Source organism: Furipterus horrens, unplaced genomic scaffold (assembly GCF_987537825.1).
Source record: "Furipterus horrens unplaced genomic scaffold, mFurHor1.1.pri manual_scaffold_10, whole genome shotgun sequence".
Taxonomy (NCBI): domain Eukaryota; kingdom Metazoa; phylum Chordata; class Mammalia; order Chiroptera; family Furipteridae; genus Furipterus; species Furipterus horrens.
In genome coordinates, this window is record NW_028327180.1 from 92,812,168 (window position 1) to 92,956,346 (window position 144,179).

Sequence of the window (144,179 nt, forward strand, 5' to 3'; positions counted from 1 at the left end):
ATAAGCCCATATACCAAACCACGATGCTCTAGGTTGGTTTTCCCAGTGTGAGTGGCAGGGAGCGCACTGCTGAAAACCTCTGAGGAAATTTCTGGTTGCTGAAATGGGGGACGGGGTGGGGGCATGGGTCGCCTCTGAAATCTAGTTGGCAGAGGTCAGAGATACTGCAAAATACCCCATAATGCATGAAATAGCCCCACACTCCAAAACAAAAAATTATGCCGCTCAAAATATCAGTGGTGTCAAGGTTGAGAAATCCTGCCCTAGGAGTTCTAACAGCTTCTGCTCATCCGCGGTGGGTTATAGAAAGATCGGAATAAGAGAAACTTCCGCAAGAAAACTGTACTGTAATTAGGAGAAAGGGTAATAAATGCTGATTAGGCCGCAACTCATGTCAACCAGAGGGAATATTTTTTGCCTGTAAGCTATGAGTAGGGAAATATAAGTAATGTAAGAATAAAAGAATTTAATAATAAAAATTTACTTAATACATAAAAGTTAATTTTTCTGATTTTTTTTTTTCCTTATCATTTGTCCCTGCTCTTGTTTGGGTTCCTTGGTGTTCGAGAAATAATTTCCATTTTGCTACATTGATCTGAGTTAGAAATTCCACACTATAAACATATTAGCTGAAGCCCTGACTTTCATTTTTTGGGAAAAAAGATCGAAAATACTTTTGAGTTATTAGATTTATAGCTATTTTATTGTCATATCAAATAGTTTAGCTGAAAACCATTTTATCATCACAAGGGGAAATATTTTACTCAACTGGCAAATTCTAGTAGTCTTTTTCTTTCTTTTCTTTATTTTTATTTTTATTTATGTATCTTAAGAATGGTTTGCTAATTGATTTTGCTTTTATATTAATTAAGTTGAAAATGTTTATATGTTCATAAAATAGGTTATTGGAGTTAATAAGTGTTGAGAAAATGCTATAGAGCTTTAGATTTATTTGTTTAAAGGACGTAAGTTGTTTCTTTTGTAAATATACTTTGACAAAATATTCTCGTGCAAGTATTTCAAAAATAAATGTTTTTTTCTTTCTTAGATCCATTAATAACTGTTTATAGTATTTTCTTTAAGGAAACAACACTAATGCTGAAGGTTTTTTTTATTGTTTCTTCCATGTCTGTGTGTGTTCGAGGAAATCATTAAGCAGTTTTATGTAACAGGAAAGGTTTGATCCCAAGAATCAGGAATAAAAAGCAGAGAGAACACACCCTCAAAAATTAAATGCTGGGTTACTGTATGTTTTATGGTCAGATGCGTGCCCATAGATGTGTGCACGCATCTGACCATCGATCAGCCCCTCAAGCTCCCTGCCAGGGAAGTTGAAAGAGTGTGTCTCACAGGAGAGGGAAATGCATTTAAAATTACTGCAGCCATAAAATAAACTGACATAACCCAAAGCAGCAAATAATGGAGAGAAAAAAATCCTTCTGGGGCTCCTTTGCTCTTTCAGCAAAGATTCTGACTTTGTGTTTATTTCTTGTCAGTGATCCTGGGTGAGTTTAAAATGACATAAAAGGCACTCATTATGCCCCCAGATTCCAACAGCTTCAGCTTTTCTTGTTCATTCCTCAATAAAAGGCAGACTTCTGGAATGGAAAGCAGATGTAGAAGAGGCAAAATGACAGCCTTGTGGCATGTTTGGTGGCTTAGAAAAAATCTCCCAGCAATTTTCTTTATTACATCATGCCCGAAAAGCAGCTTAATTTCTCTGTTATGATTAAAGTTGATTGACTGAATTGATCTGTGATGTACCCTGTTTCCCTAGTTTACAGAGATGCTCAGGAAGAGTAAGGAAGCCGTCTGAACAGGATCCAAGTGCTTAATATATGCAAGGTCCCACTTAACATTTATTATCTGTTATCGAAGGCAGGAGAAAAGCATGTAAATTATATGGATGTCTCTGATTCAAGGAAAGGGAAAGATAAATACTTCAGCAGACGCTCAGTGATTTTCATCAACCAATTTCTAAAACATACCTCATCTTTTTTTAGACTTATCAGTAACTTTGTAAGAAGTTTTTCCATCGATGGGAAGTTCACTTGCTTTTTTAGTTACTGTTGCTTACATTAGGAATCTGAAAATCTTCAAATCTGACTCTCAAGATCGCTCATTAAATGTAATTACAATAAATGTAATTCTACTGCCGACAGTTATCAATAAAATTTAGGACCCTCTGAAATAGGGAATACTTTAAAACTATTACCCTCATAGTTCTGGCCAGGTGGCTCAGTTGGTACACCGAAAGATTACGCGTTCGATTCCCAGGCAGGGCACATACCTAGGATGCAGGTTTGATCCATGGTCAGGACCTGTATGGGAGGCAACCCATCGAAGTCTCTCTCTCACACATCTCTCTCTCTCTCTCTTTTCCTTTCTTTCTAAAAATCAATAAATATACCTTCATGTAAGGATTAGAAAACAAACTATTACCTTCATAAGTTTCTTTTTTTCCCCAAAAGTGTAAAAAACATGAAGATGAAAATCGTCAGCAGATAATTCATCCGGTTTTGGGTAGAATCTGTCACTAAATACACTGAAATTTTCTTAAGTACACGATTTTTAATATGCATGGAAAAAGTGATAGATTAAAGTAAATTATGACTTGGAAAATTATAGCTTAATCTACTTTAAGGAGACATTTTCTCCTTAACCAAATGAGAGGTACACTACCAACTTTACTAATTTTTTTTTCAGTTAGGATATTTTTATTCATATGGAGGTCTAACATAAAAATAAAATTAGCAATAAACTGTAAAGGGCAGAAATTTTTCAAATTTTCTTTACTGCTAAGAAGCTCTTTAAGGAGCTGGCTTTGTAGAGTCATAGATCTGTATAATTGCTTTTTCTTGTTCTCACAGAAGCAAAAACCTTTATTAAAGAAACATTCAAACTTCCAGGTTTTAATCTCAGTTACAGCTATGACACCTACAAATGAAATATAGGTGAAAATGTAATAATAATGCTATTAAAATAATTATAACAACTACAAAAAGGATATCAATAGAATAGCTACAAACTGAACTTCTGATGTGCCACTCACTCTCTTAAACGCATTATAATTGTTATCTTATTTAATCTTATAGCACCTTATAAGGATGATATCATCAGCATCTCAACTCATAAATGAGAAAAGTAAGGCACATATAAGTTAAGTAATTTCCTAATTCCGACAGATCTCTCTCTCTCTCTGTCCTTCCCTCTCAGGTTTGAATTGGAATATTTCTTGACTTCCACAACATGTGGGATATAACGTGGCAAATACAGAAATGCCACAACAATGATTTAATTTTTTTTTTTTTTTACATTGCCTGCAGGCCATGAAAAAAAGTGGATACCAAGTAGATGTACCCCTGTTTAAGAATTCAGTCCTTTTCAACAGTTCCCCTTCCCATTGTGTCCTTTCTAACTTGAATTCAAAAGTTTCCTATTTGGAATTACATTAGTCTTTGAACTTAAGTAGCCACAATTTTTCAGACACCTGTCACTGTTACTGGAAATATTTTTTAAGGCATTTAGGGTTGCCAGAAATAATACAGGACATTCTATTAAATTTGAATTCCAGTGAAACAATGGAAATACGTTAATGTAAATATGTCCCACCCAATATTTTGGGCATAGTTAAACTGTAAAATTATTTTTTTATTATCTGAAATTCAAATTTAATCATCTTATATGTTTAATTGCTACTTAATGATATTTTAAATGCCAACACTGGCAATACTAGTTTATGGTATTATAAGTTTCCATTTCAGGAACATAAATTTTTATTGTCATTTATAATTAATATATTCTATCTGATTTTAAGCATGCATTTCTTTACGTAATACTTCTAGAACTGTGTAATTTAAATGTGATGTATAATAGCCTAACGGCACCTAATACATGAACCCTTTTCACTGTCTTTGATAATTCTTTCTCCCTCTCTTTATTCCTTCCTTTTCTCCGGAATGTAACACTTTCCTTTACCCTCCACAATAAAATCTTACATTTCATCTGATTTTTATATATGGGTTAAACATTCCCAGTTCTCCTCTGCAGCCCCCAATATATGTTTAATGTTTTTTTTTTCATGATATCTCTTTTAAAATATCTCATCCTTTCCAAGTATGAGACAATATTAAAATTCTCAGTAATTTCTGCCTTATTTTTTAAAGAAAGATGAAGGAAGTTTGGGTTATTCTATTTTCTTTTCAGTCCAGTATCGCCAGTGTTCGCCTATCCTGTGCAGGAAGTCACTGTTTATATCTTAGACACGTACCTAGGGGTCAGTATTATACCAGCATTTTTTAGACAAAACAGCTTTTTGAAAATAGTCCATCAGCAAAGGTCAGTGGAAGGTCTCCGGTTCTACTGCGGACACCTTTGGAAGTTATCAATGAGCAACCCCCATTCTCTTTTCCTAAAAGCAACATCAATATCCTGTCCAATAAATTGCCCCAAAGCTACTAGCATTCAGTTGTCCATTCTCAAAATGACATTGTGTTGCCCTCTTCGGTGGGAAAGAGCTCACAGCAAGTGGGGTTAAGCTGGATGGAGCTCCCAGGGCTCATGTTTGCGACGTAACTACAGGAATGAGTTGGGAAATTATGAGGGTCTGCCCACTGAGGATGGACTGACTATACCCGCGCAGACATGTGAAGCGGCAAGTTAGAATTCGTTTGGCTACAAGTAAAGAAGAATCTAGATTCAATGGGCTTCAACAATAAGAAAATATGTCTATAATGAGAAATTGAGAATTGATTAAATCAGTAGTTCAACCATATCACACACACACACACACACACACACCTATATATATATATATATATATATTTTTTTTCTCTACTGTATGCAAAATGTCAATGTTAAAGTGGGACTATATTTCTCAAAAGTGTCCCAGCTCACACCCTTTATCTGTTAAAGGTCAAAAAGGCTTATTACCCTTGCTTAAATCAAGCATTTAAGGAGAATGAATTAAGTTGACTGGTTTAGATCAATCAAGACATGGAAGGTGATTATATTTGCAGTGATTAGAGGAAGACAGTTAACTGGAAAAATTCGCATTCTCTCATTAAGAAAAATTGGGATATGCGTTCACAAGCTTTAGTCTGCGTGGTGCTTGAGGGTAAAGAGACCATGACTAGTTTTCTGGAAAAGTTTACTGGTTGTGGTGAAACAGTTCCAGACTGCTTACTCATCAGACTGTTTACCTATAGGACACAAGGAAAACTCGCTCTGGCTAAGCTGTAAATTTGTAAATTAAGTAGAATTCCTAACCTTTCTTTTTTAAAAGAAGTGCAGAAGTGGCAGTAAGTCTGTGACATTTTGCTTCTGGCAGAGTAGACTATCACATGGTCAGCCAGTGTCCCATTTATTAGGCAACATGAAGTTTCCTCTGTCTCCAGAAGGTGAATTCATTGCTCAACCGGCCTAAGGGCTTTGGACTAAACTCCAGCACTCTTGTTTTGCAGAAACTTAAATTCTTACTTGGCTACTTTCTAAGTCAGGACTTTTTATTTTCCTTCTCAAATCAGTGACAGATCTGATTAACATCAAATATGAGCTATTGTGAGCTCTTAAAATAGGCAGGATTGAAGCCATTAGACACCGTTGCACTGTCAAAAGTATTTCACTTAAAACGAATGGAACAACTGGTCATAGGTCATTTAAACATATTTTTAATGAATGTCTTATTGGTTCTTGAACTTTTGCTACTCCTCTGTCTCAGTTTCAAGGGTATATAGGATTTAAATCATTTCTTCATGGTGTTTTTATTCTTTTAAGTCATTCTTTGATAGGCCCTTGTGTTTAGTAAAATGTGGGAAGTGTTTTGTCTGGGTTCCTTCGTAATTATTGTTTTATTGTCACCGCTTTCATATCTAGGTGAGGTGAGAGGATTTCTAATGTGATCTTCAATGCAGTGAACCTGAAATTCATGTGGAATTCATGTTATACTTTAAATTAATGACTTTCATTCTGTAACACTTTTCCTTTTATGTTACAGTATTCAAGATTGAGTCTATCTTAAACACAAAAGAGCAGGCTCTTTTTATTTTTGGTCAGCTTTATTGAGATATAATTTACATACCATACAATTCTCTCAGTTAAAGTGTAAAAATAAATAACTTTTAGTATATTCACAAAGTCGTGTAACCATAACCACAACACATTTTAGAACATTTTTATTACCCACAAAAGAAACTCCCTAGTACCTATAAATAGTTATGTTGTTTTGCCCCTGACAGCCCAAGTCCTAGGCAACCACTAACCTACTTTCTGTGTCTATAGATTATCCTATTCTGGACACTTCATATCAAGGAAATCATACAAACTATGGTCTTTTGGGACTGGCTTCTTTCATGTAGCATATTTTCAAGATTATATCATGGTATAGTATGTACCAACACTTAATTTTTTTATTGCCAAATAATATTTCATTGTATAGACATGATTTGACTCTTTTAAACACATGCCTTTCAAAGTGATTTAATTATACTTTAATATCAGGATGACTAAATACAAATTTAAAGTAAAGATTGGAAAGTTCGAAATAATTTTTGCAATCTAGATTGACATCTAACCACCCACACATCCCACTTTATTGAAAAAAAAAAAAAAAAAAAAGAAAGAAAGAAAGGTGGCTAAAAATAAATGTGCCGGAAATAGGGAACATATAGATACAACATAATGGTATTAATATCTATCTTATTACAATTATTCATGTCAGCTATTTTTATCCTATTACTTGCTATCTGCTGCCCACAAATGATACTTATCACAGAATTTTTAACAGGATGTAGTACACTTCTCAATTTCCTAAATTCTTATTCTTATAGAAAACAATCTATTGACCCCTTTGTCTCCTTTAGGTACCCAGACTATATTCATAAGGCCATGTCCTTCTAACAAATATTCTTATTAATGTTATATTTTTGAGTCATGGAATCTCTGTTGTTTAGAAGAATTCTGTAGATAATCAAGTAATTTTTATCTCACTATCATATATGTGTTTAATATGTTTTACCATCTACCAGTTTATCTGTCTCTCCAAATGTATGAATATACTTATATATGTGCATATATATATATATATATATATTCTTACATGCCTATCTCTCAGGAATTTATGCATAATTTTAATATACCTCAATATGCTAACTCTAAAGATAAAACATATATATATGCATGAATGTATATGTGTATATATAACAATACCTATAATTATCATAGAATATATGGTTGATTTGGAAATTATGTCATTTTTTTAAAATGAAACACTAATACCTTACTCAATGTACTAAACTATGTGACAAGAGCATCCTGGTCCTATCTGCACTCTTTCTGAGCCAAGACAGAAAGTAGATTTAAGAGACATATAATCTTTGTCAAAGTAATAGATTTTGCTCTTTTGGAAAATGTTTATCTTTTGATTACAAAGAATATAAGAAATATGCAAAAGTTTAAAGAGTCCAAGCTGTGAACTATAAGGTAATTCAGAGAAGCTTTAAGTAATAAAGACAGATAGACAGAGTAGAGTAGATATGTATATACATAGATATACAGATCATAGACCGAATTGCCTAGAATTGAGGCACATAAATCCTCAAATAAGATACTCTTCAGAAATCAAGCAGAAAAAAAATAGAAGTGCACACCTAACTAGAATCATTAGTATAAGCTGTTAAACTGTAGTTTAGACTATGGTAAATGATAATGCATAAATATAAATTAAAATACATATACAATATATTTAAATGCAGGAGAAAATGTAAAATGAAAAAAAAAAGTTGCCCAATGCAAAAAAATATTACATATATTTCTCGTTAAGGTATGAACTATGACATCAGGAATGTAAACAAAAATTATCAATAGAGACTACTAATAGGAAGAGATAAAGAGAGATAGGATTAAGGAAGAGATCATGCAGGACTTTAACTTCATCTTTAAAACTCTTATTCTTTAAAAAGTATTGGAAAATTATGAAAATATGTGAAATGTGAGTGTTTCATATAGCAGTTCATCATTCTGGGTCAAATTTTGTATTTAAAAATCTCATCACGAACCAAATCCTAGAAATATATTGCATGAACTTTGAGGTGGTCCTTTGAAATTGGGGTTTTTTAGACCAGATACTTAATTGCGGCTCTGGTTCCTTGCCTGTAAAATGGTCATGCTAACGGTAGACACAGGACAAGAGCATCATGAAGGTTACTGTGCTGTAACACATGGCAATAAACACATAAATTAGTCAAAATCATTCTTCATAAGGAATAGAGTTAAACTATTTATTATTCATGTACTATCAAGAGACGCAAAATCAACCAACAGAGAAGAGGCAAGGCCTTCTCTGAAAATGATATAAGGAGTTGCATGGGGCAAGCCTTCCATGAAATATATAGTTATATAAACAAATATAACACTAAACAATAATTGCAAGTAAACAATAATTGTATGCTATTAGGTATTTTATATGCTATAAACCAAATGTTTGTGTCTGTCTGAAAGTTCATATGTTAAATCTTAATGCCTTAAATGAAGGCATGAGGTGGTGGGGCCTTTGGTAGGTGACTAATCATAAGGGGGGAGTCCTCATGAATGGGATCAGTGCTCTTATAAAAGAAACCCAGGGAGTTCTCTTGCCCCCTTCATCATGTGAGGACACAGCCAGAAGGTGGCCATATATGAAGCAGAAAGCAGAGCTTCACTAGACATTGAAACTGCTATCTCCTTCATCAAAACTTCCCACGTTCCGTAATAATGAGTGATAAATTTTTGTTATTTATAAACCACCCAGTCTAGGTATGGTACTCAGTTATAGCAGCCTGAACAGACTAAGGCAATATATGAATACAATGAATGTCCCCTGCCATTTATTCAAAACAAAACAAAATGTTATATATTCTTTAATGGAGTAGGCCTATATATTTTTTCTCTGAATGATGCAAGATGTGAAGTTTTAGGATGCCTGTCACAACTGATATATTTATTGTCCACATCATTTAGTCTTGATTTTGTTGAATAATTGTTCTTGGTACTAATATTTCACAAATGTAGCTTAGAACATGAAATCGAACAGCATTTGTTCACCATGAACTAATGCCTACTTACGAATTCTCGTCTCAGAAGCTAATTTAATTTGTAAATTCCAACTACTATTACTTATGAATGGCTAGATATGCATTAATAATTGGAGCTTCAACTGTAATTAACACTGGCTTTAGGTTCCTGATAATGAAATGATTGCATTTTAATATATGGATTGGTAAACACAGTTAATCCAGCACATGAATAAGTAACTTACATTTACTCTTACTCTATAAATTGATACATTGTGTGCTATAAAGTCTAGAAAAAAGTGGACGTCAAAGCAAAAGTCTATAGACCTCCAGTATAACCCTTACACCTAATCAATTCAATGCACCAAACTGAATTTGAGACATTTCAACAAACATTATTATTCCAGCAAAAAATTAAAAGATTTTTGGGCCTGTCTTGATGTCCTTTTACAATTTTTTGTATAACTTAGTTTTTATATTTATGTCTATTTTACTGTGTTCTTAGTTGAACTGATGACTTTATAAAGATCCCTGAATGATAAATTTGTAAGCTAACATCTTGTTCTTAATGCATTTGTCCGGTATTAGTCTATCACCTTTACATTCTTTACATTAAGGAAGATTGTATTCACAATACAATGTTCCCTGAATGAGGAAAATGTATTCTTGACTTGGTTCTTTACTGAGAAGTTTAATGGACTTTTCCAGCATATTTTAAAAAATAACAATGTTAGAATGGTGCAAAATCTAGTTAAGTGAGGTTGGTCATGGTGGTACTTGAAGGGGGTGCAACCCTTCTGGGCTCAGGAGCACAAGCACTGGGAAACCACATGAGTCCCCTCTCAGGGTGGGATTGATTGTTTGGAACTCCACAATGCATAGGCGGTTTGGATGTGTCTGATTGTACACACTTGTGGTCAATACAGCCTAGGATGGCCTCTGGAACAAATCCACGGAAATAGAATGAGGTAACCAAAAATATTGCTTAAATAGCTATTCTAATCTCAGATGTCAGACTACGGAGCTGAGAAAAGAGCCTTCTTCTTTAAGTCAGGTTTCAGTCATTATGAGAAGTTCAAAGTCACCTACAGCTTTTAAAATCTGTGTTCTTTGCCCTTTGGCCATAGGTAGAACTCTGTCTCGAATTGTGTCTTAAAGAAGAAACTAACCAGGCACTTAACACAGGGGTGGGCAATAGTAGGTAAATGACCAGCCATCATTACCTAAAAGATAAATCACAAGTAGGGATATGAAATAATAACAGTAATCATAAGAAGATAAATAATACAAATAAATATTATAATAGTAAATAATTATAGAAGAATAAACGGTGCTTTGCCGACTCATAACTGTAAACCTACTTTTGTTCAGTACTGTGTCAGTCATAGACTCGATGGGGACTTCAGCAAAGCTAATTTTATTTAATCTTAGTAATAAATTTGTAAAATCAATAATACCTTATATTCCATGCAAAAGCAGAATAAAAAAAAATGGAACAATTTCCCCTTGTAACAGAGGCAGAACATGATGGTATTACTTTCTAATTGCATATCAAGTATTATATGATACCACACAAATTTTCAACTGCTAAAAGAAATTACACATGGTATATAAGGATATATATGTGCCCATCCGTCTTCTGAGCGCTTGATATGGACATCATATCTCTCAAACGAGGACTCCAAGCTCTAGAGAAGTTAAAACAACCCACTGAAGTCTCATAGCTGGAAAAGAGATTGAGACCTTAAGTATTTGGCTCCAGGTGTATGTTGCAATTAACTATACTTTACCTTCTACCTGTAAAGCATTTGGAGCAGGTACAGTAGGTACACATCTTAATTTTCTTTAAACATATGATTATTATAATGTCTAAAGTCATGATTGAGGCATAATAAGAGTCTTCCTTCTTCATCCCAAAATTATACTAATTGTGTATTAGAGTTGATCAAGTTGGTTTCCTCCTTTTATTCTTTTTCTTTTTGCACTATTCTAGTTATTATGATTGTATATCAGTATTTCAGTATTGCAGCTTTTACATTTATTATTTTTTAAGTGTCATATTGATCTCTTTTGTTAAGTTTCAAGGTAATCTGACCAGATGGTATTAAGAATGCATTAATTAAATTAGGCATTATAATAAAGACATACAATTTTTTTTTATCCCCAGGAAGGCTTAACATTTCTTCTGTTTGTGTTCAATAATCCCAAATGTCATGAATAATTACATGCAGTTATTTAAAAAAGAATACTATGTTGAAAAAGAAATTCTGTCAGATGCTCTTATAATTACTATTTTTTTGTAGTTTATATCGTGGGCAATTGTTTGAAAACAAATTAAAAGAAAATGAACATTTCTTTTTATTGAAGCTAGTTGCTTTGTGTTGTATTTGTGTTCAGATATCTAGTGTTATATGCCAACTGTTTTTCTTCAATCGTCATACATGGTGACTGGCAATATTTTTAAACAAAATTAACTTCGGTTGTTGGTCTTAACGACTAACTAGAAACATTTGGAATCTTTGGTGGAACTGTGGCATGAAAATTCTGTCCTGTCACAGTAAACGTGCTCTTTAACAGCAGAAATAATATATTAATTTCATGAACAAAACAACCAAAATAACTCGTCACATGACATTCCTATCATAACCTTTCTCACCTAGATCTTGAGATTTCCATAATAATAACTAAGTTGCCAAGGGCTACTTCTACCACCTTATTCCAGAGTTTTTTCTACTTTATAGTATCTCAGAATTACCTGCAGATGGTGTTAAAAATAAAAGCCCTGGGGCCTCCCTCCCAGAGATTTGGAATTAGTAGGAGCAGAGTAGGACACCTCATTTTTAACAAGCAACTCTACCTTATTCTACTGCCCCCAGTGCTTTTTATGAAGCAGGAAATCCACAACTCTTGAGAACAGTTGTCCCTCTGTACCCTTAGTTTCATGCATGCAGATTCAACCAATCATATATCAAAACAATGTTTTCAATCTTCATTTGGAAATTCCCAGGTGCAGAGGGGTCAGCTGTATGCTTTGTTCTATGCACAAAAAATTTGAGCATCTCAGGATTTTGGTATGGATGGGGGTCTTAGAACTGATCTCCCATGGATACCGATTCTATATAGAATCATGAGGCTAGCTAGCTGTGCATTGGAATTACACAGAGGATGAGTTGAGTATTTGCACGCCCAAGCACATGGATGCCTTCATAGAATTCCAGCATAGATTTCTGCAGTACATCTCTTAATGAAAACCCCTGATCCACACAGTTTAAATCACTCATGATCATCATAAGAGTGACAGACTTTCTCTTTGTCCAGCTTTCTCCTTTCCATCTCTCTCTATTTTTCTTATTGTTTACCACTGTTATGTTTAACAGTGCCTTATTACTGCTGTGTGTGTGTGTGTTTTAAGAGAACACACTAACATCCCCATATTTAAACAGTGCTTGATGGTAGACTTGACAAGATCTTGAATACTTTTTCTTTTTCTTTTTTTTTTTTTGAATTTGGCACAATTACAATTACTTATGGAAGACAAGTGGCCTTTTGTCTGTCATTAATTCAGAGAATCGTCAGTACAGTATTAATATTCAGGATACTCAATTCACGGAAGAAGTTTTTCAGGCAGCAAAGATTATAACAAAATAATGAGTCGAATCTCCAACTCCTACCCTCCCCACCAATGAAACTACAATATGACTGGAAAAGAGCACCTACTTTCATTACGATCTTTAGACTGTCATCATCGGGGCTAATCCTCATGTCACACTATGGATGATGAGTAGTTGAAATCCAATTTGAATGCATAATACCAAGTTTAATTTACACGACTACCTGTCAATAAAAAAATAGACTGAGGCATATCTTCTGAGATACCATAGGGAATAGTCAATTATAATTAACCTTTCTATTTTTGTTAAATCTTTGTCCTGAAATGGATTGTTTGTGTCGTTTCTGATTCTTGTAACAATCTGTCACTAGAAAGAATTTGAATTTTAATCTAATATTCTCTGAGAAATACAATAAAAGATGTTTCTTTTAATCTCCTCAATCCTACTACTGCTTGTCTTTTTCATTTTCCCCCATAGGTTTATTATGACTAAGGCTATGATCTTAGTGCAGGTGTGGGATACTTTGGGAGACTACAGAAAATGGTTGTTCACAAACTATATTGAATACAATATATGGCAAATGAAAATTTCATATTTCCTAACTTAATAGGAAGGAAAATAATTTTAGTTCAACTGAAGTAATTGAGAACATCTAAATTTATGCTGTCATTTGCATAACTTTATAAAACTACTTTTAAGCAATAATTAACTGCAATATATCACCTAAAAACTATAAAAATAATTTAGATATTATCTCCAAATAATAGAACATAGAAAAAGAAAATAGCTTTTGCAGAACATTAGGCACTCAATTTAGGAATGTATCTTCTATTAAGTCAATTTATCGACAGTTGAAAATTGTTACTTATTTCTTTACTCTCTTTCACATCGCAATTTGTAACATTAATGAGACTACGGCATTTTCCCAACCTACATATGAGGTCTGGGAAAAATCCAGCCATTGTTAAGATAACGAGAATGGTTTGCATGACATCAGTGTAACCTGGCAGCCAAGGGGAATGTTGTCCTTGGCAGCCGTCCGTCTCGAGAGACGATGGTGTAGCTTCTTAAGAGTCTATCTGCACCGCCGAGAATGGCTGTGCAGTCCGACTCGGGAGTGACACGGTATCTGTCTCCTCCCGTGTTGAATCGACATCTTGCGATGACGCTGAAGCTACAGAGCCTGGGCAGGGTGATATGGAGGGTCTGCTGTTGCCCATGCAGCAGACACCCCCTCTCTTCGCAGCTGAAGGGTCCAAGGGAAAGACGGAGTCAAATACAGCTTGGCTTCAGGTGCGCCGCAGGAATTGCCGGTGTTGACTACAACGTCAAACCGCCTTAGGGACTCCGGCTCCGGATTTTCTGTCGGGGTTTACTCCCTTAGCCTTTCCCCTGAAGAGGTATGCCGCAAGGCAGCGGAGGTTTTTTGGAGTCAGAGTTTTCGTTCTCTGATGTGCCCTGACTGGAAGATTGAACCAGCGACACTTAGCTCGCAGGCCGACGCTCAATCCACTGAGCCAAACCAGCCAGGGTCAAGGGGAATGTATGTGCATGAATAATGGCAACAGCACAATACTAGTCAGTGGGGGTGGTAGATACTATTGAGTGAACATGTGTACTGTGTGGCCATCGCATGCAAAATGACCGAGCAGGTAGATGAAGGAATCTGCATCACATTTTGTGTTAAGCTCGAACATTCCTCCCCGGAAACCATTTGGATGATTCAAAACGCCACAGCTACGGGCAACTGGTGATTGGCAGATTCATCATGACAGTGCGCTCACTCGTGCATCACGTCTCATGCTGAGATTTTTGGTGAAACATCAAATCACCCAGGTGACTCAGCCCCCCTATTGCTCAGATTTGCTGCCCTGCGACTTGTGGTTTTTCCCCCAAACTAAAATCACTCTGAAGAGAAGAGATTTCAGACCATTGATGACATTCAGGAAAATACGCTGGGGCAGCTGATGGTGATTGGGAGAACTGCGTGAGGTCCCAAGGTGCCTACTCTGAAGGGGAGGCATCAGTGACCTATGTACTGTGTTTCTTGTATCTTGTATCTTCTTCAATCAATGTCTCTGTTTTTCATATTATGTGGCTGGATGCCATCTGGACACACCTCATACATTAGAGGAAACAAGAACGGAGACAACAGAGGCTCTGTTTACATCTGCAGAAGCCCTCTCGTCGTAGGTTCAATGCAGGAGGTCCACGTGAATCAACTGTTCTGCAGGCAGTAAGCTGGGTTTTACAAACAGCCAGGTTTTGCAGACACAGGCATGACCATAACCTTGCTCTGGCACTATGTACACTTGTGCAATCTATGAGATATTTCTGAGCCTTATTTGTATTGATTTCTTAAAAGTAAAGTAGGAATAATAATACCAACCACAGAGAATGGTGTAAGGTTTAAATATGATTACATGCTTAACGCCAAGGTTGCACTCAAACAAGGCAACGAATATTTTACTTCGGTATCATAAATATTTCAATTCTAATTTTATAAAATGACTGGATTAGCTCTTTTAAGTGCTCTTGAAGGAGAAAGAGGAAGAGAAATCTTTCTACTTCTGATTTTCAATGAGTCATACATTATTCTTCTCTTTTTCCTTTTGAAAAATCTAATTCAATTCACACCCTCCAAAGACAGAAAGCCCAGCATAAACCTGAGTGAGAAGGAAGCCTCCAGATCTGAATGAGCCCAAATTATTCAGGAAGTATAGAAATGACCACTGAAAAGTAATCGGTGCTATTTGTGTATTTAAAATAAAACCAGTTATATTAAAAATATTCAGTAAAACAGTACCTAGGATTGAGCAAAAAGGAAAAAAAGATTCATGGACATGAATAACTGTGGTGATGGCTGGGGGTGAGGGGGAGCAGGTAAAAAGGGGACTAAATGATGATGGAAAAAACTACAATAAAGGGTAAGTAAAAAAATAAAACTAAATAAAATAAAGCACTACCTAGAACATAGTATACAGCCAATATATGTTCACTCAATATGGTTATATTAAAATATACCTTTGATAAGGTGAGTGTTTAAATGCATATTTAACTCTATTTGGGGGAAAATTATGCCCAACTATGTATGAGACAACTGATGATTTCTTCTTTCTACTAAAAAAACTGCTAATATTGTCATGATTTTAGTTTTTTTGCCTTGAATGTATATAGTTATTCAAAGAATTTGAATGATGGAGCTCTTTTATGTGAATAAATCAATAAGCAAGTAAACAAATAAATAACTGGCACGCGATTCTCCAATGACAAAGACTTTCTAGAGAAAACGGACAATGTCTGGCGTCTCAAAGGAGAGCGTAGCGGAGTGTGCATAGTCTCTGTGTGTGCAGGAGGCGGACGGGCTCGTTTGCCTGCTGGCTCCACTCACTCACTGGTCACTCCCCGTGCCTCAGTGTCCCGATCTGTAAATGCGGGGGAAAAAAATGCAGGGACAAAATTCTTTATTCATAGTTTTGTTATGAGGACTTAATAAGTTCTTACTTACAAAATGTTTATAACAGCAACTGGCACATAATAAATGCTATATTGGTGACTAATAACTAAAATAAATACACTTACCTTTATATGCATCTTCCTTCAGCAGAAATGGAAATCATCTTTTTCCCATGATATAAACCTATCCCTTCATCTGCAAAGAGTAAAAATCATCAGTTGACTGTATTTCAAGAAATACCAAATGGCCACTTAGGACTCTGTATGTAATTTCTCTTTTAATCTTCATGACAGTTCTATGAGGCATGTACTCACCCCCATTTTAGACGTAAGGAATGGGTGACTGATGAGTAAAATATTTTGTTTTAAACATTGCCTTGTAAACATAGTCAAGCATGGTATCACCTGCTTTCCTGAGGCCACAGTACTGGGACTACAGGTGCATGTTTACCCCAAGATTTAGCAATCCTGTGGCTAAAGCTCATGAAAGCGGGTTCCGTTTCCATGGCATCTCCTATTACAGCAGGTGTGACTGCACCCCTCTACCTGCAATGGCTCTGGTGGCCACACCCAATGTGTGTCAAAGTTATTTCCCTAGAAGCTCAAACTACAAGTTGCACGTTGTATTCACATAACGGGTGTGAAATAAAAGGCAGATTAAATGTCAGGTATGTATATTAAATCAATAAAGTGCACACATATGTCAATTTTCTGCAAATAACAATCAAAGCAGATAAAAATAAAAGATGTCTTTGCTTTCCTGGGGTCTTTTGCAACTACTTGTAAGGATTTGAATTTGATTCCTTTTTTATTGTTTAAATCTTGGGAAGAGGTTCGCATTTTTCCTTTTGCATTATTTTATACTGAGTTTTTGTCACATCTTAATCTTCCTCCTTCAAACAGAGTGCTTCTTTAAGGGGGCATGCATTTCTTATTTGAATAGCTAATTTATTTATCAGTATTACCTGTAGATAACTTGTGACAGACTCAAGCTGCACATGTAAGGAGACAGACCCGTGTGTTCCCAAGGTGATTTGTATTTATCAAAGCCAACCCATTTCTGTCTGTACTCACTCTCTTAGACCTGCCACACAGCGGCAGAAGGCACCCTACTATTTTAATTTCTTCTCCTTCATTTTGATGAGTAGTAGGAACGTTTCACCTTAATGAGAAACAAATAACAAATATAAAATACTGAAAATATGTGTTTCTTGATAAAATAAGTTAGCAATACAGCAAAACTAAATACATGTTTTACACATAAAAAGCAGATTTCAGAACAATTGAACTCAGTTATTCTGAAGCTAATATGTCAAGATATATTTTAGTATCTACGACATAGCACGCAACATGCATTTAAATAATTAGTACTTGATAATAATTGATAATAATGCAACATGCATTTAAATAATTAGTAATTGATAATAATGAAAGGCATAGTAACAGACATGAATTAAACTTCATAACAATTTCATATTATAAGTATTAATTATTAACTTCATTTTCAGGCATTGGATATTTAGAGACTTATAGAATTTATCTGTAGTCTGCTATTAAAGAAGTTCTGTCTTTGTGCTACTTTTCATGCATCTGTCTTTGCTTGAGAACATAGGTTAAACTTTTTAAATTAACTTTTAAATATTCTATAACTTCAAACAAATATATCTACATCAGATAAAATTTTAATAGAACCTCTTTAAGTATCTTAAGTACTTGAAAAATTGATTTTGTGATCTGTTGCTATAATTCAATAGAGGTTCCAAATGAACACTTGTATAGACTATCCAGCATAATTTGTAAAGTTCTATAACTGAAAAAATCAAAAAGAAAAAATACTGAATTATTGTGTAGTAATTATGATAGAAAACTACTTTCAATACTAAAGAATTCAATAACTTCCTAGTCACCTCTTTAATATAGTTTCAAGATAAAATTTGATCAAAAACAGAGCTAGATTCTATATTGACAGAAAGCTTTCTTATAAATCTAATCTATGAATCAAATCACTGAAGTTCTAAACAGTAAACAACACTTCTATTAGGAAACTTTACATGGTCCTATATAATTTTAAACTTAATATGACATTCAAATATAATATTTTTAGTCCCCAATTTATCAAACCTGTCTGCCTCCAAGACTTTCATCTTAGAAAATAGTATCTCCATTAGCCAAATTGCTCAGGACAAAAATATAGATTGTCCTCAATTTTTCTCATCCTCATAACTATTGGTATGTTCTTCAGACTCTCTGTTTTCAAAATATAAGATAGATCTTACTACTTCTCACCATATCCACAGCTATAATGCCAGTTCAACCCATCATCATCTCTTGCAATATTTCAATAACATCCAAATTCATCTTCTCTTTTCCAGAGAGCAGCTAGATAATAATTAAAACAAGCCCTGGTTCCTCCCTACATCCACCTTCTATACTACATCCACGTTTCAAGTTCATTCTTGCCTTGGGGCCTCTGTACTAACAGTTTTACCCTACCTGGAATGCCCTTCCTCATCTTCGCGTAACTTACTTCTTCAGTACATTCAAGTCTCTGTTCAAAAAAATTATCTCTGCAGAAGGACTTTCTTTCCCTGCCCACCATTTCCAAAAGTATGCTGATAAACTGGCTGTCAGAAAAGGAAACTCTGATTTGTACCTTTGGCCAGTTGCCATGGAATACATATTCCCTCCACCCCCATGGGTGATTTCATTACCAATGGTTTAAGAACCAATTCCTGAATATTCCAGCTGGCTCCACTGAATCCAAATACCATCCTCATCTATCTGTCCTCTACTTTAGCTTACTTTCTTTGATTTTTATTGCCTGAAATTATGAGTTTGTTTGCCTGCATTCTACTTCTTCTCAAGAATGTAAGTGCCTTTAGAGCAGTGAACATGTCTATCTTATTCACTATTATATCTTTAACATCCAGAACAATCCCTAGAACACAGTAGATAGTCTATAATCATTAGATGAACAAATACATGATCAAGTTTATGTACCATCCTTAGTGCCCCTTAAGAAATCTAGAGTTTGGAGCTCATACCCTTGAATTCTTCATGGTGATGTTTTTTCTTTTGTTGTTGTTTGTTTGTTTGTTTTTCCCCCGGCAAAAGAGCGATAATCTGAGATAAAGATATTCTATGTTTTAAGGAGGCAGAGGAGTAAAGGAAGTTCCAATTCTTTACCCAGTCCTGAAATAAGCTCATGTAGAAGCTCTTTGTTATACAGATAAAGTTACCCAAAATTTCTTTAAAAATTTACTTTGCTTATGGCTGAAACACCACTAAGATGTCTGGGTGCTTAGATTTATTTATATGATCTAACACTGTCTTCATTACTTAAAATCTACCAGTAGTTTCTCTTACTCATTTAGATCTGATGATAACTCACTTGTTTCATCTATAATCACCCTCTCTATAATAGTTAGAAGAAAACTTCCTTAACAAAAGAAAGGACATTTTGAAATCATTTTCTGCAAAGCCAACCCCAGTTTGACAACAAGTTTTATTACCTTTGAACAGCTTCTCTTGTAATAAAGTCAAATGGATTTTCTATTATTGCAAACTGCTCACATAATACTAACAGGGTAAAATGGTGGCTCTAAAGAGAGAATGAATAGTCAATGACTCAATGTTCCCATTTAAGTTAGAGAGTAAAACCATTAGGTTTCCCCTTCTCCCTCGTGAGGCCTGGGGAGTGATCTGTTTGATATATTTGGAATTACCTGTAGGTAAAAACAAAAAACAACAACAACAACAAAAAATAAAAATAAAAAAAATAAAATAAAACCTGAACATCTGAGATATTCAACTTCATTTCATTAAGCACCTCCTGTTTGAAAAAGTGTCTCTGGCAATTTAGTCTCCCTTCATGAATTGCCAACTTTGAGACCTGGAGAATTCTGGTCTGAATTGTGCTCTTTAGTGACATAAAAGCATCCAGCTGTGTGATATGTGCTCACCTTGCCTCAAGACAATGACTTTTCCAAGAGGGTTTGAAACTTGGCAGGTTCTTCACTCTGCTGGACATTTTGAAATTGGCACAAAATTAAAACAGTTATCCAGATCCCCCCCCATACTGCCCATAAACAATAAAGTTGGCACAAAATTTAATCTCAAGAAAATGATCCAACCGTGTTTCTTTCGTTCCAATTTGCTGCTGTTTTACTGTTATAACTAAATAATTTCCTGTGTTTTCTATAAGTACAGAAGCATGACTATTCTTTTCAACCATGGAAATTCTGATTCGAATCTCAATTTGCATGTTTTAAAAACGAGAAATGCTGTAGTGATTGCCTGGGGAAGGGAGAGTGGGTGGAGTTGGGGGGGAGGATATGGGAGGCGCAAATGGTGATGGATGGAGACAGGACTTGGGGTGGTGAATACACAATACTGTGTAAAGAAGATGTGTTGTGTAACTGTGCACCCGAAACCTGTATAATTTTGTTAACTAGTGTCACCCCCATAAATTCAATAAAAAGAAAAAAAATGAACATGTGCCCCCTTTACCCTAAAATGCTTGGAAATATTAATAGTCACATTTTGAAACCTGTAATGATTCACACAGAAGATCACAAGATACATCTCTCCATATTTATATCTGCCAAGAAGAGAATTCTGTTTATAAAATCTTATCATGGAAACTCAGGGTAAATCCAGCTTCAAACAGAGGATAAGGTTTGCTTCACTACAGGGATTCCAAAGCTGCTACTTCCACATTTACACAAAATAAACTACAGGCAAGTCAGAATTGCAATCCAAGCACTGACCTCTATCTGAGCCCCCATAAACCAGATAATTCACCTCTGCCCCAAGCAGAGGAGATATGTGATGCTGAGCGCATGCAGATCCTCTCTGCAAATCTGCTCGTAGCTATGATTCTTCTCTCTGGAAAGAGAAATGCTCAGTGGAAATATAAACAAACCCATCTTGAATTTCCTGAAAGATTCATTCGCTTCATAAAACTATCTACTCACATGACAGTTTTAAATTTCGGTGCTCATATTAAGGATGCCTGGCTAGGTTAAAAGCTGATATTCATATCTAGTCTGAAGCTATTATGGTATTTTATTTTTCTCCTAAGGAATTGAAAAACATATTTGCTGTGTCAAAATATTTCTAATCAATAGATACTATTTTAATTGTAGGATGTACTAGCAGAGATAATTACTTCCACGCAGCATTTAGATAAGTCAGTAGTGGAATTATGAACAGGACGATGGTTTTTCAAATCTGTATGTAGAGTACACACACTCTTTCTTTAGCATGTACATACTCTGGCCGCTTTGAAGTAATTATATTCAGCATTGTACCAATACATAAAGTGTTTTCTTATTCACTAAGCACTCTAATTTACTAGATGCTTGTTGCTTCTTTTCTTTATAAATGTAGAGATTGTTGGCTTTTTTTTTTTTTAATAGGAAAGCTATAACATTATTTTAACTAACAAACTATAGACAGAATTGATGTCACTCAGGTTGCATGTGAAAGGGGGATTCACTAGACTATAAATCCTGTGAGGGGTGTAAACCATGTCTTCTTCATAACACATACGAAATGTCTTCCTCTCTGAGCAGAGCGGCACACTACATAAGCAAAGGACTGTATACTCAATGAAATTTGGATGCCTAAATGGAAGGTTATGGATTATTAGGACCTGCATCTAAAATTTGATCAGCCTTGACAATTTGGATTCCATGGGATGGTACCAGAAATATCCTGGCAAATTGGAAGTCAGATAAAATAAAAAACTATCAGTTGATAAAGTTCCACAAATTAAAGTGGAACTTTAACTAAGCCAGACGCACATGTGTACAGCAAAAGCCAATTGGAACTTGAAATTGAATGTCTTAACAACCACCGAGGCCAGTGTGGTCAAAACAGATGATTAATCCAAAATGTAGAATGCCAGATTCAGCAATTTTAAATAATCGTGCCTCCCAATCATCTGGAAAATAAAATCTCACTGATAGATTTAACTCTACTTGAAGTTTATCTACTGCTTCCTCAGATTTAAATATTGGTTTAAGTGATATAAATATAATTGTGTAAATGTAATGATTATCGACAATTTTCAGTGACAACATTCACATACTTGTTAAGGTCTAGTGCTAAGCTGAAATGCCACAGGTGTGAAAAAATTTTAATTTACTACGGGAAAATTTGCTGCACAATCTATGGGCACAAATGTAGGGACATTTTTGAAGGAAAATTTAGACAAATTCATAAAATACTATATAAACAACAATTTCAGAAAGTTGTAAGAGCCATGAAAATCAACAAGCTGTGTCATGGGATAGAAAACAGAATCAAAGTCAACTTTAGTGAAGGTAAAGTGGTGAGGGAGTGACCTCAAATTATTTGAAGCAGAATTATTTTAATACACATGATGTCAAGATTTGCCTAATATTACACAACAGTTCTCAACATTGACTTATGTATCAATCTGGAGTAAAATTTAAAAAACATCAAAAAGATAGCTGTTACTCTCAATTTGTTCATTATTTTTGTATTTAAGTGATATTTTAATATGTTGTTGCAATAGTTGGTACAGATATTAAAGAGTAATGCCAACAGGTATTAAAATATTGAAGAGTTTAAAATAAACATGTTGGTTATTCATTAAAGTGTAGAGAAATGATTGTTTTGGTTTTATGATAAGATTTAAAAAGGGAGAAAATTAAGTTAGCCAAGCTACATGGGATTAAAGTATTGAGAGTTCTTGTCATAAACTCATGTAGGGGGCTTACCCTTTTACCATATTGCTGGGTATAAGTGAGCAAAATACTTACTCTTTCATAGTCTAGCATATTCCAGATAGATTCATCCTAAATTTGTCTTTATGCAGAGCAATGTCCAATTAAATTCCTCACATGCAGATATTTTGGGGCAAAATTACAGTAAAAAAAAAAAAGTTCCTGCTTTCTAAAAAATCTGATGTTTGAATCTACTGGCTTTGCTTTCTATGTTAATCAAGTTAATTGCATGCATTTTTAAAAAAATGAAGATAGCCACGTTAGAGTTAGACGCATTCTGAATAGTCAGTAAATAATGCATAATCCTCACTTTTTTTTATATTTAGGAAATGTGAGTGTGGTAATAATGAACATCCCCATCTTTAGGAAACTCTACGAAGTCTATCCTACAATGAGCAGAATCATATGACTTAGAAATTCAAACGTTATGTTGAAATAATTTCTCAGCAGTTTAACTTAGAAATGTATTTGTGTAGGTTCTTTCTTGTTTTGATAAATAATTGAGTATTCTGATGATTTTGAGACATGGCTGTGTAATAATCGCATGTCTATTATGATTGAAAGCATGAGTAAACTCATCTATGCATGTAAGGCCGATCTCCCCAACCCCAGGAGTAATTGCATATTCTGTCACGCCTGATAGCTTGACGAGCATAAAAGGCAAGGGGAAAAACTGACTACACAAATCAATCATACTCAGAAACATTAGAAATTAAATAACAATAAATAAATACTACTAGAATACTCTCATATTTTTCTTAAATTAGAAAGAATACACTGCTTGCTTTACTTATTAACTTATATTATGATTGCCTCCATACCAAAAGCTAAAAAAGTTACCTATCAGGAAAACTGATCATTGCACTCTAAGTTTGTACTATACAACGAGTTTTAAGAAATAATCCCTGCCTTCAAGGAGTTTATAGTTAATTTAAAATAATTTTTTAAATATCACATGAATGCTTTTTAAAGGAACAGAGTGTGGCATTAGGCTAATAAACAAAAATACTCATGATGGAATACTTATTGTAACATTATTAATACTTAGAGTTGAAACCTAAAGGCATAAAATATGGTATTTGAACTCTGTTAAAAACATCTTCCTTCTGTTTTGATAATTATTAAAGAAACACAGGTCTAAAATAGAATCTTGTTTAACTTTTACTAAAGGAAGAAAACACCTTTACTAATGCCATTCAAACAAGTTCCGTTTTATGAAATAACATTGATGTTTTATACTAAGGAAAAAAGCAACCGTATTTTCAGAAGCAGAAAAAAAGTACTTATTCAGCCACATTTCTTTTCTTACACAAAGTTGCCGTGTGTGAACGTATTCTAACTTTATAGCCCAGCGGTAGAACCAGCATGGCAGCAAATTACAGAAAGAGATGTGCAATATTAAGTGAAAAGAGAGCAAAATGAAAACCTCCCTCTGCACCTGCCTTGATCCTTTGCTGAAATGGAGTCTACCATCCATCAGTGGATCCCTCCTGTCACTTTTATATTGGTATGGAGCCAATTCTTAGTGTATACCTTGACAAGATAGAGTAATGGGTCTAAAACCTAATAAAAGCTCCAACTCGTGATCTAAAAGAATCTATAAAATGTAATAGGAAGAAAGAGAGCATTCATTTCAATGGAAGCACCCAAATATAGAGTCAGTAAGAAGAAATGTACCCTAAATACACTCAAGTCAAAGGAGAGCAGGGAGTACAAGAATGGAGCTGAGGAAAGGCTTTTCACAAAAGCGCTTCCAGAAATGGCTGCGTTTCCCCTGCCTTTTAAAACAGGAAGCTGCCTCGGTTCACACGGAATTGAGGTTCCCTAGATCCCAAGCCAAGGAAACATTGTATTCAAAAGTATGGGTATAGCAGTGAGGCAAGCAATTCGCATAAAATATAACAAACTCATTAGGGTTGTTGCTAAGGGGCATTGTAGAGAAGAGAAACAAATCTAACGTGAACAACTCTGAGAATGTAAATGATGGTAACAACAGCAGAGTGTGAGTTCATTGACGGGCTGGGCTTGATCAGGTGCGTTGTCTGATTTTATACACACAAAACCTTCTGGGACAGAACCTCGGCTACCATTTCATCTGAACGATGAAAGCAGCAACACTCTCTCCTCTTCCGTAAAATGGAAGTAACACAGCCCTTGTTTCCCTGCGCTGCTGTAAAAATTAAGTGGGATCATGCATGTAAACAGTTAATCAGTGTGCTTGGCTTATTTCAGGTGTTCAAGAAATAATTCTGGTATTTTTAAAAAAAGAGTGCAGGGACTTTAAAGATACTGTCCCATGAGTGCATTGCTGAAAAGGAACAAGACTGAGACTATATTAAAACCTGTTGACTACACATTGAGGTTTTTTTTTTTTCCCTCCCTGTATTCTGTACTGCTATTTTTATGTTAAAGATGCTGGGCTTATGAAATTAGTTTTAATTATAGCTAATGGGAATTTCTCAATTTTTAAATTTTATTAAAATAAAAGGAGAACCCCCTTAAAAAATAACTCAAGGTAATATCTCTTGCAAAATCCTATCATCCCAAAAGAAAGTAGCGTTATTTTTTGTGAATTCAAAATAAATCCAGTTAATTCAATGTTTTCTTGGGCGTGTAAATGTGGTCTCAGTCTCTCCCTCCCCCCCGCCCCCGCCCCAATGATGTGGTAGCAGAGATGGCTGCTAGGTGGGTAACGGGCAGGTAATGTGTACAACATGGATATGTTGGACGTGGAGATGGTACAAGCCCCCTGTGGGATGAGAAGGATGGTGCCAGATTTTATCACACTCCTTAGCATGTGATTTAAGACTTCTGAATCGCTTATTTCTGGAACTTCCCATTTAATATTTTTGGACCACAGTTGACTATGGGTAACTGAAACTTCAGATAGTAAAACCACAGATAAAGGGAGACTACTGAACACCAGTATGGATAAAATTAAAAAGAATGATAATGCCGAACAGTTCTGTGGATGTGGAGCAGCTGGTATTCTTTTTTTTTTTTTTTTGTATTTTATTGATTATATTGTTACAATAGTTCCAATTTTCTCCTCTTTACTCCCCTCCCCCCAGCATCTCCGTCCCCCAGCAATGCCCCCCCACGTCCATACCCATGGTTCGTAAAAAATAACTATCCCTCCCTCTCAGATATTAAGACCCTTTGTAATCTTGTAAAGGACAATGGGCGAAGGTCTCAAGCTCCTCTAGCTGCTTCAAGCTGGACATGGTCGTCGTCCTACCTACCCTTGGGTCCAGAAATCCCTAATAAGAGTGGGGGTGTGGAGGGGAGGGTGGCCTTCCCACGTGGGGAAGGATCGTGCAGACTCCAGGTCAGTTGGCTGTCTCCGGTCAACGGCGTGCTTGGTTTAACAGGCTGGCATCCTTGTTGTGTTCTGGGGGCAACAGATTTGGCAAAAAGGGTTAAAAGACATCATTCAATCCATAACCACTAGATGACAAAAGGCAGGGATTAATTTTTCAATGTCCCACATTAGGGAAAAAAGGGCTTCTTTGGAGGAAGGTGTGCCAGGCACATCTCACCTGTCCGAAACCCTTTTGCCCACCATACTTAGTTTGGGCTGAGGGAAATAATTTAGGTTTCCCCGCTCTCAGACCTCTGGGACCTTTCTGTCCAAGCCATTAGGATAGAAGAGAGAAACCAGTTTTAAAGTGAAGCCCACAGACCATCCCATTCTTCACCAACCCAGCCATTTATTCTTATACAATATTGGTTTATGTGTAGCAGACCAAAAACTCCTTTCAAAAATCATTTGCAGGTTTCTTATTTTGTTAAGTTTACCTCTCTTCTATGACCCAGCAATTTGTACCCAAGATAAATGAAAATTAGTATTCACAAAAAACTCTCATTCAGGAATATTCAGTGAAAATCTGTAGTATAGCAAGTGTTCACAAACAAGATAATGGATAAGAAAAGTGTGATATATTAATACAATAGAATACTATTCAGCAATAAATTACAGATACATATAATAACATGGATAGATCTATTATGCTGAAATATTATGCTGAATGGAAGAAATCAGATTCTAAATATTAGGTATGCCAAAAAGTTCATATAGATTTTTTTCTGTAAAATACAGGAAACATTTTTCATTTTCACCAATAATTTTCTTGATTTGGAGATTTTGAGTAAGTTGGCTGTCTCCCATGTGGTGTAACACTGATTGTTCTCAATTAATGTCTCAATTTGATCAACTCCAACTGGTCTACCCAACCATGGAGCATCATCTGGCACAAAATCTCCACTATAAACTTCGTAAACCACTTCTGACATGTTCGATCAGTCACAGCACCTTCTCCATATACTGCACAAACCTTTTTTTGGTGTGCGTTTCAGCTGCATTTTTATCTTTCTTGAAATAACAAAGCACAATATGCTGAAAATGTTGTGTATTATCTTTCATCTTCAATATTAAAAGGACTCAACAAAAATTCATGAATTTTGTTATTTTTTAAATGCATGCTGATATGACACCTGTCACAATACCATCTAACAAAATTGTTTCAAATGAAGTTAAAGACAATCAAGCACTACCAGAGCCATCTTAGGGACCAAAAAAAAAAAAAAAAAAAGAAACTTTGATATTAATATGTAAGAAAACTAGTCTCTATATCGATTGTAATTAGAATAACATTTTTCTGAGTGTGACATTGATTGTACAAGGCACAGAATAAGTGGTGTGAAGGGAATCTTCTCAATCTTTATTGGATGTAAGACAAAGATGTATATTTTTGTCAAAACTGTTCAAACTCTACACTTAATATTTGCGCATTTCACTATACATTAATTATGTCTCAAAAATGTATAATTTAATTTCTTGAATTAAAAATGCTTTGGAAAGAAAAGTTTATGAGTCTGGATAACCATGAAGTAGATGACTTAAGTAAACCTCAGTGATATTCAGTGACTTACTTAGCTAGCAAACTTTTTTTTTGAAAAACTATTATGACATTTTCTTGACATTTATGCTCTAAAAATTGATCTGTGGTTTTTGAAGAATAGTCCATGTTAAAGGAACATTAGACTTTTTCTATATAGCCCAGGGTGTAGAAACAGAGTCAACATTTGAGGAGTTGAAGGTGATACAATGGTTGGAGAAAATCAACTATTGTACATTAATTAAAAAGAATCGTATCAAAGCAAAACTTAATGACTTATTTTGTCTCTAGTGTTCCATTTTTCTGAAGGATTTCTAGCAAGAACTGGCTGTGTATTTTTCAGTATCCTTATCAACCCCATATTAATGATTAGTAAACTTGGATATACAGGGTTTGGGGTTAGGGAATAAAAGAATGGACATTCAAATCTAGGACTGTCCATGTATTGCACATTCATGCCCTGTAAATAACTCTCCATGAAACTCCCTAGATTGCTTGGTGGGTGTGGAACCATAAGGGTGGGACATGATTAACTAAATGTTAAACAGTGTCTCTTGCAGAAGCTTAGGCAGTTATTTCATCTCATGTGTGAAGAATGGTCTTGCAGGAGTAGTACTGAGGACAACTCATCAGGTGTTACAACATTAAATGCTTAAGGGAGCCAGGCTTATACTGCTTACTATTGAAGGTATTAGATGAATAATTATACAGAGTCATAAGTTATTAGCCACTCCTGGAGGGAGACAGGAGAGTGCATGTCCGCATCTGAAGAAGCAGTTGCTCCTCAGTCTCGATGATTAACCACAATGGGAAATAGAACCTAAGCATCCTGACTCTTCAGAAGAGGTTAAAAAAAAAAAGAGGTTTCTGTGAAAATTCTATTTAAAAAAAAAACAAAAAAACTTGGCAACCAATTAAAACAGTTTTAAGAAGACACCAAAGGCCAATAAAACCTGCTATCAATGGACTGTGGTCCGCCATTTTGATGCATCTGTCCTTTAGCCAGCCCAGGAGAGGAACCGATCTTGTCATTATAATAAGAACTATTCAGAATCTGATTTTGGCTTCTTCCCATCTTTAGAATGTCTGGATGGCACTGCCAGTGTTTGCCTCTGTGACTCTTCTTAACTCTTCAGCGTATATATGAGTGCCATGTTCTTTTGATCTGATCATCTGACGCATCAAGATACATGGTATTCTGCCTGGCCTAGAAACTATTCAGTTTTCTTCTAGTGACTTTACACAATTTTGGACTGACTCATTATATGATGTTCTTTCAGCTCAGCTTCACGGTTTTTTTTTGTTGTTGTTGTTATGAAAAACCTGTAAATATAAAATGTTTAAAAAAAAACATCCCAGAACAACCCTTAGCTACTTCTTACTCAGATTCAGAATTATCAAGATTTCATTACATTAGCTTCATGTATATATTTCTCCTAAATTTTACTGAAACATTTTAAACTAAATTCTATATATTAAGATATTTAAGCCTTAAGTATAGAGGTGGGCAAAAGTAGGCTTACAGTTTTTCATATGGTTATAATTATTACAATAGCTTTATTAACTCAAAAAGATAGCAGAATGGCACAGCACTGAGGTACAATCTCATAAGTGCTCAACTTTTCGGCCTTCATTATTTATACATACTTGTGATCTACTTGCTACAGGCAAGCACAATTTGACACAGAGTTCTTTATTGTCATCAATAAACCTACTTTTTCCCACTCCTGAATTTTGGTATACATCTCTAAAAAAATTTTAGATAAAATTTATCTTTCCAGTGCCACTAGCCCATTTATCAAAGTTAACAATATTTCATCCATCCCAGAACGTCCCAAGTTCTGTTTCATTCTCTTTGCTTCCTTGTGATATTATTTACTGTGTTCTCTTTTCCTTCATATTTCTTTTTAATGGATGTTAGCTCTAGAATAGAAACTTTGTTGGGTTCAGGTTTTACTTCAGGGAGGTGCCAGGTGCATTTGGCTTTTTGAAAGCAATCCAATTGCTCTCATCTCCTGGTTCATAGCACACTAGTTCAGGGTATCCCTCAATTACTCACAACCATTTTAGTTTCTTACAACCCCAAGAGTGTCTTGTTTGAAATCACAAGCAAACAAAGAAAATCTGCAGAGAGCGGTTTGCCTTTGATCTTTTCTTTCTTTCTTTTTTTTCTATAACCATCAGTCAGCAAATGCTTTTTCCAAGTTGTCTTCTAGGAGTTACCCTAGTACTCCCTTCTGAAACTTTGTGAAATTGTCTTCCTCCATTCCCAAATAAGAGGTGCCTTAGGAATGAAGATAACACAGGAATGTATCAAGAAGGGAATATAATTCAGAAAGACTACACCTCTCAAAACAAATCAGTATCCATCCATCTGCTTTACCTGCAGTCACTTCTATGTTTGCTGGTAGCCAGGAAAACAGTGAGGTAAGATCCCTCCTTTTACAGTTATCTCAATGTCCTCTGTTGGAAAGAAAAGTCTGGGAAACGGTTTTAAATGTTTTTAATAGCTGAGTTGATAGTAGTGCATAGATTCGTATTGATTCTCAGTAGTTTGCAATGAGGGTGATTCCTGGTACCCATCAATTACCATGGAGGAGGGTTATCCCAACCCTCCCTTCTGGAAACCATCTTATTTCTCTGACTTTATAAGGCTAAGAGGACGTTATTCTTGCCTTTGCTGTAGGTTATGTTACAATAGTATTCTGTCATTGACCAACAAAGACAGACATCATGTGTGTTCTTCTTTCCCTTATACTTAAGATTCTTCTTGGGAGGGGTTAGTCTTAGCTTAACTCCTTATCTGTTTTTCAGAAAAACCAAGAACAAGCATAATATTAGGTTCAATTTAAAAACTATAATATTGTACAACTACTTTGAGGAATCACTTTAGATCATTACATCAAATAGGTAAATATTTCCACTATGCTAAACCCTGTATTTAACAAAAGGCTGTGTTCTTTCTCTGTCATCTCTGGACACATCTGTTCTTACTACTAATCATTGTGTACAATTTAAGAAAGGCACAGAACATGCCCAGGGAATATTGAGAAAAGAGGTGATAGCCTGTATTAGTTTGCAGGCTGCTATAACAAAATAGCACAGGCTGGTTGGCTTAAAGAACCTTTTTAGAAGCTGGAAGTCTAGGACTCAGGGGTTAGCAGGTTGGTATTTCCAAAGCCTCTCTCCTTGGCTTACAGATCACCGCCTCTCGCTATGCCCTCTCGTGGCCTTAACACTGTGCATGCTCATCCCTAATATCTCTTCCTCTACTTTATAGGATACAAGTCATATTGGATTAGGGCCCTACCCTTATGACCTCATTTAATAGTACCTCTTTAAAGGCCCTACTTCTGAACTTCAAATACAGTCACATGGTGGGTTAAGGCTGTAATATATGATGTTGGAGAAACACAATTCAGTCCATAGCACACCCTTGAGAGTATTTTTCTGACCTATAAATGTTTATATAAAATAAACCATCTAGACTATATGGCTCCCTATTTTTGAGTATACATGCCAGAGTTTAAATGTATAGTTATCAACAGATTTGGATCACAGCCTGCCTAATAGTTTACAACTAAATCATGTTTCCATTTGATCATAGTTCACTGGGGAAATAATCCAGATGTTCATTCTGATATGTATGTGTTTCTTTTTATTTAGTTAGTTATTTCTGATTTTTGCGGTTGACTAAAGTAATCCCTTCTATACTGTTACTCTTACCCCCTCAAGAATGAGCACAAAAATGGTTTGGGTTTGTCTTATGTCTCAAGTCTACTCTTTTTATTTTTTAAGGTTAATGTTATGAAAATGACAGCACATTTTTAGTCTCTTGGCATCGTGTATAAATTTTAAATCCTTTCCACAGTGCATGTATGATGAGTTTAAAAAAGTAATTAGTAATTTAGCAGCTCTTTGAAATTCAATAGAAAGTATGGCTCAGATGTAAGCAAGAAATTAAATCAGAGAGAGAGAGAGGTAATAACAGAAATAAAATAGGACAGTGACTTCCATATAAAAGTCTGAATGAGAAAAACAAGTGAATTATGATTGAATTTTACCAAAATTGTGTTCATTCCATATAAAAGTGATATTCTTAATTAAACAGTGAGCTAGAAGACTCTTTCAAAATAACAGTTGGGGGGAATTTTTTAATGTTATACTGCACGGTATTTATAACATATATTTTTTCATGTCACTTTGTTGTTTAGGGTCAAAACTGTAGTTTTCAAAAAAAGACTTTTATTCTTACAAAAGGTGCTTGCTAAAGGGAGGTCATGTTCATAAACTCTGGTGATTTGTTTTAAGTTAGCAGCTTAGGACAAACTAAATCCTAAACCGTCTCCTGTCTACTATAGGTAAAGACAATTAGCAACCATTGAGAGTAATGAAATTAGACACCACTCAGTATAAATAGGTCGCTGTGGTTGGCATGAGTGTGAAAGTTTATGTGCCAAACAGAAGAGATTGTCCCCTTGATTTTTTAAAAGTCTTTCCTAGACCAGTTCAACTGTTAAATTTTAATTAAACTAAATTTGGTCAGAAAAACAACAAAAAAATCAGGTTGGTTGGAAATGAAAGTATATTTCTTTTTATCTAGCCCGAGCTGTTGGCAAAGCAAACTGGCTTTTCCATACTTGGCATTTATTAATAATATTTTGAATACCATTGTGCTTTTTAAGCTGAGTGTGGTGGAATTCTCTTGTGGGATTATTAAATGAGTCGATTTGCATTCTAATGAGAACAAATGTTTGGGATTGCATTGTTAAAATGCTAAAACGATGTGTGTATAATTATTTTGCAGCTTAGATTCGCAGAACTCATTTCCCCAAACTCCTTTTTTTAAATAACTAAAGAGTTGGCGCCCACTGAAGGCTGGAGGGGAGGTGATTAGGGTAATTTAAACTGTTCACAAATGACTTTGCCACGGAATGAAAGCATTTCTTTGACTTTGCCTGGCTCCTTTCATTATCTTTAAGCGGCCGCAGTGTTGAGTCCCAGAAGAAGCCTCACCAAGCTCTCTTTCCTTGCACAGTTCCTTATTTGTATTGATTAATCATTTTGTAATTCCATTCTAGGTTGACTTGCTCATCTTTAAGGCATTGGCTGCTCTTTCTTTGCTTGTCTATCCTGTAACGGTTATGTTGTCTGTCTAATACCTTAGCTTTATCACCGCAAGTCAAGCTTTAAAACATTAATCCCTTCATGCTTTAATTTCATATTCTATTACCAGAACGAATGCAAATACTGTTTCCTTTTTTCTCCTTTTTAATCATCTTTACTACGGCTTTTGCACATGGACCAATAGCAAAGTAAGCTTTTATTATTTAGAATATAGCTCCATTTTTTAGTAGTTTTTAAGACCCTTTCTTTTATGAGTTTCAAATTTTGTTGACAGAATGTAAACATCTGTAGCCTTAAAAGTTACTTTGTTGTTGCCAATTTTAAACAAAATATACATAAGTTAGCAGTACTAATGGTAACAGAAGAAATGTTTTATTATTAGATGTTCAAGTATTTTGATTGTTAGCTTTGACCTGAGGAACTCATTTCGATGACAAAGTTTTGGGAACATGATGATTATACATTTCTTAAATCAAACAGTTTGATATGGGAATAGAAACTAGAGAGGATATAGTCCACACCCCACTTTTTCTGGATAATGATTGTTAAGCCAGAAAAATTAAATGATTTTCTTGTAGACAACAATAATTATTTCATGCATGTTTGTTTCCAAAAAATGAGTAAAGCAGAGTCCTGTTTATAAGTTTATATTGTGATGACCAATGCTTTATACGGCTAAATGAAACTTTATGTCATTACATAAAGTATATATTTGTATATACATAAATGCATACATAATTCAAATATACTTGTGTTGAAAATATTGACATGGACATTAATTTGAAAAATGTGAAAGTATGAACATCATTCTCTAAAACATTATGACAGTTACTAATTAATACAGTAGAAGCAGGTGGCTTCACAGTTAAAGCAAATGTTAAAATTTGATAATATTTAAATATGAAGAAAAATACCAGTTAAATAATGTGCTGATGATGGTTGTTCCCTGCTTGAGACCTTAATTAAAAGCTAATGATAATTGATGTCAAGACTTTTTATAATCTAAAAATTGCTACTTTTGTTCAAAGTCAGTCTTCGATGATTCTAAGAACTTAAAAAATTTCCGAATGTGGGATGTTTTCGAAGAGTACAGTTACAAAAGTGGAGAAGTTTAAATTTTTCATCACCCTAATTGAACTATTGCTAGAGGTTTGTCCTGCAAGGTAAGATTCGGTTATTTGCAGCAGGTAACTGATCCAAATCAGTTAAAACAGAGTGGGGGGATTTTTTTTTTCCCTTAGCGCAAGTAGATGAAAAGACCAGAAGTGGGACGGGCTTCAGCTTCTTCTATTGCTTTGATATACATTACTGACGTCATCCCAGGAAAGCTTCCGTAGACCACATGGTTTTCTAAAGACTGTTAGTAGCCATTGGAAAGGACAGGGAGGATGCTTAAAATATCCTCAATATGGATTTATCAGCATAGGATTGTAATATAATATACAAATTATCATACTGAACCTACCTCTGGCGCTCTCCCTCTCCTTCTCTTTTCTGCCCATGGGCTTCCACCTTGACACTCATAAGATGTACAAAGGCAAGGGCACCTGATGAAATGAATTCAAGTGAATGTGGTTATTCCATCTTCACTTCATTTTATTTTTAGACTTCAAATACATGGCAGATATATGCATCCCAGACAACACCTTCTCTTGTATACAGAAAATTACGAACTTTGTTCTCCACAACTTTGAATCCTTTAATCTACCTGTGGATGAATAGCTTCTTCCTCCTGCCCCCCAAAGCCTTAGTCTGTCCTGACCTTTCATACCTGTTTTGTCTTTAGAAACAGCTTTGTAAATGTCATAAGCTTAGGATTCTTTTTAGAGGCTTTGGGTTTCAGCTCTATAACCACTGAGTAATCAAATTCAGGTTGGTTGTGGTTCATGATATTTATTGACTGCTGGTTTGGCTTTAGAACCCTAATGCCATAGTTGAAGTGCCAGATTGTCCTATTAGCAAATAAAAGTCAAAGGCTGTGGGTCTTGTTAGTTTCTCTCTTTTTTAAAAAAAAGAAATTTTCAGAATTACCTACAACCTTAATAGTTTTAACTTCATGATTTTTCTTCTGCTCGTATGTAAGAAAAACAAAAGAAACACAGGCTTTGACCAGTTTGCACCAGGATAATGTCATCCTAAAATTGAACTAAGCAATGATGACAAAAACTACACCTTCAAATGAAATTAGCAGGAGGTGAAAAAATAGTAGGCATTTAGGCAGGCATAGAAAAAGTTTTTAACTTACACAGATCATGAGCAAAGACAAAACTGGAAATTGAAGCACTATTGATGGCAAAATGCAGCCTTATAGATGATGTTGATATTTCAGAATGGTTTAGAAAAATTATCATTCTCAAGAGCATTAACCTAATTTCTAAAATATAGTAAATCAAGATCAAATCATTAATAGTACTGATAATCCAGGTCATTGCATAGAATATACAAATAACCTCATGGTGAGAAATTTTACGTGAGAACCAGAGCCCATGTATAGCTGGCAGAAACCACAGTTAGACAGGAGCAAAAGCTATTGGAGTTGATTAAGCAGCTCACTCATTGTATGAATGCAGAGAAATGTGTTGCTCAGAGCCTGTTTTGCTCTGCTTTCTAATTGAGCAGGTGTGCCGTTCAAAGTGCATTCATAAATGAATTTCAGTGTGTGTGTGTGTGTGCTGGCGTGTGTGTGTTTGAATCCATAATTCAAGTTTGCCAAATGGCTCTTGATATTTCTGTGTTTAAAAATAAACATAATGCTGGTCGTGTGGCTCAGTTTGTTAGAGCATTGTCCTGATACATCAAGGTTGTAGGTTTGATCCCCAGTCAGGGCACATACAATAAGCAGTCAATGAAGGCATAAATAAGTGGAACAACAAATCAATGTCTCTCTCTCTCTCTCTCTCTCTCGTTCCCTTCCTCTCTAAAAAGATAAATAAATAAATAAATTCCCTGGAAAACAGGTAAATTCTGTAGTATTTAGATGAAAATAATATATATTTCTATTACTTGTATACCTATAAAAACAGAGGGGCTTTTTTTCATAAAAATATCTTACCTTTATTTTTTATTTTTTCTTGGATTTGGGGATTTTAAATATCTTGTAACTTTGCCAAAGCAGTGCTTATCAGTTTACTAAAATATCCCAGTGGATTCAGAGCCCTGACAATGTTGATTCGCAGTGGGTGTTAATGGTGGCAAAGCTTATTTTTCTAGTTGTAGTAAATCCAATTACTCGAAAGTACATTTACTGTGCTTTATGCTTTTCAAAAATTTCTCTTTGCTTTTTCTACCTAGGATTAAAATGCTTAGTAACACTATCAAGGTACTTAGCTATCTTCAGGAATCTCCTACCAGCCTATAAGAAAGAAATGTAAAGCTACAGCGAAGACAAGTAAATTAATATAGTTAGGAAAAATTAACCCCAAGTGGTTTAATAAATCACTGGACTCAAAACTATAAATTATAAGCTATGAGGGTATTTTAAAAACCATTGTGAAGCACTGGCATAATGTTTTACTTTAGTCATAAGCCAAAAATTAGGCAGCTTATTGAAAGCCAAGCAGAAATATTATATCTATATATTCTTTGCATTGTATTTTGCTTTACATATTAGAAAATGCTTTGACATACATTTTTATAGTGTGCTCACAAATTCTACTGTGGCAAGAAATTTATAAATACTTTCTTCATTTTATACATTAAGAAATGCAGGTATAATGAGATTAAGCCACCACCTAAAACCATGTAGATTGTCACAGGGCGATTCTAGACTTGAACACATGTACAGGGCAGGACAAAAAGAGGTTCACAGTTGTTCATATGGAGAATAATACAATACTTAATAAATAATACAAGAATAAACTCTGTTTCATGTGCTCACAATTGTAAAGCTACTTTTCCCCCACCCTGTGTATGTGTGTGTACATGTGTGTGTGTATACATATATATAATTTTTATTATACTGAACTATTTCCCAGCTCATTATAATAATGGCATATTAGATAAAAGTCACAAATCTAAAGAAATATTTGAGAATACAATGAAAAGGTTAGGGAATTAACAAAGGGGTATAGTAAAAGCCTATCATCATGTGTAAATCAAATAAAAAATGTATGTTAAACACTAAACTGGGTGTATACTATAAATAAATAGGTAAATAAGTACATAGGCTTGTCTTTAGGTACCATACAAGGGTGGGCAAAGTAGGCTTACAGCTGTGAGTATGAGAAACAGTTCATTCTTGTATTATTATTTATTAATTATTCTTTATTATGAGCAACTATAAACCTACTTTTGCCTACCTCTGCATACAATTGGGAAAAATGCATGTGCAAGAGAAAAACCAGTGGGTATAAACTTTTGTGGGTAGGGCCTTTGGGAAAATAACTTGATTTGCATAATAGAGCCTGACTATTCAATACAAGTCATTAGTCACATGTGGTTACTGAACCCCTGAAATGTAGCTAATACGAATTGAGGTGTACTGTAAGTGTTCAACATATAAAAGATTATGAAGAATTAATGTGAAAAACAAAATGTTTTATAATTTATGATGTTTAGGCAATATTTTGGATATATTGGTTGAAATAAAATATTTGTTTAATTTAAAAGTGTTTTGAAAATGTCTACTAGAAAATTTAAAGTTACATCCATGGCTCACACGTAACCCTATTGGACAGGGTTTGACAGAGAGAAAATGGAATCCTAGGGTTGCTTGAAAGGAAGAGATGAGGAGCAATTGAGAAGATGCAAAAGGCAAAGAGTCCAATCATTTTATGCTTACTAACCTCTCCTCTCCCAGCATGCATTGCTGTTACTTGCTAGAACTGGGGTACTTTCCCTCAAATCTTCCCTTTCAGTTTGCGCATCATCTACCAGCTTCACTTCCTTTCCCATGGATGTGTCACCAGAGTGAAATGAATAGGAAGTTCTGTCTTAGGACTTTCCATTTGAGTTCCTCAAAATATGCTGTTGCCATAGCTGTATTCTTATCTACCCATAATTCAGCAACATAATTCTAGTTGGTGGATCTCGTTTTGGAATTTGTCAGACTCGCTGGGCAAGCCAGGTTACTGAGGTGAGTTACTATAGGCAGTTTTGGAGTAGGTTGTCCTCTTTCTCTTGGAGATCTCTCTGGTCAGAGATGGTATTCCCATGGAAAATAATGGACCGAGGAAATAGATCTCCACATTGAGTCATCTTGTTTCTGAGTCCAACTTTATAAAATACATAGACCTTCAAGTAACTAATGTTTCTGGATGTAAGGCTCTGTATTCAGCAGGATGTAGATCACAGAGAAACCCTTTCATCCTGATTTCATCTTTAGAATTAAGGGAAGCCAGGACTCTTCTCACACTGGCACCACAGTCTGTCTGGAATACTTTTAAGATTTTATTATCTGAAGACCATGAGAATGGATGCTTCTATCTGGTTCTAGAGCACATGTCTATTAATCTAGGAGAGACCAGGACAGTGGAACAGCAAATGCGTTTGTTGGATCAGGTGACCTGAGGGTGAAATAATCATGACTGAAAAAAAAAAAAATGTTGGAAACCCACTCAGAAAATAAAAATGTTCTTAGCTAATGAAACTTAGAACTTTTTCCTTTTGAGTGATTGACAGTATCACTAAAAACGCTTGAATAAGTTAAAGATAAGAATACAATGCTCTCTGTGAGAGACGGGATTTTGTCTTTTGTGGTCCTCTCCCTTGTCCTCACACCCCGCTCCCATTACTCCAGTGTGTACAAGTGTTACCTTCCACAGCAAAAGGGTCTTTGCAGATGGAATGAATGCTTTGCACCGTAACATAGGAAGAATATCCTGGATTATCTCGGGGTTGGGGGAGGCAGTGTAATCCCATTGGGCTTGGAAAAGCGTTAAGAGGGAGGCTAAAATATCGGAAAGAGAAATGAATGCGTGAGAGAAACGTGGCATGAGTAAGACTCATCCTGCCGTTATTATTATTGGCTTTGGAGATGGAGATGGTGACAGGAGGCCAGAAACCGAGGCATGTGTGAGGCCTCTGAAACTAGGAAAGGCCTCGACGGACAGCCAGCCAAGACCAGCGCCTCAGTGCTCCTGTGGCATCATAGTGAATCCTGCAAGCAACTGAAATCGACAGGGAAATGGGTGCTTTCCTAGAGCCTCCACAAAGGACCACACAGCCCTGCAGACAGACAGCTTGACTTCTGCTTGTGAGACTCTAAACAGATGCTGCTGAGCCCGCTTGACTTCCAGCTCACAGCAACTATGAGATAATAAATAGGTGTCTTTTTAGAATGTTAAATTTGTGGTCATTTATTGGGGCAACAGTAAAAAATAATACATTCCCCTCTAGTTCTAGGCAGTCACATCACGATTCCTATACTAAAATTCTGTGTGTGTGTGTGTGTGCGTGTGTGTATTGAAACTTCAGTGCACTCAGATGTTGTACCACTTCTTGTGAATGCACTTGGAATCAGAAAAATAATTTCTCTGACTCCTGTACAATTGAGTTTACAATTGGGAACATTCCTTTCATTAACATATTTTGTTAGACTATTTTGTAGACGGGGAACAATAATATTACCTACTTTGCGGCCTGCTCGCACAGTTTACAATTCTTCAAAAATTAAGCAAATACACTTAAATTGCCAACATTCTATTTTATGTTAGCGGGATAATAGTGAGGCAAATCTACCAAAACAATGCTCTTATTTCTTTTTATTGAGACATATTGCTCACATATTTACTCAGACATTATTTTGGAGTGTTGGATATACCGTCATGAAGTTACTAGCAACACATAAAAACGTATAGATCTTGTTATAATTTCCTAAGATTCTCAGTATTAGCCAAGCACTCTAGAAGAAAATCACCATAAAATATTCATGTTGTTAATGCAAAGTCCTGTTGCCTATCTTTGACAAAAAAAAAAAAAAAAAGAAAAGAAAACGTTATGTGTCTGTTTTATATAAATTTCCCACAAGAAGCCTGTGAACTTAAAAAGAAATAAGGACAATCATGTGTGTTATGAAGTTACATTGGCCTTTGTTTAGCTCTGGTGTTGTGAGTGAGGAACCTAGTGATATCTTTTTATATATGTCCCCAGCATGTTCCCTGAGAGTTTTTCACTACCTTTAAGAAGATGAGCTTTTTCTTCCTCACTCAGTGGGAGAATCTGGGAGTCAGTCTTAAGCGCTCTCATTCTGCATATTTAATGCCCCCGCCCACACTGATAACTTGCCACAGGTTGATGACTTATAATTTAGTCCAATTAGGCTGCATCTACCACAATGTTATGTAAACAGTGTTATAATAATACGTTCAAGTAAAACACCAACACAATTAAGATAAAAATAATGAGTTAAGTAAAAAATTTGGGGAAAACACATTTTTTTTTTTGTCCCTCTGCTCTATAAACAGCAGGTGGACTCAGACATCTTCCTCCTGAGTAAACTACCTAAAAACAATAGTCTATAATGAGGTAGGTTGGTGTCTTCACATTACCACATAGCTTCGGGGTACGTGTTCTTTTGGTAAAGGAGTGTATTTTTATAGAAAAACATTTTTTGAGTGTATCAGGTTAAAATCTCAGTGACAACCCAGTGCTAACTAGCACATGTCTGCATGTCACCAGAGGTGGCTGTGCCTGACATTTCCTGGAGGACAGCCCATAGTTAAGTAGCATTGAAAGGCACCGCAGGCATTAGAGCAAATGTGTAGGCGACAATGAACAACAATGGGACCAAATCAAGCCATTTGAGCTAATGGCTGATGCTGTGTTCAGTGTATTATACTTGTGCCATTCACGTCACTGTGGCTAACGTTGTGTTCATCTTTTCATAATAGAGCTGCTATTTTAGAGGTTTATAACCTGGCAATAGCAACTGGCTTCCGGCAAACACTTGACATACAAGACAAGACCTCAGCAAGAAAGTGATTTTTGAGAAATCATATTTTGTTGGGGGGAGAAGATGTGGAATATGTTTTGCTGTTTCCAATGTCCATTTAGGGTTCTGTAACTTAAAAGAAAGCTCAGACTTGGAAAATGGCATTTTGTAAGTTATTCAACTACAAGGAGACATCACATTGGTGACAGGCTAGTCAAACAATACTTATTGTTATAGGCTTAGCTCACAACATTTGTATCCTTCAAGATGCCCTTTCTAGACTTTTTGCAGTGGGAGCATGTGCAATGACTCACAGTCTTTTATTTTGATAGATAGAAAGGCACGGTTGTGTGAAGATCAAGGAGTTAAAAAGAGTTTGGTTTTCAAAAGATAATATATTATGATATGTGGCTTATTTGTTTGAAGTCCGACTTCTTAATAACACCTAATTCATTAGTCCTATTATTAAATGTCATAGATTCATTGCATGTAAACACTGGAAGAAATCCAGCTTCCACGAAGAGCTGGAAGCTCTATCATTGTCAGCACCATCATCTTCAGGTGTTCATTCCATCCGCAGTCTGTGCCCAGCAGAGTTCTGGAGACTTGGCTGCAATCGCTGGCATTCAGTATTTGACCTCATAGCTCTTTGATTCATACCTTGTCCGAGAGAGATATATACGCAATGAAGAACATTTACAGATAGGTGTTCTGCTACACACTAAAACTGATAGTGTTTAGACCAGATATTTTAAAATTTTTATTTTAAACATTTATAATAGGCACGAGCATCATCAGGCTGTACGAAACGGACTGCAGAGTAAGAGAGACGACAAAGTAGTTGAGAGATTTGGAAAAAGGTTGGAGGAGAGGACATAGGCAGAGCAGCCTCTTCTGACTACAGAAGATGTAAGGGGTGATTCTGATGTTGGTTTTATTAAAAACTACTATAAATAGATCATAAATAATAAATGCTATTAATGTGATTAGCAACTACTTTTACTGATGACCAGTGTGTGTTAGGCATTGAGCTGCCTCACAAGCACGACAGGACAGCTATTGAACAATTTCAGTTTTCCTACAAAAAATATTATCGTATATTTCTCCTTAGAAAAATGTCTGCCAAGCTTCAGAGTATAGAATAGTAACAGATGTGTCAGGTGAAAGCTGGATACTCATGCTATTAAAATTCCCTATGTATTTTCCAAGGGGAAAAGGAAGAACTGGAGAGGTGTCCAGGAAGCCACACTTCCTGGCTGTGAATTCAGACTAACGGCTTCATAAAGCACATGTCCTCTATTGTGTGACATGGTGTCATTGTTGACAATTTGGCTCAAGTGGCTTAAATAATGGGCATTTGTTATTTCAGCTTATGTTAATATGAAATAGAAAAAAATGATAAAAATCTTTCAAAGGCAGAATTCAAGAATTGAGATAGAGCTGAAGACAAATTAATTTGACCCTTTTCATATTTATCCAGAGGTGTAACAAAGACTTGGCTAAATTAGAGAAAGCCATTTATAAATTATTTTCATGAAAGATACAGAATTATCGCTGAGGTTATAGAATTTCTTCTCTTCATTAATGAGAACCCTATCTTACCTTACTTTTAAACTTTTCCACTGGTGTCTTTCAATGTGACTCTTTGTTTTACACTGAATCTCACATCAGACACTTGACAAGTTGAGAGGTGAGTTATCTAGAGCAAAAAAATTAAGCTTGTCAGAAGCAGTCCTCCTACACAGAATTAAGATCACACATTCTTAAGTTCTCAAGATAATTGTTCTGAGGAGATATTTTTATCCATACCACCAGTACTGAGTACATTGTAGAAAAAATTAGTTTTTCTTTCCCATGTTTCAGAGTCACTGTTTTTTTTTATAGAGATTCTGAAATTTTTTGTTGACTTTGACCTAATGAGAGATATGTACTGCTGAGATCCACAGTTATTGGAAAGCAGAATGCTATAGGGAAAAAAATGTTTTTAACCATATCTTAGTAGTAGCAAAGTTTGTATTATAACAGGGATCGAGAAGAGAATGCGAGATTTATTTATAATGTATTGAGTTCCATGTGGAAATGTGCAGTTCAAAAGGTAAAAAAGTGATAAAAGGTAATCTCCAAGCTCCAGGAATGAGAAGGAACCTCAAAGCCATAGTAATGAACTACATTTGAAGCTGAAAGAGCCAGAATCAGTCTCTAACCCAAAAACTGGGTTCTTAATGCCCATAGAGAAACCTGAGAAGAGAAAATAGGAGTGTGCAGGGCAGAAAACTGGAACTGGGCTCCCTGCATAAAGGCTGACATCATGCTCAGGCTGTCCTTTCTGTGAAACAAAAATTAAAAAAAAAAAAAAAAATCAACTACTAGCTTTCAGATTGGACAAAAAAAGCAAGTCACCCGTCCTGGGTGTTGAGTAATGCTAAAGTGTCCTCTCACGTGACTAAAACTTCAAGCCTGTCAGAATGAACTTGAAAGATAAAAATTGGCTGTACACTAGAAAAACCCCTAGTGTCCCAGCAATGGAAAATACGAAACCACTCCAATAAAGAAGCCTCTACAAGCCACAGAAAAGAAAAGAAAATGGTAGACAGGTTATGCAGAAACACAGTAACAATTCTGCAGATTAAAAGAAAATTAATCTATATAATAAGTCTTTCTTTTTGCTGCAAAGATTGAGAGTAAAATAGGAAAATGCCTTGCATGGATTCTAGAAATGAGGAAAAGCTACCTTGCATGTGCTAGAGATTTTGATGAATAACTACCATATGTAGTAAAGACAGTATAAGAAAAATACAATATTAATTTCTTGGAAAGTCACAAATTATCAAATCTTACTCAAAAGGAAGTAGATAACCTGAATAGTTCTATAACCATAAATTTGTTGAATTTTAAATTATAAACCTTAAGCCTATATAGACATCATTTTTTAAAAGAAATTCATAGGTCCAGATGAATTCACTGGTGACTCCTCCCAAACATTTAAAGAGGCAATGATAGCACTTTAGCCAGACTTCAAAAGAACTGAAGAATAACGTATGTTCCTCAAATCATCCTGTAAGGCCTTAATTACTATGCCACCAAAATCAGACAAGAATATTATAGGAAAATTACAGAGAAGTATTGCTGTGAGCAGAGATATAAAAATATAAACAAACTTACAAAAGAAATTCTAAGAAAAAACCTACAAAGAATATACACCATGACCTAGTCAAATGTAGCAAAGAAATGCAAGGTTAGTTTAACCCTGGAAAGTCAGTCACTGTAATTATGACTAAAAATGAAGAAAAAAAAGTATGGTATTATCTGAATAGATGCTAAAAAGGGCATTTTTTAAAAATCCAACATTTATTTTTGATTGAAAAACTGATAATAATTCTCAGCAGATAAGAAAGAAGAAGGAATTTGTTCAACCTCAAAAAAGGGCATCTATGAAAAGCCTGCAGGTAAAAATCATGAGTAATAGTGGAAGACTGAATGTTTTCCATCTAAGGTCAGTAGTGAGGTAAAGATGTCTCAGTTCATCACTTCTATTCAACTTTTCTCTAAACATTGTATTCAATAAAATAAGGCAATAAAAATATGTGAAAAAGTACACTGACTATAAAAGAAGAATAAACTTTTATAGAAGATTACTTGGTCATCTATAAAAGTAAATCCAACTGAATGTTAACAGACAAAAAAAATACAATCACTATTGAGTTTAGTAAAAGTGTAGAATGTAAGCTCAATATGACAAAAAATTTATTGAATTTCTGTATACTATTAACAATTGGAAATAAAAAATTAAAATAGTATTTAAAATAGAATTAAATATAAAATATGGATAATATGAAAAACCAGTACTTTGAAAACTATAAAACCAATAAAGAAATCAAGGAAAAACTAAATAAAAGGAGAAATGCCTTATAATCATGGATTAGGCAACTCAGTATTCTTAGGGTGTTAATTCACTCTATATTTCTCTATAGGTTTACTCCAAATAAAAATTCAAAGGATTATTTTTGGCATAAATGAAGAAGATGATTCTAAATTTTTTATGGATACACAAAAGACCTTTCAGAACTTTGGAAAAGCAAAATAGTAGAGACTTAATCTCATCTTAAGTCTTATTATAGACCTACAGTAATCAAGATAGTGTGTTACTGATATAAAGGTAGACAAATAGATGCTTAGAACACAATAGATCCACATGTGTATGCCCAATTAAATTTTAGCATAAATGTCTAAGTAGTTATAGGAAAAGAATAATTTTTTTCCAAGAAATGATGCAACAATTTAATATTTTTATGGAAAAATAAACAAAAAACAAAAGCCCTTATCTCAGTTATATATAGATATAACTCCTCGTGGATTATAGACCTAAGTGTAAAACACAGAACCAATATAGACCTAAATGTAGTGTGTGCACACACACACATAGGTATGTGTATATGTATTCACATACATTATCCTATCTAATAAATATATGAAATAATCAAGAAAATTATAAACTGAGATATGATTTTTACATATATTAAAAACAAATTTTGATAACAAAGCTTTTATTCTTTAAGATAAAACACAATATTTCCAATAGACTAATGGATAAAATAAGTTAAAAATAGCCAATAAGCTAATGAAAACAAATTCAATGTCTGTTTTCCAATAGTTTACTTGTAGATATTTCTTCTTTAACAACAGTCAAGCGTATGCACAAACATTCATGTGAATGGACATTATCATAGCATAATAAGAAAAGTTAGATATTCTGCATCTAATCTTATGAGATTTGTAAAACATTGTAGAGCATCTATCTATACAATGAGATGGGATAAAACCATTGGCAAAAACATATGTAAAGAGAAAGAGAAGAGATGGTAACTTTTTTTTTTTTTTTGGTATAGTTACTAAATATAACTTTAAATACACAATGACAAGGCAAGAAGCTTATAAACTCAAATGTTAATTATAGTTTTCTTCTCATACTGTATTTTGGGAGATTTTTACTTTCTTCCATATATCTTCCACACATTTCTACAGTAGCCTTGAGTTACTTTTTTAATAAGTAAAAACAAACAAACAAAAAACATGTAAATATGGGCAGCGAAAAGAAGAGAAGGCTTTAGAGGTTAACAAGTGCCAGGTTATGACATTTCTTTGATTCTATAAGCAGCGGTGAATTACTGAAAGGACCAAAGAAGGAAAGTTTTTTTCCTAACTTGCTGTCTGATTCTATATTTGACCTTACATACCGCATATTTGTGACTCTTTCTCTTCAGACTAAGCTCTTTAATCACTGGGGATTTCTTACACAGCTTTCTACCTGCAAAAGCATACACAGAGTCAATGTGGACAGCCAATTTCATATAAAAAATACAAGAACTACCCAGCTCAATGCATGAAACAATGTTGAAATTGACTTAACCAGTAACTTAAAAGACTGTTATGAAACTAATGAGGCTAATAATTTCCACTTGTATTAAGTTGGAATGGTTATAATAAACATTCTAATTAGTAAGGGCATTCTACTTATATTGGCATTTTAAAAATGGACATGTGACCATAAAGCATGTGTGAAGATTCGTCGGCAGCCGTCCGTCTCGAGAGACGATGGTGTAGCTTCTTAAGAGTCTATCTGCACCGCCGAGAATGGCTGTGCAGTCCGACTTGGGAGTGACACGGTATCTGTCTCCTCCCATGTTGAATCGACATCTTGCGATGACGCTGGAGTGTCCTCTCCAGTGAAGCTGAAGCTACAGAGCCTGGGCAGGGTGATATGGAGGGTCTGCTGTTGCCCATGCAGCAGACCCCCCCCTCTCTTCGCAGCTGAAGGGTCCAAGGGAAAGACGGAGTCAATACAGCTTGGCTTCAGGTGCGCCGCAGGAGTTGCCGGTGTTGACTACAACGTCAAACCGCCTTAGGGACTCCGGCTCCGGATTTTCTGTCGGGGTTTACTCCCTTAGCCTTTCCCCTGAAGAGGTATGCCGCAAGGCAGCGGAGGTTTTTTGGAGTCAGAGTTTTCCTTCTCTGATGTGCCCTGACTGGAAGATCGAACCAGCGACACTTAGCTCGCAGGCCGACGCTCAATCCACTGAGCCAAACCAGCCAGGGAGAGATACACATGGAATATTGGGGTTAATAGGGTGGAAAGTTCAATGACAAACCAAATAAAACAAAAGCTCAAAGTGCATGAGTCCAGATTTTAAAAAGTACACAAGATGATAACTAAAAAATTTGTGAAAATTTTGTCAAAATAATTAGGGTGAATGGAGAGGACAGAAGGAGAAAGAGAGAGATATACAATATACTAGAAAAAAATCAGGCTCTCTAAATTGCTTAGAGAATCAAACTTCCTAATGAGTATTTTTCCTCAAGAAAGTCAAATATTATGATTCTGGACTTCCAGATATGCACAGAATATTCTTGTCAATTCTCTCAACACATCAGGTGCATTAGATTTAAAATGCACAATCTCAGCAAATAATCAGAATCTTTTTCAGAATTCCTGGGTCATCAAGTGCCTGAAGTTCAATGTCATGGGAGACAGCAAGCTGCTACAGTTGAGCATATTCATCAGTATCTAATAAGGGTCTTAATGGAGGCAGAAAGTACTCCAGTTATTTTGCAAAATGTATTCGTATTATAGATCAAAAAGTGGCAAATACCTTAAGTTATCTTAAACATAGGAAGGGTGGCTCATAATAAAAATTTGGAATTATTTACACATCAAGTACAAATAAAATAACTAGGTATGCATATGTAACCTTATTCTGTCAGTTTTACTCAAATTATTTAAATGAGTAATAAGTACCCTCAATGCTATCTATGATGGCACACGGTATTTCCCAATGTTAATAGGTAGCATTCTCTACTCCTCTGCAACTGACGTCTGTTCTTTAATTCAGCATTCATTATGTGCCGGTGGCATACTCAGCAGTTTATTAGGTGCTATTGAAAGTGAAAATAATAGGAGATACCCCAGTTGTCTTACGTTAGGTTGCTGAGAAGCAAAGACTGAATGTGATTGACTGAGGACGTGCTCCCTGGGAAAATTCTCCAGAAGCAGGGGAGTGGAGCCAGATGTGGTAGGAAAGTGGAACCATGCAAGGGTGAGGTCGTACGCAGCCTTGGTCTGACCCACAGATGGAGAACCTAGTACATGAAATGCACTGCGGAGTGGCTCCCTCCTTGGGGCCACCGGGCCGGCTCTTTCTTCCCACCATCAGCCAATCTTTGAAAGCTTTGGGAGGGCTCAGCTTCCTAGGTGAGGAGATGCCATCCAGCCTGGCGACAGTCTCCAGAGGAGGGGGGCAGCGGTGAGCCATGAGCAGCTGGAAGAGAGTGCACAGCCTGCCAGAGAAAAGAAGCACTGAAGTATGTTTTAGAAGGCTATTGTGGTCTCCTTCCCTCCTTGGCTATTTACTTCTTAGCCTCTTAGCTCCCCAACAGTTCAAACATGCACTTTGAAAAAAATCATATCATCACATTTTAATATTGCTCAGCCAGACCCACTGAGGCCTGAGCATTCTTCTCTTCACTGATGGTGCTCATACCAAGGAGACCATTGATTGGAGTCAGCACAACTGAGATTAGTTGGCTTCTCTAATCCAAACCCTCCCATGACTTCCCAAATCCTTGAGCATGGCCTGCATAACTCTCAAGGTCTGGATCTCTAATACTTTTCTGATATTCTTTCCTATCCCTTACCACCATCCCAACACACCCATTCATTCAACTCCATTCACACACATTAGCCTCTTGCTGATGGCCACACATGCTGAGGTCATTGCAACAGCTGGTCACTCTCTCTAGAACATTCTCCTTGTTCAGTAAGTTTACTCATTTACTTTCTCTAGGCCCTTGATCAAAAGTCATTTTGTCAGGTGGCCTTTTCTGATGACATAATCTAAAATAGCCTCCACTTAAACACATCCATTCATTCCTGAAATATATATACTGTGATTGGTTGGTTGGTTGGCTGGCTGGCTGGCTAACCAACCTAGAATGTAAGCCCATCATAAGAGCAAAGACACTGTTCTGTTTGCCAATAATTGTTCCTCTATGCTGAGAAAATGCCAAGGGTGTATTAGGTATTCAAAGATTATCTGGTTAATGAGTAAATAAGTGCTGCAGGAGCAAAAAAGAAAAGATCCTCTGTATTTTTTAGAGAAAGTCATGCCAAAATGGCTTTTGTGCTGAAATTTTATGAAAAGTTAAAGATTTACAGGTGGGAAAAGGTAGACAACTTTCCAGGCAAAAAAATGAACCAGTGCTTCTGAGTCAAGGAAGCACAAATGTCTTTGTAATTTTTTGCCTATGTTCTCTACTTTGGAGCATCCATCAATAATCAAATAGTTTTCTGTATGAGGATACCTCTCGGATCTATAGTCTACTTCCCATTACAGAGTAGCTTGCTGGATATTTCCACTTACACAGTCTTTTGCCATAGTAAAGCGGCACTTTCTTGATTTATTACTGTCTCTGTGGCTAAGGTGTTAGAACTATCAGAGACACTGCATTATTCCTCACTCTCTTATCCCATGAGTTTATACCTTTCATTGATTCTTTTCTTGAAATATGCTTTATTTTCCCTATAGCAACGGCCACCTTCATAGCCTACTACACCATGCTGTACTTGCCTATTGACTGGTTTTTTGGACTCTAGGGTCTGCCTGGTTACTTCATCCTGTCCCACTGTGCCACAGAAACAATTCTAAATTATATTTTCAGCTTGCCATCTAAGGTACTTTTGGGACTATTTTCAATGTTTACTTCCAAAGTCATAGTCTAATAGTCAAGGCTATCCAAGACTTGGTACCAACGAACTTTTACTTGGTGCTCTTTCTGTGAAGTCTCATTTTATCTCATATTTATGTTCACTTACACTTGTGTAATGTTGTATTTTTATCCACTATTTCCCATCATCCTGGAATGTCATCTTATTCCTGTACTGTAAGCTCAACCCATCTATGGAAACCTGGTTCAGGGTTTCCTCCACATACAACTGTTATGACCTACCCATTAAGAAGGGTCTTCTAAATAATTTAAACATCTAAAAATTCATTCTCTGTGATTCGCCTGCAAAGTTGTCATTTATTCCCATGGAATATGTTCCTTCTTTTATGTTGAAACATTATTTGAATTTATTATTTTTATTTATGATTTTACCTTTAATTTATTTTTTGTCTAAGAGGATTTTAAGCTGTATGAAATCACGATGTAGGAACCCCGTGCCTACTGCCCCCTGGCCTGAGTCATCTTTTGTAAGACTGTCCAATGAGCCTCCCTAAACAGGCCCCCCCCCCAATAAAATCAAACTGCAGTAACTAGTTATTCATGTTACCCTTGCTGACTAAAGTTTATTTACAACCTTTTTGCACATAAAATATCTACGTAACCTTTAAGATTTATTCAGGACCAGAATCATTTCAGGGAAGACTTAGCTAACCTTTCTAGGTAGTTTTTGTTTCTACTTCCATTTTGTTGGCCCAGCACCATGAGGTGACTTCTATTGTATCTGTTTTATATAGGAGTGAAATTTTTGATTTTCAGAAATTAAGAACATAGGCTTCAAAGTCAGACCTAAAGTCAAACAGGACTCTGCTCCTTTATTGTCTCTGTGACCCAGAACAAATTTATATAATCTTACTTTGTGCTCCCCTTATTTCCTAAAAATAATTGTTTGGTGGGTGAAATCAAAATGTGTTGTTTTTGTCACTCTATAGACTCCCTGCAGGAAAATAGACAGAGCCTGTGGTGTTTTCTTCTTTTAAGTTTAAAGGCTATATGTAACCATACAGAACCCGAGAAGGGAATGGCTGCAGAGGGTGCTGCGGAGTGGGATAGCTGCTCTAATTAATTCTTCAGGGAAAACACTCTCACTTTTGTTTTACATAATTTCATTCTGATTAATTTTCATAGCGGTTCTCTTGTCTGACACTTGCTTATCTGATACCAACGTGTGGTCGTTTTCTTTTGTCTTTTGAGAGCTCTAGATGCTATCTTGTTTCATTATAAAGCTTCCTTATAATAGTAGCATCAAAACACAGACCATAGTTAATGTTAGAAGAAGCAAACTTGAAATATTATTATTCACCTGGCAGTTATCTTGCAATTAAACATTTATTCTCCTAGAACATGCCAACATAGATCATTTTATTGAACTTTTTGTCATGGTCTCCTTATCTTTTGAGAAATAAACTGCCAACTTCTGTTATCCTAGGTAATATCCATTTCTTTCAAGCACATACAGTTCTAAAAATATTTAGCAATGCAACAGATATTTTTAACTGAAAAAGGAATGCTTTCTTCAACAAATTTAGTTTGAGAGGCTTTATTATTTTTGTCAGTTGAAATTCTTCTGCCTTCTAATGACAAAACAATGACTCAAAGTGACAAACAATAAGGAAAATGTATTACTGGTGTAATAGGAAGTCTTGATTCATGATGAATGCCAGGGGTGATTGATTTATTGGCACAAGAATGTGATCAACTGCAACAGTTCTTTTTATTTCTGGTCTCTGCCATCATAAACATTTGCTTTGTTCAAGATGGATGCAACATTTCCAGCCATCAAATCCAGAAAGAATAATAGGAGGAAGCAAAGTGATCATCTCTTCCTTCTTCCTCCCCTAAAATAGGATAATTCATAGAAGCCACTGAGCATTCTTCCTGCACCCCATGTCTCATCAATGAGATTTTGGCTCCAAAATTATATCTGAGCCCATCAGGTTCAATCCTTGGTCTGCAACAGATGCAATTCCCAGCCCTGGCCTCATGGTCATATAATCATTGCAGTAGCACAGGACTGAGGCTTACAAGAGCACCATTCTTAGTTTTAATACACTAATAGCATCATCTTGAAATTCTTCATTTTTTTTCCAAGGGACATGCATTTTCAGTTTGCAGCAGACCTCACCATCTTGTGTAGCTGATGTTACATATGCACCTGAGGCAATGAACTGCAGGGGGCGGGGATAGATACCCACATAGAATTTGTAAGTCTGATAGGAGGGTGGGATCCTGGGTAGACAACCAGTGGTTTTACTCCATTCACTATTTGACTTTAAAGCTGGTTGGACTCCCTTCTAAACCACCAAGAACAACAGTTATTGAAATGATCAGTATACATAAATTAGGCAATTGATTCCTCAGGTTAAAGAAGCTACTGTGTACAAACTGGAAATTTGTGGGGCCCCGGGGGATTTCAAGGGAAGTGATTAGGAGTTAGGGCTTTCCTTTCTATATTTTTGATGGCATCTAGAAGTCATATGTTTAACAAACCAAGATGATTGTCTTCCATTGATACTTCTTTCCAATCATGCCACATTACCCTTTTCACACACACACACACACACGCACACACACACACAGTTTGCAATAAATGCCGTTGTTATAAAAGTAAAGCAGAAACTCCTTAACCCATGTTACAAGGTCCTGCATAATTTTGCTTTCTAGCTCTTCTGCATTATGTAGTGCCTCTTGCTACATGAGTCTCTGAGCTCTTGCCAACTAGGCCTTTCAGTTTTCCTAAAGCTCCATGGTGCCAATAGCTTAGGAATCTTTGTCAGGCTATTCTGTCTGCTTCCTCTTTCCTTCTCTCTTTATCATAGTGAACTTTTACTTATTCTCAAGGTCAACTTTGGAATTATTTCTTCAGAAAACCTTCCCTGCACCCAATTCCAGATCCATTTATTTTGTTATTGGAACCTATAGAATTATGTTGCTTTCTTTTAAAACTGTTATCTCACTTTGTATGTACACCTGTATCAGTGTTTGCACCTTGTAAATTAATATCTAAGACCTTACCCCTAGGAGATCAAGGATGGTAACCAAAAGTCAACTTCATAAACCTTTCTTAAAATATTGCTCAAATCCTTTAGAACCACTAGCAAGTGATATGCAAAGGTAGACTTTGGATCACATCCGTAACTGGAGATTTTATTCTGTAGAGAATATGAGTTAGATTAACGAAGCTTTAGAATGACATTGAATTGGTGTGTCTGCTATTTCATTCAGATATACAACTTTTGAGTCATTTATTTTGTGATTTGGACCTGTATAATTGCCTGTTTTTAGCAACAAAGCAACAGAATTATTAGAATGTCCTAATTCAGTGACAGATCTATGTTCTTTTGGGTAAGTGATTTCCAAGGTACCTTGAGGATACTTTTAAACTCTACACCTTAACCTGACCACTTTGCTGAGTGCATCCAAGTCATTTCCTTGTTTTTTGAAGCTTTTTACATTACTCACCAAACTCAAACATTGCAATATTATGATGGACTTGAGATGCTTTCTAAGGAAATCTGGATCGAGATTTTTATTTTTCTTTTGGCACATTGTCCTTCATTAAAGACATGAAAGACAACTTTGAATTTATCTTTTCATTACATCTCTTTCCAAGTGTTAATTATATGGTCAGTAATTTTATTGCTAATAAATATCCAGAGTTAAAATAGAGCTTCAGATTTTAAAATGCAGTGTGAGTGTGCTTGTGTATTTATCTGTGTCTATGTGTGTTCCTGTTTATCTGTGTATATCCATACATTCCCATAAATGCATACGCATGGTGACTACATTGTTTTTTAGAACTCAGTGATTGTACTGAATGTATTCATTTATTCATTCATTCAACAGGTATTTATTGAGTATCTACTATGAGTACAGCTACTCACCCAAGTATTAGAGATGCAGTAGCAATCCAAACAGATAACACTGTCATGTAATGTATATTCTGATTATGGAGAAAGATAATGACAAGAAAATAAATATGTTCACATGACAGTAAGCACAGTGAAGAGAATATAGTGGGTTAGTCTGATGGTGACGCCGCAGACAGTGACTGAGAGAGAGAAAAATGTTGCTATTTTTTATAGGGAGTCCAGGAAGATCTATCAGAAAATGTGACATTTGATCTGTGCCCGAAGTGATTAGATGGAATGAGTTAAGGGGTTAGGAATTGAGTCCACCTTTATAAAGCTAGAAACTTTAATTGGTTGGGACATATGTTCTAAGTCCAACAAGCTTTGGCATGTACTATTTTCATCTGCTGCTTTGCGACTGTATGGAAGGACAATTTCAACGTTAAGGACTCTTCCTCCTTCCCAGCTGAAACTCCTGCCTCAATTTCATCTGATCCACTATTCTTCCCTGTGCAAATTACTTAACTTCATGGATGATATTATTTCTTCAATGACTTAAAAGTTAAAACAAAACAATAATAGCTGTCCAGTTAACTTTCCAGAAGTTTTAAAGAGAAACTGTATAGGGTCATACTTAAGGAGGAGATCCGTAAATTAGATGTATAGTTCAATATCTGTGACAACTTGGGCAAATTAGCATTTGTGAATCCCAGTTTCTCATCATCTGTAAATAATGAAATCATAGAATCCACACCAGTGCTGATATGAGAATTTAAGGAGATAATTTATGGAAAGTGCCTGGCATATAGTAAGTCCTCTCAACAAAGCCTTAGTATTATTACTATTATTTGAAGCAGAAAAGGTAGGGACCATGAGATTTTTTTGGTAACTGACAAAACCTCTATACATCTGTGTTTGGTAGATAGTCACACAGTAATTATTAAGTAGTAGCTTTAAGCATTTTGCTAACCAATGTCTTATTTTTTTCTCAATCTGTGACATTTTGAGTAGAGAATTGGGCTGTGTTAGGACACTGTTTTTCATCACTATTTTTCAGAATTTTTTGTATATTTAAATATCCTTTTCACTTGGGACACTAGGCATGTAATAAGTCAGCATATTTATTATTTCCAGGGAGGTCAGTATTTCTTGTCCTCTCATGGAGGAATGAATGTTTTCATCTGATACTCTAGACTTAAAGACACACAGACTATATATTAGATACTTAATGCACTAGGTACAAGGTAAATGAAGATAAATGGAGATAGTTCTAAATATTCAGAGGAATAAGTACAGTTTGAATAAAAGGGTCACTTCCATTTCTAAGCTTAAGAAAGCTAGTAAGGCCACAATGAATAATTATATCCTAAACGAAATGTGCAATTATTAATGGTACCGTCTCACTTTTAGCAATATAATTGTCTACAGAAGACTATTCAAAGATACTACATTATATTCTCCAGTTTCTTCTTTACCTACTGAAGCTCTTATAATGATTTACATTAGTAATAGGCTTTCTCCAGTTCACTTAATTTAATCATTCTCAATTCATTCTTCCTTTGATGGAAAGCAATTAAAGAGAATGTAGAGCTCCCCCCGATTATAGTCCTTACCTCTGTACCCACAGGTGTCTGATACTACACAATTTTTCTGTGCAGTTTCTCCAGAAGTTCTGTCTAGAAGGCAGGAGTCAGGGATTATAGCCCCACCCGAAAGGCAGGAACGTGATCTTATTTTGCAACATTAAGAAAACCAATGATACTAATAATAGCTAACATTTCTCAGGCACTGTGCCCGTCGCTGTGTGGGTTTCCTCATTTAATCCTCACTTCCAAACTGTGAAGAAGGAATGTGTATGGTCTGCACACTGTAACTGGGTGAACTGAGGCCCAGAGAGGTCAGGAAGCTTGCCAAGGCCTCACAGCCTGGATGTGCTGGTATGGTCCTCCCCATGCAGGTGCCTCGTCTGAACGGAGCAGTTGTGCTCCTAACCGCCACTGATCAATGCAAGTCAAATTATGTTATTCTCCTCGGCCTGGTTTCCTTAGACTTCACAATGGCCTCAATGCCTGAACGCCTTCATTCCCTCATTACATTCAGGTCTTGGCTCCCATTGTCCCTCCTTAGAGAAGTCTGTCCCAACCATGCCATCCCCCCAAAAGGCAACCTCTGCAACTCTATCTTTTGACCTACTTTCTTTTTCTTTGTAGGTCTTATCATTATTTGACACCATATATTATTGAGTTGTTTGGTTAATATTTTCTCCATGGTACCATAAGGTTGTTGAGAATAGAGGATTTTTTTTTTGTGCCCTGAACACTGGAAGAGCTCAGTAAATATTTGTTGAATGGAGAAATGTATGAACAACTATTAAATAATAAACAAATGAGTGACAGTGTTAAGTGCAGTAGCTGGCATGAAGAAAGCACTTAATAAAGGCTGATTTGTTTATTTTATAATAAAATAACAGTAATAACTATTATTATCAAAAGTGCTGAGACAAGGCCCTGACCAGGTAGATCAATTGGTTGGAGCGCTATCCCTATATGTCAAGCTTGTAGGTTCGATTCCTGGTCAGGGCACATATAACAGGAATCAATCAATGAAGTTATAAATAAGTGAAACAACAAATCAATGTCTCTGTTTCTCTCTCTCCCTCTTTACCTTCCTGTCTCTCTCTAAAATTAGATAAAAGTGATGAGACAAAACATATTTTTTCATGCAATTAGATAAGAGAAAATTATGTAAAGTATATATATTTTGAAGCATGTATACATCCAAGTCATATGGTTAGATAAGATAAAATAATATGAACTAGTAGACAGAATGATTTATATGCATTTGCGACATAGTTTCTTCAACAGAGAGCAGAATTTTTCTCAATGTCCCTGTGTTCTTCAACAATTGAATTAGTCAGTTTACACATAAACACAGAGAAAGGCAGCTCACTCACTGAATTACTAAGAGTGATGTTCACATGCTTCAGTTTATGGCAACCACACTGATTTTTACTTCATGCGTTACTTCTTACAGATCCTTTGCTAACCACAATGCCGATGGGTTCCCCAGCATTATTTTCCATAGCAGCCCCAATGTGAACCATGGATATTAAGTTATCACAATTCTCTGAAGAGTTGATATAAAGCTAGTAAATTTTCTGAATCAAGAAATGTCACTTTCTATGTCTTTAACTCAGAAACACAGATGCATTATCTAGAGAAAGATGACCGGAGTGTCTCTGACAGCACTCTGAATTGTGAGAAACAACTATATGATTAACTTCTAGGCTCTGGAGGAGCAGTAAACAATGCCAACAATGTCCTTGCATTGCCTGGTTGACATACCTGTCTCCTGTGGAAACAGAGGAGGTCTCCAGTCACCAGCTTTCGCCCCACTTATCCTACCTTCATAATTGGTGCTTCTGGGAAGAGAGCTTGAGGTTCATTTTTTATAATTTTTAAATACTTTTTTGAAATCTGAAAGGCAGAGTTCTTCCTCCGTCCTCTTTGATGGTATAACTAAGGAGTGTGAAGCTTGTCAGCTGTTGGCAGCTACATTTCCCTCTATGTAGATAAAGCCCATCCACAGTGTGAAAGAATGAAGCCAAGGGACATTGAAAATGAGCAGTTGAAGCAACCCAGAAGCATGGAGAATCCATGTTCAGTTACACTTCGAACCCAGACGACCCTCTGCCCTTCTGACGGTTGGATTCTTGATATATTCTAGTATTTTTTAAAATCAACATTCCTCTTTTTACCTAGACTAATTTGAATTATGTTTCTGTCACTTACAACTCTATAAACTGACTAGTATCATTAGACCTGCTATGTCCTAGCTCACAGATGTACAATTGACAATTGAGCATTATCAGGAAAGGAATTTGAAGTGAAAAAATATAAAGCCATTTTTTCCCCAAACACAGGTATCTCTGGGTAGTCTGCTAATAATCATAATGGAAGTTAAAACTATTAGTTACCAAAATAAATAGTAAAAGCAATGAAGAAATTGATATTTGAAAACTAAAGGGAAAGTATTAAGACCCTTTAAGTAAGAAAAGATAAATATTGAAGGATAATCCATATTTTTAAACTATTAATGGGGAGCACACTTTATACATGGAGGACAAATCTCAAAACAAGCACACAGATACAATGAGAATGGCATTTATTACATATTTCCACAAGCTGAGTATAGTGGATAAGGTACATTGTCAAGAAGACGTATACATGCTTAACTATTAGAGATACGGTGACCGAGGTTTGTATAGGTGTAGTTGGGTAGAATTGAAGTAAAGAGGGGGTACTAAGGACAAATTAGAATTTAAGTGTCAGAGTGACACAAATAGGACAAAGAATTAAATTTATATGCACTAAAATAATATACAGTATTCCCTCACTTATCGCAGTTATTATGTTCCTGATCCCCCGCGAAGCAGGAACCTTAATTTATTCTACACTCTTAAACCTACGTAACTTTAACAACATACGTATACGGTACCGCAAAATCCTGCGATATAGCAAAAAACCCACGATAAGTAATTAAATACAATATTTTTAAAAATCCCACGATACAGTGAGGCCGTGATAAGTGAACCGCGATATAGAGAGGGGCTGCTGTAATAAGACTTAAATCAAGAAAGATAGACTAAAATACTACATAATGTTTGGAGACGTGGAGAGCAAGAGGTAGGTGATTTAGGATAAATAAAAAGGCCCTAAGTGCTCCTAGCCCATAATGTTAGCATCATATGCTTGGAGAATACCCGAGGAATTAAAACGCTTATGGGGGATGTCACTGGTAATAAGCAGTAATCACTGGTAACAGGCAGTAAGAAAATCCTTCTCTTCCTCCAGTCAGGTCTTTTCTTTCTTATTTCTTCTCTGGGCAAAGTAGTCACTATTCACTAAGGCCCCCTTCCTTCCTTATTACACTGCCTTCACCCTTCCCTTCTTCAGACAAACCACTAACTTCCTTTCTCTGACCACTCGGGGCTCTCTAAGTGCCGAACCCAGTGACTTTTCTCATCTCATCCTTTTTGACTCTTCTGTTGGTCTGTGGAGCTGGACAGAAGCATATCCATCAGGGCTGGCATCTGGGCTTTGAAAACAGCAAAGAAACCACCTCCAAAGAAATTATTAAGGTTCTCCTTGCCTGACGTCCAGCTTTCATGCCTTATAGCTCCTTTGCTTCTTTCCAGTGTGAATCCAAATGGACCCATCATTAGCTTGCTGTAATGCACCTTTTCTCCACTGATGCTGCTTGAAGGAAAAGGTGAATGAATCCCTTCTCAGCTTTTGGACTATGATCCAGTGAAGGGCAGGGTGGGCGTGTTAAGGAAAGCTTCGAGTAGAAGGTCAAACACATACCGTGATCCACCTTTCTCTTCCATTAGATTTGGCCACACCTCAGTTGCAGCTCTTAGTTATCTTCTTCCATATTCTCTGTGTGCAGCCAGAGCACAATGACCAAGCAGCATTTGACTTTAAATTCTTGATGATTAGAAGGCTCCTTGCCATAGTGCTCATCAAATTGTGGCTAAGCTGAGCAGAACGGAGCCACACCACTCTTTCGTGACATCTAATAGACTATCTTGTAATTTACTTTCTACGAATGTGTCGAGAGAAAGCTTTCCATTTTATATTGCTTTTTCTTTATTTTCTGGTACATAGTTGGTATTTGCATAGTAGGTTGCATGTGTGTAATAAACAAAAATAAATAATTGGACAATTTAGTGAATATTAAATATGATGAAGTGAAGTTAAAATGATTATTGAGGTTTTGGGAATGATAATTGGGAGAATGAATGGAGGTCAGCACATCACATATATTTGGTTGGAATATATTCAGTTTGAGATGCAACAGGAAACCCAAAGGGACAGAAAATGTAGCCCAGAATCTTCTGTGCTCCATCCCCTGTGGTTCAATTGCATCATGAAATACTTTGCCTCTGCAACTTCACTCATGTGATTCATCCACCTGGAATAACCCTACTTTTTCATCTATGTTTGCCTTTCCCTTGAGTCATATTTGGCCTTCAAGATCCTGTTCAGGTCTCACATTCTTCCTAATTCATTCCCAGTTCTGCCTGATGACATGCATTCTTTCCTTGTCTGGACTGTTACATATTTCAGATAGGTCTTTATAGAAGTCCTTAATACAGTCCATCTTGTATTATGTTTATTTTTATATGTGCTATCATCTGCAGTATTTTTGAGGCCATGAAAAGCAGGGTTAAGTTTTTGTGTTTTTTTAAAAGATATTTATTTATTTATTTATTTTAGAAAGAGAGGGAGGGAAGGAGAAAGAGAGGGAGGGAAAGAGAAAGAGAGGGAGAGAAACACCTATGTGAGAGAGAAACATCAATTGGTTGCCTCTTGCATGTGCCCCAACTGGAATCTGAACGTGCAACCCTGATATATGCCCTGAAGCCCTGACTGGGAATCGGATTGGCAAGTTTTGCTTGGTGGAATGATGCCCAAGCAATAGAGAGCCACACCAGTCAGGGCAGGGCTAAGTTTTTAAATTCTATTTACAATTTCTAGACTGTTTTGTTCAACAAAGGTATGCCATGCAATATATTTTCTTAATGCTGGTTTGAAGTATAAGACTAGAGATTCTACAAAAGCTCAGCAATATAGATATGTTTAGCACTGCATGAGTATATCAGACATATCGGAATGGTAGATATAGCAGATAGTTATTTGTGGAAGCATTCAGCTTTGGGAAGAGGCCTGGATATCACACCAAAATTACTATGTTAGAGGGATCAAAAGTGGTATCACAGGTAATCTGAGTTTTCGATCATACCTGTTTTAAAGATATACATAGTCAAATGTAGTTTCTTCTTTTAGCTCAGAACTTAAATTCTGTGTATATATATATGTGCTACTGACCAGGATCTCAGAGAAATTTAAGGTTTGAAAATGTCATACGTGCATGGGGTTTGCATAAATTACTTTCTAGGCCTTTTTTTTTTTTCCTTTTTTGTTCCCAAATGGTTTATCAAGCCTGGGAGAAAATATTATGCATAATTACTCCACCTTAGATGGCAATATACTACACCAAACTAATCACAGATATTTATAGCCTGCATAAACCCTGTTTGCCCATCCATGGCAAGCATTTAATAAAGATAGTTCATCTGGAAAGGAAGTTAAATTAAATAATTCAAAATGAATGTGATGCATATTCACAAAAATGTGGTGTGTAGACAGAGCTAACAGAATGGAAGGCAGGCCCCAGCAAAGACAGACAGGCTAAAATTCAGACTTCCTCCCCGTCTGATACATTAGATCTTCATCTTAAGTTTTGTGCCCATTCTTTTTAGACATTGCATCTTGGTCCATTTTTATTAAACCCTTTGTAATCCAATACAGAGTGGAACAAAGATAGATTTACAGTTGCTTGTAAGGAAAACAATTCAGTAATTAATAAATAATTTCACAAGAATAAACTTTATTTCACATACTCACGACTGTACATACATTTCCTCACCCTGTACATACATTGTATACTGCAGAGCTGTGATAAAAAAAAAAAAATTATCCTCCAATTGCTGTATACAAATCGAAAGATTATATAATATATTTAAATAAAATTTCCAAGGTAGATTTTACTTTTTTAACCAGAGAGCAAAACCAATTTAAGTAAAATGTGCGGTAAAGCTAAGGGAAGGATGGTAAAGTAAATTCTGGTATTTTCTTTCTTGAGAAATAATCACACTAGTGTAATAATAGTCTATGGAAAAGAAAAAGACCTGGGGCTTTAACTGAAGATCATTTTCCACCACCGTGCAAACTGAAGAAAAACTTAGCAGCCAAAAGCAATGGCAGGCAAAGTTATTTTGGCTCCTGAACAGGTTATGAGGCCCATGATACAGGTTCACAATCTCTTACTTGCAATTCTAAAATCTAAATAGCCCTAAGTATCAAAAAATGTTTTTATGAGTTATTTAGTATCAACACCTTTCTTGACCTGAGGGGCAGTGTGACTTTAGAGTGCTTCATAGATTTTTATATGCCAGGCTCTTCTGTTCGTGGTGTGTGTGCATGTGTGTGTAAATACCATCTCTGCTATTGACAACATATTCTTGTTTATCAAGTTTATTTCCAGATATATATGTGGAACCAGCTATTTCTCCGAGAAGTTCTGGTTATTTGTATCTGGCAATAGGATTTTAAGACTACAATCTTGGTATGAGGTGCCCATTGACACTGTTTCTAGAATTTTTAGTGGACATACTCAGGATTTTTTTAAAAGTAAAGTGTATCATGTGCTATTTGAATATAAAATATATAATCTCCTCTTTTCATTTCCAATTCATTTAAGGTCTCCAAGGATTTTAGCTAACCTCTAGTATCTTACATTTATATTTCCTTTTTCCCAGGCAGAGAAATCTGGTTGTCAATAACAACAGAAATGACAGAATATAGTCACTCATTTGCTTTGTCCTGTAACGCAACAGAATGGCTTCAAAAATACGTCTTCAAAATTATGCTCAACAATTTATTATAGAGAACATTTTAAGATTTTGTTTTGCTATCAGGGTAAATACTTTAAAGTTTCTGCAGTCACATTATTGTGTTTATAAGTCACTTGGCATAGCGAGTCAAACGTAGAGGACAGTGACCACTGTTTATGTCATACTTACCACTAGTCGGACAGTTCTCCAAGTGCTTTCTAAGAAATAACTCATAATTGGGAAAGCCGTCCTCTGACGTCAGTGCTGTTTTAGAGATCACAGAACTGAGATAAAACTGGCTTAATAATTTATCGAAGACTGTATGGGTAGAAAATGGCTGAACAGGAGACTGAACTCCAGCAGCCTGGCTCTTAACCACCGGGTACTGTGAAAGGTTTATTAGAGGAAGGAGAACATGTAACCCTCTGGAGAAGGAGAAACTGTTAGACTTCTAGACACTTGTATTTCAGATCCCGTAAGGTCTGCCCATAGTTTGGCTTCTGAGATGATGAGGGTTTTTGTCACAGGCTAACACTTCCTTATAAGCAAATGATTATAAGGTTGGACTTAATGGGTAATTTATATTGTAATTAACAGAAACATGATATAGCGAGAACACAGTGAAGTACAGTTTCCTCCAAAGGAACTGTGGTTTAAAAATGATGGAGAATTGTGTCTTGTCTGCCGTGAAGAATACAATATAGATACCTGGTTATTTTTTATTTTTAAAAAAATTATTACATAGTTTGTAAAATAAAATGCTATCCATTTTTACATAAAGTGTACTAACTAGGTAGTGATGAATATACATTTTGGGGTTACACAAATACTCAAGACCCCTCTTTTGAAAGGAAAGAAAAGTTATGTTCATTAGCTAGCTCTTCGGAGTAAACTTTTAGAATGGGGTGACTTTGCCTAAAATATACAGCATAGCATATGTTTACTTTCAAAGTCTGTGAAAGTATTTATACTGATGATCAAGATCAGTTTATTGAACTGCAGGCTGTGCATTGGTAGTTTTAAAACTAGGTCTTTGTTTTTTCATTTAGTCGAATATAGTCTTCATAGCAGTAAGAACTAAGATGAAGAGATCTAACTTTAATGCTTGAAAAAGTAGCTTCCTTAAAAAAATATCAAACACTGCATGCTTATACCATAGCAGATCTGCTCAGTCATCTTATAGGTTTTTTATATTAAGGTAGAGGCAGGAGAAACTTTGAAGGAGACCTCAGAGAGCACAGTACATAGAGCTGAGTGGTCAAACTGGAAGGACCCGGCTTATGCATGCTTACCTTCAGTCTGGCACGCAAACGATCTAAGGCTATGTTACTCCTCTTCCACACCCCAGAGGTCCTCTCATCGGTTGGTTTTGCTTCTCAGAGACTGATGACTCTCTGTGAGCAGTGAGCTCTCCAAAGGGACTTACTAATACTCATTACATTATCTTAATCAGAGTAGGGGCTTTCTGGTGAAAGGATACCAAGAAGAGGGCAGGAGTGGAAACTAAAGTCAGAATTCTATAAATCAAAGGCCTAAAAACAAATAAAAAGTGTTCTCACTTACATTTCACCCTACAGGAAGCTTTGCAAGGGAGATTTAATGTGTATTAGTTTAACCAAAGTCCAAAGAAAGAGTTTACTCATTTAGGACCGCGACAAACCATGTTCATTTCCTTTAAGAGTTATATGAAGAACAGCAGTAAAAGAGAGTGCCTCCGAATGGGAATATGTCTTCTTCTGTGAAAAGGGCAAAGAGCTCTTTAACAAATACGCCCATTGGCAGACTGTTAATGGGGCTATCATGAAGGGCTTATGTGGTGATCCAGGAGATAATATAGAAATCTGGGACGCTTGTTCTTCTCCACCAAATCTGGCTTATGTTATTTCTAAGCCAAGCTGTTGACCTTTTCTTACTTCTTTTGTTAAGCTCTGGCACCAGAAGGATTATATACCCAAACAACTTTAGAAAACCTTTGCACCATGAGAAAAGTCGAGGCTTAAAACTATTGAGTGCTGCAGCATTTACCCTATTTAACTGGAACACGTTAATTAGATCTGATTGCAAAGTTGTTTTAATTGGAAAATCAAGTGTTGCACTGATATTGGTGTGCATGATTAAACAAAGGAACGGAGGTCACCAGTAGCTTGTGTAAGATTCACGCCTGTGATCGATTAAGTATGAAAGTTAATCAATTTAATTTATGTGATTGATGTTGATTCTTTCCTTTCCGAATTGCCTATTTAGATCCTATTTTATCACGATACTGTGCATGGAATGTCAACTAAACTGTAGTCGCTCTTCAATTTGTTTATTTTGGTGCAATGATGTATTTATTTCTCATCTAAGTAATTTTAACAAGGCTTTGTGTCACTGATTAGGATTTTCAAGTTACTCAAGATAAAATTAGATTTTCTATTAAGAAAATTTAATTTTCCTGGGGAAATAATTCAAGCAACATGGAAAAATTAACTTATTAGTTCTGTTAGTGGAGCTGATAGTTTATTGTCTTTAAACATACATATGCCGCACATCACAGGAACAAAGGTGTCCCTTTTTTAATCATCTCAGCATCAATGTGCTTTATGCTTCCCAAAGACTCTGATGATAATTATAATAATAATGAGAAAAATTAAGAACATTTTTATAGTTATACTTATGTGCCAGTCATTGTTTTAGTCTCATTAACTATAATAACCCATTGAATAACATATTATGTAAATGCATATGCTTCTGTGAATTATCTTTCATCAAAATCCCAAAATACTATCTTCTTATATATGAATGACATTTCCTGCACAGTGGCCAACATCCAAGACTAAGTCATAACAAAATTATTTGCCTGAGTCACATAGTTAAGTAGGCAATTGATACATTTTCACATTTAACTTTGGAAATATTGAACCTATTCAGATGACTAAATCTATATCTGGTATTAAGGTTCTCCAGAGAAGCAGAACAATAGGAGATATCTTTATCTATCTTATCAATCTATATGTCAAGTTATATTACAAATTTTATTTAGAGAATTGGCTCCTATGATTGGGCTTGGGGGCTGGCAAGTCTGAAATTTGTAGGTCAGTCTTGCGCCGGAAACTCAGGCAGAAGTTGATGATGCAGTTTTGAATCTGAAATCTGTAGGGGAAGCCGCCTGCCTGGAAACTCCAGAAAGAGATGATATTATAGTCTTGGAGAATTTATTCTTCTTTGGGAAACCACAAGTTTAATTCTTCAGCCCTTCAACTGATTGGATGAGGCCCACGCACAATATTGGGGGTTACCTCCTTCACTTAAAGATAACTGATTTTAAAGGTTGACCACATATACAAAATGCCTTTACAGAAAACCTAGATAAGTGTTTGAGTAACTAACTGGGGACTATAGCCTAGCTGACTTGATGTATGAAATTAATTATCACACATCTTAAATGTATAGAAATGATACATAAAGACGAACAGAGGTCATGGGAATAAATATATGACTAACTACAGTGAAACATTAATATAGTATTTAGTAGTGTTCTGTGGCCAGATAGCAATGCTAATAACTTCAAAATAAGTTTGTGGTGTTAGAGTTGAGACAAACACTGAAGCTTGGTTCACTGAACAACTTTTCTGAACTGTTTTCTTCCTTCCTTTTCAAATTTTTAAACTCCCTGGCACCTGAGTGCTAGAGAATCCAGTGTGGATTTAGAAGACATAGCAGAGGTCTACTGAAGCAGAGATATTGTCATGGAAAACTTTATAATTTTTTTCTAAATAAAACAAGTGCTGTTGCACAAATTTCCCTCTTCTCTTTCTTGCTCTAGCTACACAAATAAAGTCTAGAGGCGGTAACCATGAGGCCAGAAGCCAATATGCTAAAGAAGCAGAGCTATGGGATAGAAAATACCAGATTTGGGCAGGATAGTGCTGAGTTATTGCTCTAGGCTAATATTGCCTTTCCCTGGACTTCTTGGTATACAGAAAAAAACTAAAGGTTTGTTTTATTCTTACAGAGTAAAAATGTTTTTGAGATGATATTAATGCCATACACTATTTATAACATAATTTGGGAGATTAATTTATATCTAAATATGTTAAGCTACATAGACATAGCTCTATGGTAATGTATTAGATTCATAAACCATTATGTATATTGGATTTCAGAAATTACGGATTTTTAAAAGGTTATTACATTTCTTTACATTACTGTGTGTTACCTTATATCCACAGCAAAATATGGAGTAACTTTCTGTATTAAAAACATTACTATTTTTCACCCTGGCTGGCGGAGCTCAGTGGGTTAAGCACCAGCCTGCAAACCAAAAGGTTGTTGGTTCGATTCCTGGTCAGGTCTGTGGGCCAGGTCCTTGGTTAGGGATGAGGGATAGGCAACCATTCAATGTTTCTCTCCTTCTCTTTCTCCCTCCCTTCCCTTCTCTCTAAACAATAAATTTTTAAAAAATCTTTAAAATATTATTATTTTTCTAGTGGAATATATCACCATTTAATTAATGAAGTTAACAAATTGTGTTACATCAGTTCAAAGTTAGGATTTGTGCAAAGTTCATGTCAGGACAAGTTTTGCCACTAAATGACTTCTGGAAAAAAAGAAAAAAACTTTTGGTTGTCAGAGATATTTGGATTTTGGAATTTTGGATAAGTGATTTTGAAATTGTGCTAGCTAATAATAAGTTATCCAGCTAGATTTATCATCCGTTAATCTTTAGCTCAAAAAATGAACTATTAACAGTGCTTTTATTGGCTTCCTTTTTTTTTTTTTTTTTTTTAATTTGTAAAGCAGCCCAAAATTTCTCTCTGAGATTTTTGGCTTTATGATATACTAAAACTAAGAATCAAAGAATTCTTACATAACTAGCAGAAGAGAAACTATGCCATTAAAATATGTAGGTATTTGAAGACTGACTTGTTTATCACTCCACCTTTTCTATCACTGAAATAGACTTAATTCTGCAAGGTCTTTAAATACCATTCTCTCTAGAATTAAGAAAAAAATGAAAAGGAACAAAATAGTGATAGAATCTGTTCTGGAGAGCTTTTCAGTAGTGATTACCCATTTTCATGTTTCTGTTTTTTAAAAAAAGGTAAGAAATTGTATCTTTTGTTTTCTACCTCTAAGAACCAAACTTTCACACATTTCCTGAAATGCATTAGCACTTATTTTATTCCTTGAAGAAAATGAATCTGAAAAGTAATGCTGAATTATCCAGAATCTCTTCCTTGGCATTTAATATTTGCTTCTCATTTACATCCTTCCTTCCATGGCCTTAATTGAAGCTCTTTAATTTTTTGGCAAAACTCTTGCTCCAGCCTCCTTCTGACCACTACCGTCCCTCCATGTTTTCCCCACATGGGTCCTCACTACCTTCAGGCTGTGGTTCTCACCTGCAGAGTCCTTATGCTCTGCCAGACCATTGGTGAGACCCTTTCGATCTACTTTTTTTCAGTAAATTCTTTTTTTTAAGTATGTTTTATTGAGTATATTGTTACAATAGTTCAGTAAATTCTTAAAACAAATGTTGGTATTAAGATATCATTCAATAGCTCAGATTTTGAGAAACCTGCCAAAGTTAGAAACCTGGTAAGACTTGCAGATTGTATTATAAATGTCATTAGTTTTCTGAGTGTCGCTCTCTTTCAGGGCAATCACCACAGGTTAATTAAATCACTTTTTTTCTATTATAATAAGAGTGCTCAAGAGAGTTACCATAAATTCAAGCATATTTCAGTCTGTAATGACATATGGAATTGTGCTGCAGATTTTGAAGCTACAGAGGCTATACAGGTGTCTTTTTGTAGATTATCAGTACTAAAAAATTAGTATCCAATTTACTATCTTTTTGTTGCCTAATGTATCTGGCTAGAACCTGCAGAAAAGGGGAATGTTGAAGCAGATATCCTTAACTTATTCCTGACCTAACAAACATTCAGCCTTTGAGCATTAAATATGACGTAGCTATAGGTTTTCTGTAGATGACCTTTATCAGGTTGAGAAAGTTTCCTTCTATTCCTGGTTTGCTGAGAATTTTTTATCACAAATGTATAATGGATGTCCTCAAAAGCTTCTTGTTTTTTTTTCTGTATTTAATGAAAAGATTGTGTGTTTTTCTTTTTTTTTCAGCTTCTTAATATGATAAATTACATTGTTTTTGAATGTTAAACCACCCTTGCATTCCTGGGATAAATCTCATTTGGTCATAATACATATTCCTGTTTATATGTTGCTAGGTTGGTTGAAAATTATGTTTAAAGGTTTTGCTTCTATGTTTAACAGGGATATTAGTGTGTAGTTTATTTTCCTTGAGAATAATATCTATCAGATTTTAAATCAAGCCTTAAAGAATGAGTTGGGAAGTAGTCCCTTTCCTACAATATTTTAGAACAGTTTGTGTAGAAATTATATCATTCTCCCTTAAATAGTTCATGGGTATCACTTGTGAAGACATTAGGACTTAGTGTTGTCTTTGTGAAAAAGCTACTAAATACAGCTTAGTTTCTTTAATAGATATAAGGCAGTTTGTGTCTTCTAAAAAACTTTTTTTTCCATCTAATCATGGACTTTATTGACATAAAAATTCTGAAAATACTCTGTTATGTTTTTAACTTCTTCTACGATCTGTAGTAATGGCACTATTTTCATTCCTGATATTGATGATTTGTACCATCTCACCTGTTTTTTCTGATTGGTCTGGGGAAAGGTTGGCCAATTTTATTAATCTTCTCAAATAACCAATTTTTGGTTTCTTGAGTTTTTAAACATAGTCTTTCTGTGCTTTATATAATCAATTTCCATTCTTATCTTTGATTGCTTCCTTACTCTGGCTAAGTTGGGTTTCATTTTCTCTTATTTTTCTAGTTTCCTATGGTGGATGCTGAGGTCATTGGTGTGATACTTCTTCTTTTCTAACATAGACATTTAATACCATAAAATCTCCCCTGAGTATTGCTTTGTCAACATGCAACATATTCGGCAAGCCATAGTTTTGCTTCCATTCAGCTCAAAATACTACTTTACCTTTTGAATTATTTTTTGACCAGTTTCTAAATTCTTGGGCTTCTCTCTGCTCTGACTACACTGATGTTGGCTTCTTCACTACACTCTCCTTAGTGCGCGATCAGACTTGCTTGTCGACACTTGTCCTCACGTGTCAGAATCCATGGTTCACATTCTCACCCTGTGTCACCCACGAAAAAGAAATAACCTCCTTTAATAATGGGAAGTCACAAAACACAAAATGAAACATTTTCCATTATAGGAAACCTTAACAAATATCTACTCACATCACATTGAATCAGCCTATTTAGAGTAGTCTGTGCATGAACTATTTACTGCCGAGGCCATGGGACCCACTAATCATGGCCCTGAAACTGACGACGACTTCAGCTATATCTAAACCATAGGACTGGTCATAATGCTTTAGGAACAAGCAGTTTTGCAAAGATGATTCAGAATGCTATTGAAAATAAGAAAGGTAAATGGAGACAGGAAAAAAGAATAACCACTTCTGCCTTTCATACTGCCATTTAATAGTTCTTTATAAACGAGGAATTTTAACTCATCACAAAAAATGTTGCAGTATTGAGTATAGTCAAGTAAAATTGTCAAACCTTAAGCAGTAAACTGATTATTGGCTAGCTTTCTGATTGTACTTTCTTGTGTTATATTTGTCACTGCTTTTAAAATATAACTATAGGATTTAAATGTATTCTTATGAGTTTTTGTCCTGTTGATTTTTCACTATCATGCCTGTTTGAGCCTTTTCAGAATCCTGACTCTGTCAGCTGTCATATTAACTTGCCCTTCCAGATGGCGGTCCCCTGAAAGTGTGATAAGCATACCTCCTTTATCACTATACGTCATGTACATAAAAACGTTTCACAGGACAGGGCCAAATACACGAGTCAAACAGTTTTTTGTTTTTGTTTTTTTTCAAATCACGGACAAAACCTTGAAAAAAATAACCACTAGAACATGATAAAATTTTGGTAAACAAATATTTAGTTTTTCTATTAATATCTGTGTTGGCTTGAGTTAGTAATGTCAATAGTCCACATTGACAACCATGGTAATAGTCAGAGTTAGGCAGGGATACAAAAGAAGATGAAGTTCAGGTTTCCCTGTTGTACAGATTTCATGGTTTTAGAAAAAAAGGATAATTATTTTACATTTCGAGGTAACCATTTTGATCATGTTAAAACAGACACAGGAATTCAATGCCCCTTCATTAAAACATTGACATATGTGGTACGTACCTATTGGTTCTTGTTCCATAAAACTACCTACAGTGAGAGTTTCTGGCTATCTAGTCACAATCAGTTCTCCCTTCCAAATTGGCCTGGCACCCTAATGGTGTAGTTTTTGAGTTCTAACTCACTCAGCCTTTTGATCTTTTATATAACTTTTAATAGCCTTGCTCATTCTCATTTCTGCCTGTTTAATCTGTCAGTATGCTATGTGATCACATGTTTGGCTGGACTTGTTGTGTGAATCATGTAATTGATTTATTGATGGTGCATGTCTCTAGATAAGAGAAATCTTCTAATATAGGGAAAGTGCAAGTAGAAGAGTTGGGTCATCATACCTTGTGAGTAAGGGCTTCATATAACTTCTTAAAAGGAATCTTTTTGTTGTTGTTGTTCTGCTGAAAGCCAAAGGCAGGGCAGGAAATTTCCTTGAGTCTCTCCCTTGGCTAGCTCTGGTTTTGCTGTTATTTTTGTTTGTTTTTGTTGAAGACCACACCACATCCCCACCTAGCCCAAGTCCCATGTATCTTGTCCTTGAATAACTATTAAAACTCAAGCTTTTAGCCCTGGCTGGTGTGGCTCAGTGGATTGAGTGCCAGTCTGTGACCCTAAAGGTCACAGGTTCAATTCCGAGTAGGGGCACATACCTGGGTTGTAGGCCAGGTCGCTGGTTGGGGGCATGCGAGAGGCAACAGATCGATGTTTCTCTCTCATGTTGATGTTTCTCTCCCTCACTTTCTCACTCCCTTCCCCTCTCTTTAAAAATAAATAAATAAATAATCTTTAAAAGAAATAAGCCCTAGATGAAATATTGCCAAATACTTCAGATACCTTTAGCAATCCATCTCTACTCTGCTTTTCAGCTATTTTTTTTTTCATTTTAGACTCTTTCATTGAAATACTCCAAGTTCCTTTTACAGTTCTTCATTTGTTTCCTTTACCATCATTATCATCACAACTGTGAACCTTTTCATATTAAAGTATGAAACTAAGACCTAATTAATTACTCCAAGTTTAGGTTGATTACAGTAAGATATATAGCCTTCTTCTGAATTATAATTATTATGCACTTTTCTAAGTGTTTATAAGCATTATCTCAGTTTTATCATGCTGTTTAACTACAGATGTTCTCCTTTTCAACAAACATTTAATATTCATACTCAGAATTTTTATTTTGAGTACTACAATCACTGTTAATTGATTAAAAAGGAAAGAATCTGCTTTTGTCCATTCTTGATTCTATCCTTAGATTATATATTCGTATACTATTCATATATTATGTCTAAAAAAAGACATGTTAGAACATAATTTATTATACTTAGTACTCCTTGCTTAGATATGTGAATCTCTACTATACTATGATTAAGTTTATTTATAATGTGAAGTACTAAGATTATCAATTTAAATACATTTGTGGTTATCATGTTTGCTTATAGATATTATGAAGTATGTAGAATATGCAGAGCCATATTGTTTTACAAATACGTTTAAATATTTTTATCACTGACATCAAGAACCCAGAGATAAAAGATATCAAGTTCATAGTTCTTGGTTTTTAAAAATGCTTCTTACTCCATGATTTCCTATTCTCTCTTGTTTGAGCAATAACTATTTAGGATATATATATATATATATATATATATATATATATATGGAAAAAGAGAGAGGTTGGCATTCGTCATTTGCATATATTATTTTCTTTTTGAAAATTTAGATAATAGATTGAGACATCAAAAAAGAGTGAACCTAATACTTCTTTCTCAAATTAGGAACACTTTTCGCAGGCATCAGGACAATATCAACTTACCTTCTTAATCAACTTGACCTTGGATGTGATTGCTCTTCTAGCCGCCAGTGCCGTTCTCAAATATAGGATGCCTGCCGTGTTGTCAGATGGGTAGCAGATCTAAAATGTGCAAAATCAGAATAAGGTGTACAGCCAGGTGCATAGAGTTTGTTAAGGTCAGATCCAGCCCTGTTGCAATAAACTGTTACGTTGAAAGGATTGTTAGTCATAAAAAACTCCCCCACTGTGGACTCAGCTACACCTAAATTCAGCTGACTAGTGCAGGCTCCACTTCTTTGCTTGAGGTAAAATGCACCTGAACTCTAGATGCTTGATCAGGAATATTTCCCAGGCTTTGCCTGGCCAGAGAGAGCCAGGGAGAGAAAAGCTCTCAGCCAGGAGCGTTCTGCTGGCCAAATGTTGCCAGTCTGCAGCTCAGAAACGGGGAAGAAACAGGACATGTCAGGCTACGTGGGAAGTTTAGGCTTTTAGACATTTTGTTTCCTGGGCTCTCAATAGCATTGGTTATTGTATATTCATTTCGTGCCTACCCCCCAAACCCGGAGCAATCCACCACACCAATCACATAAAAAAAAAGAAATTGTAGTCTAGAGATAGAGATCTCCTCTTCTGTTTTCTGTTTAGAAACCATTGATATTAAGTCCAGGAAATGCTGAGATTGGTCTGATTGTTTGTAGTACCAGGACCATTGGCATCAGCAGGTTCTTATAAGAAGTGCTGCAACCTGGTTGACACAGAAAATATAAAAGAATAATTAGAGATAGATTTTGGGGGGACCTGGAGACCTGATAAGTGGGAATAGGAGAGGACCATATAGTTGAACAAAGACAGAACCCACACATGAAACCGAACCTGACATTTTAGAAGGGCTTTAAAATTATAGATGTAATGAATTTTCTTAAATGCACCAAGATACCACTCCGTACAAAGGCTGGCGCTCTTTGATGCCTTTCTTACAAAATGTGAGATGAAGGGTAAAGAACTGCAGGTCAAACAGAAAGAGAAGGATGGGGCAGAACAAGACAAGTGTGATAGCAGCCCACTAAGCTACGTAGCTAAGAATGTTTCATTCCTTCAGTTTTAGTTACTGAGCCACTGGTTTTTTGTACCATGCAGAGAGCTAGGGGTACTATAGTGTGTAATATCATACAGACTCTCTGGACTCTTCAGTAAAAGAAAAAGACATATGTCACTATAAAATCATAGCTATGTTATTGCTGGAAATGAGAGCTGGGTGGGGAGAGATTATAACAGGGAAATGGCGGTGGTGATGGTGCCTTCAGAGAGTCCATTTTAAGCTGAGATAAGATGAAAGTGAAGGAGTTTGTGAAGAAGAGGAGGGGATCTGGACAGAGAAAACTGCATGTCAAAGACTATCTGGCTGAGGGAGTATATTAGTCGTGAAGGATTAAAAATATGAAGCAGAAGAATGAAAATGAGCATAGGAAGAGAGGAGGATCCAAGTCCGATTACCCAGGGTCTCGGAAGCCCCGTGAGAAACCTTGTCTGAACGGGAAACCAAACCTCAGTGCCAGGAGAGGACTTGCTGTCAGGAAGAGCAGATGAAGGCCGACTGGTCAGGAGGCTACGTTTAGGAATGGAGAGGAGGGGTGGGGTTAGACTGGTGTAGGGCAGGATGGGGACAGAGGGGCGGGGAGGGGAGGGGAACGGATAGGAGGGGAGGGGAGGGGAAGGGACAGGAGGGGAGGGGAGGGGAAGGGACAGGAGGGGAGGGGAAATGAGGAAGAGAGATAAGTTTAAAGAACATCAGACAAACTGAAGCAGAATTGCCACAGGTAGAACAGAATATGCAATCACTACAAATTAGATTCTGTGTTCACCCCTCCCTAAATATAGATATCATTTGCATCATCATCTCATCTGCTAAATGTCATTTTTAAAATGTGAGTTTCTAAATGTCAACTAACAAGGAAGTTTGACTTCTCGGTCTCTCCTGATATTCTGACTCCGCCGGTCTATTATTAAGGACATCTTTAGCAGTTGATTGCTGATAGTCCTAATTAAGCATTAGTTGGTGTAAATTGATTAAAGGTGACATAACTTTTAAAAAATCAGGTGGTAGAGAATCTGCTGGGTAGTGCTTATCCCTGTCTTGGCCAAAATGCATTAAGCAGACTGGCACAAAGAAATATAATTGTAATGTAATTGTTGAAACTCCCACTGGGCGGCAAATTACATGCTCTTAAAGACCATCGCTTGGAAGTTTCATTTAAGATATTTCTACTTCCGAAGGAAGCATGGCTAAGAGACCTAAACAAACCAGAAAACCTTTAGCGTCTCTCTAACTTGATGCTATAATTCTCATGACCCTTCTCCGTTGAATGGGAGCAGATCCTAAACTCAAGCTGTCCGATACTTTCTCCAAAAGAATCAATTAACTGCTGCCACCACCGTCACAATCAAATGATCTATCCTGCGACAAACCTCCCTCTAATTAATGTTACAGCATCTGTGCATTCATCTGTTTGCTCCTCCAGTTCTCTAATGAGACACTCACTCGCTACAAGGTCTTCCTTAAGAAATAATCAACCGACTGACTTGGCAGGACACTATCACCTAATTAATAAAATGGTGACAACTTTGAAATTCCTGTGCTGTGATTCTTCTTTAAAGAAATGGGTTTTGCCGATTTTCAAAGGGACTCAAGAAAGGATGTAAGTTTAGCAGTTAGCAACCCTCGACTACACAAACAGGGGATTCCATGGAATCAACGCTGCTGAAAAGTATTTCCCCAACCCGTCCAGGAAATCCGGAAATGCAGGGAAACAGATCTACATCCGAGAAAATGGTCTGTTTACAGTGACATCTAGTGGTATGCAGGCTCGTGCTCGGCCATTCCTCCCTGAATTCCCAAGGAAGATAACAAATACCGGAAGTGTATGATTCTATTGTTTTCATCGCTACAAACATGTAATGGATGCAACGTGTAATTGGAGTAGCAGGAATAAGCATTTCACAAAACTGGGCATGAATGGGATCATCTGGTGATTTGAAGAACCTATATTTGTATGTGTTGGTGGTGGTGAGTGAGTTAGGACTGGAATAATGACCACACGAAGGGGAATGATTGTGTGTGTGTGTGTGTGTAACATGTGATTGGAGTAATATGAATCATTATTTCACAAAACTGGGGGAAGTTTTTGGTGTTGAAACATATGACCATGGGTTTTTTTTTTTTTTTTTTTTTTTTAATATATCATTATTTTAGATGAATGCCCCCAACCAACTAAGAGATTCATGGTATAAAAAGACCTTTGTGAAAATTAAATCATCCGGTGGTAGATTCATCTTTTATAAAACAGAATACCAACCTCCTCTATTTTCCGATAGCTTGCACTGGAAGAGTTTGACTCCCGCTAAAAAGGTGTGTCTGCAAGGTGGGAGGGGGCAGCGGGGATGCAAAACACAAAATTGTAAGTTTGTCTTGACACTTAGGGTGGACCTTCCGTTTAAAACACATTTTTATAACGGTAGAGATTAAAAGAAGGGTAACTTCTTGGAATAAAATATAGTACTTTGAAATAGAAAGCCAAAATTCATACATGTTAGAGGCTGTTCTGATTAAGGGGTTTCTGTAATTGCTTAGTAATATTCCCGCAAATTGCTTCAGAAGAGAAGTACTTTTGAGAAGCCACGCTTTTTCAGAGGACGGTTTTGCTTTGCACCAGTTCTGAACCTTGGCCTTCTGAGACAGCCCACGGAGAAGTCTGTTCTCTGCATTCGCCTTATCATAGCTTCTGGAACGTTTTAAAGCAGGCCGCATCCCTTACGGACAGATGCGTTCATTCAACAATACATTCAACTAATATAGACGAGCACTCGTGTGCTGACCGCTGTGAATGAATATGAACCAGTACAAGCTCTTAATCCCAGCAAATTCACGTCTTCACCTCTTTCCCGAAATGTCTTACCTGATGTCAGACAACTTCAGTCTCTAGCACAGTCCCGCGCTATCTTTTAGCAGGTGCCATTAATATTCTATGGTGTTCAGCAGGAAGTTTTGGAGTGTCCTTGAAGTTTACGTCTTGTCCACTTGTACCCCCTATACTTTAAGGCACATAAAACGACTTTGACCTTGGAGATCATCTTTTCCCTTCACAAGATGAATCCCACACAGCCCACCTTAGTAAGCATTACTTCAAAAGCTCACCATTCTATTTTATTCTCCCGTGTGATAACCATTTTGCCTGCAAGTGTCATGGGTGAATATTTTGAAAGACCAAATGTGACAATCAGTCCTCCAAGTTTTACTCTGAGTATTTAAGAAAAAGAAAAAAAAAGTTTCTCCTTAGAATATATAATAAGGTTAAATAATTTGACTTTTCAGACAGCAAAATTTATCATTGAAGCATAAATTAATTATACAGTGGCATGAATTAAATACCGCTTTTTGCCCACAGAAGAAAATTATGGTAAACAGATTCATAGAATTCCTATCCTAAAAATTTGTCTGGGCGTTGTAGGGCATAGTCACAGGCACATTGCAGAAGCCTTTTAAATGTCGAATTGAAAATGCTTCATACATGTACCTAAGGATAAGGAAAAAAAATTACTTTTAACTTCTATCCACAGGCTTGAATTTGACTGACTTACAAAATCTTCCTGAAGGAATAGTATTAAGATTCAGTTAAAACATTTAGTGATGCAACTTGTCAAACACTCGGTGTACATTTGCAACCTTGAGGGTAAGAGCAGAACCCTTCTATCACCTTTGGTTTTACTGTGTGCTGAGAAAGGTACAGCCTCTGCCTGGTCAAGTGTCTTTGTCACCAGCTTAAGAGAAAATATCACTGAGATTTTGTTACTTTTGACAGTGTCTAGACTCTTTGCAGTCTTTTGCAAAAGACATGCAGTCAAGAATACTGAGACATGCATACATGTACATATTAAAATTTATCAGTGATCATTTTAAATAAGGAACGGGTACATATGTGTTAACAACTGTAACAAATATCACTGAGGTTTTTATTGCTTTACTCAGAGAAATCACCCCATCTCTCTTTTTTCTCTTACCCTACTTTTATTTCAAGATACATAAGTCCGGTCTACACCTCAGTCAGTTGATAGACAACTTTCCAGGGCTGACCAGCTTTAAGTTCAGTGTGGGTTCCATCTTTTCCATGGATTCTCTGCTCACTCTGGCCCAGTGATTTTCAATTTGGTTACCATTAGAATCACCAGGGGAGCTATAAATATATATTCATATCTTTATTTCAGAAGAAGGATCTATGAGATAAACACCTTTGTGAAAAATTAGTCAGCTCATGATAGATTTATCTGAAACTAAGATAACTAAAAGAACTGTATTTCTACCTTATATATATGTATACGTAATGTATATATATGTATATATAATCATTTTATATATCGTCGTCGTCGGCTGCCGTCCGTCTCGAGAGACGATGGTGTAGCTTCTTAAGAGTCTATCTGCACCGCCGAGAATGGCTGTGCAGTCCGACTCGGGAGTGACACGGTATCTGTCTCCTCCCGTGTTGAATCGACATCTTGCGATGACGCTGGAGTGTCCTCTCCAGTGAAGCTGAAGCTACAGAGCCTGGGCAGGGTGATATGGAGGGTCTGCTGTTGCCCATGCAGCAGACCCCCCCTCTCTTCACAGCTGAAGGGTCCAAGGGAAAGACGGAGTCCATACAGCTTGGCTTCAGGTGCGCCGCAGGAGTTGCCGGTGTTGACTACAACGTCAAACCGCCTTAGGGACTCCGGCTCCGGATTTTCTGTCGGGGTTTACTCCCTTAGCCTTTCCCCTGAAGAGGTATGCCGCAAGGCAGCGGAGGTTTTTTGGAGTCAGAGTTTTCCTTCTCTGATGTGCCCTGACTGGAAGATCGAAGCAGCGACACTTAGCTCGCAGGCCGACGCTCAATCCACTGAGCCAAACCAGCCAGGGGGCATTATATATATATATATAGTCATACATATGATCATGACCCCAATCCAGACATTCTGTATTCAAGTTTTATGATCTGGGATAAAACTTGGGTAAATGTATTTTTTTTAGAAAAAGATCCCTGGTGATTCTAATTGTATAGCCATGGTTGAAAACCCTACCATTTTGTTTCTTCTCTACCAGTAATACTTACCTTTCTTTTTTGATGAAATGGAGGGAACATAAATGATACAAGCCAATGATACAAAATTTCAAAGGTAGAGAATATATACAGTAAAAAATAAACCTTCCTCTTTGCCTTAATTCCTAGCCACTCGGCTGCCCTCTCCAGAGGCAAGTCTGTTATCAGGATCTCGTATTTCCTTCAGAGATAATGTATTCACAAACAGACATGATTTTTCCTTCGACAACTCCCTCTGCTTCCCACTTACCATTCAAAAGATGATACTGTACAAACTCATATGAATGTTGCTTTTAAAAGTATGTGATAATACATATTAACACCTCTCTGTATCAGAGCATGTAACTTTATTTCATTCTTTATAACAATGGCACAATATTGCATTCTGTGAACAGGGACTAAGCCGTGTAATTGGTCCCTGTTGCAATATTTGAATCTATGTTTTTGCCTAGTCAACACTATGTCCCATGTGTGAGAATCTTTGTAGACTAAATAGTTGATATGAAGTGATACATCTAAGAATTGTGCATCTCTTACTTTGGTACTTAATACAGGCCACCTTCCAGTGATATTGGGTGATGGACACTTTCACTAACAATATGCATTTTTTTTTGTCTCTTGTCCACACAGTGTACTAGCAACATTTTAGTATAATAACTACCAGGTTTTTAAAAAGCAAGGGTATTTCATTTTGATGCTAAATGTCTATCTCTTCTCAGGGGTTAGGGGAAATACCTTTTCTTATGCTTAAGGACTATTTGTATTTCAGCTTTTGTGTGCAATTTATTCATGCACTTCACCCATTTTCATATTGGATTGTTCATTTTTTAACCCTATTGGTTTTGAGATTTATTTGACATATTAACAAAAGCACTCTTTTGTTTTGAGTTGCATGTGGGTTTCTTCCCACATTTAGAATATTTTTCTTCTTTGAGTAATTTAAAAAATTTTTTTTAATTGTTTAGGTTTTGAGGCATAATAGAAAGGATTTTTGGGCTCTAAAACTATTTAAATATCATAAAAACTTCCAGTATTTTTATAATTTCACTTTAATATGTAAATATTTGATCAATTTAAAGTTAATTTGTTTATTAGTGTTTATGGGTATTTGTTTATATTTTAATATTTTCTTTAATTATTTACATACTGCCTCCTATGTTGAATTTAAGTTGACATAAGACATTAATATAACATAATACATAAAATAAGTTTAAAGTGAATAAAAAGAATGAAGAAATAATTGGTATAAATAAGCAGATACATATGTGAGTTTAGAGTACAAATTACATGTAATGAATAAAATCATTTCATTTAAAATGGACCACAAAGGTGTCTGATAGTGTGAGAAGGAAACATGGCATCATGTAACTTTATTAAATGCATAGGATCATCAAACTTATCCCCTAGAGTGTGTGGCATGCCCTCTATTCTCTGTCTGTCTCTCCCACACACATGCATACTCCTGGTTGATCAAGAATATTTCCTAACACTGAAAAAAAATCAGAAGCCACTAGGCTTCTATTGCTAATAAGTGATCACTGAAAGTATCGAGATAGCATAATGAATAGCTTCAGGCAGTAGAAAGAATGCTATTTAATGATTTTATTTACCTGTCCCATTTGGAATCTGACTTTTTTTCACAGCATAGCAACCTTTGGAATAAGGACCACTAAAGTGAACTGGGGCCAGAAAGTTGGCAATAGATTAACTCATGACCTGTGTCAAAAGGCAGTAATTTACTTTTTAAAACACAGTTTACACTATTCTGGATGCTAAAAAATAATGGCAGTATCAACTGATGACATTTGTCGTACGATGTTCTGCGAGGACTTCTGTGACATGCACTTTCTTTGGTTTATCTTGTTGAACCTTTATAATATAGTTGAGGAGGCTGATTACTCACATGGAAGTCATATGTTTGCGTCAGTCCATCATTTGTTTATTCAACAATTATTTACAGACCTACCATTTATTAGGCATCATGTGAAGAGCTGAGGATCTTGAGACAGATACTTTTCTCTAGGACCTGACATACCAGTAAGGGAGAAAGGGGGCGGGGGGAAAAAAAAAGTTACCGTACACGAAAAGTGCTTTGAAGGAGATAAGTAGGGGGATAAGATAGGTTGGGCCAGGGAGGGGTGGTTAGACAAGACATCTCCTAAGAGATGATATCCGAGCTGAGACTTAAAGCGTGAAAGGGTGGAAAGAAGCCAGCCGCAAGCTCGCCAACGTCCCAGGTAAGCAACTATGTTTAAAGGCCCGGAAGGGAGGATGAGCATTAGGTACCGTCCATCTTGTCCCCTGGCAATATGCCTTGCTCCGAAGTCTGTTTTGTCTGAGATTAATACGTAGTTACTCCAGCTTTCTTTTGATTACTGGTTGCATAGCATATTTTTGCAATTCATTCACTTTTAACCCCTTTATATAATTACATCTAAAATAAGATGGTCACAGATACATGGCTCTATTTTTAATCCATTCTGATGACCTTTTAATTGGTAAGTTTAAATCACTATATTTAATAAAATTATCGATATATTTGGACTTAGGGTTACAATTTTGCTATTTATTTTAGAAAATTTAAAATTTACCCTCATATTTTAAAAAGCTTTTTGTTTCCTTTTTCTGGCCTCCTTTTGAATTATTTAAACAATTTTAGTTGAATTTTTGATGATATCACTATGTATAGCATTTCAGTGATTTCTCCATAAGGATCACGGCACCTATACTTAATTTTTTTACATTCCAGAACGACTGAACATCTTATCATTTCATATAGTAAACAGAAGCCTTATTCCAATATAGGTTCTTTAGTCTCCTCATTTGATGTTGTAGTTCTCATATATTACAACGACATATATTGACTAATAAGAAGATGTCATAATTTTTGCTTTTAATCATCATGCCCATTTTAAAGAACCAAAAGAAGAATAGTCTATTATATTTACCCCAATGCTGACCATTTCTATTATTCTTCCTTTATTCCTGACATTACAGTTTCTTATTGGTGATGAATAATACTCTTTGTTTTCTTTCATCTGAATTATGCTTATTTTACCTTCATTTCTCAAGATGATTTTCACTGGATATAGAATTATAATATAGAGTTTTTGTAGCATATTACAAATGTTGCACTTCCTTCTGACTGCCATGGGTTGTAATATGAAATATATAGTCATTTGAGTCCTATTCTCCATAGCAGAGAATGGCTGGCTGCAGTCAAGATTTTTGCATTTGCCTTTAATTTCAATAGTTTCACTATGATGTGTCTACATGTGGGTTTTTGAAATTTATCCTGTTTCTAATTTCCTAAACCTCCCTCTTGTTTTTGTAAGTTTATTTCTTTTACCAAATCAGGAAACTTTACAGTTATTTTTCTTCAGACATCTTTTTCTGTACCACATATTTTTCCCCCTCTTTCTGTGATTCAAATGATACCAATATTAGAAATTTTGACATTGTTCTACAGGACTCTGAGGTTCTGTTCATTTTTTCAAAAACCTGATTTTTCTGTTTTTCAGAATTCTTTATTTTCATGACCTACCTTGAACTTTTCTGTTTTCTACTCTATCACTCCATTCTCTTGTGTAGACCATCTAGTAAATTTTTGATTGGTTATTGTATCCTTCAATCATAAAATTTTCATTTGAGTCATCTTTATGAGTTCTTACTTGGCTGAGACTTTCAATCTTTCTATTTGTATTTGCAGGGTTATAATAGCTGTTTCAATGTCTTTATCTGATAAATACAACACCTCTGTCATTTTGGTTTGGGTATCTGTTGACTGTTTTTCCTTTAAGTGTTAAGATAAAAAAGTCCTGATTCTTTATATGCTAAGTAATGTTAAACAATATCCTGGGCCTTTTGAATATTGTGTTATGAGATTCTGACTCATTTTGATCATAAGAAAGTTGGTTTTCTTTTTGTAGGGATTGACCTATTTTGGTTGAACGTAAAAGCTCTGATGTACTTGCTTTGTATTGTTTTCGATATGGGTGCAGCTTTTAATGCATTGGCAGCACTGCTTGAATCAGTTCATATGTCCACTTCCTAGTAGTCATTCTGGGCCTAGGTAGTGGTCTACATTCTAACTTAGTTTTAAAACCTTTAATATCCTACTCAATGTCAGATCCCTGCATATTCAGCTCAGAGAGGAGCACAGGAGTTCAGTCACAGCATCATGGAGTTTATCTTTCTCTCTTGAGCTCCCTACACTTTTTAAGCTCCCTGATACTTCTGGCTCCCTGGAACTTCCTTTCCACATCCTCTAGTCCACAGCTTGGGCTTTAGTTCCATGCACTTTCCACATGTCTGAGTTATTCAATCTAGAGTAACATCCTGCGGGACCTTAATTACACAGCTTCCGGTGGTCTTTTCTCTGTACAAGTCACTTTGCTGTCTTCCTGACTATGTGTAATAAATACCTGGTTCTTTAACCTTCATTTGATATTCTGGTCTCTAATGAATAGCTGTTATTCAGAACACCCACTTCATGAAAAATGCTCACCGCCTGCTGGATCTTTTTATCATCTTAAATGTAGAACTTGAAGGCAACCTGAGTTTCTACCTGCTAACAAATCATGATGATCTGTGAATCATTCATTCTGTCAAAATTTTTATCCCAAAGCAGGAAATATGTACACACATACACATATATACATTGCTCATAGGCACACATGTTCACACCTACACACTGTATACACATACATGCATACTATTTATATACACACACTCTACACACACACATGAGCAAGTTGAAGGAGCTGGAGTGACCTCTGTTTTCTATCTTTTATCTCTAGAATCCTCTCAGACAAGAGTAGTCACATTTCTCTAGAAGATAAGAGCCAGAAGCAGAATGGTATCTAATTAAAATGTTTACAATATTTCCCATGAGATGTAAGCTTCTGACATTTTCCAGAATGCAAGCCAAGAAAGACGTAGGATTGTACAGATGTGTTTTGCAATCTACAATTGCCGTGAATGAAAACATAACTTAGACACAGTTCAGGAAATATGGATTGGGTAACCTTTCTTTAGAACTTATAAATGAAAAGTTAGGTCCTGGGAGGACTTATGGTAAGGTGAGCAGCTCAGCTCTTCTGAAAGTAAATCAAGAATCCATTTTCTCTGCTTCATAGACCATTTTCCTTTTGAATGATTTCTAACATCTGTATCTGAATCTGCCAAAATCATCACTGCTTCCCTTTATCTCCTTCTACCAACTGCTCTTCTTTTTTGTTTTTGTTTTTTTTTTAAGTTTTTATTTGTTGATTTGAGAGAGAGAAAAACATCATTTGTTGTTCCACCCATTTACACATTCATTGGTTGATTCTTGTATGTGCGCTGACCAGGGAGCAAACCCACAGCCTTGGCGTATCGGGACAACACTCTGACCACCTGAGCTTGCCAGTCAAGGTCCAACTACTCTTCCCTCTACCCGAACACTCTACTCTTTCCTCTAATTGTCACACTCTGGTTTTCCAGCACTACAGTATTTCTAAGATGTGAACGGGAATGCTGGTTCTTATTTCCTTCTAATATTACACTTTCACGCACTCAAATGACAAATGTTTATTGAGGAAACAGTTTTTCCAAACACCCTGGGAGAGAAGAGGAAGAGGATATGTCAATAATCAGTGTAGACAAAACTATTCTCATCAAGCTTATATTTTAGTTCAGGGAAGGGACAGACAAAGAACAAGAAATAAGCAATCAATATTACTTTCTATAATGATGAATACCATTATAAAAATTTTAAAAACTAAGGGAAAAGATGGCGACAATGGGGAGAGTAATTTGGGCTTTTGCATTCAATTTCTTTCTTCAAGGACTAGTATTGCTCTAGAATTGCTTCTTTCATGCATCGAGGCATTCATGAGACCACAAGACCCTCAGCTTATTTCCCATAGTTTTTTATATTAGCCTAAAATAATTGATGTTAGGAAAATAATGGAGAATGCACTTTGTCACTTCGAGATTAATTTTCTATTAGCAATATATATATAGCTCTTTAAATTGTTATCTAGAACATCATCAATTTCCTTTTCCTCACTCCCTGAAATCCACATCATGCCCAGAGAGCCTCTTCTAAAAGAAATATCCATTTTTTCTACCTATAATTTTCCAAAAGAAAATAAACAAAACAACACATAACCTTTGTGAGGAAAGAAACAATTCCTGTACAACTGAGACCGAATTGATTCTTAAGCAAACTTCTTTCCTTTACTAATCACTGTGAGTGAAAAGGTGGCAATATACAAATTTTCTTCCCTTGAACAAAGAAATGAATTGCAATGGAGTGGGTAGAGAAGACATTCTATTATTTCAATAACATCAGTTAAAAGAATATTTTAATGCTTTGGAACTGAGGAAGGCATTCCAAAGTAAGATTTCTGCTAAACCAGTTTTAACCTAAGAAAACCTGTAGACACATTAGAATCAAGGTATGAATCTGGGTAAAGAATGGGTATAAGAAACTATTCCTAACTATTAATAAACCTCCATATCAAAGTCTATATGCTAATAAGGACTTGAGTGACTGTTGTTTTTATAAGAAATATTTTTCAACGCTCTTTAAACTTTTGTATTTTTACTGCTCTCCAAAAAAAGATTCTTTGAGCATAGCCTCTGTTTTCTTATGATAATCACTGTCATCTCATGCACAATAGATTCTTTGTAGCCTTTCCACATATTCATTGCATAATATATAATATATATGCATAAAAGCAGAATATAATTGGGCTCATCATGACATGCATGCCTTTAATAGATCTAAGCAGAATGCTATATATTTTCTTAAGTATTAGTTGCTGGATGAATATATGGAGACGCTTTTTTCTGGTGGGGGGGCAGAGGTCATGAGATATTTCTATGTACAATGGAATATATTAGACAAATGGCAAAAAAAGGATTACATAGCAATCTGAATTCCAACATACCAAAGGATGATAAAATGTTTGCAGTTTTAAAACAATGAAAACTTGTTAGTCTAATTATACTTTTCTTTAAAAATTAAAAAAATAGTTCAAATTATAGAGAAATAATGGAAAAATATACTTCAATAGCACTGTTGAAACCTTAGGAAATTTCTTTGCACAATATATATTTTACAGAAAATGTGATCTTTTTATATTATCTTTGACGATCTGATCCCTTTTTCTTTCATACTCGGTACTGTGTTAGATATAATAGTAAGCTCAGCAGATAACGTGTCTGTTTTACCGTCTGTGATATAATGCATCTTTCCATGTTGATAAACATTCATTATCACATAAATGCCTACATTTGTATGCCATTTATTATTTAACCTTGCCCTATTGCCAGATATTTGGTTTGTTCTCTATCTTTTTCTATTAATCACAATAGCTCTCCACCTGTGAAGAGACCAAATGTCCCTTCCACCCATTTAATTCAACTTGACCTCTTACCTTCCCGTCTAGTTTAGAGCCAGCTGTTGGGCTGATTGAATTAAAGTCTCTCACACCACTGTAAGGAATACTTCCCATGCATATTAGAAGGAAAATTTAATCCCAAATGTGTGGTGGTGCTCATTGCTGTCAAAGTCAGCCAACAATTGATTCTTTAAAAGCCAATTTAGTGAAATTCAACTTGCCAAATACCGAATTTAGGGAATGATGAATTTTAGACACCTAGCACTTCCTCATTCTGAACATTTTACATGAATGAATGAGATTTCCCCTAAACACAAATATTTCTCTTTAGTTTTGAGGACTTGCACACTCAGCCAGTTCACCTTCCTCTGTCCCTGACTCTGTTTTCCCATGCCTTTGGCATTGAATTTACATTCAAATCTCCTTCTGTCTTCTAACTTTCTTTGCGCCTGCTCAGGCTTCCGGCAATACATAGCTAAAACAAGTTATCCTAGACTGACTCTAACATACTTCTCTCATAGTTTTTTGAGAATTGGTCATTTCACAAATTGACTTGAGCTGTGTTGTTCCTCCAGCCCCGTTCATTAAACTATTGATGAAAACATGGCTTTTATTTGAAGGTTTCAGGTAGTAATACTTGTTTATTCAAGGTCAAACCACCTTCCTTCATCTAGCCTAACAAGGATTTATATACCACATGAAGTAGAAAAATAACTTCACAATATTCACCTTCCTTTCTCACTAGGTCATTGGTATCCTGATAGTTTGAAGAAGGACAATGATACATATAAATGTTTCTAAATTCATGTCCATGAATAAAGAGGCCTTTCTAAGTTTAATGTATAAGTGATAACTATATCTGCCATTTTGAGTCTCATTTGTTTTTTCAGAAAAAATCAATTTTACCTGCAAAGCATAGATGCAACAAACTGAATCATCATTTCTGATTTTTACAAAATCTTCATAGGCTGAATTCAAGAATAGGTACTAGAAATAGTCTTCAGAAAGTTTTCCCTCCTTCTAATATACTTTGACAATTGATGGTCACAGCTGGACTGTGGCAGGTTACAGAGCCACACACCTGCTCAGTGAACCCCATGACCCCACCTTGGTGTAAATAGGAGTTCCTTGAAAGTGTGGAAAGCCAGAAATGAAACTGTAAATTCCTATAATAGATATATAAATCAGAATCTCTTCTGTGTATTACATTTGCATAGAAGTTGATGATAAATTTTATTCTTTCTCTATATTTCATCCCTGTATCTCTTCACTTTCCAGCATGTGAAAGATACAGGCAAACTGCTGTGCAGATATTTATTATTTTAGAATAAGAGGAACAAAACACAATTCAATAAAATAAGTATGTTGCACTACATAGAATTTTAAGTAAACATTACATAAAGAGGACATCATTCATCATTTGTTTTCAGTCTTGATAAAATAAATCATGTAGCAAACCATCATATAACATATAGTAGTTATACATTTAGCATAGTGGCTTAAACACATTTTCTCTGTAGGAAGTATTCCTATAATAATAGGGCAATATGAAAAATTGCCTGTGATAAAAATAAAATATGAATATAAAAGATAACTCAGCATGTATGACACCCCAAATATAATGGCATAACAAATATACATTTATATATATATATGGTGAAATCTTATTAAGTGAATATCAATATCAATATATAATTCCAGAATTTCCTATTATAATTTTCTAAAATATTAAACTCAACATTTAATAAGTTCAAAGTCTTTGCCCCACTCTAGTGCCTCAGGTGGCATATTAAAATGCCTTTACATTTTATAATGCCAACATGCAAATAAGCACTGGTCTAGCCATTAAAGCACATTAATCAAGTATTGTTTATTCTGTCACTGAGGTCATGCAAATAATGTTAACTCTTTTCTGACTGTATGCAAAATTGTGGCAAATGAAAATTATATTAATCAAAATGCTCAGATAAGAAACAACCTAGACTTTATTAATGTGCTTAGTATGGGAGACCCCATGATTTTCCCACCTCAGATCTACTTGTTCTTCATACCTTGCTTAGAAAACCCTGTTTTCGTTTACAGTGGATAATGATTGATATTACTGAACCATAACAATTCTGTGTCTTGTTTTGATACTCTGCTTTGCAACTAAAGATGTTCTTGAAGCCCAGTTCTAGTTAATGAGCCTAAAGGAAAAGTCTTTGGGTTCGGGGAATGGCTTTCCTTGTAAATCCTTTCCAACATAGCTCCCCTGTCTCACAGCCCACTTCCTGCTGTGAACGTGACCCTGCGGAATGTGGATTTGCAGGAGGACACACATATGAGAAAGAAGGCCAGAATGCTGCTTACGGCACAGCGGGAAAAGACAAAGAAAAACCAATTCCTAGCCCACACTGAGCTAGGTTGTATTCTTAAGAGAATAAAAGTTCTCTGACTCCCAAGGACACTTGCTAGTATTTCTCCCCACACGGAAGTCTATGTCTTTAAATTTACACAAGAGAATACATTAGCAAAACAGTTTTTGGCAGACAGCTCTACCGTGATTCAGGCCTTTAGTGACAAAACTAAATGAGTATTCTAATATCATGCAAACTTGGGAGAGGTTTCAGGAATAAAAATGTAAAACTCTTACTCTATCCCAAGTTTCCATGATGTTAGAACTGTTCATGTAATCTTTTCACTGCCTTTTTATTTCCTTGTTCCAGTTTTTTTTTTAACCTTCTATTATCTTCCAAATAGAAGCTACAAATATCCAAAACTCTGTGACTCAGGCACCTTGAAAATGTTCAAATAAGACTAAAGCAGAATCTAGTTTTCACATTTTAGGGATCCCAACACGACCAATTCAATATCTGTAGCCTTTGATTACTTTGTAATTGTGATAAGCAGATATTCATATCATGTAATATAACACCAGGCGACAAATGTAAATAGTTCTTACACTAATCAGAAATTACCTTTGAGCATCTCATCTTTGATGCCCCTTTTGTTGACTAGCTGACCTACTGGATTGAAGTACTGAGAGAATTCCCAGACTATGATATTGTACAGTGACAATACTTTGCACAAGAGATACCAGAATATGCAACAGAAAGTAGCTAATGTAATGAAGTTTATAAAATTCACATAATAAGTGCAGAGCCTACTGACTCCCTGGTTTCTGCAGTGGCTTACACAAGCACCCAAGGTCATTCCACTTCTGATAGACAATGTGCTGGTGATGTCTTGTCACATGGGTATAGGACATCTGCCACACCCCACAAGACAACTTCTATAGTGTAAGGTTAAGCATGTAGGAAAATTTTATTTTTTTAACATGCCAATCTCTTTCCTTAAGAAGAAAACCCATTTCCAAAATCCTATTAGCAGATTCCCCTAGTGAGTCATTGGCCAGAGCTGGATCACATGACTTTTTTAGAACAATGAGTGGCAACTAGGAATAGGATTGCTATGTCTAGGCTGGAGAGGAGACCCAACATCCTTGTAAATACAGTCATCCAAGTGATGTCTGAATTAAATGGAGGGTCAGCTAGTAAAGACTATCAGGCTCTTTAAGATTAAAAAAATATATATTGGGATTACATTGGGTAATAAGAAATTAAGGTTTCAAATGTACACCTCTATGATACATTATCTGTATATTGCATTATGTGCCCACCACGCACAGTCAAATTGTCTTCCATCACCACATAGCCTTTTTAAGTTCTCATCTGAGGATCCGTTTATTGATTTTAGAGTTGGGGTTGGAGGAGAGAGAGAGAGAGAGAGATTTAGTAAGAGGAAACATCAGTAGGTCGCCTCCCACATGTGCCCCGGCCAGGGATCAAATCCACAACCTTTCGGTGTAAAATGATCTTGGTTCCCCTTGGATAGCCTGATCATGAGGCTCTGCCTGAGACATAGGGGGGCTGCTATGGAAAACAGGAAGGCACACTCAGTAGACAATAAGAATTGGCAACAGATATCAACAAGTAGCCTGTTCCTGTCAGCATGCACCAGATGTTACATTGACTGCGTTATTTATGAATATTTTATAAACAAATTATGTGTTTTCCCTAGCATTGGAAAGGAGTTATAGAGGAGAGAGTTTAAAGCAGAAGAAAGAAAGAAGAAAAATATGAATATCAATTTTAGTTTTCATTCATAAAATATATACCAAACTAATTTGACTCAGTGTATAAAAATCACCTCAAGATTTGAGGAGAGATAAAAAGGATAGAGATTAAAGATACCAAGCTTCCAACACATCTGGATGGAAATCTGGGTTCTTCTCATGGTTGTATTTGTAAGACATTGTACTAGAAAGACATATAGTGCTTGTTATATAAATGTGTGTTTACCAATATGTGTTTGTTAAGTAAATGAGTGAACAGTGAGTCAGTAAACTTGATAGTAGCTTATGATGAATTCCAATGTTTCTAAACAAAATATTAAAAGGGGGGTACACATACACAACTGTAACTCCTTATCAACTGTACTGCGAATAGCACTACACAGAATATAAAAATAATCCTTGACTGACTCTGATGATCATCTCTATATTGCATCCAATCTCATGCATTCATTGAGCACTACACTTGGTATTTGGAAAATACACCAAAGTCAAAGTTTTCGCCCTTGAAAAGTATATAAACCATTGGAATTGGGAAAGGAGGCATATGTTTTCATCCTGGACCAATAGAAATTAGTCAGTAGAGGTTTCAATAGACCAGTAAGGAAAAAAAATAAAACAATGAAAGGATTGATTTATCTTGACTGGTAAGACCGGGCGAGTCTTCACCTTAAGATAAGAATTGTAATTAGATACTGAACCTATTAGTAAGGTCTAGCTGTGATGTTTTGTCCCCCCCCACCCCCTAGTAAAACCGGGGTATTAGAAGAATAAAGTGATTATATTACCAGTCAATAGGAATGAGAGACAAAACAGCCGTTACTACTGACTCACTCTCTGAAGTCAACTGTGAAGTGCTTTTCACTTTTAAAGAACTGCCACTTAATTATTGAAAAACACATTATGAAGAATGAAAAAAAAAATGTGAAGGTTAAAGATGTTCTAAAGCTTCACGGAAATAAACAACCTCAATTCAATGGTTGGAGAGGAAAATGTGAATGTTGTTCCCGGTGGCTCCTGAGTTAGGTTAGCTTTGCAAGGACAATAAGGGATGGTTGTCCCCGGACCACCTGCGACAACATAGTTACTCGGACCTTTGTGCCTTGTTCCCTTCCTGAGCTCTCACTCTTACTTTTTCTCTGCAGATAAGGCCAAGCAATCTGTGTGGGGGGTGGAAGGGGACTTGTTTAGCTTACTTAACCACTTATTCCCCTGAGCTATCTGTCAACACCTATTCCAGCAAACATAGTAAGGTAAAAACTGAAGGGCAAGGAGAAAAGAACGCTTTCAAAAAAGCATAACTGACTCTGTGTTGAAGGGTCCTTAGGCTGATATATGGCAGCATTCTGAAAAATAAACAGATACACCACTTCAGTACAAAACCCAAAGCCTTCTACTTAATAATTCCCTTGTGTTTAGTTAGGAGTTCAAATACTTTTGAAGGCATTCCGGTATAAATTAGAATAGTCTCCAGATGTTTTGGCACTGTAAATGGTCAGGCTAAAATTCACTTTTAATGAACTGTAATTTAATTTCAGTCTCTCCTGTTTCCTTAAATGACAAAGAACTCATCTGACTTTGTAATGAACATTCAGCCATTCCGTTTCTGATCGTGCCTTTGTATTTTCCTGTGGATTCCCAGTTATTTTAGATGTGTCGAGTAGGAGACTGTCTAAGATTTAGGAAGGGAGTAAAACTAGAATCGCTGGGACACAGATTCTCTGGGTAAAATACAAAAACCTAGTTGTGACAATTTCCTTACTGAAAAGTGAAGGTTCAGAGGCCAGAGAAAACATAAATAAATACAGAGGATATTGAACAGAATAAATAACCCGAGACAAGCTTGGAATCCATGACTTTGTGTCAGCTCTAATTCCTATATCACTCCCTTAATATTTAGAACCAAAGGTATAAGGAGAATAGAGTCCAAAGGTTTCATAGACTCAACTTCAGGATTATTTGGATCAATGTATTTGGAATTGCTATTGCAGTGTAAACTTACATGCATACAGTGTGTTTCTCTACGGTTCTACCTATTGAATTACAAAACTCTTGACATTCTGACTAGCTGGAGTGAAAGGTTATATAACTTTCTCTATAAGTTTCTCCTTTCAAGCTGACATAGAACTTCAGTGTCTGAGAAAGTCTCAGATAAATCACAGTTGGTTATTTTCAGTGTCTGGAAGAGCTCTGAGCCGATGAAGAAAGAAAGAAAACATTCAAAAAATTATAAAGAGAATAGATTCATAAAGTGTAATTTATTGAACATTTCCTTCTAGATAATAAAAAGTGACTTGTGATTTTAGAAAATTAAATGTACAGACATATATATATATATATACACAAATTCAGAGAGAAGGACAATCATTTAGAGACTGGGGTGATTTATCTGTTACTTTTGGATTCTAGGTTTTGGGCTGAATGTTAGAGGAATAATTGGTCAAACTCATTTAAAAGCTATAATTAGCAAGTAAGTACATTCAAAGAGAAATTAATTTATTGAATCATATTCTTTTTTCAGTTAGACAGTAGGAAAGGAGACACTTTTGGTTAATAAGTGTATGTTAGAATTTGGAGTAGGGGAGACATATGTACACCTTTATGAAAAATAACTCTCTACTTGTGATGTCCTAAGCATTTGATGAACTTGACCTTTCTTCCTGAGCCTACTTTTCAACCTTGTTCCCTAAAGCTCACTGTTAAACTAGATAAAGCTGCCACTGTTTGTAGTTATAAACTACCCAAGGATATTATGTTGAAAGATGATACCTTTAAGACATCTTTCATTTCTTTCATCATTTCTATTATCTAATTTGAATTTATGAATATCAAAAGAAGGTTTGAAAAAAGATCGTAGAAAAGCTTCAAATCAGTGGGCTCTTTGAAACACACTTGGGTTTACTGTATTGCTACTTCATTTGCTTCCTGAATTATATCATTATTTTGTTAAATTTTGCATTTGAAATGTAATTGCCTATTCAGTGATTCCTAGCATTAGTCAGATTTCTTGGATGACATAAATATTGATTTACTTTTACTTTGACTGATAAAAAGGATCACTCTCACTGAAGCATGGAAAAAAAAAAAACCTCAAAAAGTCTATTCAAAATGCTTTCATTTGGGCAATTTGTGTTTATAATTTTTAATATACCAGCTGTACTTAAAAAGACAAATGAACTTGAATTGCTTGAGTGAAATTTGGAAAGATTGTCTTGTGGATTTTGGGCTGTGGGTCCCAGCAGCCACTAACAGGAGGGCGGCCGTCAATATCACCAAAGGGATGGAGTTAGTAAGAGCCAGTTGGAATCTTGTTTATTTTATGACAGTGACTACCTGTTAAAATGAGTAAAACAAAGAAACAGGTGAGTTATACTCTATGTTAGATGGGAATTTTATTCTATATTCTAGTATATTCATTTCATGTGTAATGTTGCAAGATGCCTCGTCTATAACCATAAGGGTTAAGCAGGTATGATTAAATTTCTGGAGAGATACCCTAATCCTATACTATAGTCATGTTTTATTTTATTTATTTTATTTTATTTTATTTTACATCAGAGGCAATGCAGGTGAACAGATTACTTCTTTTCCGTCCATTTGTTTCTCAGCCTTGGTGTGATTAACATTTGGGCCTGGGTCATTTGCTGTGGGAGGCCGTCTTGTAGAAGGCCACGGTAGGATATTTAACAGCATCCCTGACCTTGCCCCTCTGGGGCCAATACTGCCTCCCCAACTGTGAAAACCAAAAATGTTTCTGGGCATTGCCCAATGTTCTCTGTGGGTCAGAGTGTCTCCAATTGAGAACCAGGGCAGCCAGCTCTAGTATCTTCTTTCAACATTTAAGCCTATCATTTTTTTAAAAAATTGGGGTTACCCAAGTAACCTGTAGCGATGCAACTGGGTTAGCCTCTTCAAGCATGAAGATAGAAACATAGGACATAAAAAAAACAATAATTAAAAAAACAAAACAAAAATAAAACTAGGGAAAGCCTAGGTCAAGTACTTTGTTCTTTAACTTTGAGGACAGTGGAAGGTATGTGACCATTTACACGACTTCTGTCTGCCTTACCATACACTGTTCTTTGTTTGCATGCATCCAGCCCACAGTTAAGGACTTCATGAGCCTGGCTCACAGAAGGGTTGGACTATCATGCCAGTGAATTTTTCTTCAACAAATTCTCCATTGCCTTAGGCATGAATAAACTTTTCTTTAATGTCAGGCATGCCTATCGTCTTATCCCCCCCGCATTTTCTTCCAGGATATGTGTGGACACTGAAGACGTTATTCTTCCCTCTGGAGTCAGTTTCTGTCCTGCAACTTCCACATTCTGGATTCAACACCTCTCTCGTATAGTTTTATTGTGCGTTCGGTTTTTTTTTAGGTGAAAGTACATGTCACATGTTTATACCAACTGATGAACAAAAGGATCTTAAAATTAAATTATGCAGTAACGTTTAAAGCAGCCATTCCTCAGTTGTGGTCCACTAATCAGTAGCATCATCCTCACCTGGGAACTTGTTTGCGATGCCAATTGTCAGATGCCATCCTAGGCCTCTTAAGGGAGAGTCTCTGGGGGTGCTTCAAGAAGCCCCCTAGATGTTTCTAATATGCCACTGGCTTTTAGGTATTGTTTGGGGAAAGTTGCAATATATCCAAACTGGTCTGTGAACACAAAATGCCCTATCATATTTTTCTGTTAGCTGTCAGAGTGGTTTATGAAATTAATGGCAAAACAGAATATGCATATTGGTAGCATCTCCCAAGCTCTTATTCACCCCATGTTTTCTTTTTCTGCTTCTGAGAGGCCATAAAGCTTTTTCCCTCAGCCTTGTCCATTGGCAGTAATTGACAGCCTGACCGGGAGCTGGACTCTTAATTCCCAGTTTGAAGGAGCCAGGGACACGAACTCTTGCTTCACCTCTTAAGATGGATGTTAGGTCGGGAGCAAGGAGCAGCAGGGTAAAGGGTTCCCTGAAGCCTGGACTTCAGACTTCTGCCAGCAGCCTTTGCTTTCGTTCGTAGAGTTCAGCATGAGGGCTGCCAAATGAATATACCTCTCACCAGCATTACAGTCATTTTTCTTTTTAACCTGCACTGGAATGACCCAGGCAGGGTCACACCCAATGACAAATTTCTCCGTGCCGGCTGACACACTCCAAGTGTTTCATCGCCCTGCAGAAGACAGGGCAAGGGACTGAGCCAAGCTGGTGCTCCATTTAGCAAATGGCAATAATAACATCCCTCTGAAAATTACAGCTATTTCATACCACTGACATGTCAGCAGCAATAATGGAATGTATAAAGCTTTTAATACTGTCAGGTCTCAATCTGCACTGCATCCTGTCGACAAATGCTTCTTGAGCATCTATTTTGTCGAGGAATGGTAGAGATAAACACCACAGTCCTTGGCATCAGGATGGTTCATGGTCCCATCAAGAAAATCATAAACACCGAGTTAGTTAATAGCTGAAGCCTACGATTAAACATTTGCGAAAGTTGAAATAAACATACCTAAATTTTTTAAGATGGTAGGGTACTTCACGTTTTATCTTCATTACTTCTTCCTTGATATAGTATTTCTCAAGTCATATGTATTTTTCAATTTTGGGCTCAAAGGATAGGCAAAACGTCTATGGACTTCAGTTTAGTCTAACCTTTCACCAATTCCTATATAGTCTTTTCATACCATACCGCCTGCCTTTTCTGAAATACTTCATGGAGGAATTTAGACTTTTTTTTCTTTTTGTAGTCATTTTATTTATAAGTATGGGATAATCCAAGCACTTGAATGTTTTAGAGCAAATAGCACATTTGGCAGGAATAGCTTGAGTGGGGAGAAACTACCCACGAGAGAGAGAGAAAAGGTTCCCTGTATGGTATTCGGGTAGCAATCTGACCGGAGGCTTAAAGGGAAGTGGAATTTGAAGGAATGAGTGTGAATCATTTCTTCATGTAGAAATGTGTCACAGCTCTCATTAAAGGATGGGATATTAAACTGGGTTGTTGCAGAAATATTTTCACTCAGATTCTTAAAGAAATTAATAATGTATGAGAGAGTGATGTCTATAAGATTGTTCACTGACAGATAACCAAAAAAAAGAGTTCTTTTAAAAATATCTGAGCATTTATTAAAATGGCCTTCTCATAATATTCTAGGCACTAGTTTATTCTGCTAGGCTCTCAGACTTGAAATATTTATAAAAATAAAGCAGATAAATGAAATCCATACTCCAAGGAATAATAGGAGTGATAAAGTTTATTTTTCTGTACCTCTTTTATCATCACCAACACTGTGACCAAAGTGTGCTCCCTTTTTCGTCTTTACTTTCTCAGTTTATAGCAACTTCATCTACCCTATTTCTTAATCCAGAAACCTGGGAATCTTACACTTCTTTCTCTTATGCTTCACTGACTGCCAGGTTCTATGAATTCTACCACTAAATCATAACTCCACAGCCACACCACCCTAGTCAGAGACAATACTGCATCTTTCCTGCACATGCTACAACCTGCTACTTACTTTTCCTGTCTCCACTTTTGCCTCAATTCTCTCTTCTTTACACACAAGACAAGACATTTTTTAAAGAGTAGATAGAAGTTCCCCTTAAAATACTTGAGGGACTTCCCATTGCCCCAAGAGTGAAACTCAAGTAGTAGCCCTAGAAGGTAATCATTGCTACTATGCCCTGATTACAAAGCTTTGAAAACGGAATTGTATTGAGAACATGTGATTTGCAGGGGCTCAGCCCAGCCAGTCTAAATCCAGAGAACTGACGTACTGCTCATTTGCTGCTCTCTGGTGTGCGGGCTTTACAGCATTACTGAGTAGACATGACAAGATGCATAAAGCTAATTATGAGACAATAATGCCAAGAGCTGTCAGATTAAAATACTAATGATAATCATAACATCAGCAATTAAGATTTTTCCCAAGCCCACAATTGAAGACCCATAAACTTGAAGCTCTGCGCACGTTATATTTTATTTCACAACAAAATACATCAATTTATAAATTTTATATTAGTAACTAAATTAAATTCATATATTCTGAATAGCAATGCAGCATTTTGAACATAAATTAGCAGAATATAAAACTAAATATCCTGTCAGAGTATCCTATCACTTACTTGCTATGGGATTTGGAGGAGAGTGAATAACTCTAAGCCTCAGTTTTCCCATTCTGTAAAATGGCCTTACTAATAATATTTATCTCATATAATTTTTTTGAGAAAAGGATAAGAGATATTACTATGAAATATAAGCTGTTAAAATAGTGACAGTATATTACACAATGGAATACTATGTAGCAGAAAGAAAGAAGGAACTCCTGCCATTTGCGACAACATGGATGGAACTAGACAGAATTATGCTTAGTGAAATAAGCCAGGCAAAGAAAGCAAAATACCATATGATATCACCTAATACAGGAAACTAAAGAACAACACAAACAAACGAACTAAATAGGCAAAGACTAGAATAGTGGTCAGTAGAGAGGAGGGGGGAGGGAGAGAAGGGGGATAAGTAAGGGAAGGGTCTAGTCAAGGAACGTGTATGAATGACTCATGGACAGGGACAATGGGGAGGGATATGATTGTGGGAGAAGGGATGGGCTGGGAGGGGGGAGCAATGGGGGAAAAATGGGACAACTGTAATTGAAAAACCAAAAAATAAAATTAAAAAAAAATAGTGACAGTATAATTAAAGTATATTTACATATGATTATATGTTTCGATGTGTTTACTAAACTGGCTAAAATTAGTTTGTCATCGGTAAAGTCAATTGTGCTTTTCAGATTAGTAGATCTATGTTGACAAAATGAGATATAAAATGAGACACCATTGTCAATTTTATAGAAATACTTCATGAGAGCAATTTAACTGAATGTGAATTTATTTATGGTTTGTCTGTATCAGTCAGGGTTGACTCCAAGAAGCAGAACCACTTGAAATTAACACAGAGAGAGAGAGAGAGAGAGAGAGAGAAAGAAGGAGAGAGAAAGAGAGCAAGAAATATGGACATATGCATTTATTTGTAACAAGGATGCAGCCATATGCAATTGTGGGAGTTAGTAAAGCAGCGTCTGCCAAGTGTGGCCTTTGCTCTAATGGTGCAGCTTGAAGTCACAAGGAAGACAGTTGGGAAGGGAAGATGGACATAGAGTAGCGGAGATCAAAAATAATCTGAAACACACAAACACAAGCTCAGGCCCACACGAATGAACTGAAACACATACCATTTCTTCTTGGCTCTCATCTTGGTGGTATGGGAGTCTGAGAGAAGGTAAAGCCCTTCACCATGGAGGGAAACACAAACACCAGGTCCAAAAGTTAGAAGAGGTAAAGGAAGATGCCAGGGAAAATGCAACTATTATAGGCCTACCTGCTACCTCATGACAATTGGCTAAGGAATCAAACTGACAACAAAATGTGCAAGATACAAACTAGTTGTTGCTTTACTTCCACCCTACAAGAATTGTTTTTGGCCTACCTAAGTGGATATGTAATACAGGGAAAGGGATTCTAGGAAATGTAATTCAGCATGGCCAAGCTGACACATTGAAGAGCCAATATAATCCACTCTTATCAACGAGGAACCTATAAATATCTCCTTAATCATACGTAGCTTCCAAATAAAAATAATGATGAAGTCAAACTTGTACCTAACATGATATAACTATACTAAGTATGACTGAAAAGAAGCTCACTTTTTTTCCTCCTAAGGGGATACAAAGTTCTCCTTTGGTTAATGTTCATTGTCCTCCTAATACATACCTAGCTGGTATGTAACTAAGATTCTAATGAGCCATTCCATTATTCCATCAAGCTAACTGCTTCAGCAGGATGGAGGATATGAGAGACCAGTAAATTCCAAGGCCATTCATGTATTGCTATATTTTATTTGCTGTGACATGCATTTCTGGATCAGGGTGATCTTACACAGAGAACCGTGGATAAGATACCTAGTAAACCTATGGACAGTAGTTTGGGCAATGTACTGCAAGTGTGATCCAGAGCAATGTCTGTTCCAATAAGGACAAAGTGCTGCACCTACCACGTTGGAAAAAGTCCGATATAATCAACCTGGCACCAGGTAGCTGATGGGTCATTCAGGAAGTGGTGCCATAATAGGGGTTCAGTTTTGGTTTCTTTTGCTGGCAAAAATAGGCGTTCAACAGTGACTGGGAGAGTAGAAATTCATGTTGCTCATCTTATGCATAACCTCCATCCCTATCATAATGGCTTATTAACGAGCCCATTTCATAATGAGAGGAGTGGCTGGGAAGACAGCTGGTAATGGAACATATTGTAAAGAGATTGAGAACAAGCTGGTGCCCCGTATGAAAAAATAGAATGCCATGACAGGTCCTGGTATCTCTGAAATTTTTGGCATACGTGCTGTACAGAAATGAGAGTTGTTGTTGCTCTTGTTTGTGCTGTAGCTAAATATACATACCTGTCTACCTGGCCCAGGAGTCATAGAAGCAGAAGGAAAATTCAAGAAAAAGTGCATCACTTGCAGATCCAGCTATTGACTCACGCCAGTGAGATCAGAAAGCTGATCAATGACCCTGTCTGTGAGCTACAATATAGTTACTGATTTCCTTCCGTTCTCAAAATTGCATTGAAGAATCTCCTTCTGGCCCACCCTAAGCAGAAATATACAAGAAAGGGATTTTGAAAAATGTAGTTCGATCTAGCCAAGTTGAACATTACAAAGACACTTAAAAATTGTAAGAAATTGTAGCTGCCTGGAGGATTGAAATCACCATAATTTAGTTTGGGGAACTTTTCTAGAGGCAAAGCAGGAAGAGTTCAGAATTGAGAATCTGGGGATTGGTAGTTTCTGTCATATGATAGTTCCATCATTACTTGGACATGTGACCATTTTAGTCACTTATTTCCACCTGGCCTTCATTTCTGTGGCTGTCAAATAAGGGATATGCATTAGATGATTATTTAGAGGCCTCAGCATATAATGGGTAAAATTATTTATTTTCAGACTACTAAGAATCAAATTCTAGTTATTCAACTGTGTAATATTGTACAAGATCTTGGATTTTCTGTAATCTAGTCTCCTAATACTACCTGAATCAGGGGTGTGAGAGAACTGAATGAGTTAAAATATTTGAAGCTCTTAAAACCATGTGGGCCATGTACTGAGCAGACCTTAAATATTAGCTAGTAGTGGTAATTTGTCTGTAAATTTTATGATTCCTTGTTTATTGTAGAAGTTAAAAAATATATTGTTTCAAAATATGTGCTTTAGTTAAGAGAAATAAAAGAAACTTATTACAGTTCTTTGTAATTTTGTTTTATCATTTGTAAATTATTATTTTCTCCCTCTTAATAAGAATGCATTGACTATCCATAATGAGGTGGACATTGTATGAATATGCAAAGAAGGCAATTATTTAGTAGCATTAATAAAGGATGAGTATAATGGTATGGAGGGTTATTAATTGTACAGAAAAATGCTGACAGGGAAACTTTTTTCCTGTAATGATAACAGTACCCAAAGAAGTTGGTTTAAAGTTAAAATAATTCTGATGTGTGTTTTCCAGATTTGGAGAACTATCAAAATTTTTCATTTATAGACACGGAGTCTGATTCTAGTAGAATTCCTGCTTTCTCTTATTTCCTTACCAACACCCCAATTTAGTTCAATAATTCCAAACATCACTTAAGGATGTGATATGAAACCCTCTCACCCCACCTCTTCTAAGAGCTGTGTACTGATCTTGTTCTTGCGAGCTTAGTCTACTCACTCTGTGCCCTCACCACCTGTGTTTGCTGAGGGTATATAAGAGAGATGTGGATGAAGCAATCATTATATGCAAGTCATGACTCCTTTCATTGCAGGAGACAGGGATTCAACTAAAACCAGCTGAACAAAAAGAATAAAATAAGAAAAGGAGGAAGAAAGGGAAGAGAAGGGAAGGGGAGGGGAGAGAGGGGAGAAGAGGAGAGGAGAGGAGAGGACAGGACAGGAGAGGACAGGAAAGGGAAGGGAAGGAACATATACTCTTTCACAAAATGACAAAATCCAGTGGTCTACTTTATTCGTGCTGAAACCTGCCCCTGAGCAGAGACATCAGCCAGGACCTTTGCCCATTGGCAGAGCCAAATCAGTGGCCCCATCTAGCCAGGGAGCTAAGTGGGAGATGGAGAAGAGGAAATGTGAGGATTATAATCTAATCTCATGTTCTGATCTGAAATACAAGGTTAATAGCGATACTATTCAAATATAGGGAACAATTGAACTGGTAGAACATGCAATAATGTTGGCGTAGGAAGGAAGATCATGAGCTTGGTCAAATTTTATTTTGAGGGAATTACCCAAGAAGCCTAAATGAACACAGGCTAGACATTCAATCTCAGCCAGAAAGAGGTATTTGCGAGTCATCAGCATAGAGATTAATGCTGAAGCCATTTCTGTAGAGTAAGAGTATGTAGGGTGAAAAGAAAGTGAAGTAGATTTCTGAGGATTAGCAACATTTAAGGGCTGGGCTAAGAAACAGATCCAAAGAGGGGGAAAAAGAAAAAAAAAAGAATTCTGAGATTAAAAAAACCAGATTGACATAAGAAAAACTAGGAATTATTTTTTGAAAGAGAAGGAAAATGAAATCCAGAGAAACAACATAGGTAAATATCCAGAGTTCAATAAGATAAATAGGAGAAATATGTTTGGTCTGACGCAGGGAGTTTGTCATTGGTGTGTCCCTGTGTTTTGATAGAAGAAGTAGGCATTGTCACTGGTATTGAGAAGGCAGTAAAACAATAGTTTGTGTGTTGCTTGGGCTTTCCTTATGGACTTCGAAGTCACCCAGGATGACCATAGAACATAAGGCAGAGAAGTCTCTCTGCCGAGGTCAGAATGATCAAGGAAACTTCTTGGTTTCCTGGCTCCTCCTACTTCTGCTACAGCACTCAATTTAAGCATGGCTTTTTTGGGGGGAATCTCCCTTGACCCCACAAACTAAGTTAGGTCACATCATTTGATTCGCTCATATATCTGAACAGCTCTGCCACAAAACTGAACAGTTGGTTTGCTCTTTGTGAGACTATTAGCTTTGTTAGCCGATTTCAAGAATACCCTGCTATTTCTCATCTGTTTAGCGCTGTAATTGGCACATAAAAGGTTCTTCCACAGGGTTTGTTGATAGAATGAATAAATGAAAAGGTAAATAAACAGAAGGAATAGGAGGAGATTTCAAGAAAGCAGTGGGGTTTGCCCAAGGCTATTTTTAGTCACATTATTTGGCATGTTAGGGAAAGGTCTTAGGTTAATAAAAGACAGAAGAAACCAAAAAGGGGGACACCTATGACAGAAAATAAAAACGAGGAAATAAAATATATTGTTTAGTTAGTAGGATGAAACTAAGTTTGGCAATATTTACTTATGTTCTGTGGTCTATTATGCCCAACATTCTATAATTCCACTGAAAAATGGTTTCTTTATTTCTGATGTCAATTCCGCAGTGTAGGTATTATTATGGAGGAGGAAAGGTGCAGAGAGTAGGTAACTTGTTCAAAGACACAAAGCTGATAAATGTTTGAAGCTGGAATTCAAATCCAGTAGACCCTACTTTGTTTTTTTGTACATGGGTATTATAGTGAGTCTTTATCCCCAAGAATATGAAATGAAGGACACTGTCTGGAGATTAAACTTTATGATGATCAGAACATGTATTTGGTGACTCGAACCAGAAGATGGATTTTCTGGTCAGCCAAACCTCTTTAGATGTTGTATGTTGATACCTGGATTGAGCAGGTAGCACCATATTCAGGATTGTGTCTGAAGGAGACAAGTTATCATGGAAGTGGGATACAGTATTTTAGTAGTAGTGTTCTCAGGTGCTACTACAAGGTATTTTAAAATGTGATAATATAATTTGAGGGTGTAATCTCATTATGGGGCAATACTTAAGGTTCATACAATGAAACAAATCTATAGGATTTAAATATTTTTTTCTTTCTATGCTGCATATGTGAATTGGTCATATTTTGAGGCCAATCAGTTATACTGATTTTTTAATAGCAGACTCTAGAATTAGTAGCAATTCCACATTTAAATTTGAATGCACTTTGAGTAAATATATCTTTTTTCAGGATATATAACTTTTTGGAGTAAAGGTGGGTTGATGTTTTAGCAGCTGCTTGGATAGGAACGAAGGAGATAGTTATAAATTAATATAAAATTAAATATTTAACCTAGCAGAATCTTAACTATATTATGTAATATGTTCAATTATATCTTATATACATATTTGAAATGGCATTTTTTATTATTTATATTGATAATTTTGAATACACATGAAATTGATATGTGTGTATAAAGTGCTTAAAAGTTTTGGGAGTTCATGTGTCCTGGGGTCTTTTACTGTGTGAAGACTTTGTCTTGCGGTTTAAAAAAGAGGTGAGTTCACTCACTGATGGGATCACTGGTTCTGGTTTTCCATCATGGTTTGGGGGGGTTCCGAGGTTACAGAATTCAATTTTTTTGACATCAGTCTCAGTCAGTCAGACCCCACACAGACTAACTCATAGTTCTGCTGTTCCAGACTTCTCCTTTTCTTTTCTTTTTTTCTCTTTCTTTTCTTTTACATTTTACTTTCTGGCAAGGAAGAAGAGATATGCCGCTTAAGTTGATTTAGTAAGTGTTTACATGTTTTGGAATCACATAGTAATATCTATAATGTTTATAAAAGAATAGATGTACATACTAAATTATTAAATATTTGATGTGGTAATATTCAAACATTTTTTCAGGTTTGCATAGTTTTTTCTCTATAATTACTTGCATTTATTCATAAGAATACATTAATAATGTTTGTTCACAAATTAACTCAACATTAGCTGTTTTTTGCCTACTATTTAAAGGTATTTAATAAATGTCTATTGTATGCAATATACTGTGGCTAAGTGCAGTTTGGAAATCGAGATAATGTGAGCCTGGTACATACGATCGACTAATTCCAGTTTAGGAATCACAGGATGAAAGAGAAAATAAATCTCTTCTTAAAAGCATCACAGATTTTTGATATGTAAAGAACCTCTTCCTTGCATAGGGAACAGCAGGAGGGTACACACAGCGATCAGTGAATGTCCTTAGGGACCTGTCCAGACTCCGATGTGACTGGAACATAGAGCAATGAGCTGAGATCGGGGGTGGAGCTAGAGCGAAGACCGTGGAGGTCAAGGCCAAAGGCCGAGCCTAAAATTAACCACACTGTTGCTGGTAGGAACTTCAGCTCTCTTGTCTTGCCCCTGACTACAACCTCATAGCAGACATCTATCACGGACATATTCATTCAACAGAAATTTACAGAGTCTACATGTGTCAAGTATTGAACTGCTGCTTAAAGAGAAAAGGCAACATCAACAGATATAGGAATTTCACAAGAATTGTATTAAAAACACCTTTAAAATAATCTCTATTAATATCTGTCTTCTCTGAGTCTATATATGGGGGTGTTTTTTGTTTGGTTGGTTTTCATTTTGGGGTTTTAATCCTGTCATATATGTGAAAATCAATTATTTTTTGTTACAAGGCGTTGAAAGATACTGAATTGGTGATTTCAGATATGAGTGGTTTGCGTAGGTGCATTCTGAACTGTAAAATTATACATAATGTTTTGCTGACATAGTTAAGTAGTTACAGGGTCAGTGTGTCTAAAGCTGTCCTTACTGTTCATCTCTGCTGGCATCTCTCTCTCTGAGCTCAGCTCCCTGACTGTGTGATTGAAATCAGAGAAACCTCAGGTAATTTATATTTGAAGGCAGGTGTTTTATTTAACCCCGGATGATTCAATCTTATATGACTTGGTTGGGTGACAATCACTGAACCGTGAAATTTAATGTATCTCGGTGGCTATTGTTTTATAAATAAAATCACTGAGGTGAGTTTCATTATAGTTAAGAGCCACTATGGGAGATGTATCCGAAAAGTAAGTTGATGAACTGTAAACAGTCATTTTTATATAAAAATCCTAATATTTATATATTTCAATTGTCATGCCAATATTTATTTAATTTTAGAGAACTACAGTTAGAATGATCGGTCCCTTGTATCACATGCAGAAAGTTTAAAGGTATATGGAATATTAATCTGATTACAAATGGTGCCATGCAGCTCAAAAATAAGCACACCCATACTAAAGGACTCTTTATTTTTAAACCCTTTGATAACAGAGAGGCAATAATAATAATTCTAAGTGCTGGTCATTGAGAAAGACTGAGGTGGCATTTTGGATAAATGTAACTTAAAATGAAACTCAAGGTATAAAGATAAATTTTCTTCATCTGTTTTTTTGATGGGCAGGCCAAGGGATTAAACTGAATCATGATTTTGGAAAATGTAACCATGCCATATTAATAAAAGAAAAAGGAGGGAGGGAAGGAAGGGAGGGAGGAGAGAGAAAGAGGAAAGAAAGAACGAAAGAACGAAAGAAAGAAAGAAAGAAAGAAAGAAAGAAAGAAAGAAAGAAAGAAAGAAAGAAAGAAAGAAAGAAAGAGAGAGAAAGAGAGAGAGAGAGAGAGAGAGAGAGAGAGAGAGAGAGAGAGAGAAAGAGAGAAAGAAAGAAAGAAAGAAAGAAAGAAAGAAAGAAAGAAAGAAAGAAAGAAAGAAAGAAACGAAAGAAGAAAGGAAGGAAGGAAGGAAGGAAGGAAGGAAGGAAGGAAGGAAGACACTAAACTTATTACCTAAGGGAGCGTAAGATATGGAGGTCTTTACTTCTTTCTCTAGAGTATAATAATTGGGAAACAAATTAGGCAAAAATGTGTCAGAGATGATTGGCATTATATAGAGAAATATCGGAAGAATTTATAATGAGGCTGAGAATATGGACCTAATGAAGAAGTAGTACAACAAAGAAGAAGACAGAAGACTGGTGGGGAAAAACGAAGGTGAAGTGAAGAAGTCAGTGAGGAGATTAGACGTTTCTCCAGTGCTCCAGGAAGTGAGCACACAGAGCGGCCCAATTAGAAATAAACTAGCTAGAAGAAATATTTCATACTTAATTGGGGATTATCAGTTTGCCTGGAGGGAATAAAATCAGAGCATTTGAGCTTCCTCATTTCAGATCGACTTGCTTTATTTTTTTTCTAGTTTGATACAAATGTTCTTGCTTTTCCTATCAGAATTTTTTAAGTTAACAACTAACCAAACTTTCTGATTTCTGAGAGGAGATTCATTTTCAAGTGACTCATGGATACACTGAGTTAAAAAGCATTTGTCCCATGTTTCATCTTTTTTTGTCACTTCTAGGTCACTGTGATGTATTCTCTGTGTATTCACAGATTTCATGGAGACTTTTCATGTGCTATTTTAACCTCTAGCTTCTCCAGACATAGGTAACATATATGTAGCACAGACAGAAACATAATCCTTTGTTTTAACTTGACAGAGTATAGATGAACAATTCACAGGGTCATTTCTAGTTGCTCGAATCAATAAAGTGGAGATGACAACATGAAAAGGAATCTTTTAAACAGAAAAATGGGCAGTGCGTAGGATTGAAATGCTTCTGTCTCAGGATCTTTCACATGGTTTTGGCTGCTGGTCAGTCACTAGGTAAACCTAGGGGAAAACAAAGAATACCGTCAGTATATAGTAATTGAGAAATTTTTGTGACCCCTGTAAAATACATGACTCCATGAATAAGAGCAGTGTAGTTTCTCATTCTCCACTTAAAAGATATATATATTTTTCTTCTTTACCACAATCCATTGCAAAAGAGAGTTTTCTGAAGATAAGACTGGCATCTCACTCTTGAAGGTCCTAGGTTGGTCTGCTCTTTATACACCAGATGGCAACCTACACAGGGTTTGGAGAATCGGCTGCAATGTCTTAAAACCATTAGCTCGATAAATTGATTCATTCGTTCCACAAATATTTATTGAGCACCTGGTATTTGGCTGAGTGCTTAGGGACAAAACCCCAAATAAAATACGCTCACCAATCTCATAGAAATCACATGGAGGCAAATACTTACAGTACAGTGTGATAAAGACGAGAGGGGTGAAGCAGGAGTGAGAGGCTAGCAGGCAGTGAGGAAAGACAGGCGGAAGTCGGAGCAGGATTCCCTGAGAAGCAGGAGACTTTTGAACTGAGTCTTGTAGAGCACAGTTGAAAACTGCAATAAACTACTTGAACGTGAGTGTTTGGGGGGAAGCGGTGTAAGCATTAGTGTTTAAAATGGAATTCCTGGAAGAATCTGACATTCACTGCTGTATTTAGCTAATCCACATTGAGCAGTTATTACTATGTTGCTTTGCTGGGCCCTGGGGAGTAACAATGAACAGGTCAAAGATCTTGCATAAAGTTTCATTCTTGATTGAAAACAGCGTGCAAATTATTACAATAATAGCTACTACTGAAAAAATGCATACTGTCTGCAAGACACTGTTCCAGGATTTATATAGAACCACTAATTTAAACTGTACAATAACCCAACAACCCAATAAGGATGTTTCTATTATGGAGTAAATTGGGGAACAGTCATACATAACTACTAGGGTGATGGGCTGGGTCTCAAAGTCAGGTAACCTGGATTTGGGTTCATTTTTCCAAATGCTATAATAAAATACCAATCAAAACAAAGAAATAAAAATGTAACATAATGTTAGGAAGTGGTAAGTAATGTGAAAAAAAAAGAAAACAGTGTAAACAGAATGGTTGAGGAGAATAACGACTATTTTAGATAGCAGAGCAGACATTATCAGGTACTCCGCATGACCACTTCAGTAGGGTCAAACCGAACTCCAGCTCCGAATACCTGCATGCCTTATCTGTGGGCTTTTTCTGAAGCCAAGGGAAGGTTGATTGGCCTGGAACATGGCAGAACCAAAGTGGAAGGGAATTAACCCTTCCCCCCTCTAACCATGAATAGTTGTCAACAACTTTCATGACTTGACCTACAGCCATTCCCAGCTTCCATAAGTGTCACGAAGTATAACTCCAAAGCATGTTCTAGACTATTTTCCAGAGTTGTTCTGTAGGATTGAGTTCCATTGTCCCACTGTGGTGGCTGGCTTAGTAATAAGCTTTTGATTGGCTCAGTTCTTTGTCTATCACTTTCTCCTCTTGTACCAATATTTTCCTTTACCTCACACATGAAATATGTATACTTGAATCTTTGTCTTGGAGTCTTCCTTTAGGAAAACCTAAAATAAGATACATTGACTCATCAGGAAGTGCAATTTCTGAGGGAACTTTTGGGCAAGAGTATTCTAGGTAGAGGAAGTAGTCATGTCAAGGCAAGGTCACTATAACTGGCTGGAATGGAGTGAGGAAAGGGAGTAGTAATGAACTTGAGGAGCAGATGAGGCTAGGTAGCAAAAATCTTTTTAGACTATGGAGAGTTATTTGGAAAGTGAAAAGAATGGTACACTGTTCTCTATGAGGCTGGGAGAAAAAAAAAACCTGGTAGACTTCACAGAAGATCCAATCTAACTCTTTTTCCTTTTTTAATTGAATTTATTGGGATGACATTAATTAATAAAATTATATAAGGTTCAGAGGTACAGTTCTGTAACAAAACACCATATATTGTACTGTGTGTTCAGCACCCCAAGTGAAGCCTCCTTCCATCACCATTTATTTTTCCATTACCCTCTTTTACCTGCCCCCCCTTTTCCCTCTAGTAATCACCCAGCTGTTGTCTGTGCCTATGAGATTTTTCCTTTGTGCTTAATCCCTTTACCTTTCTCATCCAGTCCCCCAAGCCCCTCCCCTCCGACAGCTGTCAGTCTGTTCTTTGTATCTATGAGTCTGTTTTTATTTTGTTAGTTTATTTTGTTCATTAGATTCCACATAGAAGTGGACTCATATAGCACTCGTCTTTCTCTGACTGGCTTACTTCACTTAGCGTAATGCTCTCTAATTCCATCCATGCCTTTCTTCTTATAAATGAGGAAAGTGAGGTCCAGGTTACCTTGCTAGGAACAGGAAAAGACAGGGCTTCTACCCAAATATGTATCCCAAATCTGTCTGATTCCTAATCTACTTTAAGAGAGTTATAGTCATCTTAGAAGCTTACCGTGAAAATAAGCACAAAAAATCAGAGATATGATTAAGAGAGACATAATATCAAGAGTGCGTCTGTAGAATGAACCACTAACATGCAATTTTCATTAACTACTGATTTCTCCAAGTTCAATGCTTCTAACGCTTGCCATGCCAGACAGAGCAGCTCTTTCCCCTGCTCCTAGTGGGCACAGTTGCAGGTGTTGTCTATCCCACTGAACTGCATGCGGGCACAGTTAAGGCAGGTCTGGAAGCCAGGTCAGGCTTCACACGGGCATCTGAGTACAGAAATTTCTGCTCTGTGTGTTCACTGCCTCAAGGCCTGTCATTAATGTCAAGTCTGACACCTGCCAATAAATGGGCACTTGATGTCACTCAGTAACTCAGTCATCCATGTAAAGCCCTCTATCCAAATAATAAGATTGGTGGGTTGAATCTCTATGCAACTCTTTTCCAGAACTAAGCAAGTGTGTGGTGAATTTGTTTGGTGTGTTTACTGTTTACGCATGAAATGAGCTGAATGCTAGTAATGCCAAAGGGAGGGATTGAGTCATTTATTAAGTATGGTCTTGGACAGGTGTCTCAAATGTCAATTCTAGGATTTAATCCAAACTAATCTTCAGGAAAGTTAGATTTAATGGAAATGAGAACCCAGAGGAGTTCAAAGTGGGGGTAGCAGGATGCTTAAATCCCAAACACCTCTATTTATGGCAATCTTTTAAATAAACTCTTACTTGACTATCATCCTTCTGTGTTCTGAGGTGGAAAGTGTTTAAACACTGATCCTGGTTCATTTGTGAATAGGATTTATACAAAACAAGTTGTTTGTTCTTTATCCCTAACCCTGGCATATAGTCAATTATTTGCAAGTAAAGCCGTGCGGTCATAGTTGAGATCAGGGATCAATTCCCAGAGCCTTTGACTTCTGTAGGTGTGCCTGTGTGTATATTTAGCACGTATCTGTAATCTGCTATACTAGAGCATATATCTTGATCACAAAATTTAATACCAGAACACAGAGTTTGAAATTGATAAGGAAAATTTTTTTAAATAGCCATGACACATTACATGTAACTATTGACAGGTTGAACAATGTGGGTTTTCCATCACTGAAGGCAATTTGTAAAATGTACTGGCAAGGCCAAAGCTGGGTGCTAAACTCTGGCATTTGTCCATTCTTCAAGGCATGTGCTATTTTAACCTCATTCTGAGCCAGTGATTGGGTTTAGACTGGGGCGTCTGACTCTGTCCTGATCTAATAGGCATAAGAGAAATCCTACTTAACCGCTCCTTGGAAAGATTTCCCTCCATGATAAAAGAGTAAGCTGAATCATGAAGCTCCTCTTTCTTCTTGATTTGAATGTTATTATGTAAGTATGTCATGATTGGAACTGTTGTAGATATTTCTCAACTATGAGAGAAAACTAAGAGAATACCGGAGAAACGGAATCTGTGCTTGACATTTGTGAGGGCCTCAATCTATGACTGCCTATTTTAGGGATTCTGTTGTATGAGAATATTCTTACAATGTAGACAACTTTTAGTTTTCTCTTAGTTTATCCAAAAGCACCCAATTATAGTTTCTATGCTATGCAGTTTCTATGCTACATAGAAACTATAATTGCCCTCTGCCCAGAACCAAAAAGTATATACCAGGGGCAGAGACCAGGTACAGATTTCTTACCTTTAGCTGAAAAAAAAAAAAAAATTAATAGGACTTGAGAGAAGCTAATGACCTAGTCCAGGTTCAAATACAAAACAAAATATGTATCTATTGTTTATTCTTATATTGAAATAATATGGTATCTTTAGGTTGAGGAGGAAAACATAGTGTAAAAAATATATTGTCACCTGCTTTTGAAAACAAAGGTTTTGCTTTAGAAAACAAAGGTTTCACTTTAGAAAACAATGTATAATATTAGAAAAACTGTATCCATTCCAGGGCCTAAGTTAGTAAAAAGTTGTTTTTGTAATTTTAACGAAGAGCAACTCTGACGAACTATGCACGGAATGATAAATTTTCTCTCTAAAACATCTTACTTACTTTTTATGCTAACAAAATTACTGAAATACTATTTTATAGCTAATAATAATCTGGAAAAAACAATAACTAATCCAAAGGCTTATAGATGTAGGCACATCGACCATGCAGGGGCAGCAGGTAGAGGGTGGAGAACAGGAATATCAGTTGGCACAAAAGCAATGGAAAAGAAAATTTGAGTAGCCCCCCCCCCCAAAAAAATCATTCTGCTTTCTGCCAAAATGAATATTCTCTTTTTTTAAAGGGGATGACATTTTAATTTTTGACTCTTTTCACCCAATGATCTGTTCTATGGGTTAAATCTATAGAATGAACCTAAAAACATCTATATTAAGCCTAGCAATCCAACAGAGGAAAGTTAATAAAAAATAAAAGAGTTTGGGAGGAAGAAGGAAATTTGGCTAGGTTGACTTTGGAGATTATCAATGCCTCATCTTTATTGCCAAACCAAGTTTAAAATATATAAGTGCATCTAAACTGAAATTGCCATCTCCTGTTCTTTTTTTAATGCCAGTCCTTTCAGTGGTATATGACATCACATATTTTCTTCGTGTTATTAGAGCTGTTTTGCACATGTGGGTGTGGGAGGGACAATAAGCATTTGCAACAGAATCTTCATCTTGGTGACTTTTCCGGGGCCATCTGGATTCCTGCATTTTCTCTCCATGTCTATTTGGAAGGAGAAGTGGATGTAAGAAAAATAAAATAAAAGGATGTAAACATTCAAAGGAAAAGGAAGCGCTCTCTTGTTCAACTCCCCCAGTGCAGCTGCCTCCTGATTGAAATACTAATATAATATATGGCAACGGGGCCAGGAGAGTCAGAGCACCGGCAGGAGAGGGACTGGCGTGACCAGGTGAGCGCATCGGTTCTGCCTGCTCCAGTCAGCAGTAACTGAGCAATCCCGCCTGGCGACTGGAAGAGCAAATTTCCTCTGTCCTGCCCAGGCTGTATTTCTTCTTCACAAATACCCACAAAACTCAGCAGGGATTTGGCTGAGAGAGTAGGCTCCCTCCTTGCAGAAAAACTGGTAATAAATCTGGGAGGCTTTGTACAACAAGATCAGAAAGCTGCCTTCAGAATTTGCCGGAGGAGGCGCGTATAGCCAGGAGTAGGGAGATTATGTAAAACTAGGGAGCCCTTGGGTAGCTTGGCACCACCAGGTCCAAGTCTGGGTCCCCTCTGACTATTCTCTAAGCAACTGGATACAACTTTTCCCTGCCACTGTGGGGAGTTAAATGGCAGGTTTGCACTCTCTTTGTTTTCCTTGAAATATGTAGACGTTTAAAGGAAATTTTCGATCTCTATCATGGACAGCATGCTTTAAAGGCCGGTTTCTTTTTTATACATTTGCCTTAAACATTGCTCCAGGATTCTTCTTCTCAGGGTCCTCGGAGAATGCCTCACTGCCCCCCCCCCCCACCTCTCCCAATTTTTGGAACATATGCTTTGAAAATAGATTCTGGATATGGGATTTCAGTGGTCTTACAGATATACCTTCATTTTCAGGACCTGGAATGATTACTTAAAAATATGAGAGTCTGACCAGCACCCTCTTGCCCTCACATACAGGGAATTTGAATCCCCTGGTGCGGGGCTCTTTTAACAAAGTCTCCAGTCATTCTGATGCACACTAATGCTCGAATACCACTGATTTGAAAAGTGTGGGAGGCTAGATAAACGGAGAAAGAGAAAACGAAATGACAAGCTGAGAAAATAAACAAACCAGGTGGTTATTTTTTTTTCACATATTGTTTTGGCATAGCTTGAATATCACTAAATACATCCCATGTCTTCTTCAGGATGCCACTTTATCTATAATATACATTCCTGAGGATTTTTCTTAATAAACATCCCTTTTGTAAATAGAAATGAAAAGTTTCTAAATCTAATTTAGCTGAGTCTTGGAAAACAGAACATGAAATCTCAAAGGGAACATCTTTCTGTATAACCTTACAAAGAGAATCATTGTTTTCTATTTACTTTTTTTCTTTCTGAAACACTTCTAATATTGCATTCTTGTGAAGCATAGATCCAGAAACTGAACCATGCCTTGGGGGAGAGAGGCAAGCTAGGACAAGATGTTCTCAAATAAAATATATTAATATAATAATTATAAAGGTGCTTTGATGAGGAGAAATACATCAGGGAATATTTGGCTGGTAAACCTCAATAACTTTTATTAAGTTATTTGAAGAGATATTTACTAGTAACTCTAATGTTTACTCAAGCATGCATTTCTCTCCATGCGTTTTCCAAGAACCACACCAACTGCATAAGACTTTGAATCTCTTCTCAGGAAACATAATTTTTGGCTTTGGCAAACATAGACGTGAATACAAGAATGAGATTTTGGCAAATTAGAGAATGTTTTCTCTACTTCAATTTTAAGACAAAAATAAGATTCCCACATTTTCATTATAGGTGTGGACCTCAGTCTATGAGAAAGAAGGCTCCTGCTGAAATTTTGTTATTCATTGGCTGAGACAACCAAGATTTCTCTCTTGGAGAGTCTCAAGTGTAGCAGTGTTTCCATTTGAAAATGAGAGGGAAAATATATTATTAGATTAATGAGATAATTAGAAAAATTCACAGCTGCATGTTTTGACAACACATTTAGGGCCTCTGTGTTAATGAAGCTGACCGTAAACTTCACAAAAAAATGAAATTTACAGGAACATTTGTCTGATATTTATTGGGAAAGCTGATTTTAAAAGGCCTTGTAGTCAAAGAAATGAAGCCCTTGTTGATAGCATTCAGAGGCCTGTTTTTATAGTCTTGATTTTGTATTTTTTGTTCATAATTATACACAAAAATTTAATATATATTTGTACTTTTATATGCACATGTTTAGTTCAATTGTAAGATATTTATTACTGGTTTTCATAAATGAACTGCTAATGAGGTGGCAGAGTTGTAGCCTTGTGTTTTTATCAGGCAAAACAAAAATAAAAATCTTCCTATTCTCAAAGTGAGTTATTTCTTTCTTTGTTTTTGTTCCTTCTTTTTTCTTTATTAGGACACATGAGATTAGTTTCTAAGAGGGTAGATATTATTTTCAGGCATTTAAATATTCTTTCAAATATCTTCCTAATAAGGAAGTGAATATTTTCTCCTGTTGTCAAAAAGTGCAGCTGTGAATTTTTCTAATTGCTCAATTAATCTAATGATACACTTTCCCTATCATTAGCAAACTAATATGTTTCAGAACCCAAGCTGTATTCTCTACTGGAGCTCTGTCGTTTGTTTTTGATAATATTGACTTATAGAATTTTCTACATCCTTATTCTAATCTAGTAACATAAGCTCCATATTTTGTATTATGAATAGATTGGCTTTTGATCATGGAAAAAGTGTTGCTTTGTGCAAAGTATCTCAACTAACAGTACCTTGAACATTTTCACTTTTGTTAAATTTTAGATACCACTTTCCTGGAATTACATATTGTCTAAAGTTATTTTTTAAATAAACCTAAAAGAGATGTTATCACCATAACAACATATAATAAGAAAAAAAAGAGAAACATACAAAATCATTCTGCTGATTTAGTAAATTATCCTGAACATTCAAAGTACACTTAATTTTTTAATGGAAAATAAATTATATCAGAAAATGGCAGTTATATCATCATCGCTGACTTTCAGCAGTTTTTTTTTTTTCTTTCTATAAGATTTCAGAGAAAACGTGGCTTATGGGATTTCCTGTCAGACTGACATTTCTTCAGAAATGGAATTGTTTCATTTATCTCTTTCAATATTACTATATGTTATCCCTATTCCAGATGTTAGTTTTGGTGGAAGGGTGGTTCATGGATTTTTTATCCACATGGTCTTTGCAGTCACTGTTCACTTATTGACATCAGTTCTAACCTTAATCCCCTTAATTAAACTCCCACCTCAGGCCAGAGACACTTCAGAGTCTTCTGCATATGTTGTCTTCTTGAACTCACCTATTGACCCCTTAGGGTAAAAGCATTATTGTCCTTTGCCTTTTACAGAGAAGAAAGCTAAGTTTTGGGATAAGGGACTTAAATGGACACAGAGTTAGTAAATAGTAGGACCAAGGTGCCAACCCAATCTTGTTCTAGAGCCAGTGAAGTTCATCTGTATGCGGTATCGCCAAGGGTCATGTTGGATTTACTACCCACAATGCTGAATTTCTGACGGCTTTAACATGCACTCTGATATGAGCCTCAGCTCTCTCGCTCGTCATCTGAGGGAACGCTAAGCCTTATTAAAGTGCCATTTTTGATCAGCTTGTTGAGTTCCTTTTGAAATTTGTTCAGAGTTGCTCTCTTGGTTCCTGTCACATTATTACAATTTGTTCTAGTTACAAAGATAGATCCATGAGCACACCTCCTCTGAAGGTCCCATGTCCTCTCTCCCCTCCATTGGAAAAAAAAAACGCTTCTAGATAACATGCTTGACTTCTACAAGTAAGCATCTTTAAGATAGAAAAAAAAAAAAAACTTGGACTTGCCATGTTATTTTTGTGACACATTGATCAATATTAATTCCAAAATAAGTAATTTAAAAAGAATTATCCTATGTTTCCTTCATTATTTAAAAAATAAAATAAAATGTTAAAGGGAAAAATATTTAAAATGCCTTTCTGTCAATTTCTTTCATTTTTAGAATTAATAATTAACTGATCTTGAGTTTTTACTATCGCTTTATGGTTTTTTCACATTTAAAAAATAGGATGAAAACTGTGCTAGAAATTTTCTTTCTAAAAACTATTATATATTTATCCATTCATATACCTATCCTGTTTATATTATTTCAGTTTTGGTCTCCATAATGTATCTAAAAGAGTAAATGCTATTCCAAAAGATTCATTAATTCAATATACATGTTTGTTATATATGTATACATATGTGTGTGTGTGTATATATATATATATATATATATGTACATATATATATATATATATATATGACAATGTCTGTTAGGAAAAAGTCCAGCCATCATTAATATAACAAGAACAGTTTGCATGACATCAGTGTAACCTGGCAGTCAAGGAGAGTGGACTGGAATGCGTATGTGTGAACAATGACGACTTCACTGTACTAGTCTCTGGGGGCAGTAGATGCTGTTGAGTGAGCATCTGAGCTGTGTGGCCATCATATTCAAAATGACTGAGCAAGTAGAACAATGACTCTGCATAAAATACTGCATTAAGCTTGACCATTTCTCTGCAGAAACTATTCAGATGATTCAAAAGGCATTTGGGGATGATGCAATGAATGCAGCTCAAATAAGTGTGGCACAAATGCTTCAAAGATGGCTAAGTATTTGTTGAGAGTAATCCATGTTCTGGGAGGTCTGCAACAAACGGAACACCTGAGAATGGTGGACATGTATGGGCTGCAATCAACAAAGATCAGTGACTGATAGTGCGAGAACCAGAAGCTGATCTGGGGATTCCAAAAAACTACTATGTCTGAGATTTTGACACAGGTTCTTGGCATGAAATGGGTCATGGCAAAAATTATTCCATGGCTTCTGCTACCAGAGCAGAAGGAACATTGTGCTGCTGTTGCTAATGACTTCATTCAAACTGCTACCAGTGAACCAGATTTCCTCAAGAAGGTCTTAACTTTGAAGGGGACTGAAGCATCATTGCCCTGTGTACAATGTTTCTTGTATCTCGTATCTTCTTCAGTAAATGTCTCTATTTTTCATAGTACATGGCTGGATACCTTCTGGACAGTCCTCCCATATGTGTATGTGTATACATTTATACACACGTATATACATATACACATATCACACACAAACTCAAACAAGTAAGTAAATGAAATACTTGAAGTAGTAGAAGAGAATGCACTTTAAAACAAAAATCCTATAACCTGAAACCCTGCTTCAACTTCAGTGTTTGTGAAAAGTGTCTGCAGAACAAAGGGAGTATCCAATTGAACAATTTATTACTTGCAGTTCTAAAATCCATAATAAGACTGCAGCATATTTATGGCCATTTTTAATATTGCACCTTCAGTTTTTTATTTCATTTTCAATAATATTTTGCTATATGGTGCAATCATTATTTGAAAAGAGAGATCAAAGCTAACTCACTGAGGAAAATTAAAACTAAATATTTATGCATGACACAGAGCCGCTTATAAAAATATCTTACTTCTTAAACTACTTTGCATGACATGATAGTTAAAAGCCCATCAACCTGAACTTGAAGTTGTGTCTTGACCACTGTCAGTATTTTGAGGAGGATATGATTCACATCTCATTCAAGACCTAAACATGTTTTTATCACCACTGCCAACAAGGTCATAAATGTCAAATGTCATGTATCAAATTCTTGGATTCTATCAGCAAGAAAAAGAATCAAAACATGATCTAGTTTAGTTAATTTATGAGTGTTAGATATGGCCTGCCTATTAATGGGCTGAGTCTTCCTGGAGAAATAAAATTTTTCTTGGGGCTCAGTTTCCCCTGTGGAAAAATGATGGCTTTTAGCCAAAGCATATTTTGTCTCTCTCAAGCCTTAAAATCCTACGATTCCCTACTTGAAGCTTTAGCTGATGTGTGTGAAACCTATTTAAAAAGTTACGTCCATCCTCCAAAAGGAGGATTATTTATAAACACAGATAGTAGACAGGCCCCATGAAAGGTTTCCTTCTTCACATGATGTTTTGATGCAGGAAATACAATCTCAAAAAAGCCCCTCTCTGCATTCTGCATATTGGTGTTGCAGCTCTTGCTCTTACTCGACAAAGTAAACAGACGGTGTGGCAGGATGAAGGATTGATGGCAAAGAATTGCATGACTGTACAGCACATAACCTTGAGGGAAGAGATCAAGGGAAGAGTCAGTCAAACACCTGCCCTGCGTGGAGTTGCTAATTAATTCGTGAACACTGACTCGGGTTGCAGATTTGCTAGTGTACAAGGGAACCAAGTCCCATCCTGTAAATACTGCCTTGATTTAATAGGGTTTAATAGGATTAAATGGTTTTAACTTTATGACTTCTTGTTTCTGATGATGGTTGTATAGTGCTTTTCGATGTGGATAGATATAGATCTCACTGAGTTTTAACAGTAGACACTAGAAGAAGGGTAAGAGGAATAGAAAAGAGAGAATGTGTTATTAACTCTGTAACTTAGTTTTCTGGAATTTTAAAATAAAATTATTGGAGGTTAAATGGGTCTCAGGCTACCTAGAAGTAAGTAGGATGCATTACTCAGTTTCCATCTAAAGTAATTACTCTCTAGTTAAACAGACTATTTTCTATTATGCTGAATTAGTGTCAAGATCTTATCATGTCAAGATCTCAAATGTACACAGGGCTTGATTCTAAATCATTTTAAAAATTATATTTCTCTACCTTTCATATTTTAAGATTATATACCTCTGGGAACTGTTGACATTCTGTAAATCTTTTGTTATAAACTAAGAATATCATTGTGGATTTCACATTGGTTGCCACAGGTTTCTATTATTAAAAGTGCATTTTGACTTTTCAGAGAGAAACTAAAAAGTGATTTGTTATTTTAGGTATTAGAATGGCACTGTCCTATAATCTAACCAGAAAATTGCAAGGCTCAGCTCAGACTCTATCATCATCATTATCATCATCATCATCATCATTAATTTAGGCAAGATAACTAGAAGTTTACTTAAAATATATTATACATACATACTGAGATATAGGGTGTTTGTAACAATAAGATATTTTTAAGTTAACATCTCCCGGGACATATGGTAATTAAGCAAATCACATATTGCACCAATTACAAAGCAATTCCAATGCTCTGCTTTTTATCTTAGAATAAGGAACACAATTCCTCATTAGGGCCTATGTTTGTGACCCAGCCCATCATGTCTGACCACATTCTGTGAGGCACTGGAGTGACTGCACTGCGATACCTAGACAGAACCCTTACTCTTAAACAGACATAGAACCATGGGGAAGACCAACCATGTCTTCTTGTGAAATTCCACAGCGGAGCAGCATCCCATAGAGCAACAAAGGCAGCGATGACAAGCTCTGATCTGGTGGCCAGGAAAAGCCTCTGCAGGTAGCTACTGCTTGAAAACTGATAACAGAAAGAAGCCAACCTTGCAAATCTAGAAGCAGAGTATCATCCCAGGGAGGGAGAGCAGCTCATGCATTAGGCTTTGAGGAAGACACTTGGCAGCTTTTGGGGACTGATGGAGCACACGCTGGCGAGAGGGCAGAGGCGTGCCATAAGGCAGTCACAGGCAGATCCTGTCGTGTTTCCCATACAGCGAGGTGAAGTGGCCCCCTATGGTCCACTTTGCTTGCCCTGTTTGCAGTTCATCAACTGGCCCACGGTCCCTCAGGGCCACAGCATTTTGCTTGTTTCTTTTCATTTAGACTGTTGTATCCCTAGCTTCTAGAAGAATGAGTAGGCCATAGGAAGTGCTTACTGTTAAATGAAAGCAAGAAGTGTTTTTATTAATCCGTTATCTGTATCAATCACTGAGAAGAGAAGATGCTTCTTAGTTACCATTATCAGGCCCAATTTCTTTTTTCCTGTTGTCTACGTTTCACTAAAGGGCTTGAAAAAGCAACACTTAACTTTGCCAGCCTTTCCTGCATGGAGGCTGGTTGGGAGCGCCAGTTCTGCTCTTTAGAACCAGAGTTTGTATTGCGGTCACGCTTCCTCTCTCTCACCGCTTCATGTTGGGTACATGACAGGGCACACAACCAGTCTTTTAATTCATCAGTCTCTGTACCTAAGGCGCTGTGCTGGAGAAGCCACACCCCAAGCATTGAACCAAGAAGCCTCATCCCCGTGCACACCTTACTTAAACAAGTTTGAGATTATGCCGCAATGAAGCAAGAATCTTGGAGGTGAGAGCGAGGACATTTTGCATGTGGGACAGATATGAATGTTATGGCCAGATGTATTCAAAGATGGACACTATCAATAATTTGCCAGTCTGAATGTGATGCCCTCGGACCATCAAGAGGTGGAAATTATGTTTTTTCCCTTATGACCAAATGGAACACAGTGGAAATGACCCTATTTATTCCCAAGCTTAGACTTTAAGAAAACCAGCAGCTTCCATGTGTGTTTTGTAGAAGAAATAACCTTGGGTCCGTAAGGCTGTGAAAAATTCCAAACTACCTGTGGAAGAATGCCGTTCGGGGAAGAAGTGAGGTGGCAGACATGTGAATGAAACCTTTGCTCTTCCAGCCCAGCTCAGCTGTTGGCTGACTGACAAGGTCAACCAGGTCATTTGTTAAGTTGGCATGGTATTACCTCTTTCATGGAGTTTTTAGTGAGATATTGAAAATGTAACCGTTAACACTGCGCTGTGTAAGTCGTCGTCGTCGGCAGCCGTCCGTCTCGAGAGACGATGGTGTAGCTTCTTAAGAGTCTATCTGCACCGCCGAGAATGGCTGTGCAGTCCGACTCGGTAGTGACACGGTATCTGTCTCCTCCCGTGTTGAATCGACATCTTGCGATGACGCTGGAGTGTCCTCTCCAGTGAAGCTGAAGCTACAGAGCCTGGGCAGGGAGATATGGAGGGTCTGCTGTTGCCCATGCATCAGACCCCCCCTCTCTTCACAGCTGAAGGGTCCAAGGGAAAGACGGAGTCAATACAGCTTGGCTTCAGGTGCGCCGCAGGAGTTGCCGGTGTTGACTACAACGTCAAACCACCTTAGGGACTCCGGCTCCGGATTTTCTGTCGGGGTTTACTCCCTTAGCCTTTCCCCTGAAGAGGTATGCCGCAAGGCAGCGGAGGTTTTTTGGAGTCAGAGTTTTCCTTCTCTGATGTGCCCTGACTGGAAGATCGAACCAGCGACACTTAGCTCGCAGGCCGACGCTCAATCCACTGAGCCAAACCTGTGTAAGTAATGCTTTGTAAATTATAACTATTATCAAGACAACATGACATCTTTAGAAAAATTCTACAAAATGTGTTTATCAGACCAGATTGAAGAGCTATAGAAAGCCACTCTATGGTTATACATGGGGCACAAGAACTGCCATCCTTTCCTTGTTCAAGTTCTGACCTAGAAAGGTCTTATAAATAATATAACTGGTGGTGTAAACTATGGTGTTTTGAGGTGGGTGTTCTGTAGTCAAACCTTTTAAAGGTATGAAGATCATTCAGAATAGCTTTGTGTTTTCTCTTCGAAAGGATACAGCCACAGGCATGGGCAGCTTTTACTTTAAAAAGCCATCCTCCTCTATAATAGCCCCAAATTAGAAATAACCCAAATCTTCATAAGCAGGAGAATGGATAAATGAATCATGGTATATACATATGATGTAACACTCCAGAGCACTAAAGAGAACTACTGCTACCACACTCAGGAACAAGAATGAATCCACAGATGTAGCAGTGATGGAAGGAAGCCAGGTAGGAAACACAGCGTATTGAATAATTTTATTCGAGCATGTTACATGATAGAATAACGGTTTCCCCTATAGGGTGGTACATTCACTGGTAAACAGCATTAGGGAAATTTTACGATGTTGGAAATGTTCTAATTCCTCATCTGAATTGTACATTTACTGTGTTGATTATCCTGGATGTTATAACTGATTATGAATGTTTAAAACCCAGTTTTTAGCCCTGGCTGGTGTGGCTCAGTGGATTGAGCCTCAGCCTGCACACCAAAAGGTTGCAGGTTCAATTCCCAGTCAGGGCACATGCCTGCGTTGTGGGTCAGGTCCCCGGTTGGGGGAATACAAGAGGCAACCATTCACACATCAGTGTTTCTCCCTCCCTTCTCCTCTCTCTAAAAATAAATAAATAAATATATTTTTCAAACCCTGTTTTTAAATTCCAAAATACTAAAAAAACAAAAACACATCAAGAGCATTTCTGTACTGACATATTACCAAAAAGCAAGTTGAGCTCACAAACTTTGTGGGACTTGCCCACACTCACATTGCTAGAAAGTAGTAAAAATCATCCTAGCGCCCTGCTTCTGGTTGTCAGTAGGTCTGCAGGGTCCCGACGTGCCTATTACACGGAAGTTTTTGTTTGTTTGTTTGTTTTTGTCGGATTCCTTTCTTTTCTTGAGAGGGAGGACCCAGATCAGAGTTTGAAGTCCCTAAGGGCAGGGGTCTGTAAGTACTGAGGAAGCACAGTGGGCTTTACGAAGTCAGGGAACTTTCAGAGGCGGCGACGGTCGTGTTGCAAGAATCCAAAGCTGCAGCTAGTGTTCGTGGGGGTGACAGCTTCTGGACGGAGGAGCGTCCTTTAGAGAGAAGCCGAGCGTCCGTTGCGCGGGACAGTTGCGATCACCTTGAATATTCCTGTGGTGGTAGACCTCTGAATGACCTGACATTTTATCACAACCATCTAAATGTGGTGAGTATGAGAGAAAGCATATCCATGATCTGAACTGATTTTAGTGCACAAGAGGTTCCATTTGTTTTTATTGAGGTTAATGGATCTGCGGATACAGATCCATTAACCCCAGAATTTTTAAATGTTAAATCAGCAGCTTTAAATAAATGTTAACACGAGACACCAATTACTGATACTGTAATACCAACGAAAGGGCAAGATTTGGAGCACTGCCTAGCAAGAATATGTTAAAAAATCTGAACTCCTTTATTAGCAAGATAAAAAGGATGTAAAGATATTAATATTTTGTTGGGTCAAAGCCAATAAAAATAAATTATTTCCCCTTTAAAAAACGCATTTAGCAAATAGCTGCATAGTCTCCGGGAGGCTTTATGTTTCCAAACTTTCATAGGATTATCGTTATTGTTATTAATGTTACTATTACTACACTTCCAATGCCATTACTGCATTAAGGAATTGATTTACTCAGATCTTATAGCTGTAATTACCTCATGCACTCATGAAAGAGTGCATTGTAAAGATACATGTGGCTCGTTGCTAAGATAGCCGTTCTGCACGCTGTTGCCTCCGGGCGGGCATGGAGACTTCTTTTGCTCTGTTTTAAATTGTTTTGTATCAACTGCATACCCCAAGTGGTATCAAATATGACCTCTTTTTGTGGTCAGGATTTCATTACAGTAAAAAAAAAAAAAATCATTAATTCAATTCAACATGCATTTACTGGATGCTTCTTAGAAACCCAGGTAGTCCTGTTCTCTGGGGACGCATCAGCAGCTGGAACCGAGCTGGTCTGGGTCACGTCCCAGCTCTGCTCAGTTGTGGAGAAGTTGCTTAATTTATTTATGCCCCAGTTTCCTCATTCATTAAGGTGGCATGCTACTTCATTAAGTTTTTATTGAGATATTGAAAATATAACTGTTAACACTACATGTACTACATCAGAAATATTTTACAAATTATAACTATTATGAAAACAACATGATATCTTCAGAAAATTGCTACAAAATATTTTTCCCAGAAAAGGCTGAAGAACTATATTTTGAGGCAGTTAAATTTTCCCAACATCTTTGTATATTAAGATAATTTTATCATGTAAAAAAGAATAAAACATCCACTCTTAGATAATGGAGATTCAGTAGCTATAGACTTGCATAAATCCTATTTATTAAGCTTACTTTATGGTCAAATACATGGTCTACTTTGGAAATGTTGCATGCATGTTCAAAAAGAACAATCTTTGAATTTTGGGTATAGGTTTATTTCTGTCTCTGTCTCTGTCTCATACACAGACACACACACTTCCACACATACATGCACACACATACACATAATTCATATCTTAAAGATCTATTTATCTACTCTTATGCTGATCTATAAAATAAATATTTGAACCCTACTAATCAGGCCCTCAATATTTCCATTTTCTCTTATCTGTTTGATGCATTAGTTTCTGTGAGTAGTATGTTAAAATCTCCTCCTTGCCTCCTCCTTCTTTTCACCTTTAACCAGAAGTTTCTCATCTCATTAGGCCCCCGTAGGTGCCCTTATTGATGTTATGTCGAACTGTGCTTATTTTATCAGAGCATTTACCACAAAATTATTAAAACCTAAGCTCCCTTTGAACCAAAACTTTTGTTTCCTGCTGTACCTGCAAGGTTTTGCAAGTGTGCCAGGCACAGAGTATATTCACATCATGCCTTTGTTGAAGAAAAGGTTCTGTATCATCAAATATATTTGAGTAATTGGCCATATATGTGCAAATAATGTATCCATTATATACATATTAAGGATAGCTGATATTAAGTGCACATTTACCATATACTAGTGCATACTTTATGCTAAATTTTATAAATACTATGTGAATTAACTCACCCAAAGCCATCATTATTCTCATTATAGATATGACGGAACTAAATTTTACAGAGGTAAGACACTTTCCCAGTGTGCTTCAGCTTTTAAGTGGCAAAGCCTAGCTATACACCTGATTCTACTTGACTCTGAGCCTGTGTTCCTCATTATTCGATTATTATGCCTATGGAGAAATATGGTACTTTACATTTGTATTGCTAGGATTTTTTAAAATCACTTTGAAGTTCTTCCGAAGGTTGCATTAAACAGATTTGGAACCATGGGCATAATTAACATTTGTATTGTAATCACCATATCCACTTGGACTCAAGACACAGCTACCATGTGTCTACAGCCTGAGTACCAATTACAAATTCATTTAGGCCGTTGATAGTAAATTTTGAATAGTAAATAGTAAATTTTGTTGTGTTACATTTCAGTAGATTGAGACAAGGTCATAAGGGGCCATATTTTCTTTTCTTTTTTAATTTTTTTATTTTGGTTTTTCAATTACAGTTGTCCCCTTTTCCCCCAATTTCTCTCCCCCACCCAACCCACCCCCTCTCCCACAATCATATCCCTCCCCATTGTCCATGTCCATGAGTCTTTCATACACGTTCCTTGACTAGACCCTTCCCTTACTTATCCCCCTTCTCTCCCTCCCCCCTTCCCCCTACTGACTACTATTCTAGTCTTTGTTCTATTTAGTTCCTTTGTTTGTGTTGTTCTTTAGTTTCCTGTATTAGGTGATATCATATGGTATTTTTCTTTCTTTGCCTGGCTTATTTCACTAAGCATAATTCTCTCTAGTTCCATGGGCCATATTTTCTTAAAGGAGATCATGTCACTTTCTTACTAAAAATTCTCTGCTTTGAATTACACCTAAATTTCTAATCATAGCACAGTAATGTCATAGTGCTTCTCAGAACATGCCAAGCTCATTTCTACCACAGGAACTTTTCACTTGTTCCTACTGCTGCCCGGCACTCTGTTCTCCCGCACCCCACCTCATTAATTCATCTTATCCTGGTGATATACGCTCAAATGTCAATTTCTCACAGTAGACTTCACTGACCCCTCCATCTAAAATAGTATGTTACAAGGCTTTCTCCCTTTTGCTAAGATCAATTAATATTTTATCTAAATTCTTCATTGGACATTACATATGTATGTGTTTAATATTTTTTGTCTCTCTTCTATAGCAAAATCGTCATGATGGAATGTAATTTTTCACTATTATGTATCAGAAATATCAATTTTAACACTCAGTAGGTGATTATTAATCATAGCTGAATACTTGAAAGAATAACTAGTCATATTATCTGAGAATTGTGTGACCAATTGCTCAAGCCCCCCTTTTTTGTTACATGCATGCATTATACTCCCACAGTACCTGTAGTGTGTCTCTGTTACTGCCCTTGTCATATAGGTTCATCAGTGTTCCTTGACTTGTCTATCTCTTCTAGAAGACTGAGATAAGAGTTCTTGTCTTACTCGTGTGTCTATTCCCAGTATCTTACTCACTGCATGATATATTTTGTAGATACCCAATAAATGTTTGCTGGCTGAACATATAATCACCTCTCCTCCATTAAAGAAGATGTTATACCATTCAGTTTAGTCTACTGTTGACGCAATACAATAATTTAACACCAAATTGGCATTTGAGTTATAAAATACACTATAATTACCTAGAAGATTGCATGTTGGGAAGATTGGCTGCAAATGACATTGTATCTTGAATCTGTATAATTCAATGAGCAAGATGTTACTCTAATTAAATTTCTAAAGAGTTTCTACTATTTTAATGCCTAGTTTATAATTCAGAGAAAATATAGCCTTCAAATTAGAAAGTAATTCACAAGACACAATCACCGTGCTGGAACTTAAAGTAATCCTCAGCTCAGCTGAATTTTCTTGGGTGGACTTAAAAATTCAGTTAAGCATTTTCAGATTAAATGGCCCAGTTTGTAAAATGGAGGTGATGTGTGTGATGGGTTGATGGGTGAATAATGGTTGTTTTTTGAATAAAATGTTCCTTAGTATATGGTGGTATCTAGACACCTGAGGGACTCTGGCTGTCCTTTTCATCATGACTTTTCATGTGACAAATGGATAAAAGGAACCCAAGGTTCAGATGCCCCCTCCAGCCTCCAGGCAAAATAAATCAGCTTTCAAGGAAAAAAGCAGAAATATTTAAATGTTGAAATTTTTATCTACCTTTCATTTGACCCAGTTTTGTCTCCTTCGGTGAAAAGCTGAACATCAGGACTGAAGCAAAGCCTCGTCCTGCCACTTCAGCAGATTTCATGAAGCTCCTCTGTGTGTAGTAATTTTTTCTCCCTCTCTACTTCTTCCCCCTCAAGAGAATACATGAACTAATTTGCCAGTGCCAGAAGCCTGAGAAGTCAAATTCTTTTCTATCTGCCAGGAATCGCTGGCCAATTTATTACTGTCCTCTCTGCATTTAATTCATTTTCTTTACCTAGAAAATAGGAACTTTATATGGAGACAAGAATTCCTCAAAATAACCTAAGAATTAGTGCAAATTATATATATATATATCAGAAAAAGATATTTAAAAAGAGTGAATCTGAAAACTTAATATTTAACACTAAATCAAACTGCCAAAGATTTAGGATGGCGTTTAATGATCAATATTATACATGATAGTATATTTCCAGGAAATGTCTCCGGTGCCGGTGAGCTGGTTGCTCATGGCAAACACTAAGCTGGTTTCTTGAAGCTTGAAACATCTGACTATAATTAGGTTCTTAAACCTATTCCAGAAAATCAGACAAGCATCTCAGAAGCTGACTCTTAGACAGCTTTAATTACTATGAAAATAGTGAAAGACTTCAAATATCAAAAGTTATTATCTTATATTATAAGTAGTATCAGCTGTTATCATAATGTATAGTGTGGTAAATAAGGCATAGCCAGGCTTGCAACACAGTGAAAAAATATTTCAAATATTTCTCTATTTAGCAAAATAGACATTGTCAGTTTTCCAGTGCTGTGAGTTTGTTTCAACTCTACTAAGCATCAGCTAGATTGGGTTTTCATGTTGGGGACCAGAATGCGTCGCTGTGTGAATTGAAATGCATTACACTGTGAATTGGAATGAATTAGGCACACCCTATTGAAATTCTCTCCTGTCATAGTCCTACAGTTCTAACAATGACTTCTATAGGCGTTTCCTATCAAATCCAGGATAGCACTTTATAAACAAAATGTAATGGAAGCTTTAATCTGTTAAATTTCATTACAACTCAACATTAGCGTTTCTTTTTTTTACACTGTAAACATTCTTATCCCCTAAGTTACAGTTGTATTGTCCACAACTGTCTAGGCTACGCAATAGTTTAAGTTCCTCAGCAACAAAGGAAGAAAAAGTTTTTGACATTAAATACAGAGCACCTTTAGTACCTTTAAAATTAAAATCAAGTAAGGGCATTTTTTTTTCTTTTTTAAAAAACATGATATTTAATTCCATTTGGGGGAAATTTTTAGTTTGATCAGGCTTATAATAATTCCAAAGGACTATGGGACCAATATTGAAGCTTAATATATTTAATTATAGTTTAAATATTTGGATTTGAAGCCCAAGGGATGTTTAAAGGAAGTAATGAAAACACGTTTTGTTATCTAATATACTGCCAAAATTAGGCATGTGTTCTGGTACCAAAATGGCTCTATTTAGATCAAGATATAGACTTAGTAATTCACAAGTTAAGAATGCTACCTTACTTGGCAGCATTTCAAATGTATGGGGACTGCATTGGGGACTTTATATTATCTATATCATGATTTCTTTTGTTCTAATTCTGTGAAAATGGAATTCAAATGCAGAAATGACAAGGGTTTGGTTTTAATCTACATTTTCTGTGTTCACATGCATTCTTGCTGTAAACTTCATGGTCTCAGGGAATGGCGCGCTGTGTACGAACGTGGCTGTCTGTGGGGATGCGTGTTCCTTAAATAGAAAGGTGTTTAATTTGGTAGCGCCTCCTAGCAACATTTCTAACATTGGCCTTCCTTTTCTTGGTGATTCTGTCCAGAGCTCCATAGTGTTTTTATGCTCATGGATTTTTCGTTTTGCTCAAATAAGTCACTGATCACTAAGTTCTACCCTTCTCCTAATGGCTGCATTATGCTGGGTTTCACATCTTGGCAGGGGAGGCCTCGGTGCTGTTGCCTAAAATCATTGCTTGACGACAACTTATTTAACACATAATTTAATAATTACACAAAGAGCATGGAACAATTGACAATCCGCTTGTCTGAAAATAGGAACAAGGCAACGTTAATAGGCTAGTGTTTGGTTTGAACACATGTAGTAATTTTTTTTATTGATGGCTTCTGGTTAGGGATAGATACATAGTACTATGAATCTCATTTTAAAAATGAGGAAACTATATCTAATTTGAATATTATTTTCTACATATGGAAATTATATAAGCAAAAAAAGAGCCATCTTATTTGTAGAACTGAGTGGCTATAGCAATGTTTATGTCAATAAAGCCCTCAGTAAGCCTGCATTAGAAATACAGTTCCTACCTTGCCTCTTAAAATGTATCTGCATTATAACTAAATCTCTGCCTATGTTCTGTTTTTTGATGTTTAGATGGCGAGGTCACATATATACTATAATTCAAGTTATCTTTAGGAAATCATATTCTTATTTATCTGGAGTTCTGGATGAAGCACTCTTCTTTCATCATAATCTCAACTTTTTCTATTATAAAATGTCTTGAAATGAATGGGCTCTGCCATCTAATGCTCTTAGAAAATGAAATCATTTAAATCATTTACCTCCCCACTTCCGAGTTCTAATCTAGCTCTGGCGCTTGTTGTATTACCTCATACTAATCATTTAAATTTTCTGGACTTTTGGTTTCTTAATTTAAAAATTGAAATAATAGTTATCTTACAGATGTTTTATGGATAGAAAATATGGTAATGTGATCAAAAGTAGCCGTCACAATGTCAGGAACACAGCAGGAACTCATCAAATGTCTATTCGTCTCCTTGCATTCCCTCCTGTGCCATTCCCGGGATTCTTTCTTCTCATCCTTCCCCTTAATCACTTAGGCTAATTGGTGGTTGCACCGTGCATGTGGCTTGGAATATTGTTTGACCCCGTCCACTACATTATTCCATTTGTTCTGTATGACTACCCAGGGAAAAATATCTTTCAGCTATAAGAAAACACTCTTGTTCTATAAGCAACTACCTAATTCTCATGGAATGAGCTCTATGAGGTTTTATAACATCACAAATTCTTGCTCTGTCCACTCTTCAACTCACACTATTTGTGTGCTGTGCTGTTGACATATTTAGTGTGTGTTCCTTTAACCTCAGCTACCTCAGGTCATCTACCTTCTCCCCAGCCCTCGTCTAAGTTACCTTTTTGCAGGTAGCCACCCAGAACCCCTTCAATGTTTTCCATGGCGAGTAATGCAATTGCATATAAATTCACATGCATGTGGACAGTTAAGTGTTAAATCCTGACATAACCTCTCCAGTTCTGTTTTGTTTTTTAATGGACATGCTACTATGGGAATGGGCGTTGGAAAACAGAGATGTTTGAAGAAGCTGGAAAACCACAGAAGAGGTCATGGTTACCTTAACACATGAGTCATTGATTGAGTAGGAAGAAGAAGTAAACACCCACCCTTAAACAACGTAAAATAAAAAGAAAGGGCAGAAGCAAAAGTATAAAAGAGTACAAGTGCTTGGGGAAAAGTGCCACAGCAAGCTCTCTGGTGGTTATTTATTTCAGTATGAATTTTAATAACTTCTGCATATTTGCAGGAGAGCAATTTGAAAACCATCATGTCTTTAATATATCAAATACATTAAAATCCTAATCTTAGCAGATAAATAAACGTGAACACTTAGAGCCCAAATGGCAATCCATTAAATTTCTTTTGCTTGATTTACCATAACACAACCTACTTACTGAGTTGAAGATTATGTACAAATTACTACAATTACATCCACACTATGTTCAAATAAGAAGATAAAAATAATGGTTGTTTATTTCTCACTATCAATATCCATTTCTTGCTTACTAAAGAATGTGTTATCATTATGTGAAAACAAAGGCTTATCTTACTCTGCATTTCCAAAATATTTTCACACTTACCAATAGCACTGAAGAGTAGTAATAATAATAATAATAATAATGCCACCAGATATTCAATAGGCATGACACATATTACTGTGGGAATCTGATCTCCCTTTTGTAAACCATAACAAATATAATAGAGCTTTCACAATCTAGGAGAGAAAGCATATTTTAGGTATTCTAAAAGAGAAGTTTCTCTCTTGTACTCAAGTGGGATGGTTAAAAATTCTAAATGCCTTGGTTGTAAACAGTTTAGGCTAACTTTGCAATGCATTCTGGGGCTAAGAATGCACAAATCTTTTGCAAAGGACTAAAGGAAGCTAAAATCAGAGCATCAGATCCTAACAGCGGCACATTTTTTCATTAGAGTAGGATGATCAAAATGGAGCCTGCCCCTATCGCAAGGACTGACAAGATTTTCTGTACAGGAACAGACAGTAAATAGTTTTGGATTTGTGGGTCAAGAGGAAAAATTGAAACTAGTTTACAGTTAATTCCAAAGTATGATAGTCTAGTGTAACTTTTTGTAACGCAGGTCTACAAATGAGAAGAATAAATTGGGCTTCATTGTAGTCCAGTTAGAAGAAATGTGGCCTTGTTCTCACACAGAGCTTCCCCTTGCTTCTCTGAAACACAGTGATCTTCCCTTCTGGGGAATCACAAAAAGTCTTGTGTGCATCACCCTTTGGAACATTATGCTATCCTCACAGTGATGAAGAACTTTGCATGTGGAACCAGGCTGAAAGGACCCGCTCTGGGGTAAGACTCCCTGGGCTTGGATTCCAGTTGGACTACTCACTGACTGTGTGATCTTGGATTTCTTACTTAACCTTTCTAGAAGCTTCAGTTTTCTTTGTCTATAAAATGAGTAACAATACCTGTCACACTTGCATTAAGATAAAATGAGTATGTTTATACGAAGAGTTAGAACAGTGAATGATATTGGAAAGCACTGGATATAAATGTTAGGATTTTGATTTTTCAAAGGTTTAAAAACGTGTAACTATTCTTAGCTTGCAGGCCATACTAAAAAGGGTACAGGCTGTCATTGGCTCATCCTTGCCCTCGAGAGGGTGCTGTGTGCTGCTGGGCCACTCACATCCATCACCTCAGGCAGGCGTGCTCCTCCTCTGGCTCCTGGGAGTCTGGCTGCTGCTAAACCACTACCTGGGAATTGACAATTGCCCTCCTCTGAAGGGAGCTGTCTTACCAAGGTCACATGCCACCCGCCACCCCCAAGGGCAACCTGTGTCCAGTAACTAGTCAAGGAAGAGATACAAAGGCTCTGTTCCCATAGGCAGGGCCACGCTGAAGGGCCATCCCAACCCAGAGCCTCTGCGGGATCCTCTGCGATCCACGTTGCCAACGGACTGTGGCACAGGTTCCATTGGGACCCGCCTTGCCTCCCGCCTTTCAGAAGTGTCTTGAGAGGCCACCTCCGAAGACTTCTGTTCCTCACCTCAAACCATACTTGGAAGCATGTGTGTCTTCCATCCCCGATGTTGGTGAATTTCCACAGCCAAGTTCATGGCCCTGGGCTTTAAGCTGCTCACGTGATCCTTCACCAGTCATGCATGATTTTTAGGAGCTTTTACAAGTGGTCCTTATAAAGCATTTTAAAATGCAGAGTAGCATTGAGACACTGCCTTTTCCCCACATGCTTCTCATATTCTAATACGAGGATGTGATCCCCTCCAAAATGAAGTCGAGTGACATAAGAAAAGTGAAAAGATTTCAGGGCTAGCTCTTATTGATATTCTGCATAACAGGACCTCCAAATTATAACAAAACGCTTCCTCCTTATTGGGGTTGTGTTATTCGAATCCCCACCTACCACCATCATTCAATCTTGCTCTTGATTTTCTTTTTTCTTTTTTAAAAAAATATTTTTATTTATTAATTTGTCTGTTAGTTTGTTTATTTATTTATTTTATTTTTAAAGAGAGGGGAAAAGAGAAAAAGAGGGAGAGAAACATCACTGTGTGGTTGCCTCTCACTTGCGCCCCCAACTGGGGATCTGACGTGCAACCTAGTCATGTGCCCTGACTGGCAAGAAATGTTTCCAGTCTGCTTATGTGAATACATATGTATGTTCTTTGGTTTTAATGCAGTAGTTCTGATACTGATCTGGTAATAAAGTGGGGCATAGAGGATATTATGATAGATTATGGTTATAAAAGGATGCACACTTGCCAGGTTTATGCCTTTATATGAATGTAATGAAATGCTGGCATATAGCAGTTCCTATAGATTGCAGTCCCCTTAGCTATAAGAGACATAAATAGAAATATATATATATAGTTAAATGAGACTTCTGGTTGCAACATGGCAACTTTAGAACAAATAAAAGGAAATACTTCTTCACCAAATGAACAATAAATGGATGAAAATTTTTACTTCCAGGGGTAGACAGAGGCTAATACAATAATTAGATTCAAACAGGGATGAAAGAGATGGACGATTGATCAGTCCATATCAGTCTTAAATATTAAGCTTGGCATCTTCACACTATATTTTTTTGCTCCATATCATAAAGTTAACATTTAAAAATTGCTGTCTCATTCAGAGATTGTGGATAAAGAGAACTGCCTGAGCTATTGCTTGGATATAACATGGAAATATATCCTTTTGGAAGGATGAAGGTTAATTTTAGTGTTTTGTTTGTTTTTTTTTTAATCACCAAGATGGTCATTTCCTCCCACAGAATATAACTACCCAAATTCCCAGAATTTTTCTGGACAACCTGGTATCCCAACATAGAGCAAGACTTCAGTACTGAGTGCATCACCCTCAAACTTGTTTAATGTGCATGATCATGTCCAATCAACAGCATCGGCGTCTCCTATGGTCTTGTTAGACATGCAGATTCTCAGGCCCTGCCAGGCATTTTTGGAATCAGAAACTCTGAGGGTGGAGTGCAACTGTCTGGGTTTTAACAGGTCCTTCAGATAATGCCCTTACCTAAAGCGAGACCCATTAATGAACAGGAAAGGGAAATGCAACAGAAGCAAATGAAACAAAATAAAATAAAATAAAACTGGCCGGAAGTATGTTGTTTAATGTGGCAACAAGAGAATGATCATAGAGTGTGAGAACTGTGGACGTTGGGGACATTTTTACATTAGGCTCTATCAAGAAGTTATTTGCTCCATCAAGAAGATAGGCTTCTGTGAAAACTCTCCCCATCTTGGCAACAACGGGCATTTTTGAGAAACACAACATGGCCATGCAAAGAAGCTACTCCGAAGGGGAAGCAAAAGTGAAAAAATAATGCAGCATCTGACTTGAAAAAGAAACAGTTTTGGTTTTTGGCAATTTAGTTCCTGAGATTTTTAGACCCCAAATATAATCAATAACTAATGATTGAACAATGAGTTGTTGAAGATAGAGTCACTGAAAAACAGCCTGGCAATTTATGGTAATGGTTCTGATTTTAAAATAAAAAGAAAGTATCTCCTTTATAATTCTTAGGGTATAACAGGTCCAATTTTGGAGCAGTGCTATCTTAACGTGTATACAAAGGCGATACCATTATATGCACAACAAAGCACATTAAATTCTCATTTCTTCTATTACCTCCTTCTCTGACACTCTTCATCCCCCAGCTCAGCTTTATTCTTGAAAGCTTTGCTCCACTGCCCCTCCATTCTTTTGGTTGTCGGGACTGACTGTCTCCCAATCCAGTAATAAAGGACTCTTCTTCTTTAAGAGAGAAGAGGAGTAATGTGGGCTAGCAGTTGCAGTATTCTCCTTGGGAACTGAGGGTAAAAAGAAAAAAAATGAAAATATTCCTTTGTTAAACTCTTGGATTGCTTTTCTACTGGAACTGCCTGGTTGGGAGCTGATGGGAGAGTTGGGGAACTGGGGAAATGAAAGGAGAAGAGGTTCTACATTATTCTGCTCTAGGGACAATGGTTTCCCAATGCATGCACAGTCCAAGACTTCTCCAGCTCTTATTTGAGCACTGACTGCAATTTCATTCTAGAACAAAGTAAACCATGTCTTGTCTCTTATTCCAATTGTAATTAAGTGGGGTTAGCTATTTCATAAATACAATGTTAATATTATTCCAGAGTGATAATCAGGTTTTACCAACTATTGCTTTTGTGGCATATTTGATAGTTCTGACTTAAGGAACCTATTCTGATATTGTGATTGATAGATACCTGCACATGGTGAATGTCAACTAACAATTGAGGTAAACAGCCATGAGTCTAAAGTTGGAATTGAGCAGTATCCTTATAAAATGGTGCATCTGTGTATACCAGATTATAAACTGAAGAGTAAAAAGTAAGCCGATTAACCATGAGTTTTCTTCACATGACATCCAATAGTGTTGGACTTTAATCATCAAATCAACATTTCTTTTGACAACTGGTGGTCTTATACTAATTCAGACAGGGAAAATCATGACATTACATGTAGCTGATATGTACGAGCTCAGGACCAGGTTCTTTATAAGGAGCATATTGCATATGATTATACTGGTTTATTTTGTCAACATCCATAGGAACCAGTAATTTTTCCTTTCACTTATTCATTGAATAGATACTGTTTGACGTCACCTACACATCAGGCACTCACCTAGGTATGGGGGATATGAAGTAAAGGAAACCCAAACCCTTGCCCTCATGGAGATTATCAGTGGAACTATGATTCAGAGACCTTAAATAGTATGACTATGGTCACATACTTTGTAACTGCTGTGAACAAATATTTCAAGACTGTATGACATCAAAACATAATGCTCTTTTAACCTTAATGTTATATCCAGGACTGTGAAATCAGTACATCTCTATGGACTCTGCCTCCCTGATCACAGAATATATAGTTTTGCTGCTTATCAAAATCAGGGATGTGTACCCATTTCTTTACTCTCCCACATAAGAGCATGTATTTTGACTTAGGTAAAAACTGAATATACTGGGGTAATATGTATCCTAGAGAAACAGAAATAATATAATTTAAACACCAGTCTAGAAATACATAAAGAGTAAATAGCTTTAAAGGCTGTATGTTAGTGAGCCCTAAGATTTTAGAAAAAAGAAATACACTAAAAGATAATCAGATTGTGTGCTTTAGAGCAATATAATAAGATACTACTTCTTTGAAAATATTTTAATATAATATATAAAGTTTACGGTATCTGGTTGGTTTCAGACATTCATGCATATATTAGCATTCAGGAAAGGACTTATGAAGCTACATAAAACGTACTTTTTCCTTCTTATGAGCCACCTATTATCCTAAATGTCTTTTAAGATGAAGAATCAGCTAAATAAGATACTGTGTTTATCCTTATGTCTAATTCCAAAGCAAACATTACATATAACGAGCATTCTGGTGATAAATTCTTATTTGGAACAGCATTCTTTTGGTATTATGCAAGTTGTTTATAATCTTCGATTCAATGAACATGCTGGGTTGCACTATTTCATGTAAAGAGAATAATAGATTATAAGCTTAACTCTTACCATTTCACATTTTATGGTCTCCCCGGCATACTCGAAGCCTCATTTTTCAGCCTGACCTCCAGTGAGCACACATAAGGGAAAACATTTCTTAAATTTGCTTAGAAAGAGCAAAAAAAATGTTTTGAATTAAATCTTATTCAGTCGAAGTGGTTGGAGATGAAAATAGGACAAGCTCTCGAGTGCACATGAAGAAACATCATGGAATTATTATTATAGCTAATTCACCTCAGGGAACTCACAAAATGTAACTGTCTTTAAACCTGTTTAGTTGCTTACAAGTGATAGGAACTCAATATTGATCAGATATTAGGAAAAATAAAAAAAACGTCATACTCAAATTTAACTGGTTATAAAAGGAATAGTGTTCATTGAAAAGGGACTAGAATGTTTTCTTTGTCTTTAGAAGCTTATAAATATTCTAAATATCAAGAGTGGATTCTCTATGCCTACACATGATCATACACCCAACGGAAAAGCCGCAAGTGAAAATCTGGTCAGTCATGCAGTTTTTATGTAGACAGAGCAGAAAAAACTAGATTGGAGTTTGTCATTTCCCTACTAGTATTTTTGCATAGTACATATAAACCTTGGAGAGTTAAAAAATGGTTGTTTTTATTTCAAATCAACTATGGGGATCAACTTCCGCTCCCAGCTATGGCAAAACAACTGAATACTAAATTATACCTCTTGCTTTAAAAAAATAAATATATATGATTGTACAAAATAAATGAAATAACTTTTCAAATGTTGGACAACAAATAGCACATGACTGTGATAGCTGAGAGAGGGTGAATAGAGGTGAGCTCCATGATTGCTCTGGCTTTCTGCTAGGAATTACTTTCCAGGTTATAGAAGGGATCAGCAAAAGGCAGCCAACATGGAGCCAAGTGAACTCCCGAGCCTAAGCTGAAGAGATAAGATCAGCTAGAATTTGCAGGACAGGTTATCAGAGAGAAGAATCTATTCAAAAAAGATGCTTTGAAGTCTACATAAGGATCCTCTTGAGTCTTAGACTGAACACAGAGATGCACATGTTCACCAGGGTATACCATGTGACTGGCTAAGAATAAATGGAAGAACAATTGTTTTTTTTTTTTAAACTACATCTACTGACATATTTCAGAGTGATGGAGGGTCAGCATTCTGTGGGTTTTTAAAAAATGTTACTTTAACTCATAAGGGCAAAATTTTCAGCAAAAACCCATAATTATACAGCATTTTCATACCATAAATTTTAGTTGCCAAAATCAGTAGGCTCTGTTATGGATTTGAGATCACTTTTCTTAAAAAGCAGTGTGTGTGTGTGTGTGTGTGTGTGTGTGTGTGTGTGTGTATGTGTGACTCAAGTTTGAAAAAAACTTTATATCTATTTATAAATTATAAAGCCAAAATACTTACAATGGAATTTCTTACAGTATGTTTACATCCATTTTTAAAACACTTGTTACATGTATTATTAGTTATGATTTGTTTGGTACTTATGTTTCCCCCTGGAGTGTAAGCTTTTTGGGGTCAGGATCATTCCTAACTGACTGCTGTATCCCTGTACATAGAAGAGAGACTCGTACGTGATCTAAATTCAGTGAATATGTTTTTAAATGCAAGAGTGCATGGTAATGAAAGTATCAAATTATTTTCAATTCAGTTAACCAAAACAAACATTCCCCTCTTTAAGAGATAAAATATGCTTTTTATTACCTTTCTTTACCTTTCAAAGCATCTCAGACAATTCTCTAACCCTGTATTTTCTAGCTAGTACTTTTTAATGGGCTTGTTCTTTCTACTGAAATAAGCAAAATTAATTGAAATGTAATTGGGTCTCAAACGTTCTCTGATGAGAAATAGGGTTAAATAGAACCTTGGCAAACTTTTGTGTTTCAGCTGTTGAAAATCTATTCAAAGGTTTTTCCTTTAGAATAGAGACACTGGATTGCAGAGGTAGATTTAATAATTCATCTGAGAGTAAAATAAAGATTTGGTCAAGAGCTCAGGTGTCTTACTTATGCCTTTTTCTATCTACTGGAAAACTGTTCCAATGGCAGTTTCACTCAAACCTTATGTAGTATGACTCAAGATTTAACTTATTTACTTTTGCTTCAATTAAAGAAAGGTTTGCATTTCATGAATTAATATTAGTTTGGTCTCCCTTTCTTAAAGGAAAATCACTGGTTAGCTTAAAAAGTCTTTCTCTTTTAATTAAGGTAACAGGTTATGTGAGATACTCCAACTAACCAAATATTTATACCAGGTAATATGTAACTTCTCAACTGAAATATTTAAATAGTTGTCCGGTTGTTTAGCTATTACTGCAAACTTTGATGAGTTATTTTATTTCTATTTCTAATATAAATATACTTTTATTTGTATTTTTATGGCTACATGTACACCCATGGAATTCATTGTGGCAAAGAGACATACATGTTTCTATAGAGTTACCCAAGAATTTTGCTATTAAAGTATAAAGAGAACCACAAAAAGCTCAGTTAAAATAAATTTACTTAAAACTAGTGTCATTTAACTAGCAAAAGTAGGTTTGACTGGAATTTCGCATGAAAAGAAATTAAAAACTTTGAGAATACTTTTTATATTTAAAACTTAAGAGTATAAGTAACTCTTAGAACATGATTTAAAAAGTACTGATTTGTAGTATGCAACTTCTACCAATTTAAATTATACAAATATTGTATATAATTTCATTTAGTTTTCTTTTGACTTTTGTGGTAAGGTCATGAGGCTCATGACTACAAAATAGTCAAGGGCTTCATTAACCTTCTGGCAGCTTCTATTCATACTTTGATACCTCAATCAATTTAATTTAAGACACACCCTTTTAAAAACACATGCCAATAATTCTTTAAGTGCACCTTTATTTTTTGGTTATTATTTGCATTTCCATCCATTCTGTAGTTGCAGAGTTTCCTTTTCACTTAATAATATCTAACAGATTCATTCGATACCCATTATGTGCCAGGCCCCATTCTAAATGCCCTATAGGCAGTATTTTACTGGTTCTCACATCACTGTGTACTGTTTCAAAGATCAAAACCTAGAGCCCATAGAGATTGCTCCCTGTTCCAAGCCTCAGAGTTAGCATGTGGTAGAGCAAACGTTTGGACGCAAGCAGCCTCCAAAATTTACATTCTTTAAGTTATCCCCTTCCAAAATAAGCTTGTCTTAGAAACATTATAGTTGTATTTGGCATATGTTTACTTTCAACACTCTTGTGGAATATTAGGATTCTTCCCTCTTGCTTTTTAAAAAAACCTGTAGTAGCCTCTTATTGGTTCTTATGTTCTGTGAGTCTTCTGACCTGTGTACTGTTTGTGAATTGGTTTGACAGCCTGGAGAGAGAGGGAGAGCTATCTTCTTTCTTGCTCAACCCTTCACAGGCCCTGATCAATAGGGTCTAGGTTAAATTCCTGTGCAAGAGACTAATATCAGATTTTGTTTGCTGAGCATTTTGACTTTTGGCAGAACTTTTTTATGATTTTAATTTGTTTTTCAATTACAGTTTGCATTCAATAGCATTTTGTACTTGTTACTGGTGTATAGCATAGTGGTTAGTCAATTATATACTTTACTAAGTGTTCCTTCTGCTATTTCCAGTGCCCACCTGGCACCATACATAGTTATTACAATATTATTGGCTATATCTCCAGGCCGTACTTTACGTCCCCGTGACTCTGTTGTAACTACCAATCTGTACTTCTCACTCAATCTCCAAACCGCACTCCCTTTAAATCTGTGTGTTCTCTGTATCAATGAGTCTGTTTCTGTGTTGTTTGTTAGTTCATATTGTTCTGTAGATTCCACATGTAAGTGAAATCATATGGCATTTGTCTTTCTGTATCTGACTTGTATAACTGAGCAGAATATTCTCTAGGTCCATCCATGCTATTGGAAATGGTAAGATTTCAGGGTTTTTTTTTGTTTGTTTGTTTGTTTGTTTGTTTTTTATGACTAACATTCCATTGTATTCGCAAAAATTCTTTGTAGGATATAACCTTTTTAAGTCTCCAGTTTAAGGCAACATGGATAAAATTTGACCCTTTCAAGTTTATGCTGGACATTTATTGCTCCCTAATAATCTTAACATGGAGTTTTCTAATATTGTTTCTCCTTCAGTTATCAAACCTCTGCACCACTGGGTCACCTGAGTTCATCTACAAGTCCATAGCATGAGCTTTCCTAAGCTATTATAAGTTCTTTTGAGTAAAATGGGAGATGCATAGTTTTCCCAGAGGTATTCAGATGTCTTCAGTTTAACTTCTGGACACTCCCACAGTTAGGCTGAGTGTCAGGAAATGGCATGCCTTATATATTTTAATTCTTGCCCCTTAATTGTCAGTTATGCACGTAACCACGCACTGTGATCTGTGGAAGCATCAAGGTCAAAAGGACCGCTAATCCGGGCGAGTGTGCGAGCTTTGTAGCTCCTATCGAGGATCAGGTGAATCTCCGTTTTAGTCTTTGCCAGTTTACAAAACGGCTGCAATCCTGCTCATGATGCACCGATTCTATTGCTTTCCCAAAGGCAAGGAGGCTTTGTTACCTTTAAACCACAACTGCTGCCGTCCAGTTCTCTACAGCGAATCTCATTTCAAGAGAACAAGTTAGGAGACACTAAGTAACGAACCTTTTTAAATTGTGAGATTGTCGCGACCGAGGCATCTACCTAAAATGCCCTTATTTTTGTTCTTTTCGACCTGGACCGAATACAAATCTTAAAGTCATTACTATACAAACAACACTTAGTGAATTCTCAACATTGTCGGCCATGTGAAATTTTTGCTACAGCTGAACAGCTGCTGGTAAAACTACTCATTAATTTTGTAGTTTGGAAAAGGTGACTACAGTGTTAGGGTCCCATGCAGCGAGGAATGCAGCTTGCACCCCTCAGCAGGGTGGGCTGCGCAGGTCCCCAAAGGAAGGTGATCTCTCCTATCCATACCGCTACTGCGAGTACCTGATAGACCGTGTTATTACGTTGTGCTGTCTTTTAATTGTTTATATTCTCTAATTCTCCATGTTCTAGTAAGATCATGAATTGTTTTAGGGGAGGAATTACAGCATCCCACGGTCCTAATCTCCCCATTTTCTCCCCTGCCTATGATCCCAGTACACAATGCTGGCCCTGGAAACTCAACATACTTATCATTTCATAATTTATATATCAATCAATATGGTTTTTGAAAGTAACTTCCTACATAAAAAAACCATAAACATGCTTCAAAAATTTGCTGAAGTCACCTTTAGCAAAAACTGTAAAATATTTTTAATGTATCAGGGCACATTTTTCACCCATCTCTCTTTTCTGTGTGCTTCCGTTACTTTTTCCCCCCTCTGACAATAATGTTTAATTATAGTTTGATCCTCTCCAGTAGATAATGCTGAATAATAATGAATTAAAGAAAGAATAATAAATAATGTTTGTTATATAGGATTGGCAACCGAAATAGGAGGGTTTAAATTTAAGTCTTTATGCATGAATTCTAGAAGTATAAATAAGAAACTTATAAAACTTTGTCAGCTGCGTGCACCTCAGTTTATGACTTGGCAGTGCAAGGAGCCTGGGCTCCAGGGTCAGGAACTTAGCACAGCCTTTTCAGGACACATTCATCCCAAGATGTCTCTGCATTTTTTTTGGAAGAAATATGTTTCCTGCTGGCCCTTTGATCCTTCTCCACATTGAAATTTTCTTATCACACACAGGCAGCGTTCAAATCCGTGATTGTCTGAGTACCAACTATAGTCAATGAATTTTTTTGAGAAACTCCTTGTGGAATACGTCCTTTTTCAATGCTCTCTGCGTCATGCTTATTAAGTTGTATCACACCAAAAAAAAAATTTCCTTGTGAATCTCCTCAGAAACCCCACTGAGATTCTAAATAGGGAGAACTCCTGATTAACAGGAAAACTCAATTAATCAGCATTGTTTTCTTTCTCTTTCTGAGCTCCAGTTGAAGGATAAAGAATTTAATAGCAATAACAATAGCAACAACAAAAAAATTATATCCTAAGTGAATAAAATGTTTTCTACAACATGACTAGGATCTGTCAAGATTAATTCGGATCTCTGGTGAACCAATTTTTAGCTTGAGGCTATTCATGAATCACGGGAAAAAATAAATTGGGTTTTCAACAACACACCTCCCAAGGCAAATATGAACAAATACATCTAAAATATATTTCTATCCATTAGTAGGAAGAAAGAAAACATAGTTCATGATGCTCAATTAACAGGAAAAGTTATTGTTTTAAGACTGTACTCTAGTTTCACACTTTTACTTAACTGAAGTTTATGATTACATGTATATTGTCTTCAGTGTCTTTTGGAAAATCTGCCCAGCTCATGATGTTTTCTTGGCCCTGAGACTTACTATGTATACCCACAAGAGTGGGCCCCATGTGCTAGAAGCCCATGGCTTAGTTGAATGAGTCAAGAATAAATTTCTAGTCCAAGCCAAACAACCGACTTCTCTCTTCAGATGACTGGCAGCATGTGAGGAGAGCCAACACCACATTCTCAGGAGTTGTAGGGATGCTGTGTGGGCAGAGGCAGATTAAGGTCAATTGAGGCCCTGGGCGCAGCCTTTAAAAAAAAGAGAGAGACAGGGAAAATAAGAACACATGTTAACCATATTTTATGCAGCGTAGTAATGAAACCAAACTTGGTGTCATTAGAAAAAAGTGTAAAGTTGGGGTTTTGCAGGGCCCTTCAGAAGTCAGGGCCCAGGGCACGCGCCCGGTGTGCCCGCTGTTAAATCCGCCTCTGCGTGTGTGGAGAAAAATCCGAGGAAGGCAGCCTGGATTGAAGCACAGCAGCCAAGAATCAACTATGTGACCCCAGAAACCAAGAGAACAGTGGCCTTGGTGGCTCATAACTTTTCATTTCCTGATTCTAGGCTCTTCTGACTGCATTGTATTCTTCACATGCACCTTGATCTTGAACATGTTACGGCACTTAGGAAACTTTAGATGCTTGCAACCAGAATAATCTTAACTCATACATAATATGTAGCAGTTAAGTCTATATTACTTTAATTTCTAGACATGTTTCCTAGGGGAAGGTATTATTTACAACTGTCATTAGAATATGCTTAATATAAAAAGCAAACTACTTGTCTTATCAAATTCTTACTATTTCAAAGTGGGTCCCATTATTATTTCCCTCTTGAAAGTGGAAGAAAGTGAGGCAGAAAGAGTAAGAATATTGTGTTTGTGGTCAGGATGACATGGAGGTTTGAATTTAAGCAAGCTGGTTCATAACCCATATTTGTAAACCTTATAAGGCCGGAGCTTATGCCCAGTAGATGGGATTGGAGATTAAAAGATTTTGTAAACATCTGTGAGAATACAACTAAGTGCATGTGTGTGCGTCTTCATATGTATGGAATACTCATCCCAGCTGTGGTAGGCTGTTGGTTGCATATGAAAGAAATTACATGTGAAATTATTAGGGAAAGAGTCACACAGCTTTGGTCTCTTGTTATATTTACTTGGAATACCTTCCTTCATTACACCTCTGAGTAAAAAAAAAAAAAAATGCAACATTGCACAATGGGCGTAATTGGGTCAAAGGGGCCCACTCTTGCTCCGCATGCTCACACGGACCCCTGAACTGAAACCCAATGGTGACAGCTGCTCTCTGCAAACAGTCTTCACCTTTGCATAATCCCACCACTCCGAGCTCTCTCCGGGCGGGCCTAGTGAGGCAGGGCCACTTGAAAAGGCCACCGTAAACCGAGTCACAGATTACCAACAGATCCAGTGGATCAAGAATAATTTCCTCTTGGCTTGAAATGTTAAGTATGGCTGGCGGAGAAGCCATCTTACCTCTCAACTCCAAGGAAGGCCTGTCAAAGCCGAGCTCACGGGGTGTAGCTTTTAAAGTGCATTTGTTACAGCTTGCTAGTCTGGCTGTTAAAGTGAAACACTACACACCGTTAAACCTTCAAACTAGCACTGCAAAAATACTTATCAAAAATACAGCCTCTGGGAGATTTGTTTACTCTAGAAATATGCTGTCTTTGCAGTTAGTTTTGCCTTAATGAGAAGGCAGCACAGTGTGTGTGTGTGTGTGTGTGTGTGTGTGTGTGTGTGTTTCCATTTTCCATTGGAGGGCAAAATGCTAAAGAAAGGGAACTGTCCTTAAAGTGAAATTGGGTCCTACCCAATTTCTAGTTCAGAAATCTTCCTGGAAACCCTTTTAAGTTTCAAAAGGAAGTCCCGCATATGAAAACCATTTGTTTTGCCTCAGAATGTTGTATTCAGCAAGTGACTGGTACATGACATGTCAGTTGCAAATGTGAGCTTGAAAATAAGTCCCTCCTCTTGAGAGGCATTGTTTTGCTCATGGCAGAAGCTCCATATTCCTTTGCTCTTGGGGGTAACCCCCGAATCATTAGGCACTTAGGAAATGATAATGATTCGGATCAGGGCTGTTCTAAATCATTGAAAAAGTTTCCTTTAAAACTTTAGCAGTAGAGCTGTTGCCAAGTACTAGAAGTTTCTGTCTCTTTTTGGAAATACATACATTCATTCTGTTCTTTGGCTTGAGCCCTGAGTCTTTCATTTGCTCGGAACATATGTGACCTGCCTTGTCAAGCAATACAGGGTAGAGTAAAGGTGGAGAAAAAATAAATAAGTAAACCTTCAGAGGTTCTTTTTTTTGCTTTCCCTATTTAATTTTTCATATGGGTTATAAATGGCATCTCAGATGGAAGGGGGCCTCCTGGGTTCATGAGGATCTGCTGCTTCTTAATCGCGAACATGGCGCGGGCAGAAGCAGGTGCTGAGAGAACTGCTGGCTGTGTCAAGAAGGGAAGGATGAT